This window comes from Saccostrea echinata, unplaced genomic scaffold (genome assembly GCF_033153115.1).
Source record: "Saccostrea echinata isolate AGI-Se365-2 ecotype Australia unplaced genomic scaffold, CSIRO_AGI_Sech_v1 ptg000041l, whole genome shotgun sequence".
NCBI lineage: Eukaryota > Metazoa > Mollusca > Bivalvia > Ostreida > Ostreidae > Saccostrea > Saccostrea echinata.
In genome coordinates this window covers 3398320-3515000 of record NW_026889790.1, presented here as the reverse complement: position 1 = coordinate 3515000, position 116681 = coordinate 3398320, and the positions used below count along the sequence as shown (strand labels likewise).

Below are 116681 nucleotides of genomic sequence, written 5' to 3'. Positions count from 1 at the left end.
TCCATGGTTTCATATAAAAAGTTTATGTTGAAAAAATGCATTTAAATTGCTTACTCAAGCTATTTTGAATAGCTTATTGAAGCTTTAAAGCTTCTATATGCACAGCTTAATCATGTTAATTATGCTCACATCCGTTTCACTTTTCATTTCATATTTGATCGCATGATAAAAATTCAGAGTGTAATGTGTCACATTGTGACGACATCAAAAATGAATAATAAAATATACAAAGCAAATTACGTCAACAAAATTTTCGACGTAATTAGTCGACAATGCACGGTATACCTATATTATACGGTATCGAAAGTAACAGATCAACCGCCATTGTTGATTCATGTAGACATAGTATGACATCATTATAATAAATCTTCCCCAATGTCGTCAAAAAATATTTACCAACTGAAAGAGTCCATAAAACAGTGTCCCTGTCTTGACATGGCAGCAGAAACAGCACTTGTACATGTCGGGGATCCCCGACTGCCCTTTTGTTCTCATTTTGTTTCTCTCTTCGCTCTTGTTTTGGTTCCTCGTTTCCAAAATGTCGTTTACTTCACTTCCGTTTTCTTTATGGGTAGACTAATTAACGGATTTGGGCAATGAAAAACGCATAAGGTGTATCAGGTACATCTTAAGACATAATAAATTTATTTAATAATTTATAAATTGTTAATAAATTGTTTATAAATTATAAATTTATTTAATAATTTATAAATTGATCCAAAAAATTGAATCGCAGCTCGCCCTAGCTTTTTGCTACATGAAATGTTTTCAAGTACAATATTCAATTCAATTCAGTTCAGTTTGTTAATGTACCAATTAAGGTACAATTAAAATTTTGTTGAAAAGGAAAGATTAACAATGTTTTAAAAGATCTAACTTTTTGACAACGCGTCTATATAAGATGTCAATGTTTGAAAGCTTTTAAATATTCATAAAAAATCCAAAATTTATTTTTTTTTTCCTTAAAAAATGTAGAAGTTATACTGATTTTAAAAAATCTCCCCTACTCCTACCCCCCCCCCTTCCCGGCTCTTCTCTCTTTGTTACGAAGACGAAAGGCTGTTAGTATCAATCTATGGAGAAAACATATCATAGTTTCAAAAGCGTTATACCGCAAAATGAAAAGGGGTAATAACGCGAAAAAAAGGCGTAATAACGTTTTTTGGAAAGGCGTAATAATGTTTTTAGGAATAGAGTAATAACGCCTTTTAAAAAAAAAATAATAAAAAAGCCGTTATAACGCCTTTTTACGAAAGCCTAGAAGGGTCAAATAAGAAAATTAAAAAAAAAATTAAAAAGTCGTAATAACGAGATAAAAAGTCGTAATTACGACTTAAGAAAGTCATAATAACGAGATAAAAAGTCGTAATAACGAGATAAAAAGTCGTTATTACGACTTAAGAAAGTCATAATAACGAGATAAAAAGTCGTAATAACGAGATAAAAAGTCGTAATTACGACTTAAGAAAGTCGTAATAACGAGATAAAAAGTCGTTATTAGGACTTTCTTAAGTCGTAATAACGACTTTTTATCTCGTTAATACGACTTTTTATCTCGTAATTACGACTTTTCAATTTTTTTTTTTTATTTTCTTATTTGACCATTCTAGGCTTTTTCAAAAGACGATATTACAATTTTATTTTCGTTTTCCATGAAAAGGTATATACATGTACTAATCTCGGGCAGAGAGCAAATTAAAAAAATGAGTAGGTTTAAAAATTCAATTCCATAGCTAGTTTAAATATTGCAGTGAATAAATAAAATTTGTTCATAGCCTCCAAGGCTGCCCCCCCCCCCTTTCAAAAATGTTGATACGGACGTAAAACGCTTTAAAAAGAGCATAATAACGCTTTTTAAAGGCGTAGTACGTAACGCCTTTTTCGTGCTATTATGCCTTTATTGGCGTTATAACGCCTTTTCACTTCGCGTTATTACGCCTTTTTTCGCGTTAATACGCCTTTTGAAAAGGCGATATGGCTTTGTAGAATGCTGTTCTAACGAAGTGATATATACATTTTCACTCTGTTAAAACGCAAAATATTCTTCCAACTTTTCTAATATGACTTTACTGTCGAATAAAACGGGGCATGGGGACTAGTGTCCTTTAAAAATGATTTTTTTTACTTAGCAAAGACTTCATTAATGCTTTAGATAACAATGACCATATAAATAAAATTCTAAATTTTTCTCAACGCAGGAAATACTATGAACTGTTCGTTTTTGAAAGTGATGGGAGAGAAGGGAGGACAGCAAGAGAAATAATTAACCTCATCAGGAAAATATTTGACAAGAAAAAAAGAGGAAAACTGGAAAATTATCCATGCTAAAAAAAAAATGCATCGAGAGGGGGGTGTTAAATTTTTTGGAGAATTTTTCTAATACATCAATATGGGAAGTTTTCACTTACTTCAACACAAAATGGGTGGGGAGGGGGGGGGGAACTTTCTTTCAATGAACATTGTCATACTAAATAAACAACAAATGATAAGGTTCGGAACTAAGGGGATGGACTTTCTTTCCCACTCCTCCCGATTCTAAAAAAAACCCCCAGACATATTCGTAATCTATTTACATTATTCTTTAATTTCTGAATATAATTTCTTTGTTTTGGATTACCGAAGGATAGTAAAATTGAATAAATTATTCAGTTGGTACATTTTCCCGTTTACCAAACTAAACGCATCTAAGACCACTCATAGATTGTGCAACTTGGTTATATATCTCGTAATCACGAGATAATTGACGCGTTATTACGAGAAGAGACCTCGTAATAACGAGATTCTTTCTCGTAATAATGAGATCTTTATTCGTAATTACAAGATAATTATCTTGTAATTACGAGATAGTGGGGTGTAATTTTTTATTTGCTTGATACTCAAAGGCTTTCGTACTTAGGTTATCTATAACAATCGTTTTCTATATATAAATTACTTGCACGTATTTTCGAAATAATGAACTAATCATTCTTTACATCATACGGGTATATGCTGTCTAGTCGACCCTTCCTCCTTCCGTATACATTTTTCTATGAAGAAACTTTATTCAGGTATTTAAAAAAAATATTAAAAAAAATAAATAGGGACACATTTTGTTAAAATAATACTGTCCTTCCCATTAATTTCTTTCTTAGACTCTATCCTCCTTCCCTGTTCTCAGACACAGACTCCAGTCCTAATATAAATGGTGACGCCCTCTCTCCCCCAACACACTTTCTTAGATTATTTTTAGACATGATAAAACATCAAATACAAATTTCCTCGCACATAAAACCTAGATTATGTTTCCCATTTTTGTTCAGTTTTAAGAGATTCCTTCTCTATCACTACAGAAATACTCTAATCTGAACAACAATGGAAAATGAAATCGTATCACAAATTCGTGTATTTTTGGTAATTATCTTGTTGAAAAGAAATCTTTCCAAGGTGTGTGTGTGTGTGGAGGGGGGGATTCATAACATGAACTCATCTGAATCTACACTACAGTGTTCATAGGATGTGTTCCCAGCTGTTTGACTGAAATCATCAAAATTTACAGTACAGTCAGTACACATATGCTTTCATGCCAATGTGAGTTAGTGTTTCCATGCTTTACTTCAGAGGACTTACATTATTTTTCCTAAACATCCCTTCGAAAAAGAAGCCCCCTCCCCCACATTCCTTGGCCTCCTCCACCTAGCCCAAAATTCCCCCCCCCCCAGCCCTTCACCTCCTCCATGAAGCCCCAACAGAACCTTGTGTATCATGCTTTGAACAAACTTGAATCTGCACTTAAATTATGGTTTCAAATCATGTTTGACTTCTTTAGAACAGTGGTTTTCAAGATTTTTAAAATTGTTCTTCTAGCCTTAACAAAATTTCAGTATCTACGATTACCTTGACCTTTGTATTATGACCTTAAGTCAAGGTTATAACAAACCATTTAAGGAAGAGCAGGAACGATCAAGTTGGATGTCAACTAAGTATCTTACTCCTACCTTCATTCTCACAGGAATGAAAACCTGGCAACTGTAGGTAGAATATCTCTTTATTGTGGATAACTTCACACCTCATACCAAGGTAAGACTGTCGTACATACATGTACAATTTTATACACCAATAACAAATTACAATAAATCTCTCCAACAATTACTATGATTTTATGTTTAACAAAAGCTTACAAGCTAAATAAATATTTCATTACATACAATATGCATGTTTTCAATAGTATTATTTTCAAAATGCAGTTTTTTTTTTTAACTTTCACAAAATAAAATCATTGACACAAATAACATACTGAAATTTAGCTAAGCAATAAATAAACGACTGTCAGTTACCATATATGACATCATATTTTTAAAATGCTGAAAGAGTATTGCCAAAAAAATACAAACAAACAAACAAAAAAAAAATGCAGTAAATAAATATAACTACTCCTTCATTAGACACTCAAAGAACACTCTGAAAATAATCCTAAAAACTTGAACTTAGGGAAAATGACAGTTTTGATAAATAAAAATATAGGGAATCCCTGAAATATGAAATGTTTAACAACAAATGTTTATGACTGACAAAATGGGCAAATCAGCAACTATTTTTCATTTTTGTGTTTGTTTTTTTGTTTTTGACAAAGATGGGTCACAACCTCTACAATGTGACACATCAATCAGTGTCATTTTAAGATACCATAATTTGTTGTGCACACATTTTCTTCTTGAATACCATTCAGTACGAACTACATGTATATTATATTCTCTTGATAGACTGTACTTATAAAATTACGTATAAATTAAACTTTTTTGGAAATGATTATAGATCATACAAGATGTATACATAATACAGAAATAAAAATTTGTTCTTTCTTCTCTTTGTAATTTGTTAACTTATCAACATGTAGATAATGATATTAAGCATGTACAAACCATCATTTATATGTACAATGTACTATAAAAATGTACAATGCAAAATGGCCAGAAATATATTTCTTTATAAAATTTTCTGAATAAATAAAACCTATACATTAAGAACTTCAGACAGACAAAAATACATGTAAACTGTTACATGTTCCAGCCATTTTAAGAGCCTTACACACTGAATATAACTAAAATGTTTAGTTAATGAGATAACAATGCTCTGACCTAGTTTTATCAATATCACAACAGTATGACAAACTGATAGTAAATGAATCCAGGGAACCCTTGTGTTCACTCCAGAATGTGAAATATGAGCTCTAAGACCACTGATCCTCCTCGACAGAGAGGGACCGCACTGTGAATGACAGGAATTAACTCGTTGTCAAGGTCATTCATATAAATGTCCGGTAATTTTTCTCCATTGGCTCCAATGTCATATCCCACCTAAATAATGAAAAAAAATTGAAAAATTACAAGTTTACAGTTCTAAAATAATTTATAAACTAGAAATATGTCCATAGGATATGAATGCCCCGCCGAGGGTATATTAGTAATGCAACATTTTAACACAAATTGAGAAAAGTGAGGTCAAGGTCAAAGGAAAGGTAAAGGTCAAAAAACATTGATGCAGTTGAATAGCTCTCATCGGTATGTATCAGCATATGAAGTTTGACACTAATTTAAGAAAAGTGAGGTCAAGGTCAGAGGAAAGGTCAAGGTCAAAAAATGTTGATGCAGTTGAAAAGGTTACATCAGTATGTATAAGCATATGAAGTTTGATGAAAATATTATGAATGGTTTCTTTAAAAATGAGCTAAACACTAATTTAAGAAAAGTGAGGTCAAGTTCAAAGGAAAGGTCAAGGTCAAAATATATTGATGCAGTTGAATAGCTCTTATCGGTATGTATCAGCATATGAAGTTTGACACTAAACGAACAGTTCATAGTATTTCCTGCGTTGAGAAAAATTTAGAATTTTATTTATATGGTCATTGTTATCTAAAGCATTAATGAAGTCTTTAGATAACAATGACCATATAAATAAAATTCTAAATTTTTCTCAACGCAGGAAATACTATGAACTGTTCGTTTTTGAAAGTGATGGGAGAGAAGGGAGGACAGCAAGAGAAATAATTAACCTCATCAGGAAAATATTTGACAAGAAAAAAAGAGGAAAACTGGAAAATTATCCATGCTAAAAAAAAATGCATCGAGAGGGGGGTGTTAAATTTTTTGGAGAATTTTTCTAATACATCAATATGGGAAGTTTTCACTTACTTCAACACAAAATGGGTGGGGAGGGGGGGGGAAGTTTCTTTCAATGAACATTGTCATACTAAATAAACAACAAATGATAAGGTTCGGAACTAAGGGGATGGACTTTCTTTCCCACTCCTCCCGATTCTAAAAAAACCCCCCAGACATATTCGTAATCTATTTACATTATTCTTTAATTTCTGAATATAATTTCTTTGTTTTGGATTACCGAAGGATAGTAAAATTGAATAAATTATTCAGTTGGTACATTTTCCCGTTTACCAAACTAAACGCATCTAAGACCACTCATAGATTGTGCAACTTGGTTATATATCTCGTAATCACGAGATAATTGACGCGTTATTACGAGAAGAGACCTCGTAATAACGAGATTCTTTCTCGTAATAATGAGATCTTTATTCGTAATTACAAGATAATTATCTTGTAATTACGAGATAGTGGGGTGTAATTTTTTATTTGCTTGATACTCAAAGGCTTTCGTACTTAGGTTATCTATAACAATCGTTTTCTATATATAAATTACTTGCACGTATTTTCGAAATAATGAACTAATCATTCTTTACATCATACGGGTATATGCTGTCTAGTCGACCCTTCCTCCTTCCGTATACATTTTTCTATGAAGAAACTTTATTCAGGTATTTAAAAAAAATATTAAAAAAAATAAATAGGGACACATTTTGTTAAAATAATACTGTCCTTCCCATTAATTTCTTTCTTAGACTCTATCCTCCTTCCCTGTTCTCAGACACAGACTCCAGTCCTAATATAAATGGTGACGCCCTCTCTCCCCCAACACACTTTCTTAGATTATTTTTAGACATGATAAAACATCAAATACAAATTTCCTCGCACATAAAACCTAGATTATGTTTCCCATTTTTGTTCAGTTTTAAGAGATTCCTTCTCTATCACTACAGAAATACTCTAATCTGAACAACAATGGAAAATGAAATCGTATCACAAATTCGTGTATTTTTGGTAATTATCTTGTTGAAAAGAAATCTTTCCAAGGTGTGTGTGTGTGTGGAGGGGGGGATTCATAACATGAACTCATCTGAATCTACACTACAGTGTTCATAGGATGTGTTCCCAGCTGTTTGACTGAAATCATCAAAATTTACAGTACAGTCAGTACACATATGCTTTCATGCCAATGTGAGTTAGTGTTTCCATGCTTTACTTCAGAGGACTTACATTATTTTTCCTAAACATCCCTTCGAAAAAGAAGCCCCCTCCCCCACATTCCTTGGCCTCCTCCACCTAGCCCAAAATTCCCCCCCCCCCCCCCAGCCCTTCACCTCCTCCATGAAGCCCCAACAGAACCTTGTGTATCATGCTTTGAACAAACTTGAATCTGCACTTAAATTATGGTTTCAAATCATGTTTGACTTCTTTAGAACAGTGGTTTTCAAGATTTTTAAAATTGTTCTTCTAGCCTTAACAAAATTTCAGTATCTACGATTACCTTGACCTTTGTATTATGACCTTAAGTCAAGGTTATAACAAACCATTTAAGGAAGAGCAGGAACGATCAAGTTGGATGTCAACTAAGTATCTTACTCCTACCTTCATTCTCACAGGAATGAAAACCTGGCAACTGTAGGTAGAATATCTCTTTATTGTGGATAACTTCACACCTCATACCAAGGTAAGACTGTCGTACATACATGTACAATTTTATACACCAATAACAAATTACAATAAATCTCTCCAACAATTACTATGATTTTATGTTTAACAAAAGCTTACAAGCTAAATAAATATTTCATTACATACAATATGCATGTTTTCAATAGTATTATTTTCAAAATGCAGTTTTTTTTTTTAACTTTCACAAAATAAAATCATTGACACAAATAACATACTGAAATTTAGCTAAGCAATAAATAAACGACTGTCAGTTACCATATATGACATCATATTTTTAAAATGCTGAAAGAGTATTGCCAAAAAAATACAAACAAACAAACAAAAAAAAATGCAGTAAATAAATATAACTACTCCTTCATTAGACACTCAAAGAACACTCTGAAAATAATCCTAAAAACTTGAACTTAGGGAAAATGACAGTTTTGATAAATAAAAATATAGGGAATCCCTGAAATATGAAATGTTTAACAACAAATGTTTATGACTGACAAAATGGGCAAATCAGCAACTATTTTTCATTTTTGTGTTTGTTTTTTTGTTTTTGACAAAGATGGGTCACAACCTCTACAATGTGACACATCAATCAGTGTCATTTTAAGATACCATAATTTGTTGTGCACACATTTTCTTCTTGAATACCATTCAGTACGAACTACATGTATATTATATTCTCTTGATAGACTGTACTTATAAAATTACGTATAAATTAAACTTTTTTGGAAATGATTATAGATCATACAAGATGTATACATAATACAGAAATAAAAATTTGTTCTTTCTTCTCTTTGTAATTTGTTAACTTATCAACATGTAGATAATGATATTAAGCATGTACAAACCATCATTTATATGTACAATGTACTATAAAAATGTACAATGCAAAATGGCCAGAAATATATTTCTTTATAAAATTTTCTGAATAAATAAAACCTATACATTAAGAACTTCAGACAGACAAAAATACATGTAAACTGTTACATGTTCCAGCCATTTTAAGAGCCTTACACACTGAATATAACTAAAATGTTTAGTTAATGAGATAACAATGCTCTGACCTAGTTTTATCAATATCACAACAGTATGACAAACTGATAGTAAATGAATCCAGGGAACCCTTGTGTTCACTCCAGAATGTGAAATATGAGCTCTAAGACCACTGATCCTCCTCGACAGAGAGGGACCGCACTGTGAATGACAGGAATTAACTCGTTGTCAAGGTCATTCATATAAATGTCCGGTAATTTTTCTCCATTGGCTCCAATGTCATATCCCACCTAAATAATGAAAAAAAATTGAAAAATTACAAGTTTACAGTTCTAAAATAATTTATAAACTAGAAATATGTCCATAGGATATGAATGCCCCGCCGAGGGTATATTAGTAATGCAACATTTTAACACAAATTGAGAAAAGTGAGGTCAAGGTCAAAGGAAAGGTAAAGGTCAAAAAACATTGATGCAGTTGAATAGCTCTCATCGGTATGTATCAGCATATGAAGTTTGACACTAATTTAAGAAAAGTGAGGTCAAGGTCAGAGGAAAGGTCAAGGTCAAAAAATGTTGATGCAGTTGAAAAGGTTACATCAGTATGTATAAGCATATGAAGTTTGATGAAAATATTATGAATGGTTTCTTTAAAAATGAGCTAAACACTAATTTAAGAAAAGTGAGGTCAAGGTCAAAGGAAAGGTCAAGGTCAAAATATATTGATGCAGTTGAATAGCTCTTATCGGTATGTATCAGCATATGAAGTTTGACACTAAACGAACAGTTCATAGTATTTCCTGCGTTGAGAAAAATTTAGAATTTTATTTATATGGTCATTGTTATCTAAAGCATTAATGAAGTCTTTAGATAACAATGACCATATAAATAAAATTCTAAATTTTTCTCAACGCAGGAAATACTATGAACTGTTCGTTTTTGAAAGTGATGGGAGAGAAGGGAGGACAGCAAGAGAAATAATTAACCTCATCAGGAAAATATTTGACAAGAAAAAAAGAGGAAAACTGGAAAATTATCCATGCTAAAAAAAAATGCATCGAGAGGGGGGTGTTAAATTTTTTGGAGAATTTTTCTAATACATCAATATGGGAAGTTTTCACTTACTTCAACACAAAATGGGTGGGGAGGGGGGGGGAAGTTTCTTTCAATGAACATTGTCATACTAAATAAACAACAAATGATAAGGTTCGGAACTAAGGGGATGGACTTTCTTTCCCACTCCTCCCGATTCTAAAAAAAAACCCCAGACATATTCGTAATCTATTTACATTATTCTTTAATTTCTGAATATAATTTCTTTGTTTTGGATTACCGAAGGATAGTAAAATTGAATAAATTATTCAGTTGGTACATTTTCCCGTTTACCAAACTAAACGCATCTAAGACCACTCATAGATTGTGCAACTTGGTTATATATCTCGTAATCACGAGATAATTGACGCGTTATTACGAGAAGAGACCTCGTAATAACGAGATTCTTTCTCGTAATAATGAGATCTTTATTCGTAATTACAAGATAATTATCTTGTAATTACGAGATAGTGGGGTGTAATTTTTTATTTGCTTGATACTCAAAGGCTTTCGTACTTAGGTTATCTATAACAATCGTTTTCTATATATAAATTACTTGCACGTATTTTCGAAATAATGAACTAATCATTCTTTACATCATACGGGTATATGCTGTCTAGTCGACCCTTCCTCCTTCCGTATACATTTTTCTATGAAGAAACTTTATTCAGGTATTTAAAAAAAATATTAAAAAAAATAAATAGGGACACATTTTGTTAAAATAATACTGTCCTTCCCATTAATTTCTTTCTTAGACTCTATCCTCCTTCCCTGTTCTCAGACACAGACTCCAGTCCTAATATAAATGGTGACGCCCTCTCTCCCCCAACACACTTTCTTAGATTATTTTTAGACATGATAAAACATCAAATACAAATTTCCTCGCACATAAAACCTAGATTATGTTTCCCATTTTTGTTCAGTTTTAAGAGATTCCTTCTCTATCACTACAGAAATACTCTAATCTGAACAACAATGGAAAATGAAATCGTATCACAAATTCGTGTATTTTTGGTAATTATCTTGTTGAAAAGAAATCTTTCCAAGGTGTGTGTGTGTGTGGAGGGGGGGATTCATAACATGAACTCATCTGAATCTACACTACAGTGTTCATAGGATGTGTTCCCAGCTGTTTGACTGAAATCATCAAAATTTACAGTACAGTCAGTACACATATGCTTTCATGCCAATGTGAGTTAGTGTTTCCATGCTTTACTTCAGAGGACTTACATTATTTTTCCTAAACATCCCTTCGAAAAAGAAGCCCCCTCCCCCACATTCCTTGGCCTCCTCCACCTAGCCCAAAATTCCCCCCCCCCCCCCCCCCCCCAGCCCTTCACCTCCTCCATGAAGCCCCAACAGAACCTTGTGTATCATGCTTTGAACAAACTTGAATCTGCACTTAAATTATGGTTTCAAATCATGTTTGACTTCTTTAGAACAGTGGTTTTCAAGATTTTTAAAATTGTTCTTCTAGCCTTAACAAAATTTCAGTATCTACGATTACCTTGACCTTTGTATTATGACCTTAAGTCAAGGTTATAACAAACCATTTAAGGAAGAGCAGGAACGATCAAGTTGGATGTCAACTAAGTATCTTACTCCTACCTTCATTCTCACAGGAATGAAAACCTGGCAACTGTAGGTAGAATATCTCTTTATTGTGGATAACTTCACACCTCATACCAAGGTAAGACTGTCGTACATACATGTACAATTTTATACACCAATAACAAATTACAATAAATCTCTCCAACAATTACTATGATTTTATGTTTAACAAAAGCTTACAAGCTAAATAAATATTTCATTACATACAATATGCATGTTTTCAATAGTATTATTTTCAAAATGCAGTTTTTTTTTTTAACTTTCACAAAATAAAATCATTGACACAAATAACATACTGAAATTTAGCTAAGCAATAAATAAACGACTGTCAGTTACCATATATGACATCATATTTTTAAAATGCTGAAAGAGTATTGCCAAAAAAATACAAACAAACAAACAAAAAAAAATGCAGCAAATAAATATAACTACTCCTTCATTAGACACTCAAAGAACACTCTGAAAATAATCCTAAAAACTTGAACTTAGGGAAAATGACAGTTTTGATAAATAAAAATATAGGGAATCCCTGAAATATGAAATGTTTAACAACAAATGTTTATGACTGACAAAATGGGCAAATCAGCAACTATTTTTCATTTTTGTGTTTGTTTTTTTGTTTTTGACAAAGATGGGTCACAACCTCTACAATGTGACACATCAATCAGTGTCATTTTAAGATACCATAATTTGTTGTGCACACATTTTCTTCTTGAATACCATTCAGTACGAACTACATGTATATTATATTCTCTTGATAGACTGTACTTATAAAATTACGTATAAATTAAACTTTTTTGGAAATGATTATAGATCATACAAGATGTATACATAATACAGAAATAAAAATTTGTTCTTTCTTCTCTTTGTAATTTGTTAACTTATCAACATGTAGATAATGATATTAAGCATGTACAAACCATCATTTATATGTACAATGTACTATAAAAATGTACAATGCAAAATGGCCAGAAATATATTTCTTTATAAAATTTTCTGAATAAATAAAACCTATACATTAAGAACTTCAGACAGACAAAAATACATGTAAACTGTTACATGTTCCAGCCATTTTAAGAGCCTTACACACTGAATATAACTAAAATGTTTAGTTAATGAGATAACAATGCTCTGACCTAGTTTTATCAATATCACAACAGTATGACAAACTGATAGTAAATGAATCCAGGGAACCCTTGTGTTCACTCCAGAATGTGAAATATGAGCTCTAAGACCACTGATCCTCCTCGACAGAGAGGGACCGCACTGTGAATGACAGGAATTAACTCGTTGTCAAGGTCATTCATATAAATGTCCGGTAATTTTTCTCCATTGGCTCCAATGTCATATCCCACCTAAATAATGAAAAAAAATTGAAAAATTACAAGTTTACAGTTCTAAAATAATTTATAAACTAGAAATATGTCCATAGGATATGAATGCCCCGCCGAGGGTATATTAGTAATGCAACATTTTAACACAAATTGAGAAAAGTGAGGTCAAGGTCAAAGGAAAGGTAAAGGTCAAAAAACATTGATGCAGTTGAATAGCTCTCATCGGTATGTATCAGCATATGAAGTTTGACACTAATTTAAGAAAAGTGAGGTCAAGGTCAGAGGAAAGGTCAAGGTCAAAAAATGTTGATGCAGTTGAAAAGGTTACATCAGTATGTATAAGCATATGAAGTTTGATGAAAATATTATGAATGGTTTCTTTAAAAATGAGCTAAACACTAATTTAAGAAAAGTGAGGTCAAGGTCAAAGGAAAGGTCAAGGTCAAAATATATTGATGCAGTTGAATAGCTCTTATCGGTATGTATCAGCATATGAAGTTTGACACTAATTTAAGAAAAGTGAGGTCAAGGTCAGAGGAAAGGTCAAGGTCAAAAAATGTTGATGCAGTTGAAAAGGTTACATCAGTATGTATCAGGATATGAAGTTTGTTAAAAATATCTGGAATGGTTTCATTAAAACTGAGCTTAACACTTATTTAAGGAAAGTGAGGTCAAGGTCAAAAGAAAGGTCAAGGTCAAAAAATGTTGATGCAATTGAATAGCATACATCAGTATGTATCAACATATGAAGTTTGATTACACTATCTTGAATGGTATCTTTAAAACTGAGCTAAACACCAATTTAAGAAAAGTGAGGTCAAGGTCAAAAGTAAGGTCAAGGTCAAAAAATGTTGATGCAGTTGAATAGCTTACATCAGTATGTATCAACATATGAAGTTTGATTACACTTTCTTGAATGGTATCTTTAAAACTGAGCTAAACACTAATTTAAGAAAAGTGAGGTCAAGGTCAAAAGAAAGGTCAAGGTCAAAAAATGTTGATGCAGTTGAATAGCTTATGTCAGTAGGTATCAACATATGAAGTTTCATTACACTATCTTGAATGGTATCTTTAAAACTGAGCTAAACACTAATTTAAGAAAAGTGAGGTAAAGGTCAAAGGAAAGGTCAAGGTCAAAAAATGTTGATGCAGTTGCATAGCCCTCATCAATATCTATCAGCATATGAAGTTTGATAAAAATATCTTGGATAGTTTCTTTGAAACTGAGCTTTGAACAGAGCTAAACGCAAAGTGTGACGGAAGGACAGACGGAAGGACGGAAGGACGGAAGACAGACATGACAAACACTATATGCCCCGGCCATATTCATGGCGGGGCATAAAGAACTCATGAAAGTGATTTTTTTTAAAAATATACCAGTATACAAATGAGTGATATTTCACAAAATACTGCTTTCTTCTAATACCAGTAGTTCGTAATTATGTATAAAGCATTTCTAGATATTCCTATGTATAACATTTCTAGATGGCGTTAAAAGAAAAGTTAACGCAAGCACTGGAACTGTGAAAATTTAATTAAAACATAATTCTAGTTCAGCTAATTGGACAACAGTGTACCTTATCGGATTCCAGTGACACACGGAGTCCCAGCTTAACAAGGCCTGCCTCTTTTAACTGGTCCAGACGTGGGGTGAGAGCAATACATGCAGCACTGGCCAGTGTCTCTGCCATATGACTGACATCCACTGGTTCACGAGATCCACCATCTTTGTTCTCAATGAAGAAGACATCTGTCCATCTGATGACACGATGTTCCCCAGCGTAGTCCGTGGCATGGGGAATATGGACACTGGTGATGCCGTCCATTGGCATACCATCTATGGGACTCTTTACTCTATTTACAAATTAAACCATTTACGAATTCTCCTTCTTTCATGGAATATAAAGGATATTTTCATTTAATACCATAATGGATGTGAGAAGAACAATCTATATTACAGAGGACAATATGAAAGCATTTCATTTGAGATTTTACCAGATATGAACCTTCCTTGTTCTCTACATACCCAAGATTGATGTGTTTGTCCTCTCTGACCCACTGAATGAGGACCACTTCCTCTGGAGACTGTGAGGACAGAGGACCACACCCAATAGTAAACTCCTTCATGTCCTTAATGGACTGTTTAAGTGCCGCCATTGACTCAGGGGTAATCTGAACCATTAGTCCATCCTCCACGATGCTGGACTTGGCTCTCAGTCCAGAGCTGGGTTTCAGGGCTCCATTGAAGACAACAAAACTGGCTCCTGTCACTGAAAGGCAAGGGAAATAACTTATACAAGAGCAAGAACAGTTGAACAATGAGAGGATGAAGACCTTTAAAAAACAACTCAACTCATGTAAAAGGAAGGCTAAAATCATGTGTGCAAGAAGAGCTTTTACATAATTCCAAAATGTGCCCTTCAAATACCAGACTATTTTCATTTTCTATGGAGGTAGATGTTTCTTTGACCTTGACCTGTTAATATGAAGCCTAAACCTTGAATATGATATTAGATTACATCTGTTTCTCATATATATTTCAAAATATATAGCAAAGACTATAGTTGTTGACAGACACACAGATGAATAGCATAATACACCAAAAAACAATTAATTTTTGCTTGGTAAGAGTAAAAATCATTTTGTGTATACGATATTTATTTAGTGACTTGTTTATCCAATATAGAACTCTGTTTAGAATTCTTGTTAATTTCAAGTTTACATGTGAACCTTCACGTTTACATTGCAGATGCACTATAATTTTGATTTTAATCCTGGATAAGAGCTCTCGTTTTTATTTTATGAGCTATCTATAACTATCCTCTTATCTTATTGCTACTCACCTTTCCTGGGCTTGTTCTGTATGTCGATGGCCCGGATCTGATATTCTCTGATTTTTGTACTCACCTTTCCTGGGCTTGTTCTGTATGTTGATGGCCCAGGTCTGATATTCTCTGACTTTTGTACTCACCTTTCCTGGGCTTGTTCTGTATGTTGATGGCCCAGGTCTGATATTCTCTGACTTTTGTACTCATCTTTCCTGGGTTTGTTCTGTATGTTGATGGCCCGGGTCTGATATTCTCTGACATTTGTACTCACCTTTTCTGGTTCTGTTCTGTATGTTGATGGCCCAGGTCGGATAGTCTCTGACTTTTGTACTCACCTTTCCTGGTCTTGTTCTGTATGTTGATGGCCTGGGTCTGATATTCTCTGACTTTTGTACTCACCTTTCCTGGGCTTGTTCTGTATGTTGATGGCCCAGGTCTGATAGTCTGACTTTTGTACTCACCTTTCCTGGGCTTGTTCTGTATGTTGATGGCCCGAGTCTGATATTCTCCGACTTTTGTACTCACCTTTCCTAGGCTTGTTCTGCATGTTGATTGCCTGGGTCTGATAGTCTCTGACTTTTGTACTCACCTTTCCTAGGCTTGTTCTGTATGTTGATTGCCGGAGTCTGATAGTCTCTGACTTTTGTACTCACCTTTCCTGGGCTTGTTCTGTATGTTGATGGCCCGGGTCTGATAGTCTCCGACTTTTATACTCACCTTTCCTGGGCTTGTTTTGTATGTTGATGGCCCAGGTCTGATAGTCTGACTTTTGTACTCACCTTTCCTGGGCTTGTTTTGTATGTTGATGGCCTGGGTCTGATAATTTCCGTCGTCATTCTGGATACACACCAAGTGGGAGTCGGCCTCCGTACTAAAGCATGCTCCTATAGCCATCACATGCTCGTTGCTATTTTCAACCACCTTCATAAGCTTGAAGAATAAATAACCTTAACAATTAGGCACTCCTATTTCTAAATCAATATTGATTTCTTAAATACAGTAAAACAAGTTCACATCAGCCATCAATAAATTCCCTAATTCTTTAAAGAATATTATAGATACACGAAACTATATATGTATATAGGGACTAAAATATTTTTGCTAGAATGCAAAAAAATACTGTATATCTTCTAAAATTTTTTCTTTAAGTCTTTATCCTGACAATTCTTTCAAGGACTTACATCTTCATATCGATTACGTGGGAAATTGATTGTTGTCCGTTTGTCCTGCATGTGTATTGTGATTCCTTTAATCTGGGGTAACATGTACTGGAAATTTCGGAAGTCAGCCAGGAGATTCATTATGGTATGTCCTATCTCAAAGAAGACAGGTTTTCGATTTCGAATGCTGATCAATGGACAAGGATAGTCTGTAAGAGATATAAGATAACGCTGTAGCATAACTGTAAATAACATTATCTAAACATAGCACTTTTCCATAATATGATCTCTTTTAATATAACTTATAAACACATCTGAAATATTTTAAGCTATGAATCAAGCATTATCCAAAATCTTCAACCCATTACACATTAAGCAGATATTAATATAATAATCTTACATCTGTATTCTGCCCCAAGCCGCAACAGAAGGCGTATAGGAAAGACTTTGGCCCAGGGCATTTCCCACTTTTGTAGAAGAATCCCAAATAAATATGGAGGTGTGGGGAGTACAAGTTTATGTAGACACTGGAAGGTCGGCTTTATATACAAAAATCCTCCATGGTCTCTGTCATCTAGGAATGTCTGTGTAAATATTGAATGCCCCATGTCTGAAACTGTGTTACCTAAAATAGAAAGAATAATGTTACCTACAATACAACAATAATGTGTTACCTACAATACAACAGTGATGGTTGTACATGTATATACAAGAGTCAACTAAAATCAGACAAACTGAATCATGTGAGCCCCTGTCTAGGGAAAGCAAAACAATTCTATAAACATAACAAGGCCCATGGTCAACAATGCTCACCTGAGTCACCATAGCCCTGCTGTTCTTCAGAAACCCTATCCTACCCATGGGGCCATGATTTGCACAACTGAATCACTACCTGCTTGCTTATTTTATTAATATGACTAATCATGACCATGTTGTTCTTTACAAGAAGTTTTTAATTTTTTTCTTTGATCCTCTATTGTGGCCCCACCCTACCCCCATGGTGTCATGATCTGAAGAAAAAAAGAACCTGAAGATGCTTGCATATAAATATCACTTATCATGACCTTGCTGTTTTTAAGAAAATGATTTCAAAATATTCTTCAAATATATTCCCATGTGAAACTTAGATCACTTATTGTTGAACAACCCTGCCCCTGGTTTCATGATTTAAACAAACTTAAATTTAAGTAGGTAATTGAAGATTGCACATTAGTTTCACTTTTTCTGGTCCATTGGTTCTTGTGAGGAAGATTTTCAAGACACCCATCCTATTTTTGTCCTTTACTGATTATCTCCTCTTTCAAGATAGGGTTTAGTTGATATTGGCCCTGTGGTTCTTGAGAAGTCAAAAATGTGAAAAGATTACAGATGGACAGACAGGCAGCCAGACAGACAAAATGTAATCAGAAAAACTTGCTGAAAAAAAGCTGAACTTTCAGCTCAGGTGAGCAATAAATCAGAAAACGTTAACTGACCTTTCCCAGCCTCCTCATAGACATAGTATAAATGTCTGAACACATCAACAGGAATCATGTCCTCGTCTGGGAGGCATTCCAGAATAATGACAATCTCATCCTGCCCCACAGTACACATTCCCTGTGTCGTAAAACTCCAACACACACGATTTACACAACAGTCCACTGTAAATAGAAAATTGGAAATCTCTCTTTGACATAATGCTACACTTCATACCAAACCTTGTGACTGGATATTTCATTTAAACTGCATTATTTTTTTATGAAGGACTTTGAATTTTAGTCCAAGTCATATACTTGTCATGATATAGATTTCTAACGTATTTATTCTGTTGTTAGTCATATATGTATAATGCATATCACACCAATGAGCTTGGTGTATGTTTAACTTAAACATACATACAAGAATCAATATAATTCTTTGACTCCATTTATCAAAGAAAATTAAAGGTACTACGAGTAAGCTCACAAAATTATATCCCTCCCCCCCCTACAATTTTTTTAATAAAGCCCATATTCTTTTTTCTAAAAGTGACCTTGAACTTGCCAAAATGACCTTGTTTCAAGAACATGACATGTCTTCTGGTCATAAGTAACTTCTGTGTGAATTATGAACTTCTCACACTTTTAGAAAGATATGGAATGGACATGAATTTGACACTTAGCAGTGACCTTGAACTTGCCAAAATGACCTAGGGTACCCTCAGCTCATGAGTAATCTTTGTTTAGAGTACAAATTTGAAATATTTATCCATAAGAGAGCAATGAACTGGACACAAATTTTATACTTCTTCTACCAGTGACCTTGAACTTATTTGAATGACCTTGGTCTAAAGTCATGACACAATCTCAGGACATAAGTAATATTTGTGCAAAGAATGAGCTTCAACTGTTTCTCTATATGACAGTTATGGAAAGTACATAAATTTTACAATTTATTTGCCAGTAACCTTGAACTTGCTAAAATGATCATGGTCAAGATCATAAAACACCCTCAAGTCATAAATAATCCAGTATCAAAATTTTTCTTCATTTGAGAGTTATGTACCAGATATGAATTACACATTTTCTACCAGAGACCTTGAACTTGCTTTAATGACCTTTTATCAAGGTCAAGATACACTCTCTGGTCATAAGCAAATGTTTTGCTAAGTATGAGCTTCCAATGTTTCTCCATTACACAATATGGTAAAGACAGGAATCATGAATTTTTCAAAAACTGAACTTGAACTTGACCAAATGATCTTATGTCAAGGTCATGACAGACTTTTAGATCATAAGAGTTTGAACTTCCAGTGTTTCTCAATTGCAAAGAACAAGGTACGGTTTCAATACAAATCTTGCCCTGTGTTTTTCTTAAAAATGAAAGTGATGTAAAAAATTAAAACTTAAGCTTTTTTAATCATTGAAATTCCATGCAGAAAGATCATACAAACCATTTTTCTCACATGACCTTCTAAATACTAACTGTGACGTCATAAACCTGTGCATTTTCCCGTATTTTCTTAAAAAGATGCAGAAGACACTAATTTTCAATGAAATTTTCTTTCAGAAAATATTGTCCACAGGCATCGCCCACAAAGATTTGGAAATATATGATTTTTCAAAGAATTTTACACAACATATCCGAAAATTAAAGTGGGCGACAGCTGTGGACACTATTTTCTTAAGGAAAATAACCCTAGAAATGGGCCATTTTGAGGCTTTTTCTGTTTAAAATAGAGAAATGCATCAAATTCATGACGTCATATGTCCAGAATGGTACTCCTTCATGCCATATTCCTTCCTGATTTATCACAGTCATATACTCAACTAATATTTAAGCCAGTTTCAAAACTTTTTGAAAGCATTAATTTTTTTAAGGCACGATAAAGCTAAAACCGTACCTTCTTCTTTATAAACTGGACACAAGTTTAAATTTTTTTTTGCCAGTGTCCTTGAACTTGGATCCAATTCATAACACACTCAGGTCAAAACCAACCTTTGTGTCAAGAATGAGCTTCAAATCTATCTCCATTAGAGAGTTATGGCCAGGACACGATTGCAAGGATAGACGGACAGACAGACAAGAAGGTAGTCCTATATACCTTCCCAAACTTTGTTTGGGGGGGGGGGGGTTGTTACAATAAACCATAGAATCAGTTACATGTATGTTAAATCAACTTACAGGTCAATATCTTTGTCAAAACATGAAGATTGGAACAAAGGGCAAAGGTCAATGGGTTGGCATTTTCATCTGAAATTAAAATATTAGTAAACCATTAAATGTCTTCACTATATTTAATTTCACTCATAATATTTTCAATTCATTGTGACAAGATAGTAAAAAACAAGATTAAATACAGTACTATTTATCACACTCTGTTCTCATGAGAACTCAATTTGTACCTAATTCCAATAGATTTTGCAGAATTGTCTCATTATAAGTTCTTGCTATAATTCTTGGAAGCATCTCTAGATATAGCACACTAAGTACCAGTCAAATTTTATGTGTAAAGCTCACAACCATATACAAACAACTGACCTTTTATTTGTGGTAAGTACTTCTCCATAGAGGGATTTTCTTCAAGTGTTACCTCTGCAAAAACAAAAATCAATTAAATCCAAATAAAAAAAGAAAATTTTGAGTATACATGTACTTGTATCACTTTTCCGTTTTTAGATATACAAAACTAATGAATATCAGCAGTCAAGAAAACTCTCAAAATGTACTGAGAATCTGTTTTATCTGATTTAGTGCTTAAACTATATTCATTTCCTAAATAAGAACCTCAAGGGTAGAGAAAATTGTCCTATTAGCTGGTACATACCTTCATTAGACTTCAGAGTCATAACAACTGGAGGTAGCCCTGACTCGGGAATCAAACACTGAGTTCTTTGAGTCTCACTTGAGCGCACTCGTCTCCCTCCTCCATCTACAACAAAATGAATCTTTGATTTTGTAACAGTGGGATGCAATCCAACTTCTTTACACTGCAGGACAACTTTTGAAAAAAAAAATTATACAAAAAATTGACTAAAATAATCACAGAAAAAAGAAATCTGCATTGAAAAATCTATTTTTATATGAAAACCTAATCTACATGCTAAGGCAGTTTTGTTCTTGTTCATAAGTCAGGGAACAGATCTACCTCAATCCTAATAATCAAGTTATTGTAAAAATTAATTTCTTCAATATTTTTTCTCCTTTTCTAGTCATTAGTTTTATGTTACAAATATCCTCATCTGTATTCTTGCTGTTTAACTACACTGTACATGTCCTTGATGTTTGCAATTGGGTCCACAGATGACTGTACAACTAGTCAATTTGAAAAAATGGAAACAAATATTTACAATACAACTGTGTAGTACACAGTGGAGGTATTACCTATGTTGTACACAGTGAATTTATGAACTGTGTTGTATACAGTGGAGGTATTACTTGTATTTTATACAGTTGAGGTATTACTTGTGTTATACACAGTTGAAGTATTACTCATATACAGTGGAGGTACTACATATGTTGTACACAGTGAATTTACGAACTGTGTTGTATACAGTCTAGGTATTACCTGTGTTGTATACAGTCGATGTATTACCTGCACTGGTCTTGTCTACTCGTTTCTGACTTCTCTGGGATCGGCGCAATGGCAGTCGGGAGGACGCCTGGTTTGAACCATCAAGCTCTGTCAAATCACCACCAGGTCGAATTCCATCAGAAAACATCACCTGTTTTGGCTCATGTCTTCTTTGGGAACCTACAAGCAGTTTCTATAGCTTACACTCCAAGCCTCAAATTTTTTAAAATATAGGATATGGAAAATCACAACCCCAGTCAACGTCCAACAAGCTTTAAACACACTATGAATAAGGGGCAGTGACCAGCTTAAATGTATGAAAACTTTTACACTGTTACATACACTGTACTAATTTACAATACAAAAATATTGAAGTCAATATCAGGATTTCTTGGGAAATGGTCAACATATCTGGTTTAAATCTTTTGTCTATATCTGCTAAAGTAGGGTATATGGGGGCAAATTATGGAAATAGTGGCAAGTATAGCTTAAGACAAGAGTTGTACCATATATACTTGCCTCTAAGTTATAGGCGAGTTATAAAAATATTGGTATTTTAGAGGGTCAATCCCTCTAATATAGCTTGAAAAATACAACCGACTTACAGGCGGGCAGACATATAGGCGAGTATATATGGTAACTCTGTCAGATAAATACTGGTTTACATTCTCGTGTAGAAAGGCAACAAAGAAGTATTCCAAGTATATGAATTTTATTTAACACAAAAACTAATTGTACAAAGGTATATATGTCCATTTCTATTGTCCCAACAGTGAAAGCATAAGATATGAATTTAGTTTGGAAATTCCAGGCAAGCTAAGAATTAAGATAAATATGTACAAGCATCTGCTAAAACTTTAAAATAATCTAAGAAGTCATTCAAAAAAGACAATGATTGATGTTCAACAGAACGTCTGTTCTACTGTCCTGTGACAGAACATGCCTTGAAGTTTGGAAAGCCGACCAAAAAAAAAAAGAATTACATGAATTAATTTCATTAATTCTGAATGAAATTAGGTGGCTAAATGTAATAATCATGTGCTAAAACTAGTAATGAAATTAGCGTAAATAATTAAAAGAACATAAAATGAATGCATTCATCCCTACATTAACCATAAAGCCTGTTATATGTTTATAATAAAGCTTACTCGGGATTATTATAATCTCTGTGTTTAAATTGGTGGCAATGCAGCTTACATTTTATTATTTACATGTCTAAACAAAATCCTAAAGGCTCACAAATCTGCCTTTATATGCCAGTCTACTCATGTATGCACTCACTCAGACACTGTCAAACCTGAGTTAAATCATCTGATCACCTATATTAGTATGTGAGTGTACTCAACATCAGGCTTGAGTTAACCAATCATCTGATCACCTATACTAGTATGTGAGTGTACTCAATTTCAGGCTTGAGTTAACCAATCATCTGCATATCATGAGAACATGTAACTTGCCTTAAAATTTAAGAATTTATACATCTGCTTAACAGATTGTTCTCAGCATCTGAGTTCAGTAACTCATTTCTATATGTACAATGTAAGGTTAATCAATGTAAGGTTAATACTTCATGCTCCGGTAGATCTGGTTATGTCCTATCATCATGACCCTATTTATACCAGAGACATAAATAATAGAGATCTCCAACTTTACTTTTACTTTACTTTTTTCAAACCTTGTACTGTTTAAAGCAGATAAATCTTTTCATTAATATCAACAAAGTATTTAGAACATTATCTTTTCATAAGTTACTTTATTGAATACCGTAACAAAGGAGAAATCAGAAATACCAACAGGTGACTCATGATCATCCATATCCCTGATATTTCACCAACTTCCAATCATTTACTCCTTAAATTAATTTGCCTAGTTTGCTTTTAATCAATATATAGGTTTAAGACTTTAAAAATCATACACTCATTACACGTATTATAATAATAGAATTAATATTAATTTAACTTTAGATTGAAAAACACAACCAAGAAAGAGTAATTGCTGGGACTGCCACATATTTTAGTAAATTGGCATGTTAATGGCAGAGTTTGTGAGAGTCTGTTACTTATTAATGTCTCTGTTTATACAAACTCTTACATATGTCTAACAATCAAAATGTGTGTGTACTCAACTTGTAATACATCTACCTGATATGTGAGTGTACATGATAATCCTGTGTTACATAAAATTCTTATATATGTAAGAATACTTACCATCTCGCTTGAGTACACTTGTGGGGGGAGAGGTTAAAGGTCGTTCACCTGTGCCTGATGCCATGCCTTGATCCGCTTCATTGCACAAATCTGCTGCAGAAGAAAATGCAAAGCTATACATTCAAAGCAGGTCAATGTAAGATAACACAGGGGAGGAAGAATAGCAACAAGGCATGCAGGATTTATTGAACATAATCTATCAACAGCAGAGCATGTAAAGAATATTGTCACGAGAAAGCAGTGATTTCTACAGGTAGGGCAGTTACTTCGTATTCCTGAATGTTTTGGACATGAAATTGTTGGGTATCAGTGAGCATTACAGAATCAACCAAATATATATATATATATATATATATATATATATATATATATATATATATATATATATATATATATATATATATATATATATATATATAGATATGATCAATGATAGAGAAATTATAGTGAGATCAAAACTTGTTGAGATGTTGTGTATTCCAAATTCTTGCCAAATACCATGTAAACGTTTAGTCCCTTTCAGTAAATTCAGTTGTTTAAAATATTGTCTAATCTGGAATGTTGTCTACTCTGCCCAATTTCTTTGGAACCAGTGGTGTCCAGATTAGACAAGTTTAATTAAGTGTAATATCATGGTAAGAAATCAACTTGTTTGAAAATGTCATTTAAAGTAAGAAAAAAAAAGAATAAGGCAGATATTGTCCCAGACAGAAGTGGAATAGAGACATGTGTAGCCATTATTACTCAACATTGTTTGACTTCAATACTATCAGTATATTTCCATCTGTTACCGGTTATACATGTAAGTGTTTACATCTGATTACTTGTCTATCTACACAGGGGAAATTACTCATACCTGCAGGTTCAAAAGTGCATATTTAGTGTGTGGGAATTAGTTCTTCACAAAAAAGTGGAATATGGAGATAAGTTTTGACATTTACTTATATTGTTCTGCAAAACCTGCTGTGGAAATGTCAAGTTCATAATTTACAAAGGTGTATGTATTATGATCATGATTTATACTTTTGGATTAACATATGACCTGCTAGCTATCCAAGGATTGACCTCTATATTCAGATTTACATTTCTATTTATAGATTTTACCTTCGATCATTTGATGACAAGGAACACACACGCGGGCCTCTTTGTTATCCATGTAAGGGAGACGACTTTTTAAATTACAGCACGTTGAACAATAGACCTGTCAAAACCATTATAAAGATTAATAAAATAAGGAAATATTTTATCTACTAAGCTCAGTTTAACAATATGGCATTTAAATTATACAATAAACTATATATTTTATGTTGATTTCCTTAAAGCAAAATACAGGTAGAACAAATGTTAAGTAGTAACATAGATTTTGTGAATGTGAAGTTTTCAGTTAGTTATTTGCACTTCTCAAATGAGGAACACTTTATATGGCTTAAAAAATCAATACTGAAGACACAAACATGAAAAGACAATTAAATATCAGATACCTTTCCACATGCTCTACAGTGGTGTCTCCTCTTGGTGAAGGTAAACTTCATCTCACATCCCATACAGTTAGGTGCTTCACTGTCCGGGATCCATCGGGGAGCCACCCGCCCCACCCCTGAGGGATTATATCCTGCCCCAACAGGTTCCTCATTTGGTATAATGTCTTCAGACAATGTGTTCAGATCTGAAAAAAAGTATCTTCTTAAATAGAAAATATTAAAACACACAGATATACCAGGTACAATGCAGGTTTGTTGTATCTTTATACTATATTTCATTCATGTCATGGCTACAGAAATTCAATATAACTTTCTACTTACTTGAACAAGTAATTAATTTGTAAACTGTGTTAATCAAACATCCTGTATGTAATCAAGAATATGTTCATTCTTACCCTGTGGGTTATCTTGTGAAGCCCTGATCTCTGGATCTCCATCCACTTCTGGACTGGTCTCTGAATTATTGGGGTAGGGGAATGTATAGGGAGCGGATGACCTCTCATGACCATGTTCTCCTCTCGGGGGGAGGTTTAGACTATTAGGCCTCCTCTGTTGATGAGTACCTCCATCCCCTGGACCCCAGGAGTGGGGACGGTCCACCAACTGACCATTATCCCCAGGATGCCTCATTACAGCCCCTTCTAACCCACTTTCCTGCAGTGACAGTGCAATGGCTGCTGCTAGATCTGGGTCCATCTCTTCCACTGAGTCATTGTTCTGAACACATGAGTCATATTTGTTGACCACTTGTTCACTTTGCACTAATGAGTTCTCTTTTGTATTTTGCTCACTATGAACAGTTGAATCTGTGAATTCCTTTGGTTGAGCCTCTAATGCCTTTGGTGGTTCATTTGGAGGGGTAGCCATTGGTTGTTGGGGCTCTTTAGGACGAGCACCCATATTGGGAGGTAAAGACGTTAGATCCTGGTCTCCTAAACTGGTAGTTGATTCATTTTGTATATCAGAATTTTCGGTAGTAAATTCATCACCCTGAGAGATTTGTTCGCTCACTGTTTCTTGGCCATTGTTTAGTAAATCCAGCCTTTCCCCAGCAACATTTTCATCACAACTAACAGGCTGAATCACTTTATCAGTCCTCACATTTTCACTCTCCGTCTCACTTTGTTGTAATTGTGTTTGAGTAGAATCTGTGAAATCTGAGGTGTGGATCAAAGGTTCTTCTGGATGAACACTTGCATTCTGCCCATCAGGTTCTATGTTACCACTAACATCCCCCAGATAATTGTCCATGTCTGATATGTCTACTTCAGCATCACAGAATCCCACCGCTGATTTAGAATTCGTAGTTACAGTACTGAATCCCACTGTTGATGGTGAATCCAAAGTTGCCAGCTCACTGTTTAAACTGATCTTGCTGCTATCTACAGGTACACTTTCTTTACTATTCTCTTGTTCTAAAGTCAATTGTCCCTCATTACTGGGGGGTTCCACTGTGTCAGACAGACCAATAGGGCTGTCCGAGGCTACAGGATCACAGACACTTCCCTTCACTTCTAGTGCTGTATTAGGTTGTATCATGACGTTTTTTGGCTCTGTAGAATTGATATCATGTGGCACTGATGAAGAATCCTGATTCCTTTCTGTGTTATCACATGACATTATACTTTGTTCATTCAAACTGTGCTCATTACTAGAACTCTCTCCACCCTCAATGTATGGATGCCTGTTACTGATTGCACTTGAAACCTGTCCATCTGATCCTCCAGACAAATCTGTCCTATTTGATGGCCTGCCCTCTGTATCATTCACGTCAAACCTCGGCTCAGAACCAGAGATAGATTTTTGGTTGAAAACCTTTACCTCATTATCTGTGTTATGACTAGATCCAGTCCGTTTTTCACTGTTGTCCACTATATGCGGAGCCTGTGGATTCACTGACCTGAAGTTTTCCTGTCTGGCCAGTGCTTCATGACTTTGTGTTTGTGAAGTACTACCGACTTCCCTCACATCCTGTGTCTGGATGAAGTTTCCAGCATGAACTGGCATTGGTCGCAGCATTAAGTTTGTAGGGGATAGGGTCGTGTTGCTGTCTATACTGTTAACACCAGAGTCAATGGAATTATCAACAGAGGGATAGGTTGTAGGCACCACATGTTGGTGAGATTTTATCCTAGGTGGGGTGTAGATCCCTGTATTGTAAGTGTAAGACTGAGATGAAGGTTTTAATTCCTCGGATTTCTCACCGATCTCTTGAATGTAAGTTAGGTTTGACTTGTTGACCCCATTTGAGATAGCATGAGCCAGGTCTGGAGGAAATGGCTGGTTCTCATACACCGGTGTAAACTCATCCCGAGCCTGTATGGGGTACTTATAATCCTGAGATCTATTAGTAATGACCTGACTCAGATCTAGTTTGTGATCACCATTCATTACCAAATGAGCAGGCTTGGCAGCCCCTTTCTCTTTCATAGCAGCGTTCTCTGAGACCCCAGTTTTATAATCTGTGGCGGGGGCAAAGTCTGCCTCTGATAGGTCGAACTGATCACTCGGGCTATACGGGATGTCATAGGCTGCCATTTCATTGGTGTGATTTAAGCCAACTGTCCATGATGGGTCAGTACTGCCAGCGACATTAGAGAGCTCCTCCCAGGGCCTGTCATTCTTCAATGCCACGTAGCTGGAGAAATCTGACGGTTTGGTTTCCTGTCCTGGACATCCCTTCCCTCCTGTCTCTGAATAATGAAACAAACTCATAGTCAAGATCAGTGAAAATTTTACATAAACCAGATTCCCACCTCCCCTCCCCCTCCCCCCCCCCCCCCCCCCAAAGAATTTTTTTTTTGGATAGGATAATTTTTTTCTGACCTTCCCTAGGATATTGTATAATTTTGTTTGAATATGTAATTTACTGTAGAAAAAAAGTGATATGGCCTGAAGACTATAAACTGAGAACAGACTTAAGTCAAAATTTTGATATGGAATACCTTGAGTTCTATTTAACATATGTGCATAAAAATTTGCAAGTTTGTATAACACACAAATTTGTGCTGATTTTTTTTTTTGGTTTCATAATCATGATAATCAAAATAATTTCAAAAAGTCTGTCTTAAATTTATAATCTTGAGGCCAGATCATGATATTGTAGGTAAGAGTATGTTTCCTGATGGTAATAATTTTGATTCTGAACTGCAGTATTTTTTTGTACACCATTCCTTTTGTCTCCTCACCTTCTGCCTCAAAATCATCTAAAACTTTGTCCAAATCCACAATTAAGCTATCCATATCTGCCTTTAAAGGTCACAACACTGTAAACAGGAAAAAAAAAATTATATAAATAAGTACCGGGTAATGATGCTTCAATTTCTTCAACATTTTCCAAATTGAAAATTTTTATTTACTGTTGTCCCATTTTTTGTTCTAAAAACAATAGACTTCAACTCCATTTGACTGCTCTAGATTTTAAAACATAAAATGTAAAAGTTACAAATCAATCATCATTTCAATATTTCAAAAGCTGTGTAGGACAGAAACACCTTTTGTAACCTTGTAGGTGACTCACCTGTTAGTGACCTGGACAAAGTCCTCCCCTAATTACAGGTAATTACAGGTAATGTCATCAGTCATCCTGCTAATCCAGCTTCCAATGGTACGTGTCAAATAACTCAATTACTACAATATCAATACAAGAACAGTCAGTTATATCTGTCTGTTTTTTTTGGGGGGGGGGGGGGAAGGGGTTGAGGGAGGGGGGTCAGTTCATTATTTGTGTGCAGGAAAGGGGATAATACAAATTAATTAAAAAAAAAAAAGAACTGTCAACATGGTCAATGTTATCTACCTGGGAACCTGTCAAGCTCTCTTTCTCTGTAGAAAGGTTTGTGTTGCAAGGGATATTTTTTTCTGAGAATTGAGTGCATATCAAAATTTGTACATATTGAGGTTTATTACTTACAAAAATTCTGAAAGACATCAGATATATACAAAATTTTGCTGAGGCAGCAACCTGATTTCTGCTAGGGAAACCTCTATATCATTAGACATAGGCTTCTCTAAGATATACATTGTATGACTTAGGTGTTCAACTGTTTGGGGTAAATATTTCCCATAGACTATATATCTAATGCCAAGTCCCTTGCACCATGGGACGTTCATCCTCACAATGTCAAGGTTTTGTGATTTCGGAACTCCACACAAACCCTTGACATAAGTCGCTATTTAAAAGTTGGGTTTGTGGAACACATGACGTAATGAGTAATTATAAACTAACCAATGAGAATATATTTTTCAAATCCGTTGTTTTCAAATGGCCCAACTCCAGAGCATTTCATTTAATGTAACTAGTCACAAATCCTACAATATCGACACTTTCCATTTGAAAGACGAGTCATATTTGTTTTCAAAACTTACCTACAATAAAAGCTATTTTCTGATTGGTTCCAGTCCTAGACTAGGAACAAATAAAATAGTAGCTTTCTAACCCAACTTTTAAATAGCAAATTATGTCAAGGGTTTGTGTGGAGTTCCAAAATCACAAAACCTTGACATTGTGAGGATGTGGTACGTTTGTCATAAGTTTTTTATTTAACGTCAAATTATCACCAAATTTCATAGACATATATTTCAGTAAAACTTGTTTAGTACGAACACGGATATAGCGAATTCATGGATATAGCAAAGTTTTTTGAATCCCCGGCAAAATTCCTAACAAATCCTAGGAAAATATTACAGGTATAATGAACTCTGATATAAGGAATGTACGGGTATAGAGAATTGATTTTCTGTCCTGTAGAGGTTAAAGATAACAAAAATTATATCTTTTATAATGAATTTTCAGTACTTCAAAATATCAAACTGGCAATATTTTTTATAAGTATTTAGATTTGAAATTCCATTTGTCAGAAATATTTAGTGCCTCTTGTAACATGTGTAAAATTTTGTATTTAATACCTCCCAGAACCAATCTGATTAAAATCAGATCTTTGTTACGCTCCGAAATTCTGATGGTCGCTGTACAGCGACCATCAGAATTTCGGAGCGTAACAAAGATCTGATTTTAATCAGATTGCTCCCAGAACATATTTGGTAGTCATACTTGAAGGAAAAGATTGCAAATTCATTATATATACTTTAACAAATTCTTTATACTGATATAAAGAATTACGGATATAGCGAAGTAAATTCACAGGTCCCCAGGACTTAGTTGTAAGCGATTTTTACTGTAACAATAAATTCAAATAATTTGAATTAAAAAATTCAAATATATCATAATAAATATAAAAATTAATTTATCTAAAATTTAAGACTGCAAAAATTGGGTCATAGAGCATGGTCAAAATTGAGTAATTCACTAACAATACACTTTATGATATCTGTAGTCCTATCTTTAATAAATGGCACTTACACACAATAAAATTGTTCAAATTTAGTATACATATATAGTAGTTATATAATTTCAGATGCCAAATTGTTATGTTAAACATTGCTTCGTCAAAAGGAAATCATTTTCAGAAGACAGGTAGTCCTTTTGGGAAAAAAAAAAGAAAAAAAAGAGATGACATTGAAAGACATTATGGAGCAGCGAGTAGTGACATAATTTTGTTTTGCATTCAGGAATTTTTAGCCTCTAAAACAAACTATGAAAATGCTGGAGAAACCAGGAAATATATCAAAGTTGAAACGTGGTCCTAGCATTTGCACATAAATGGCAAAGACTGTTTTTGAGTGATAGAAACTTTGAATCAAGTTTAAGTCTGGTCAAAAGATTTAGTAACGTCATAGAATGTGAAGTATGGTTCATTGTTGCAGAACTTGTGAAAGCTGACTTTGTGGTAAAGAATCTCAAAACACTGACAAATTAACTTAGGCAATTCAAACAATTAATAGCAAACTGGTGTCAAGTGTTATGGAAGAATGGGTAAGGCACACTTATAAACTGTGTGAAAAAAAAGAAGGTGGAGAGTAATTTTCAGACACTTTCATGACGTTGTTTCTGACATTTTAATGTTGTTAAGAGTGCTTCGTAGTGACAAAACCTGTTGATTTTAAAAATTAAATAACATGATCGAGTATCATTTAATCAAATAAAATCTTAAATCTTATAAAAATAATATGATGATGAGCAACATTGTCTGCATATTTTTTGAATTACCCACCAGAGAAAATTAAACAAATTTGTTGATTGGTAGAAACTACTCAACTGAAAAAAATATATATACTTCCTGTCACAAATGCCTTACTAATGCATCTGTAATCAATATTGGGTTAATTTGTAATATGATTATCACATGAAAACAACTTATTTACTATTACAGTCAAACCTCATTCTCTCGAAGGGACCGAGAAAATACTTCGAGATAACCGAGGATTTGAAATATCCAGGGTAAAATACTTAAGGAATAAGCAGTTGGGACTTCAAAATGACTTCAACATATCCATGGTATTAGTCCATTAGAGATATTTGTTTTCTAGATACCAAAGTTCAACAGTTACTTTACATATATTCTGCTTCTAAAACTACAAATTGTTTCCAAATTTCAAAAAATATTTACAAGTCTGAAGTGATTTCCCATTAATGTTAGCTTTTTATCTATACATAGACAATATACATTTATTTCCTAATGCAGGTTCAATATGGGGGAAAACCAATGTAAATTGTAAGTTACCAACTTGATGGCTTAGTGTCTGACAAATAAAATAAAATTTATTATATACAGTGTATGTGTTCATTATATTTTCTTTTTTGCCCCATATTATGACAATACACGAATGTTACAAAATTGTCCAAAATCGTTTGAAGGTTTTAAAAATTTACAGGTAAGTTATAAAGGATATAGTGAGAAAAAGTTTGTTATGCCAACAAAGGGAGATAACTTTTAAGAATGTGAAATACGTCGATTCAATGACTCTTTCATTGAGATTACCTTATTTCCCTGATTATAAAATTGGGTTAATTTTGATGTTTGTCATGGACTTTGTGGCTTCAATACTCATGTTTTACATGTACATTTGTAAATCACAGGCAAACAACAGTGTATTAAAATTAACCAATGGTGAAATAAAGTAAAACTGATCTGTGATACTAAACTGCTTGATAGTTATCCATCAACCAAATTAACAAATGTTTTTTATTAGGAATGGAGAGATGTTGAGAAACAGCTTAAGGCCAGAGTTTCTTAGCAGGATGCCAAAATTCAGTGCTGAATCACCCCCACTCCCCCACTGTGTCAGTAAGTACTGTTAGCATCGTGCAAGAATGATAATGAACACATAACAGTTTGATTTTTAAAGGTTGTGTATATTCTATGTTTTTCCCACCTTAATCGACCTTACTCAATTCTGAACGAAAGAGGATCCGAGAACAGTGTCAACATCAGATGACCACCTGTCCAGAAATATCACACATCAAAATTAAAGTAAAGCGAGAAATATAAACGAGAGTAATGTTACCTTAACGGACTCATTGTATGTCCATTTACTCGTGGTGCTGCTGAAAACAAAGATATTATCTCGTGTTTCACTCTTAATAATTTCAACTGTCAGTGATCTCACAGATTATTTTCATAGAAGGTCAAGGTTGGAATACAAAGTCACGTGACTTTATATTGACCTTTCAAAACTTGCGCTCTCTCATTACTGATATTTTAAAAATGCGCGAAGGTTCTGAGTAACTGAAGCTATGAAGATCCATGGAGTTCTGTATAAGTAACTCTTATTGACAAAGAGGAACGCTTTACAACATCAAGAAAATCTTGAAAGTGCTAAGTAGCCGATCTGATATCTTTTGCGTAATACAAGTCTCCGATAAAATGCGATATCGAAACCCTTTCTCGCACCCTTACCTCGAAAATGAAAGTAGGATTTCGTAGAATCATTCTAAAGTTGAGTAATAATGTTTGTCAGATACACACCAGAAAACTTTTGAACCTCCAGGCAAAAGATATGGCGAGCAACAAAAAGGAACAAGTTTTCAAATACCTCTTGATTCTGGATTTTGAGGCGACTTGTGATAAAAAAGCACCAATTATTCCACAGGTACCGCACAAGAGATAAATTATTCAACAAATATCGTACTTGTTCTGAAAAAAAACCCTATTGACACAGGTACTGTAATAAAAAAAAACCCACCGCTTATTCTACGGGTGCTGTACAGGTGAGAAAATAAAAGAACAGGTGCATAAGTAACAAATGTGGATAAGAGGTGATTGGTTGATTATGTGTTGTTTTACGTCCCATTCGAGAATTTTTCATTCATATAGAGACGTCACCATATACGGTAAGGGCTTCAAAATTTAGATCTATACTCTGCATAGTTAGAATAATCTAACTGTGTCTCGGGACAAGCCCTCACCACAGTTAGAATACGTCCCATATACTTGCAATGTAGCAAATCGGAGTGGATCCACTCCGAAATGATTTTGAATAATACAAAAGGAGTTGCACTGAAAATAACTACAAAATCAATCATAACAAACCTTTTTGAGATGGTATATGTCTTTCAACCTAAAAAATAATCCATATAAATATGAAAATTCAACTCATTTTCTCAACGTTTTTTCCTCGCTTCAAATTTAACGCCATGTTGACATTCGGAGCTCTCTGGATTGTTCATAGAAAATGCACAGAGTACGAGTTATTGCCCGTGTTTATTTTGCAACATTGCCAATACACGGAATGAATTCTATCGTTAAACCGGGTCCGTAGGACAATATCATTTTAACGATAGAACATTCTATCTATACTCTGCACTCAAGGCCAATGAGCAGTGAGGGTTCTTTATCGTGCCAATGCCTACCATGACACAGGGCCTTGGTTTTTAAGGTCTCATCTGAAAGACCTGCAACTTTCACTTCAAAGTGCCAAGTGCTTGGAAGGAATAGTTGCTTCCTATTATTTATCGGCTTAGGTCAGTCGCTTGGTGAAGGAATAGTTGCTTCCTATTTTTTATCAACCTAGGTCAGTTGCAGCCGTGATTCGAACACATGACCTTCCGATCACTGAGCGAGTACTCAACTGACTGGGCTACCATGACGGGGATAAAAGGTGAAGGAGAGTTGACTAACAGGTAAAGGTCGGGGGGGGGGGGGGGGTGTTTAGTGGGTAGTTGGGATATGTTGCTGGAATATATAAAGATATGGTCACCCTCTTTTACCTTAGAATGTATGATAAGATATATTATAGGATTACTATTCATTTTTGCTTTCCTGCTAGTGAGAGTAAAGGTAAAATTAAGAATGTAAGATACAAAGATAACATCACTCAGATACTGTAAGGAAGTGTCCAGAAAATCCTCAGTTTAAATCTTAGTTTAGGACACTTTTCTTCTCTGTAATTCCAGTTTTGTTGTGTTTTTTAATAATAGGAAATTATTGAATTCCCTGTGATCAAATTGAACACAGACACACTGGAGTCAGAAGCTGTTTTTCACACTTACGTGGAACCTGATGTCCATCCAAGGTTGACACCATTTTGTACAGAGGTAAAGTGAAATGTTCTATACATCAAAACCATAACAAATACATGTACACTAAATTCATAAAACAGCAAAGTTTGTGTTACATTAATTATTTTTATGCCTTGCCATGAATATGGCTGGGGCATATAGTGTTTGTCAGGTCCGCCTTCCATCCATTAGTTCTTCTGTCTTTACATACTTTGCATTTAGCTCAGTTTCAAAGAAAGTATTCAAGATATTTTTATCAAATGTCATATGCTGATACATATTGATGGGAGCAATTTCAAATGCATCAATATTTTTGACCTTGACTTTTCCTTTGACCCTGACCTTACTTTTCCAAAATTTTTGTTTATCTCAGTTTCAAAGAAATAGTTCAAGATATTTTTATCAAACATCATATGCTTATACACACTGATGAGAGCTATTCAATTGCAACAACATTTTTGACCTTGACCTTTCCTTTGAGCTTGACCTCACTTTCCCCAATTTCATGTTTAGCTCAGTTCTTGTGAAACAAATCAAGATATTTTTATCAAACTTAATACATCTTGGTGAGTGCTATTGACCTGCATCAAATTTTTTTTTTACCTTGACCTTCCCTTTGACTATTACCTTACTTTTCTTAAATTTTCATTTGCATCAAGATATTTTTATTTAAGCATATGCACTAATACATAATTTGGTAAGAATTTATCAACTGTGAACATACTTTATCTTGAACTTCCCAATGACCTTTGACTTTGCTATTTATTGAGTCTTAAATCAATTCTAAAGATTGAAACTATTCAAGATATTTTCATCAAACTTAATACACTAATAAAAATTTTTCATGTAGCATTACTAATGAACCCTGGGTGGGGAATTTATGTCCTATGGACATATTTCTAGTTTTAACTTCTAACTTCTTTTAACTTCTGATAATGAATGAGAGATCCTCTTGGTCATGCCTTGATTGAATTCATCAAAAGCATGTCCACTATAACTGTTTATTGTGTTTTACTGCTTATTATTTGGGGAATTCAAATGTAAGAAAACTTTTTGATGATATGTAAAAAAAAAATATTTTTTTCAAAATTTGTTGAAATGTTCCTATTTTGAAACATATAATTAATTTTTGCAGTTGACAGGAATTACACAATCTCAGGTGGATGGACAACCACATTTAACAGAAGTTTTAGACAAGGTCAGTTTAATTCATTAATGTAATCTGTTCAACAGCTTATATACTAGTAACATGTAAATTATTTTCTGCAATTAATACAGGGCTCAATATTAAGGCACATCCAATCGACTCAGACTATAGTGAAAGACTAGTAAAAATTTGTTCCAGTCTAGTTTATTTTGCGTCAAGTAGCCCTACTGGTTGTGTAAATATATCTCAAAGTTCAAATGTTTAAGGATTTTCAAACATGCTAATCAGTTGATTGAATCATATCGATGACAATTAAGACAATCATAAAAAGATTTATTTTTGAAAACTTTACAATGTTTTATTGTACTATAATAGCTACCGATTAGGAGACATTATGTTCGGTATCATTATTATGCAATGTACATATCAGTATTTCATCAATTTTGCTGCCATTTTATTTTCTTGTAAAGGCTAAATTCTACCAAGAGGTAACCTTCCTGCTAGGTCATTTTCTCTATGTCAACTGTTGTGCAGAATATGTTTTAATTGAAACAGACCTAGAACTAAACATAGTTGAATTATTATATATCTCCCTACTTGAATTCAATAAAAAGAAATTTATTCAATAGTATAAAAGTTTTTGAACCTCAAAAAATGACAAAGTTACAATAACCATCAAATTGTTAACATTGACGATGCTAGTATTCGACTATTATGGTTTTTTTTTCTTTCATTTAAATATTTAAATAAATAAATAATTAATTAATTGCATCATACAATGATGTACAGATATTAGATCAGGTCTAGTGAAGTTGAGGTCAGGTCTTGTAAAATTGTCAGGTACTAGTCCGACTGGTCTAGTTTGTTTTGATCTTAATGTGGAACCCTCTAATAACAAGGGCAATAGCTTAATACGATTAAAGGGGCATAGACATATCCTTTGCACTGCCATTTTGTTAACATGATTTGAAGTCCCTATTTATTTTAAAACACCCAACTTCAGCTCCTTATTTAAACCAACATGAAAATTTTCAATGTTCAATGACAAGGCATTCTTCATAAGTAGGGATCTCAGTTTCAATTGAATACATGTAGCCTAGTCAAATAAAAAATAAAACACGGAACTCTGGAAATTTCAGATGTGAGATCAGGTGCAAAGGAGGAGTAAGCATCCCCTGTCGACTGGTCACAGTCTTGATGTGAGCCCTATGTATTGATCAGATTGACAGAATATTCCATATTCAAATTTAGTATAAAAACAAAAGCTAAACCATCGGTATGAGACATGTCAGGCAAATATGACCCAGTGAAAGGTTATATTTGCTTACAAAGTCATTATAATGACCATAGAATTTACGAAATGATGACTTTAATCTAGATTGTTGAAATTCCTGTAACATCAACTTATCTGTCAGAAGTCTGCCTTGGTTTAATAATTGTTCAAAAATATTCTTCTCAAGAACAGCAAAGTCACAATTAGTTGTATTTATATGGAAGCATCCTCAAATTAGTGTAGATTCAAGTTTGTTCAAATCATGACACCAGGGGGTAAGGTGGAGCCACAACAGGGAATCAAAGTTTTAGATAGGAATAGCGTGGCCATATTAACTCGGGTGAGCATTGTGTCCCATGGGCCTCTTGTTTTAATATCAATACACATGACAGATATCCCACTTTTCTTACACATTAAGAATAAACTTCAGTAAGTATTCTAGGTGTGACAATGAAATAGACCTGAAAATTCTAAATATGTCTTTATAATATATTAGTCTGAAATGCTCTGGCAACATGTAACATTTAGGTAATAAATCATAATGAACAATTTTGAAGGGTATAAACTTCAACATTGTGTCTATACTCCTTGATCTTTCATGTTAAAGATTGCCTGAAATATTAATTTTGTTTAGTATCAGTAAAACTTTATGCTGTGTAATCTTTCTCCATATTACAGTTATTACCCACCTGGATGAAGGAACAAGGCCTCTTTGAGACAGAGAACACCAGTATATTTGTCACTTGTGGTGACTGGGATCTCAAAAAAATGTAAGTGCTGAGGCGAGAGAGATACATGTATACCGGGGTGATCAAAAAGTTTGTGAACTGGTACAATAGAATTATCATTATGTTTTCAACTATCATGAATTTTTTATTGGCAATATTTATACTTAATCATACAAAATGTCATTGTCATATACCAAAAAATAAAAAAAAATTACATTGTACAAAAATCAACGGTGTTACAAACCTGGCACAGTCCGCCAGTCACCTGTTGAGGTCGCTAATATTGAATATTGCTAACAATTAATTGCACATTGGTTGTAAAAACTTCTTTTGTTGGCATTATAAGAATCGCTAAAATTACTTCTCGCTAAAAATATGTACCAATTTTTCAGGATAAATCGCTAAATTTCCATTTCACTAAAAATTCCACTTATACGGTATTTCAACCCCTACTTAGGTAGTGTAGTTTCAAATTTGTTCAATTTATGGCCCAAAGGGGTTGGTTGGGCGACAATAGTGGATCAAAATTTGACATGGGAACATAGAAAAAATTCAATAAAAAAAAGCAGGGCCATTAGTCCTATTAATGTGCATGTATCCTCAGTTAGATTAAATTTAAATTTGTTCAAGTCATGGCCCCCAAGTTGAGTTGGGGACATGGTTCAGGCAACAATAGTGGATCAAAATTAAATTGATTGATTGATTGTATTTTGTTTTATGTCCCATTCGAGAATTTTTCACTCATAAGGAGACGTCACCATATACCAGTAAAGGGCATCAAATTAAGATCTTTACTCGGCACTCAGGGCCATTGAGCAGTGGGGGTTCTTTATTGTGCCAATGCCTACCGTGACACGGGGCCTCGGTTTTTAAGGTCTCATCTGAATGATCTGCAAATTTCACTTCAAAGCCCCGCGAGCGCTTGGCGAAGGAACAGTTGCTACCTATTTTTTAATGACTTAGGTCAGTCGCGGCCAAGATTTGAACTCATCGCCTTCAAAATTTGACATGGAAACATAGAAAAAATCCTATAAATAACAGCAGGGCCATGATTAGTCAAATTATTCTGCATGTATCCTCAGTTAGTTTAAATTCAAATTTGTTTAAGTCATGGCCCCCAAGTTAAGTTGAGGGCACAATAGGATATAAAAGTTTTACATGGGAAATATAGGAAAAATCTTATAAAGAACAGCAGGGCTATGATTAGTCTTATTAATTTGCAAGCATTTTCAGGTCATGCAGTTTCAAGTTTGTTCAAATCATGCCCTTGGGGGTAGGGTGGAGCCACAGTAGGGTATAAGTTTTACATGGGCATATATCTTTAGAAATTTCTCCTCAAAACCAATAGGGCCATGAAAAGTTATATTAATAAGCAAACACCCTCATGTCATGTTAATTCAAATTTGTTCAAATTAAGCCCCCAGGGAATAGGATTGGGCTACAATAGAGGATCAAAGTTTTATATAAGAATATATAGGGAAAAATTCTTTTAAAACCTCAAAAACAGCATGATCAAGATTATTCATATCAATATGCAAGCATCCTCAGGTGGTGTAGTTGTTCAAATCATGGCCCCAGGGGGTAGGATGAACTATGTTCTGAAAACAGCAGGGCCAAGGTGACTCAGGTGAGCATTGTAGTCCATGGGCCTCTTCCATAAAATTTGACTAATGCAGATATTGTTAGCTGTATACAGGTATTGTAGTTTAGTTTATCTTTGAGTGTTATAGGTGATGAATACTTTTATTTATCATGTGTGATGGTAACCGTAGCTATTATTTTGGCAAAGAATTTTATAATTGGGTGATTTAAGAATTTGAGTAGTTTGTTATGTGAGTACAGTGTGCTGATTGTTACAATGTCAAAATTAATTTTCTTTTGTTTATTTTGAGAAGTATATCTGGTATAATCATGTTTATGGTTGCAGATAGAAAAAAAAAATAGCGACAACCAAGAAGAAAAACGATCCTGATATAAGATACCTATGATATTAAAGGCTCCTTTTGTTATTTGTAGGTTACCCTCCCAGTGCTCACACTTGAATTTCAAACCAGAGAATTATTTAAAGAAGTGGATCAACATTAAAAAGGTAAATATAAGACATGGCTTCACACATGTAGTGTATATAGTAAAAATGCAGCACAATTGTTTCATTTAACAGTCTAAATCCCCCCTCCCCTTCCCCCAGCAAAGTTGGGGGGTATCTAGGAATCTCTTTGTCCATCTTACTGTCCATGCAATCTTGTTGGGGCAATAACTTTGTAATGGAGAAGCTTTAAAGGTTCATACTTGAAACAAAGATTGCTTAAGACTTGAGGGTGGTCATGACCACAAATTCAAGGTCACTGGCAGAAAAAAAAATAAAATTCTTGTCTAGGCTATAACTTTGTAATGGAGAATCAATGGAAGCTCATACTTGGTACGAAGATACATGTAGTAAATGACCTGTCTTGAATTTGACCCAAGGTCATAGTGACAGTTCAAGTCACTGGCAGTAAAATTATAAAATTCATGACAGTCTATGTTCCCTAAGTGAAAAACATTGGATGTCTATATTTTAGATTATTTATGACCAGATGATGTGCCTTTTTTTTATCCAAAGTAATTTGGCAACTTCAAGGTCACATTTACAAAATTGCAAATACATGTAGGCACTTTAAAAAATTGCAGTGGGGGTATTATTTTGTGAACTCGCTCTCAATACCTCCAGTTATCTATAATACCGGTAAGCATTTCTGTAAGTTATCTTATGAATCAGATCTATCTTGGATGAACAGGAATATTATATTTAGTTAAGTTTCATACAATGAAATCACAATCTTCTATATACAAACATAAAGACATGTTGCTGCTTGATTTTTTAGCTCACCTCAACGTGTTTGGGGGAAGCCTTTGTAATATCCTTGGCGTCCCAGGTTAAAGTTTTTGGAGCATATGTCTATGCCCTACATTAATCAGAAATGCATGGAAAATGCTTCTAGTATGTTTCCTTGTACCAGTCAAGGTTTCATTTGCTACAGTTTCAGCTATAGAATGACCAGGTTAATGTTTTTAGAGCAGGGTAGAGTTTTTGGAGCAGGTTAAAGTTTTTGGAACAGGTTCGTTCTAAAGTAACTATAAGCCCTATGTTGACCAAACTTGCATGGATGATATATCTAAGGATGCACACTACTGGGCTTACTTTAGAAGCTGGATTTGACCTACAATTTTTGAATGTGTGACCAGATTACAATTTTTGGAGCAGGTTCATTCTAAAGTGACTGTAAGCCCTATGCTAATCAGCTTTGCATTGATTGATTGTATGTTGCTTAACGTCCCATTCGAGAATTTTTCACTCGTATAGAGTCGTCACCTTATAGCGGTGAAGGGCTTCAATTTTAGACCTTTACTCAGCACTCAGGGCTATTGAGCAGTGAGGGTTCTTTATCATGCCAACACCTACCATGACACGGGGCCTTGGTTTTTAAGGTTTTATCCGAAAGACCTGCCAATTTCACTTCACAGTGCCAGCGTTTGGCGAAGGAACAGTTGCTACCTATTTTTTGTCAACTTAAGTCAGTCAAAGCCATGATTAGAACACACAACCTTCTGATCACATAGTGAGCGATCTACCGACTGAGCTACCTGATGGTCGCTTTGCAGTAAAGATAAATTTATTGATGCACACTACTAAGAGTTGCTTTGGATGTGGGATTTGACCAACATTGACCAGGTTAAAGTTTTCGGAGCAGGTCCATTACCAAGAAACTACATATATAATGCCTATCTGAACCAAACTCACACAGATGATGCATCAAGGGATGAACTCTACTATAGTTGTTTCAGATGCCAGATCTGACCTATATTTTCCAGATGAGTGACCAGGTTAAAGCTTTTGGAGCTGACTCATTCCAGTCCATTCCCAAGTAATTGCAAGCCCTATCAGACCAGAATTGCATAATGTTGCATCTAGGGATGCACACTACTAGATTATTAGTTTAGTTGTGGGACTTTGCCTTACTTAAAGTAACATACGTTGAGATGAGCTCTGTAATCTCTGATCACCTCTGTTAACTTTATTAAATGCTTATTCTACCTTATTTTTGAATTTGTCATATAGAAAAAAATGTAAAAATCTTATAGAAGAAAATTCAAATGAAAAATCCCTGGGGCATGGTTGTGTATGGGGTTTGGGGTCCTGTCCACCAAGATACATGTACATAATTCTGTTATTGCAGTATACTGGTATTTGATTTCTGTAAACTGTTTTGCCCTGGTTACTATTTTTAAAACAATGGTTTAAAAAAAAGTTCTTTAAAAATCTCTCAAAGTGCTATTCCTCTTATAGGTTTGTTCTGATTTTATTCAACCATACTGATTTTACTGATGTTACATATCTAATTGTAAAGAACAAGGTTCACTTAGGGCCTTTTTTTAGGCCCTGTAAATTTCTGAAAAAGTGAAACTGCTTTGTTTTAGTTGACAATGCTTTAAATATAATTTAGACTCTTGGTGATTGCGAATCTATTAAAAATGACGTAATTTTCTGGCTAGTAAATGCAATATGACGTCATGAATTGCATCATTTTCCTTATATCCTGAAAAATGCAACAAAATGGCCAATCTTTAAAGCAATTTTTCGATATTTCATATAGAGCGCAACCTCTGAGCTAAAATATGTAATTATCAAATGATAGAACTGTTTCTGAGGATTACAAAACATGTTTTATTTTTTGGATCAAGAAGTGCACTCATATTATTTTTCTTCTCTGAAAGCACTCAAATATACCTCTTTTCCTTAAATTCATTCAACATTGCAATTTCATAAAGCCTGTTTTCCAATACCTGAACTTTCAGGAGAAAATTTTTAATAGGAAATGAAAGCACTAAGTCTCTACTATATCTTGATGTTTGAAATAGAACACAGTGTTATTTTATAAATTGGTATATCTACAGGGCCATTTTATGCATAAAGTGAAACTAGCTCTTACAGGTAAGCTGTTGGTATGTACCATACTACTTTTACTAATGTTACATATACAACTGTAACTTACAGGTAATCTATTGGTACATACCATATTACTTTTACTTATGTTACATATATAACCTTAACTTACAGGCTTTCAGTGATGTAACTTCCCACTATCCCAAAGGAATGAAGGACATGTTACGAGAATTGGGGCTCCCACATAGAGGGCGCCACCACAGCGGGATAGGTAGGATACATCAATATTAGAGCAGGGATATTTCTCAGATCTGTTTATTGTAACACTTAGATCAGTTAGATGTGTAACTTTGCTTTTATAGATGTCATATAATAGAATTGTTTTAAGAAAATAGAAATATATACAGACTAGAAGAAAAAAAAAGATTAATGGCAATAAGTTTTATATCCCTCCATGGACACTAGTGTGTATGGATGATGATATAAAATGAACATAATTTAATTTCAATTGTTTCTTTCAGATGATTGTAGGAACATAGCAGCCATTGCTGAGGAACTGATCAAAAGAGGTCATGTGTTTAAGCAGACATCTTATCCTTGACATCAGATAAAGCACCATCTGCTGGATTAGAGATCAAAGTGTGAAGAAATAACTGCACATGCTCAGGCTCTAGACTGTCTAGATAAACATCAGTGGCAGGAGATTTAAAGTTCTTGCTCTGTGATAAACTATAGCTTGGATCATAATGCTCTGTAAGGAGGGCTTCCACAAACTGAGACCACTGACCACTCTCTCCGAGTGCAATCCATTCACTAAGTTTAGAATTACTGTGATAACTTTTAAGTTTCATAAGTTTTTGTTTTGTAAACTGAAAATTTTCAATATAGTCTGGATAATCTTTCAAGATGTGTTGCACTCTCTTTTCCATTGGGAGGTTTATACGAAAATGCTGAGCTTTTCCCATCTCTGAGTGTAAACTTCGAGGTACATGTACATTGCCTATTCTAACACTCTCTGACTCTACCCACACCACCTTCTCCGGATTAAAAGATTGAAAATTTTCTACTATCTGGGATTCAAACCATTTCTGTGAGGGTTGAGTTCCATTGATTTCTTCCCCCAGAACTGAACCCCTATGATTAGCAATGCCCTCTAGATCCAATACTTGTTCACCAAGAGCAGACAACTTGGATAAAAGAAAGGTTTTTCCAGACCCAGTTGGTCCTAAAAATCAAAAGAAGATCAGACAAACAAAAATACATATTAAGAATAAATAAGTTGCACTAAATGTATATGATTTTCAAACAATTTACGCAATATTCAGTCATTCTAAAACAGAATCTCTACATAATGTGAAATGCATGTACTGTAAATTACTTTTTATTTGCGAAAACTTTATTTTCACGTAATTATGCAAGACAATGTGCTTGCGAAAATTTCATTCTCGTGTTTATTAATAGTATTCCTAAAGATTATATAGAGCAATAACGACAATTTGTGAATATTCTGTCTCGCTAATAAAGAGTCAATGACTATCTTGTGAAAATAAGGTGTCGATAAAATTTAGTGATCTACAGTATTAATATGTTGTTTACCTGATAAAACCTTGTATGTAAATTTTACTGGCATCGTATTTAAGCACTCTTTAACCTTTTCTCTGTAAGTTTTATATCCCTTCTCTAAAACATACACATCGAAACCAATCTGTGCCATCACCATGGCAACACTGTATGACCTTTGACCTCCTCTCCAACAGTAAATCAGGGGAGAGTACTCTTTTGGTTTCTTTATCAGATATTCGTGGATCATTTGACTGATATTTTTAGTCACTAGTTCAGCTCCATAAATTCGTCCTTTAAAAGAGTCCTGTGAATACAACTTGCCAACTTCATGTCTCTCAGTGTCACTCAGAATGGGTAGATTTACTGCTCCAGGAATGTGGTCTTCTCTGAATTCCTTCAGTGTGCGAACATCAATCACTTCATTGACATTGGGGTTGAATGGGTCTGTGGTTATAACTGGTAGTCTGGACTTGGAGAAATGACGGAACTGAGAGAATATAAAGCAGCGAATACCACCTGCAGCTGGGAACACAGACATCTGTAAACATAATAAGACAGTTGATTTAGTACGTGATCAGCTGATCACTAGACAGTTGATTTAGTACGTGATCAGCTGATCACTTTATGCAAAACAATCCTTTACTCATCCTACTTTTGGAAATAACAAATATTGTAGACTGCTTGTTATTGTGAGATATTGACACTCACATTAAAATAACAAATATTGTAGACTGCTTGTTATTGTGAGATATTGACACTCACATTAAAATAACAAATATTGTAGACTGCTTGTTATTGTGAGATATTGACACTCGCATTAAAATAACAAATATTGTAGACTGCTTGTTATTGTGAGATATTGACACTCACATTAAAATAACAAATATTGTAGACTGCTTGTTATTGTGAGATATTGACACTCACATTAAAATAACAAATATTGTAGACTGCTTGTTATTGTGAGATATTGACACTCACATTAAAATAACAAATATTGTAGACTGCTTATTATTGTGAGATATTGACACTCACATTAAAATAACAAATATTGTAGATTGCTTGTTATTGTGAGATATTGACACTCACATTAAAATCTTGAGGAGCATCTATAGCAAAATCTTGAATTTCTTTTTTTACTTCACTCAGCAAATAGTGTAAATCCATTTGCCCCATGGGAGTAATGATCTAGTCAAGCCATGGAGTTTCATGGAGTTTTGTTAGACATAACTGCATCTGCCCAGTTAAAGATTGATTAAAGAGTAATGGCCCTCTGATTTAAATATCACAAAAAAAACCACATGTTTATATATGCTAGTTAGCAAACCAAACTTCTCATAACAACAGTATATTCTTGAAAATAGGCCAAAGGTTTAAGTCAGGTGGACCATAAGGCTAATTTCTTTCGACCTGTCTTATGACAAGCAATGCGCTTGCCAAATAGCACAAACTTACCCCAGAAAAGTCAAAGAATATGTGTATATCTGCACTATGGTGTATTTTGAAAAGTAGGTCAAAGATCAAGTTTAAAGGTCAGGAGGTGGTAACTTTGGTATTCTTCTAAGCAAAACAAATATCAATCCCTACCTTTAACAGTTCTCAAGATATAAGGTGTAACAGACGGACGGACAGACAGACACCAGACAAATTTGATCCCTGAGTGTCACTCTGCTCTGCAGGCAAGTCAATGTTTGCATCTACTAACTGACTATTTTTAGGTCTCCATTATTAAACTCGGGTAAGACAAATGTCACAGGTGGTGAAAAATCAAGTCTCAACTGGGACTCAAACTCCGGGCCTCTGGTGTACCATGCCAGCACTCTAACCATTGAGCTATTAAGACCCGATATATTGGCTGACTTTCACACACCTGTGACCCCAGTGACATATTCCTCCTTTTTGCAGAAATTCGTCCTCGAATTCTATGAGATAAGGAAATGCTGTGAGGCATTTTTCAAGGGAATAATGGGTATTTGTACATTAGGTGCCAAATGTCACAGGTGGTGAAAAATCAAGTTTCAACCGGGACTATTTGTAATAATAAATTTTTTTTGAATTTTGAAAAGGATTTTTCAAAATTAATTCAAAATTTTCTACATTGCATGTCATGTAATATTTTGATGAACTTTTGTGTCACCTGCAGAGCAGAGCAACACTTAGGGATCACTTTACCTGACATTTTCTGTCACACCTTATATCTTGGGAGCTGTAAGGGTTATGGGTTTGATATTTTGAACATGTATTGCTAGACACTAAAGCTTTTGTAAAATACCATGGTTACTAACCTGGTGATCTTTCATATTGACCTTTGACCTCCTTTACAAAATTGTTCCTATTGCCAATATACAGCATATTTTGGACATTTGAGAGGTAAGAATAAGCTATTTAGCACGTGAACTGTTTGTCATAAGACAAAGACAGAAAATACCACCATTAATGTCCACTTGACCTTGACCTTTGACCTACTTTTCAAAAATACTCTGAATGCTTAATTCATCTATGTCTAGAATTTTGAGAGACACATATATACCTACATGTAGCATATATATTACATGTTTATGAGCTCATGACACTGTACTTTTAAACCGTTTTATGTATAGTGAAACAAAGTGAATTTCAAAATACTATGAAAATACATCCAGATCTGTATACTGAAATGGATCATACTTCAAAGAAGTTGTAGACTAGCTGACAAATGCAGTAAAGACAGACTGAAATTTCTTTCCAGTTATGAGTCTGAGGTATTGTTGAATTGAATAATAGCGAGCTCTTAAAGCAATGCCTGGGTGAAGAGAAAAATTCGGACTTTGCACATTGATCCAAACGAATTTTTTTCCCCAATAACCTGTGGTCCCATAATGCTTTGCGAATTGCATCTCACCAAAACTACGTTCTTGCAGTCGCAACAAAAGTTCAACAAAAAAATAAAATCACATTGATTTAATAGATATTGCAGAAAAAACAGTAGATTAAACATTCTTCATTAAAACTGACGCTGTTCAGGCTAAGATTTGTTTATGCAACTTACATACGACGTCATGTGATGTCAGAGTCTAGATGTACCAAATGTCGCGTGCGGTTTGAAGAGACAATGTAAACCAAAAACTGTATAGGTATCTGCGGTCACACCGTAAACATATTAGAATGCATAGATAATTATTTCTAATGATTTCAATGTCATTATTCATTTTAGCTTTGAGGTTGAATAAATATTCCGAATCAAATTTCTGTTTGATTATCACACTTTATGATAAATACTATTCTATTGCAGTCTTAAAATCCATGGATATTTTTTTTGCAGGCAAATGCAGGAGCTATAATAGTTATGTGCAAATAAATAGCTGATCACACATACATTCCTTTATATCATTAATGATGCTATACCAGGTGACACGTGCGTTCCTTGGAACACTCTACTGGTAACTCACTAGATCAATATTGATACATGTAAGTCTGCCAAAAGTAAGGCATTTGTGTAATTTTATTATATTCTGAAGTGCTAAAATTATTTGTAATTGAATAAGTTCCACTTGAAAAGTTGTTGTTTCTGTATTATTGGAATAAGTCAAATTTATTATCATCAAATGTCATACCTTAGGAACTGTTTCTTCGCATGTCCTTAACCCGAATTTCCTTAAATATGAACCGGAAAAAGATTGAAAAGATTGAAGAGTGCTAAAATCAAATCCACTTCTGATTTGATGTCGAGTTCCGGAAAAGTTCTTGTAAGCTCAAGATTTAAAAAAAAGTGGTTTATCTTTTTTAAAAATTTCGATGTGATTAAATTTCTCTGAATATATTTTTAAACATGTTATTGTATTTTATTATATTAAAATCTGTTTTTAATCAAAGTCGAATAAGTTGTGGAAAGAACTGTTGTCTTCCTTTTGCCACGAAGTACATCCGGGAAATTTTATGAAAAGCAGACAGATTCAGATTGTGGATAACTTTGCAAAGGTTCCTTAGAAGACAAAGTGACCAGTTAAAGGTACATTAATTTCTACGATGTAATAGATCTTCTACCAAGTGGTTCTTCGTCCTCCTTCCACAATATCTCTATTAGGCACGTGGAATGCTGATAACAAGCAAATCAGATGCCGCATATTTCAATTATTGATTTCTCTTGCATGAATGATAATGAGAATATCCAAACATTTCACTTCTCTTGCATTAAGGATGTCTTAAATTCATGCACTGAGTGAATGTTGGTTTTGGAACTGTAGGTTCCAACAAAAACATTTAATGTTTCGTAAGTCATCACACATTGCAAATCAGTTAATCTTTTTTTAAAATAAATATTATTGAATGAAATGATGTCTGTATCCTATGAAGGATTTCTGTTGGTCCTAAGATCTGTTGTGTTTTTATAGATGCTTAGGTTACTTTTCACTCCCCAATGTGCCAGAACATGGTAGATGCAACTTTATTACAAGTGGCATGTTTACTTGACTTGAAGGCACACTTGCATGCTTATTATCCCCTCACAACAGAGATGGAGGGAATAAAGTACTGTGACTGTGTGGGTGAATGTGTGCATAACAGAAGTGACATTATTTGCACCAGGATCAATGTACAATGCTGCTTTTATTTATACATAATTTTTAATTTATTCACTGAGTTGTTTGCAATCAGATAACTTTAAACAGGGTCCTCTCTAGGATTTTGCTAACTTGAGTCCCAGGACTCAAGACTTCTGAAAAGGTTGCATCCCAGCTAAATTTGATGTGTCCCAGAAAAATTATGTGGAGTCCCAACTAAATTATTCCAGTATCCTTCCATCCAAACATCAATAAAAATCTTTATTATTTTATAAATTTGTTTATGCAATATTAACATATTCAAATATATAAACTGGTAATGCATTCAAGCCATATTCTAAAATACATGTGTAATCAATTGCCATAAAAATTAACTTGGTGTTTAAGGTGTTTATAAAGCTAAAATTAACTGTTTCATAATCAATTAGTACCCAAAAGTTGACTGTATACAATCACAGGTGTCATGTGCAATGAGGCGTAACTAATCCTGACGGTCATCTGCACTGGGTGAAATTCATGAGATAATCAAGCCGCATTGTGTAAACAAGCAGTAATTATGGTTTCTAGATAGAACTCAAGATTTAAGAGTGTTTTTAAAAAAAGCTGCAGTGTGTTTATAGCTGTTGGAGTTTGGCATGCAACACTATTATGACTATGGACAATTAAACATGAAATATCTTATAATCAATCCCTGTTTAAAAAAAAAAAGAGAAATAGGTACAAGAGAAGTTGTTTCTTGTATAAACTTTGATATTTACAGGAAGGTTTCGATTAAATATTTCTTTGACAAATTCTAACATCTAAATTCTCCGTTTTCGAAAACACCCGAATTTTCTCACTACTTGTAACAAGGACACATCCACTCATGAGTCTGCGGACGCATCATTTTTAAGAACCTTGTGTCCCAAGAAATTTTGCTGCGTTTAGGACGCAGATTCTTGCGTTAATGAGAACCCTGTTTAAAGCATACAGTTTAAAAGTACAGTGGCATGAGCTCGTAAATATGTGATACAAATGCTAATACTTTATATCGCGATTACTTAACTTAACCAAACTCTTTTTCATTGTATCTTGGAAACATCGATTAGCTTGGGGCATTGTGCTATTGAACACACTTTGAGATCAATCACTGTAGATTTTTAAAGGACATATAAGAAAGAAGTCCTGGTGAAATATTTTGCTAAATGTTCGGTGCACCAAATAAAAATTTAGGAGATGCTAGATCTCTTGTGTTACATTTTTGTTGATATTTTCCGCAAAGGTGACTCTTCAAATAATAAATTCAAATTAATAATAAATTCTTTCTGACAAAGGTTACTTTTGGAAGTCTAAACATTTGGAATGATGACTTACTTTTTGAGTAGTTAGAATAATCTAACTGTGTCTTGGGACAAGCCCTCACCACAGTTAGAAGACGTCCCATATACTTGCAATGTAGCAATGTAAAAAGACAGTTAAATCAACCATCTGTAGTATTTTTGTAAAGTAGGTCAAAGGTCAAGTAGACTATTATGCTGGTATTTTTTCATATGTTTTGTGGCAGACAGTGCGTATGCTAAATAGCATAGACTAACCTCATAAATGTCAAAAATATGCTGTTTATTGGCACAATGAACTATTTTGAAAAGTGGGTCAAAGGTCAAGTTAAGGGGTCATGAGGTCGGTAACCATAGTATTTTAGAAAAGCCAAAGTATCATGCAATATATTTACAAATATCAAATCCATACCAAGATCTTACAGTTCTCAAGATATAGGGTGTGACAGAAGGTCAGACAGATGAGTAGATGGACAGACAGACACAAGGTAAAGAGATCCTTAAGTGATATATGTGGATTTTCATGTAAACAAAGGGTTTGTGTGGGGTTATTTTAAAAAATTCACGAAATGCAATGGTTTGTTGTTTAGCATGGAACACTTTTTGAAATTGTGTGGAGATAAATTTTGCGAAATTTTACTAATTGCAAAATTCACAAACATTTCCCCCATGTTTACAGTATGCTTTGCTGTATAATTATCTTGGGAAAATGGGCACTGAAATTTTCTGAAACATCCGCTTACAGATTTAATTTTTTTTTTGGGGGGGGGGGGTGTTTCTCGTTTTGCACACTTTTTAGCTCACCTGAGCTGAAAGCTCAAGTGAGCTTTTCTGATCACCTGTTGTCCGTCGTCCGTCCGTCCGTCCGTCTGTAAACTTTTCACATTTTCAACTTCTTCTCAAGAACCACTGGGCCAATTTTAACCAAACTTGGTACAAAGCATCCTTGGGTGAAGGGGAGTTTAAATTGTTAAAATAAAGGGCCAAGCCCCCTTCCAAGGGGAGATAATCAAGAAAAGACAAAAATAGGGTGGGGTCATTAAAAAATCTTCTTCTCAAGAACCACTGGGCCAGAAAAGCTGAAACTTATGTGAAAGCATCCTGGGGTAGTGTAGATTCTAAATTCTTAAAATCATGACCCCCGGGGGTAGGGCGGGACCACAATAGGGAATCCAAGTTTTACATTGAAAAATGTAGAAAAAATCTTTAAAAATCTTCTTCTCAAGAACCACTGGGCCAGAAAAGCTGAAACTTATGTGGAAGCATCCTGGGGTAGTGTAGATTCTAAATTGTTAAATTCATGACCCCCGGGGGTAGGGCGGGGCCACAATAGGGAATCCAAGTTTTACATTGAAATATGTAGAAAAAATCTTTAAAAATCTTCTTCTCAAGAACCACTGGGCCAGAAAAGCTGAAACTTATGTGGAAGCATCCTGGGGTAGTGTAGATTCTAAATTGTAAAAACCATGACCCCCAGGGGTAGGGCGGGGCCACAATAGGGAATCCAAGTTTTACATTGAAATATGTAGAAAATATCTTTAAAAATCTTGTTCTCAAGAACCACTGGGCCAGAAAAGCTGAAACTTATGTGGAAGCATCCTTGGTTAGTGTAGATTCTAAATTGTTCAAATCATGACCCCTGGGGTAGGGCGGGGCCACAATAGGTATTACAAGGGGGAAATCGGGTGAAAAACAGCAAGGCCAAAGTTACTCAGGTGAGCGTTGTGGCCCATGGGCCTCTTGTTTTTGGAAGTAGCAAAATGCATACAAAACAGAATTAAACCATTGCAGTGTGTCAATAAGCATTAAATGGATTATGGATAAGTTATAAATATGTAATCTTCCAGATTTGCATGTTTTAGAGTTGAATTGTACCATTTAACTTTTTAAATGAAGTCACAAGCATCATCAGCTTGTTTAACGAAGTCTAAAATGCTAATGATTAACATTTTGTAATGAGCAAGGAAATTGTGGGTGGAAATATTACTAAATATTTGCTAATCATTATAGTGTTACATAGGAAATCAATATCATTATAAACATGATCTCTAGGTAATTCCATTTGATCAATAAAGTGGACATCCATTGTAAACTGAGTAAATAATCTAAAATTCTGAGATCATTGATTCAAGTTTTTGGGTAATTGCTGTTGAATGACCAATTATCAGGCAATTTTTGCATGAATAAGTCATTGCAACATTTGCATTATTTAAACATGACTGATTTAGCTATTGCTCTGACAATACCCTTTATCATAATAATAAAAAAAGGATTATCATATGCAGATACTAAGAACAATACAGGGTGTACCCACACTAAATACAAATTAATCCACTTTATTTAAACCCTGTTTTTCTATGGGGAGTTTTAGGAAAGTATATCGAGTACAGGAAAATATCACTGATTCATGAAGTGTTATGAAAACACTTTTGTAATTAAGTATATTGCAATGTGTTAATGTAATTACACATTTTTATGAAGAAGCTAGTTAAGGACAATGCCTAGACCCCCCTCTTTGTTTACTGTCCAGATTATGACAGGTAGTAGCTGATGTTGAATGAAGAGATTATAGCAGGTAACAGTTAGGTGTTAATTTATGACTGGTCATAGTGACACTGTCTTAGACCAATTGGATCAGTTACCCCGAAATACCCCCCTGTCTTATACTAGTGCAGTCTGGGAGTATAGTGGTTATAGAAAGCATCGGAAACTGTTCAGCCACTAGATGACAAGCTGCGATAGAATGGTTTATTGATCAGTCTAGTCATAGTGTTTTAACACATCGCAAGGCTTGACCCATGAGGCAGGAGGGACTTGTTCAGGTAGGGTTATCCCTGGGACACCCCTGTAATCATAGTAATTGTTTTGCAATCAATGTGCACAGAATAATGTACAATGTACATGAAGTGTAAAATTTTTGTTATATTTTAAATGCTGATCAGGCAGCTAATGCAGTCAGGCAAGACTTCCAGCAATAGGATTATCTTTCTGATGTAAACTGACTGTCACTTAGCATTGTCACACTGAATCTATAGTCCTGTCTTTTGCTGTCAGTGTGCCTTATTTTATAATATAATAGAAGAGGAATGAGAAACACATCCATGGATTAAAAGTATCATTTCTTATTCTGGATGGCATTTTATCTCCTAAATTAAATATTTATTAAAGCGTATGAATGATGGTTATCTCCTTTGGTAATACTTATCTTATTACATACATGTGTCAGTAGAAACTGAAAGTACATTTCTCTATTGTGTAGTTAGATGAATTTCTATAGAATTTCATTTTGACCCGAGGATGCTGGATGATTTAAGTACAAATATCCTGTGAATGCTCAGGTATTGATAATAAGTGCTTCCAATATAAACATTGTATAAGTACTAAGGAGTATGGCTGGCATTGTATATATTGAATTATATTCATCTTAAGACCAGAGAGCTAGTGTTTAGTATACACGAATCTTCACTTAGAATGGCCATTGTGTTGTGAATGAGTTGGTTGTTAAAGGGACATTGTGTCCATCTTTGGCATTTAATTAGATGTTTAAAAAAAAAAAGAAAAGAAAAAATTTGTTTCCTGTTACCAAACCATTTCATTTCATAACCCACAAAATTAATATTTTTCTTTGGTTGTTTTTAATTTTTAAAATAAACTAGCTGAATCTGTAGAGGAATCTCAAGTTCATTTGAAGTATGGGGAAAATATGGTAAGGTGTGGCTTACATGATCAGACCTTAAAACTCCATGTCTGGTGGATCATATATGTAAAGGATTAGTCTGTTTATTTTTTATGTAGTTGTCTTATTGAGTACAGCTTAAGTCAGTCAAGAAAAATTCTAATGACCTCATAAAACATGTTACAGGAAACAAACATTTATATTCATTTACCTTAGGATGAAATTTTACCTTTTAAAGTTCAGTGTTTAAATACTATTTTATGATTCTATCAAGGCATCTAAATGTTATTTTTATGATACGACTTTTGACTGAAGAGCCAAAACCAGTGATCTAAAATACCATTCTTAGTATAGATACAGTAAAATACGCTTATAACGAAGTGCCAGGGATGGATGATTTTGTTTTCTTTACAAATATATTTCTTTATATCCATTAATATAAATATAAATAAGAGATGTCAAAAATATACAAAGATTTTCATTTCATTGTGTGGTTTATTTTTCTGCAGGTCAAAGACCAAATTTAGGTTTTGAGCAGATTCATTTTTCTTTGACACATGTTTAACTAGTTGCATGTTTGTATATTATTCAAATACAAGCACATGATGAAAATTCTGTTTCAAAAGATAAATATATTTGCAATTTCGGCTTAAATCTGTTTAAAGTTTATGGTTTTGAGACCAAAGAGCTCATGCAATCATCAAGTGTCCGTTGTTTAATTGTCTAGCTCTCTGTTTGAAGTTTTCACGTTTATATATATATATTTTATGGTGTTTGCAACCAATGAATTATGTAGGTCAAAAGTAAAAAAAAACAAAAAAAAACAAAAAAAAGTTTTTCAGTGATTAGGTAATGTCTGCAGGTTTTCCATAAAAAATATGCTGTTAAGGTCATATGCAGCATACATGTACACATACCTTAATACAAAGTACCTTACCTATACAGATAATTTTTCAAGATATTCTTGATTTTAAGTAATAGTCCTATTAGATATTCTGAGACTAAAAATCAGCATTCATTACCAGGTGTTTTAGAAAGATATCAAATGATGAAAATCCTTGTGTTATTCAAAGAAAAATTTAAAAAAAAATACAGTTTTAGATGCCCCTCACGATTTAGGTGCACAACATCATTAGACATTATGAAAGTGACACAAAGGTCCTTCAATTATTAACTGGAAATACCAATAAGTAAATATGTTCAAAACTATATCGCATATGTCCTTATCCAAGAAATTTAATTTTCTTCCAAAAGAAGAATTAAAATGAAAGTAGGATTTTGGTTCAGACTATGAATGATATCATCAGAAATGTTTTCTGTGTGCTAGCTGTTTTTCTGAGTATTGTGTTTTTCAAATGTGAAAGTTAATTAATATATATAAGTTTGTTATGGTGTCACAATGAATATAAGAAAATATAGGCAATCCAAAATCATTATTTTATCATCTCTTAAAGGGGCCTGGACACAGATTTGCAGTTAATATTTTCTCAGAATGTCGTTGTCATTGAATTCTAAAAATATTCATGTAAGTTCAATTTATTTAACTTTTTTTTTTTGGAATAAGCATAGAAATTTAAAATGTAAACAATGCAACTGTGTCCAGACCCCTTTAAAATCAGAAACCAACCCAAATCATAGTGATATGAAAGTAAATATTATCATAAGCTTTGAAATTAAAACTTGTTAATGTACAGGTGTAAATGTTATATAATTTGAAATTAAAAATTCTTAATATTAAAATAAGTCAAAACTATTCATTTCCAATTTTCTTACCGATTTAACATATTTCTTCTGTATTACCCAGGGTTGTCTCTAAGAATTGAAATAGCAGGGGACATTAAAAAAGTAGAAGGGGGTTTGGGGTTCCTCCCCTAACGGGGTTGATTGAAAATACCAGAATAACCAAGGAATTATGTCATTATAGGTGGGGAAATTCTCCGACCCCCAGGTCTTATGGATAACCCCGATAACCACACATAAAAATTTCTGAAAACTCTATAGGATAATCAGATATACATAATATATTTTTTTTATGATTGGAATAATTGGGCAGAATTTCATGTGATAAAATTTTTTTTCTCAAATTTACCACAGTGTCTCATTCTGTACATAATCTTGTGAGGTAATGTCTCTCTACATACATATACACATTGTAGTCTAATTCACATCAGAAGGGTGCCCAGATTTCCTAAGAGAGAGACTGAATAAGGGTTGTTATGGTAACTGATCAATATATTGAGTTAATTGCCGATATTGCAGCATTTGAAGTCCTTGCTATTTAATGTTTGCTGCTTATTGATGTTGCAGCTTTTTTATCTGAAAAATTCAAGACAATGTGAGAAGACCTAGGAATCAATTGCTGTGTTTTAAAGCCATTCAGACTGCATTGATTTGTATAGGAATTTAACGGACTGCCGATCTATATGCCAGTCTCCTGTAGGCATGTGATCGTAGCATGTAGGCCTTCAGGGCTCAATAATTAAAACTGCAGTTCAACGAACACAGAGAAGAGTCGTACAGTGGAATCACTGAGGACAGATATAGATTCGGTAAAATACCCGTAGGATAATGCTACTTGTAGTGGGAAAAGTGACTTTGGTAGACTGTCCTTATCATTACTAAATCAATGCTTCTCTCCTAACAAGCATACTGCTGAGGCTAATAATAGCCCTGATAATGTCAGTCAGGCTGATTAGAGAAAAATGTCACAAAATCAAACACAGCAGCTCCATTCATGGTTTTAGCATTTAAATGGAAGCAGATTATTACACCCCAGTTGACATACCATACATCATTGTTCCTTATAGATTATACCAGCTTTCTTAGCTCACCTGAGCAAAAGGCTCAAGTAAGCATCTCTGATCGAAATTTGTCTGTTGTCCATTATCATCATTGTAAACTTTTCAGTTTCATCTTCTTCTCCAGAACCACTTGTCAAATTTCAACCAAACTTGGCATAGAGTATTCTTAGTTAAAGGGATTCAAGTTTGTTCAAATTAAGAACCACACCCTCTTGCAATGGGAGGTAATCAAGAAAAGGCAAAAATAGGGTATGGTACTTTAAAAATCTTCTCAAGAACCATTGGTCCAGAAAAGAAAGTTATGTGAAAGCCTCCTGACATAGTGTAGATTTTAAATTTGTTCAAATTGTGATCCCAGGGGTAGGGTGGGGCCACAATAAGGGAACAGAGTATGTAGTGAAAATTAAGAAATCTTTTTTTTCAAGAACAGCAGGGCCAAGATTAATCAAATTAATATGCAAGCATCCTCAGTGCAGATGTGTGTTCAGTCTGTTGCCCCCTGGAGGTAGGGTGGGACTACAATAGGGGATCAAAGTTTTACATTGGAATACATACTATAGTATAAATTAAGCTTTTAAAAATCTTCTCCTGAACATCTAGGCCATGATTAGTCATGTGATTAGGCAAGTGTTTTCAGGTAGTGCAGATTCAAATTTGTTTTCATGAGGGTAGGATGGTGTCACAATAAAGGATCAGAATGTTACAAGGGAATATATACTGTACAGAAGATTCTTTGTTTTAAGCGAGTGCTGTACATGTAATTCAAGAATACAAAAATTTAAGCGAGTAATTTTATTTCGCAAGTAGTGCTTCTCACAACATTACACTGTAATAAATTTCTCACATATATTAATGAATCTACAGTTGAAAAAGATTTTAAAATCTCAAGAACAGCAGGACCAAAATTTGTCATATTAATATGCAAGCATCCTCAGGAATTGCAGTTTCTTCAAATCATGGCCCTTAGGGTTAGGGTGGGACCACAGTACTTGACAGTAGGGGATCAAAGCTATACATTGGAATATTTAGGAATTTACCATAAAAAATTACTAATCAATAAAGAGTAGCAGGTCCCTTTAAAATCATATTAATTGAATATGCAAACATTCCCAAGTTGTTTGGATGTTTTTTTTTTCTTTTTCATATTATGGATCCTTGAGTAAGACAGGAGCTAGTTAGGAATCAAATTTTTCTTACAGCATGTATAGAGATAAAAAAAAAACATCTTTAAATATTTCTCTCCAGAACAGATAGTCATATTGAATACCCAATCTTTCTGAAATCTTTCTTTGAACAACAGCAGGGCCAGTGTGACTCAGGAGAGCATTGTGGCCCATGGGCCTCTTGTTTTATTTTTAGTTCATAAAATTGATCAGTGGAGTATTTTCTCCTAAATACTGGGGGGAGGGGGATTAAAAAAAAGAGCTTTTCAGATGTCAATTTTGCACAATGAGATCAGGAGTCCATTTAATTACCTACTAATTACATGGTTATCTGTTTATGGATACCTCTAAATGTTCGGAGTACGATTTCATTGAAATTTCTACAGTTGTAAAAGGTATGCTGTAGGATGAGAAAGAAAAACAACTAGGTGGTGGATCTCCTGAAGAATTGTTTTTTTTTAAAGTTATTTACGGTACACCAGCCATTAATACAAATTAATTAAGCTACATGAATTTCAAAAAAAGTTGTACATGGTTTCATCGCAAGGAAAATTCGGTAAATATTAAGATGGATTCAATGAAAGATGGGTGAATATTTAATTTATTGGTAAGATAAATCAGGCTTTTGGAGGTTTTAAATACTCTCTGGAATTCTGTGTTAGTCTGAATTGTTATGTACTGTTGATGTTAAGCATATAAATAAAACAAATCTATTTCCATATGTAATATAGTCTGAAGAACGTCATAAAAATCTTTAAAACAGCACATATGCCTTTTGTGATCAATTGTGTAGGCCTTAAAGAAAGGGAGAAGGAGAGGAAAGATTTCAATAGAGAAGTCATTACCCCCTCAGTTAAGTGAACCTGTATTACTGCGTCAGTATACAGTAAGCTGAGAGCTGATTGGTTATTGGAGTAAGAAGCCAATCAATAATGTTTTTACTGATGAGAGTCTGACATCACAATCAGAGACTGTTGTATTCTGTGTTGTTACGTGGTCTCCAGCTGCTGGTCTTGTCTATTTCTAGCCCTGGGGGTAGCTCTCACCCTCACTCTAACATCTACTACCAACCTCTGCCAGCTCTTGGTGTCATTTGGTGTTTGGATTATTTGACTTTGTGTGTGTTTGTGTGATACTTGAACTGTATTGAAAAGGTATTTGTGATTTGGTCATAGAGTTTGTGTTTAAGAAGTATGAATTAGATTATTGGTAGGAGATTTTAAACTGCCTGTTGAGTGATGTTACATAAAATGATATTGATTATAGACCTATGTGTAATGTATACAGGATAGCACAGTGTTGACTGGTTATTTCAGGGGTGGCTGTGTCCAGGCATCAGATGCCAGTGGTATTCACAGGGAGTCAATACAATTTGTTATTACCTCCCTTCTCAAAATATACAACTGCATAATAACTCCTATTTTGCTTTCAGTGTTCAGTATGGGACCGTAAAGTAATCTTGGAAATGACTTTTTTCTGTATTAGCTGTGTAAAATTATGGATTGTCTTTGTAGGAGTACTATTTTTCAAAGTTGGATGTAAAGTTTACAGTAATTTTTTTTTTTTTTTACAGATGGCATCAGCAAATGATTCCAAGTGGCAGAAGGATGCCGCAGACCAGAACTTTGATTATATGTTTAAACTGCTCATCATAGGAAATAGCAGTGTGGGAAAGACTTCCTTCCTGTTCCGATACGCTGACGATTCGTTTACGTCAGCTTTCGTCAGTACTGTCGGCATTGACTTCAAAGTAAAAACTGTGTTCAGACAAGACAAGCGGGTCAAACTCCAGATATGGGTAGGTATTGAGGCAGTGATTCAAGATAAGTTGAAAGGTTTACTTGTCATTGTACGACACAAGAACTTGTTTCTTAGGGTAGGGGGAGAACATTGAAAAATTTACAGATAGGAAAATTCATCATTCTATGGTAAAAAAATGTACTGCTCTGTTGTATAGGTTATAATTAACTCCTGTCTTTCTCAGATAAAACTAGAAAGCTAACTATGATTGCAGGATTTATTCATTAGAGGGAACTTAAATTTATGACCAAATCAGTCTTAAAAAATAGAGCATAAATTTAAATTAAAGAACATTCTTTAATCAGGTAGCATAAAATGGTATGTATACCTTTCTGCATCAGGGCAGCTATGCAGTGATATTGTCAGCATATTAAGTCACATTAGATTTGTAATTCAGCATTATTACATCATAACATCTGTTTAATTTCACCAATATTAGCAAGAACTCAACATAGTTTTTCTCAAATTTCTTCTGTTGCATGTCTAACATTAAAGATGAGACTTAAGATCAATTGCAATGTTTTACTTCAACTCTTAAAATCCGCTGCAGCTTTCATTTCCAATTACAATAGCATACTGTACATGTTCCATACTATAATTGAACAGCAGTGACATTTGATCAAATCATAGGCATGATAATTAGACTTTATAGTTATAGATACATGACTTATAATTTTGATACACAGTGCCAGGATGGAATCACCATTACAAAATTTTTAAAAAAGTTACGTAAATCTCATCATCGGTTGGTTTTGAAAATAATATGGATGGCTGTTTAGTTTGTTTGCATCTTTATTTTATTGTAGTTAAAGCTCAATATAAGGTACTACAATTTCATTATTCAGAAGTTTGAAGTAAGAACCATATTCTTTAATCAATAATAGTCAAAAAAATGTCTTGATAAAATCTAAGTATGTAGACAATAAATTATCTATAAGTAAGCTCTTCTGTTGTAAGAAGGGAATGAATACAGTTCTCTAGCCTTTATAGATTGATTCTGAAACAGAATTCCTGTCAGGGAGGCTTTACAATAATCAATCAGTAATTAAATATTTATAAATGTGTCCCATCCTGTCAAATCTGGTAAAATCAAACTGTTTTATCTTGTACTGCAAATTGCTTAATCTCAGGATATTACATTTTGTTTGAACTGCATCACCGTGGTTACACACAGTGAGTTGGTATATCACTGTGTTATAGAGGGGAAGTTATTCTCTGTGATGTAATTACAAAAAAAAGCTTTCTGTGAATTGTCACACAGATATTTTACTGCAGAGCTAACCTATAACATTTTGAATTTAATCAAATAGTAATCTAGTACACTTAAAAAAAAAAAAATATTGGCATTTCATGATGAACTAGGATTAGTAAACCTGACATTCAGTGAAATCTGATACATACTTTGATAGGTGAATTTCCATTTACATGATTAATTAGAATAATTTCCAGTCTTAGCTTTGCAACACTTAGATTGAAAATGCCAGCCTGGTCAAAACAGTGAGAAATGTACTTATACACTGCTAGACTAATGCTGTTTAAATAAGCTTGTATTACTGCACATCACTTTACATTGACGACAACTTTATTTTCGCTTAATATTACAAGAGACAGTTTGCTCAGAAAATTTAATTCTCGCACATTTTTTAATATCATGTTACATACATTTAAGTACAATAATAACCGGAATTCATGAAAATTTGTCTCGCTTATAAATACCATGATATATACTGTACGTGTACATAAATTGGCGTATGGTATTCAAAATTTAGCGCTATCACTGGGTATTCAGTAGCTGGCGTAATCATGAATTAGCACTACATAGGTCTGCCCCATGTATTGTGTTTATTAATGAATATTTTTAACAGTATTCATTAATTAGCACATTGTTGTCTGCGCCAAAGGCGCTAAAATATGAAGCCCGCTTTTTTAAGTACACATACAGTAACTATCTCTTCAAATAAGGTGTCACAAAAATTTGGTGATCTGCAATAAATGCATATATCATTTAGAGAACTGTTTTATACGACTGGAGATGTTGCAGCTTGTTATTGTAACCTCTGTATTACAGGATACGGCGGGCCAGGAGCGATACCGCACTATCACGACAGCCTACTACAGAGGTGCTATGGGATTTATCTTAATGTACGACGTCACAAACGAGGAGTCCTTCAACGCTGTCATGGACTGGTCAGTATCAACGATAGTCAAAATTATAAAATACGCAGAGAAGGGATGTATGATATGTAGCATTTATTTCATTTTTGCTTTAGGTGTCTAAAATAGTGTTCAACTTGTTAAGAAAATTAAGAGAAATGGTGACACAAGATCATGTATGGAATATATTGCATACACTTTTGTCATGAGGGAGCCACCTAGTATCAAAAGGATTTGTGATATACTCATTACATGATCAAGTGTCAATAATGTAACTGATTTGTCCAATGGTGTCCTGGCTTTTTTCTCCTGCTTTTACACAGTGAGGGTATTATTAACCAATGTCGCATCAGTTCAGGCATTTCTGGACATTTTTCAGCACAGATTATAAGATGTCATTAAATTCATTAATGGATATTATGCCCTGGCACTGACGAATTTATTTAATATAGGAGCTGAAGGAGAAAGCTGTGAAACTGTACAATTTTGTGAATTCTGTTTTTTTTTTAGTTTTGTTACTTTTAGAAGAAATTAATTAGAATGAATTGTCTGTTGTAGAATAATTATTCTACTAACTATTAGTCCTGAGCTGTGTAGTGTGTTTTTACAAATGCCAAACCTGACTGAATAGCCATCCCGACTGAAAAATGAATTGAACTTAAAATGGAGAATTTGTACTGTTTATCAAACTGAAGAAAATACCACTGTGAATAGATACTGCAGTGAACCATTTCACTCCTTGTGGTTGAAGCTCTTGCTTTGCAATTGTGAGGCCTGGATTCAGTTTTTAGGGGCCTAGTCAACCGTGTATTCTCTGTTCCTTTGCTAATTTTTAATCTTATATGTTGGTTTGTTGAAAAAAAAATCAGCTAATTGTGCATCTGAGTTTACCAATGATGTAAAGTAGGCAAGCCTAGTTAATATTCAGAAATATCACATATGCAATAACCAACATATCACCATTGTATGCAATATATATCAGTCTTAAAATATTAAAGAAAAAACAATGCACCATTGGACAAATTTAGACTGAGTCAGTTCATTGTTACTGATAATTAGACGATGCTAACACATACATATGTAGATTTGTCCGAGCATGTCTGTGCAGCTGTTGCACTTATAATAACAACATGCAGAAATCATATGACACATATCCTTTATTTAATATACTGGGAATGTCCAGATATATCTTTATAAATTCCTAACAGCTGTTCTCCAACTTTAATTTTCTGTTTATATCATGTAGTCATTGCAATGTAAAAATCATGTAGTTTATACTATTTTGCATATAAAAATGCATGAAAAATAATGCAGATCAAATTTATAAGAGACCTATAGTGACAAAGATGTAGCTGTAGCTTGTAGTAATTGGCATGTGGTTAATTAAATTCATTGTGGGTGTGAAATATATCTGCCAGGTATACAATACAGGATGTTGTCATTACCTTGAATTACCTTGACATCTCACCTGGTACATGTATTCACACCTGTTTCTCTGACAGGTGCCCTCAGTTTTCATAGCTTTACAAGATTACATTTATGAATAATTACATGAAATTAATCATTTATCAATTTTACATAGAAAAATCATTGAACAGTAAAATAGAATCATGGGTGGGACAGAGTTCATTGGCCATTATGATTTCCCCCTTTTTACAGAGTAAATGAATGTACACAAATCTGAAAATGACCCCACATGCACATACACTATTATGTGTAAATATTGAACATTTTTATTTATACATATTGAATATTACAAGTAAATATTATTTTGCATCATTTAAACGAAGGTTGATCCAAAGTAATGTCACAACTACTATAAAATCTTTAATTATCAAAAGTTTTTAAAAAAACTTTATATACTTATACCTCTGTCTATTTTTTTCTTTTTTCCCAAAATTTAATTCAGATATATACAATATTTTATAAAATAAATACAATGTTGGGCTCGCCCATTGCCGCACGGCAGGAATGTACCAACGTCATTATGAACTTTCTCTTAGACACTCGTTTTGAATCTGATCATACATAAGATCTATACAGAAAGGAATGAATTAAGAAATAACTTTAATACTACAACCTAAAACAAGACCATTTATAACAAAATGCAGTAAAGATTAGTAAAAAGAAGCACGTTAGAGGTTAAAAAAGATTTGTGGATGAACTGAAAATGACTACCAAAAAGTAACGCCATGCGGCGATATACAAAACCGAACATTGTTTTTTATGTTAATATTTTATATGTATTTTATATAAGTGAATGAAATTTTAAGGCAGAAATTAAAACAAACAGGAGTGTGAGTATGTCAAATTTTGTTGATAACAGCAGTTGTGACATAACTTTTAGATCAACCCTTGTAATATACTTTATTTTCACTTATTTTGGGTTTTCTCTTTCTTCCACAACATCTGACCAATGTCTTTCTTATGTTTATATATCCAGTTACACTGCTGAGTTTATTTTGTGGCCTATTCCCACTTTTTGTACACCTAGGTGCACTCAGATCAAGACTCATGCTTGGAGCAATTGTTGTGTTTGTCTGGTGGGTAACAAATGTGATTTGGAGGCGTCACGTGAGGTCTCCACTCAGCGGGGTCAAGATCTGGCCTCAGAATTAGGTAATGTTATAACCCTACCACACACACACACACACAGACCTATCCCAATTCCCTCTGTTAGCCTACCTCATATACTCAGAAGACCAAAGCTTAGGTGCAGGCTTGCTTCTTTTCCTACTGCATATTTGCATGAAGATCAGGAAAACTCAAGGATAGAAGCTCTGGAGATTTTATTACTGCATTTTATCGTGTCAGTTTTGACAAAATGTTTTGATTTAAAAAGTAAATGAAAAAAGGGTAAAAATTTTGAATAAATTATGAGGTTAAAAGATTATAATTCTTATGAATTTAGTCAAATTACAAATTAAAATGTTGATGAATCACCGCAGGTTGAATTTCTTTAAGGCTTCATTCCATGAGTTTTCTCAGGCTGAAAATCACGAACAGCTGGAAACAGTAATATAGACTAATGTAGACTAATATAGAAATGTAACAGGTGACAGCTTTATCTTACTCAGTTGATTATGGTTTCAGCTTTGGGGTTTATTATTAAGTGTAGTTCTAACTTTACAAGGACAAAGAATCAAGAAATAAATGAGGCAACACATGGAATATCAGTTCTGTCTACTTAAGCAGAGCTGTTTACTATTTCAGAAATTCCATATTTATTCCAGATTTTTGTTTCAAAGTACAGATTATGTATTGGCCTTCTGAAATTCAGCTTCTGGGTTATGCTCAAAATTTTCTAAATTTTTTTTTTTGATGTCATATTAATACTGAAGTAATGATAGGCCTGATTTATACTGATTTATATTGGGATTGTCATTCCTTCAGGATGCTGGCAAATTGAAATTGAAGTATAATAATAAAAAAAATCATTCATTTCTAAAAGTTATCAAAGGTTCATTAGGAAATTAATACAACATATTACATTATGGATGAAGAACATTAAAATTACTGAAAACTTCAGAATAGGGTAAACACCTCTGCTTGCTTCATTGATTGGACACCCACTTCCTCTAGACAGAGTGATAAGTTATTTGTTACTTGATCCTTTGTTTTTGTATTAATCAGTAGCTAGTTATAGTGATTGGTTAGATTCTGTTCCTAGAAATTGTGAAGGAGGAGACAGGGGGAGAGACAAAGGTCAATAGGTCAGGCAGAAGGGACAGGTGTGTGGCCAGAGGTAACCGGGGTGAAGTGACTGAGGTTTTTGCTTTTACAGGTGTACACAGATAAAGACTTACTCATGGGACAATGCCCAGGTTGTGCTGGTTGGCAATAAATGTGACCTTGAAGATGAGAGGGTCGTATCCACGGAGAGAGGGAAGCAGTTAGCAGATCAGATAGGTACAGGATCGGTGTTGTCATCTCTGAGACTTGATCATCAGTCACACCAATTACATATATTCTTAAATCATGGAGTCTGTTAGGATGAAAGGCATCTACTCCAGTGTGCCTTTTTGAAGTATTCTTATTAAAGATAGAACTAAAAATTAAATCTCTACATTTAGTATTTCTAAGTATACTGCCCTATGAGTCCAGAGCTAAACCCCAAGTTATAGAAAACACATAAACAAGTGGACATTGATGTAAAATTCTGACTGCTGATACAGTCCCTACTGTAATGAGTTGTATTGATTTATTCTGAGCACAGCACAGATCAATATTGTGAAAACCCATGGCTAGGAAGAAATGTCAGATAGTGAGAGAATGTAGCTGTTATGTAAAGCTATTTGTATTGCCTTTTTAAGTCAGGAAACAAACATATATTGATATTGGCCACTGGGGAGTGATATAACACTTTTCTGTTTCTCCTCAAGACCAATTGGTCTGCCACTTCATTGGACTCTGTGGGGAGAATTAAAGAAGAAATTAACAACTGCTATACATATATCAGTATCAAAAGGAACTATAGTAAAAAATAAAATCTGAATATTAATTTTATTTGTTTATATAATTGATCTTTACACATGTTTCAAAAAGAATAAAATTTAAAAATTATATATGTAAGTTTTATGTGAGTTTGTCTATAACAATAATTTATTATTATTATTATTTAATTATTTTTTTCCCAAGAAGATATATTTTAGGCAGAACCATATGCATAATATAGACTCTGTAGTCGCTATAACAGAAAGTACATATAACTAGGAGTGATGTCTTATTATGGATCATGTATTTTTAGATAATTTCATTCCATTCAAAGGGACTCTCAGGCTCACATCTAAGAAATCTGGATCAATAGAATTGCTATTTTTGCTTTTAGACAAGCACTGCATTAGTTCTACGCAGTCATGTTATTGCTTTGGAATATTTATTATCTCTTTCACCTATCCCTTTGCTATCATATGAACTGAAAACACAGAAGCATGAGAAAAATGGGTTTCAGGCAAAGATTTATCTTGATAAATCGAATGATTCACCATAATATTTTGCTGAGTCTTTAAAATTAATTGAAATGTGAAGTTTTATGTAGATTAGAGTAAATACGATTTTTACTGTTACATAAATAACTCACACATGTACAATGTACCATAAATTGTCTTAATATTAATTTTTCACAGTAAGACTTTTGAATTTTTGCAGGTTTAGAATTTTTTGAAACTTCAGCAAAGGAGAATATAAATGTGAAGGCGGTGTTTGAACGCTTGGTGGACATCATCTGTGACAAAATGTCTGAGAGTTTGGACCAGGATCCTTCCCTTGTAAACAGTCAGACCAAAGGAACACGACTTACTGAGAATCCCAATCCAGAGAGTGGCAGTTGTCAGTGCTAGGGACTTAATCCCTCCTACCCTCTCCCGGGCATTCTGAACTGTAATTAGTGACACCCATCATAAATATTACGCTGAAAAAAAAACTCATCTACTCTATAAGAACTGTTGTATGAACGGCATAGTGCAATTGATGGATTGAGAATGTTATGCAATATATTCTAGTATTAAGGAGTTGTTGTTCTTGTTAGGGTAGTCTAATGTCAGGAACTGTTTGTATATCTCCCTACTCTGTATTCCTAGGAAGCACATTATTAATCAAAGCATGATGTATAAAATGTTATTGCACATTTCTCACAATTTAGTTTTACAAAGTGTGGATGATATTTTTTGAAGTATGGAGATTTTTTAGTTATGTGTTAAAATTCATCAGATAGAGAGATTATCATTTTTACGCAATTTATGTCTGATTTTATGACCTACATGAATGTTCCAGTCATTGACAGCTGAGGGTGGTCCCTATATAGAGTTCTTGTGATCAACTTTGTGATGTATTAATCAAATTAATGTTGATGTATGTGATTGAAACCAAGTCTCTACTTAGGGAAAAAACCCCATCCAGAATCTCTTATATCATTTTGCTTAACAGTTTGCAAAGTTTATGTTACTTATTTTTTGATTTGTTATTTAAAAAAAGACATATGTTAGACTAAGTTTGTATTTTGTTTATATTTTTGGTGACATTCCAACAGCAGGGTGTTCATGTAGCATTTCTTGGTTTACAATGGCTTTGTCTCATGAGACAGGTGCTTCCAAGAGATTAGGTTCACAGATGTATATCTAAAGAAATCCAAAAGGTAGTCATACAACACTACCAAGTTCAAGCAAAAGGACATAAAGGTGCTCACACTAAGCTGTTAACATTTGGTCTTTATTTAAAGAAATCCCAAAAGTTAAATCCGTTTACATTCATAAGAAATCCACATGTACCTTATACTTATTATGGCTACAGATTCTGATGCTTTGCTCTCCAGAAATCTTATGTATTAGAATCTTTGGTTGTGGTGTATTTATATCAGTTATATATTATGTTTATATGTTTACTGTTGTTTATATTTTTGTTAATTATTTCTACATATATACATGCATGTAAATGTTATATACATTCCAAAGTTTATCTCTTTACTGTGGTTGTGAATTTTGTTTCTGTTTTATGCTCATTAATTTAATCTGAATTGAAGCCAATATCCCGAAACCAAATTGTAAAGCTATAGGAAAACCTCCATCTGTAATTTAGGTAGCTGCTGAGAGATCAGATACTAAGTAATTAATCTGCATTGTTGTTGTCAAATTCCATAAGGCTGCTAGGGTATGTGAATCATTGGGTCCTTCCATTTTGTCAGTGTTTTAAAAACATTGAAATTCTTGTTTTGAGAAACATGGATGGAATTGCTTTTGTATTACATGTTCTAATTCATAATAATGATTGAAGATATTACTGACATTGTATTTTAAATATTTTTCTGATGAGTAGAAAAAAGGAATTATTTTGTGTAGAATAGAGGTCATTTGCATATTTTCAATGGATTTGAGTAAAGTTTTTACAGTAAATCTAAATGCTGAATACATTTAAGACACAATCTGTATTGTATGTAAATCATACATCGTTAAAACTTTTGACAAATTTCTCATTATTATGGAAGGAATGAAGCCTGATGTCATGGTGACATATATGAGAGGTCTTTCCGCTCTGTAGAATCTCAGCACTGTAGTAGCCTCTTGTGTATGTTTGTTTGTCTGTGTGTTTGATCAGACTAGATCTTGTTAATCAATAGTAACAGACCAATAAACTGGTAACAGTGTTCAGTTTTTGTGTTTTTATTACCTTTGGGAATGAAGTTGGATGGAGGATTTGTTGTGATTTTGTCCCACCTTCTGTAAAAATTAAGTGATTTTTCTTTGTCCCAAAGCAAGCTTATTTATGAATCTTTTTCTTGAGACATTAAGTAGACAGCTATACAGATGAGAGATACATTGTGCGTATTTTCCAGTATTCTGGGGTTATTTTCTATTGTGGGGTTAACTACTCAATAACAGGGTTAATTTATGCTTCATGTGACCGTGCAAGGTAAAAAAAAAAATAAAGACTTAACCCCATAAGATTTTCAGACATGTTACGGACTTGTCTATAGTAGGTATACCCCATACTAAAATTCACCCCACTCTGTAATAAAATTATGAACATAAAACTGCAGTATGAAAGAATGTACAGAAAATTGTTTGGATATATGCACTCCACTAAAGACTGAACTACCGAAAGTAACCCTGTACCATTATCTTTTGCACAGCTGAGCAGACAATAAACAGACAGTTAGACAGATTATGCATCCCATTATAATAGTGTAGAACAGTCTTTCTACAATAGTTTTATTCCTTCAACCTAAAACAGTTATACACAGTCAAACCTTGTTACCTTGAACCCAATGGGACTGAAGGAAACTGAGTTGATATTGAGGTTAAGATACATAGAGAAACAAGAGCCCATGGGTAACATCAGTCACCTGGACACTTTAGATAGAGATCTGCAATAATCAGTTCATTATTAAATAGAAAATCTCACTAGGGGGGATTGGTGGTGATGATTTGAACAAACTTGCTTCCATATTGTTAAGACTAATCATGACTTTGCTATTCTTAAGATTTTTTCCAATATATTCCCATGTAAAACTTTGATTCCCTTTTGTGGCCCATCCTACTCCAGGGGTCATAATTTGAACAACTTCAATATACACTACCTGAGGATGCTTCTGTATTAATATGACTACTCATGTTTTTAAGATATTTCCTATATATTCCTATGTACCACTTTGATTCCCTGTTGTGGCCCCATCCTACCCCCAGGGGTCATGATTTGTACAAACTTGAATCTACACTACCTGAGGATGCTTCAGTATTATCAGAATTAATTTAACTATTTATGGCCTTGCTATTCTTAAAAAAAAATGATTTTTAAGATATTTCCTATATACCCCTATGTATAACTTTGATCCACTGTTGTGGCCTCACTACCTGCTTCTGTATTAAAGGGGCCTAGACACAGTTGCATTGTTTACATTTTATATTTCTATGTTGATTAAAAAAATGAACTTCAGTTTAATGAATTGAACTTACATGAATTTTCTCAGAACTCACTGACAATGACATTCTTTTTTTTTATTATTCATTCAACCATCTGTGTTCTTAAACAGGGCACGAGCTCTGTTGCTAATATTTACATTTTACCGGGTGTGTTCAATTTGGTTACTAGGCACACATCACTGAGCACGGACTGACAATACTGATGAGTTGTGTTTGTTTTTTTTTTCTTACATTTCTACTCTTAATTATCTAGATTAGAGATTTAAAATTTTTCATGAATACAAGATAAAATTCTTACTTTTCTTCGTGAAAGTGCAAGGATATGTATCAATCAAACGCATCCCGAAATTCGTAGTTTTAATAATTTCCAGATAAAATAAGTCTCTAAACACACTTTAATTATATTTTGGCGTGAAATGCTCTAGCAACATATAAGTGATGATATAATACTGATAATTTTAGAAAATATCAACTTAAAATCTATGTCTAAGCCCCTTTAATATTACTAATCATGGCTTTACTGTTCTTGAGAATGAGATTTTTAAAGATATTTCCTTTATGCTCCTGTGTATAACTTTGATCCCCTATTAATTAAAACAAACTATGAAGTGAAGCTTTCACATAGGTTTTAACTTTTCTGAATCGGTGGTGTTTGAGAAGAGAAGGTGTTTGAGAAGATTTTTGAAAGCTAACATTTAATTTTCACTAATTCTTAACCCTTGAAAAAGGATGTGGCCCTTCATTTGAACAAATCTGAATCCCTTTCATCCAAAGATACTTTGTGGCAAATTTGTTTGAAATTGGTCCAGTGGTTCTGGAGAAGATGAAAATTGAAAAGACGACGGCGGGCAAGTATTTTGATTAGAAAAGCTCACTTGACCCTTCGGCTCAGGTGAGCCAAAAAGTGGTTGGGACTTCTAACTCACATCGAAACATTCATGGTAATCGAGATATCGAAGTTCGAGAGAATGAAGTTCGAGATAGAAGTGTCCTAATTCTTTCAAGTTTTGTTGCTATCGAAGCAACAAGATGTGCTTGTGAAACACTGATGCCCCCGTATGGCAGCTTATGGCGAAGGTTAAAGTTTCTCAAATGCTAGTCAAACTCCAGGTCAAGAGATCAAAAATTTTGGTACCTAAAGAAAGGACTTGTCCCGAGGAATATACCTATGAAATTTGAAAGCCCTAGCTTTAACTGTTGAAAAGTTATGGCGAAGGTTAAAGTTTTTTAAAAGTAAGTAAAACTTCAAGGTCAAGGTCAAATGGGGCCCCAAGGGAAGGTCTTGTCAAAAGTGTTATACATGTTCGTGAAATGGGAAAGCCCTAGAACCAAACGTTCACATGTTATGACCAAGGTTAAAGTTTTTTAAAAGTAGGTCAAACTCCAAGGTCAAGGTCAATGCCAAAATTGTTAGTATTCAAAGGAAAGTCTTGTCCCAAGGAATGCACATGTGAAGTATGAAAGCGGTAGCACCAAATGTTTAAAAGGTATGGCAAAGATTAAAGTTTTTTGAAAGTAGGTCAAACTCCTAGGTCAAGGTCAAAGGGTCAGAGTGGTTGGTATCCAAAAGAAGGTCTTGTCACAAGAAATACAGATGTGAAGTTGAAAGCCCTAGCAACAACCATTCAAAATTTATGGCTAAGGTTAAAGTTTTTCAAAAGTAGGTCAAACGCCTAGGTCAAGGTCAAAGGGTCAAAGTGGTTGGTATCCAAAGGAAGGTCTTGTCACAAGGAATACATATGTGAAATATGAAAGTCATAGCTCCAACCAATCAAAAGTTATGGGCAAGGTTAAAGTTTTTGCGGACAAACAGACAAACAGACGGACGGACAGGGCAAAAACTATATACCCCAGAATCTTAAATACGGGGGAATAAAAATGCAAGAGTAAGGTTTTGAAAGTTATTCACGTATTTTTTTTTAAGCAGCTTTAAAAACATCGTTAACTATATAATCATGTGCATTAGTTTAGTATACATGTGTACCAGATTTTGTTGAAATCTGACCAAAATTGTAGGAGTGTGCCGTTTTAAAGGAACTCCACACATAATTCTAATTTATTAATGCTTTTACATCTTTTAGTGAAGTTATAATGTTCTAGTTTATCATTTCGAAGTATACCTGTGTTCCAAGTCTTTCTGAAATCAGCACAAATCTGTGAGAGGAATAGCTTTTCGAAAAAATTTAACAGATATTAATTTCTACTTTTAGTAAGCATGGAAACACCATTCAACGAAAATGATATAATACAGAATTATGTTTCTTAGTTTGGTCTACTTCAACAAAAGTGTCGTCGGAGAAGAATTTTGAAAGAATTTCACATAAATTTCTATGTTTAGTAATTATGACAACATCGTTCCTCGAAATCAAAAACCCATTTATAAAAAAAAATGGTTGTCTAATTGTGTATCAAGCATTATTGAAATCGGACCAAAGCTTTCGAAAGAATAGCGTTTGAAAGAATTTCACAGGTTGATTAATTTTTGCTACAGTAACCTTGACAACACTGTATGTCGAAATAAAAAATCGAGATATAGAATTATGTATCTTAGTGTGATCTACTACTTCTGAACAAAGTTTGATTGAAAATCGTATCAGAACTGTAGGAGGAATAGCGTTTTCAAAGAATTTCACTTAAATTTTAGTAACCAAGGCAACACCACTTGGAATTTCTTTTTTTCTGTTACTAACCATGGTAACACCGTTCGTCAAAACAAGAAAAAAAGATGCATAAAATTATATATCTTAGTGTGCTATACTTCTGTACAAACTACAATGTTTTATTTAAATCGGAGATGTATCATTTTAAAAAATTGTTAACTGACAAACAGATAGATGGACATTTACACAGAAGGCATCTGATCAGAGACCTAGAAAGAGGTACCTATAGACAAATACATGTACAAACACGGATGAAAATATGGCCTTCTCTCAATTGAATGGATTTATTTAAGAACTAGTATGTTTTATTAAAATATATATTTATAACATATACAGGACCCTTGGTATCAGGTGTCAACCTTTCAGAATCTTCTATTTGTGTGACCAAATTATAAAATTTATATGTACAGATTCAGAACACTTTGTCATTATTTTCATGTTGTATTTTCTCAAATTTTGCCTGTCAATACGTATGTATTGCATTAAGGTAGTCTGATCCTCAGGTTCTGAAAATCAGCAGTAAATAATTAAAAATGCAAACAAAGTTGTCTCAGAATTCACAAAAGTAATGTCTACTATCCAAAGTATTTCTTCAAAGTTTATCATTATAGTTAAACATATTATGTAGGAAAAATTAGTAAATCTTAAAAATATTATCAAGAAACACATAAAGAGCACAAGCTATGCTTTTTCTGATTGAAAAATTGATCAGCATATACATTTGTAATAAAAAAAACTATAGGTATACTAGTATATTCAGGCATTTGGAGAAAATTACATTTTGTATACTATATTTTAGTTCTATTTACTTCAATTGTTAGGTCTATATAATAGTGAAATAAGTCTTGTGCTATCTTGCAAGACATCACAGATCACTTCTAATTTCTTATCATGCTAATAAGTTTCAATATGAAACTTTTTAAAATTAAATAATAATTTTCAGATCATCGTTCCTGGCTGAGGAGCGGATATCCATAAGAAAAAGAATTGTGAAAACTGATTTTCTGAGGTGCCTAGGAGGAGTACGCATCCCTTGTCGACCGGTCACATCCGCCATGAGTCCTCTGTATTAATTAGTTAAACGGAGTAATCCGTGGTAATACTGGTATCATGAAATATGGAGATAACGAACAGTGTTCAAGCTCAAAGTCCATTTAAACAATACAAATCGGGAGCAGAGCAAAAACGGACCTCCAAAAACATCAGAGCTGAGATCAGGTGCCATGGAGGAGTGACCATCCCCTTTCGACCGGTCACACCCGCCGTGTGCTCCTTGTCATGATCGGGAAAAAAACCCGGAAAAATCCGTAGACAAATCTAATGATAGATTGTATTTGCTGATAAGGTCATTGTATCGACCATAGAACTTGCGAAATGATGATTTTAAACGAGACTGTTGATATCCTTGTTTCATCAACTTGTTTGTCAATAGCTTGCCTCGTTTTATAAATTGTTTATAGCTTTTGCGTATCGAATCAACTGGGAGACAAAACCCCCATATGCATGCTATAATGGTATATTGCTACATAAGTAAGGGAAGTTGACGATTGGAGAAATGTATAAAATGTATAAATGTATAAATACAATGTCCTAACAGTCATAATACGACCCAACAATAGGTTGTATTTGCAACAAGGTCATTATGAAGACCATAGAATTTGCGAAATGCTCACTTTAAACAAGATATTTGAAATCCCTGTAACATCAACTTATTTGTCAGGAGTCTGCCTCGGTTTAAAGATTGATCATACTCAGAGAACATGTTCTTGTACCAAATCAGCTGGGAGATATAAAAACCATATGCAGGTGATAGTGGAGTATTACTATATACATAAATAGGGAAAATGGCGATGGAGAAGCTGAAGTCATCCTGTTTGTCGTATAATATAGATTATACTTTCTCTCAGATAAACAGGACCCAAAGATTAGACTTCCAATTATCCAATAATAATTCTCCTTTGGCAGGTTTGGTCTAAAACTGACCAAGTTCTCACAAAAAATGATAAAGCAGTAATCAAGTAACCATCAATTCATTTCTGAAAAGAGGGAGGGGGAGGGGGGTTGACACTTGGAGATACACACCTTGGTGAAAAGTGCAGTAAACTGATTTGCATAAAGCTGTCTTTTGGCTTTAATTGATGTTTCTAAAATTGAGCACTGTGAAACATAAGGAGTTTGTCTTTATCGACTCACTGATTTTTTCGATCCGACATTGATCGTAAATCAAATATACATGTGCCTCTTTTGATTCATTTTACCCTACGTCAATAAGCATGCAATAAGGTCTTAACTTAGGTCGCGGGTTTGCTGACGTCGTTAAAACTGGGTACGCAATTTATATGATTTGGGCGACTTTCTTGTGCACATTTGATTATGACGTCACAATAAAAAAGAAATCTGCGATGATTTATGTTTTATTAAATTCTTCAGTATATCATTATTTAGCTATAACTTTTCTTGGAATTGGTAGTTTAGTGTTATATTATTTAAGAAACAACTTATCACAAATAATGAAGGCTTTTTACGATTTGTATAGTCGATACAATACTTAGATATAACTTTTGTTGGAATTGGTAATTTAGTAAAGAAGGCTTATTACTATTCGAATGATCGACACTTAAAGTATTAAAAAACGTTTAATTATTTGTTATCAATCACATCTTCTCGGGCCTTTCCTGCAAGCTTGGAAAAACAAGTGGTTGAGAAAGCCTGAGAAATTGCAATTGATTTATTTTCACTTGGTGTCGCGAAACGATATGGACACAAGGTTCAACTTACCTTTTTTCCTTTGATCGTATTTCAATTAACAGTTTGTTTTATTAATAAAGAAGCCATTATTTAAAAAAAATTGCAAATACACCTGTTACATCAAAAGATTAATCTTTATTTTTAAAAAGAATATTTTTTAAATATATAGATCTACAAGTTTATCATAAATTAAATACTGCTAAGGTACGATGAAACATAAAGACAATTTTTTAGCGACACTGACCTCCTGTTAGGGGACAACTACTTGATTCTGAGGGAGAGGGGTGGCACATTTTACGGAGTCAGATTGTTTATTTTCATGTCGGTAAAGGACAGATTATTTATTTCCAAAAAAAAAAAAAAAAAAAAACAAGGACAGATTATTTATTTCCAAAACCAAAAAAAAAAAAAAAAAAAAAAAAAAAAAAAAAAAAAAAAAAAAAACCCAAGGACAAATTATTTATTTCTTCTTCACTGAACAAAGCCTGACAAGCAAAAAAATGAATAAATAAATAAAATTAAAGGGGGTTGGGGGGGGGTGCTAGAACTAGTCATGGACAGATTATTTATTTTCTTGCCCAGTCTACATGGTCTAGGGCAGATTATTTATTTCAAAAATTTTCGAGACAGATTATTTATTTTCAAAATCTGCAAGCCCCCACCCACACCCCACCCCCGAATGAAATTATCGTCCCCTAAGCAACAGCTTGAAATGCTGTTACCTACAAATTTTATTCACTACTTTGCTTTCTATGTCCAACAAGTAGAATTAATGTTCTAAAAAAACTGGCTGTTGATTACGTCAGATAAAATTAATTTCCTAATTCTTGTCCCATTTTCCCCTCTGAAAATGTGGTATGTAAAAATAAATATTTTGTTTAAATATATACTGAAAATATTTGTATTTAGCCGGGACGATATTTGGCAGAAATTCGTAGATTTGAGCGCCTTGCTGAATGGTCTTAATAAAAACATTTTATATACTTGGATTACTTGAATTAGAGGAGACCGTTTTCCGCCAACATGCTGGAAAAGGAAAATACACACCCAAATGTAAGGATACGTCTAATCTACGGAAAAAAGCAAAATAAAACAAACAGAAAAGAAACGGTAAGAAAACAACACATAAAGAAAGTAAATTGGAAGAGAGAAACTAAAGGATTGATTGTTGTTTTACGTCCCTTGCAAGAATTTTCACTAATATAAGACGTACAAAAACATAATCTCAAGAGAAACATGTCTAATAATCATTTCATTGATATTGAATTATTATGATGCGATTCACGAGTCACTTGAAAGCAGATAGACGCGAATTTCTTTCTTTTTTTAAAAAAAATTATTTTATCTTATTTTTCTGCACTGAATACCGGATAGAATTCACGACGTCAAGCATGACGTCGCGATATTTAATGACGTCGTTTTAAAAATGTTATATTTTACGATATAAATCCACATTTAAATTACGCGAAAACTAACCCGAAGACATATTAATTTTTTCACATTGATTTATTTCAAATCAATTCTTTTTTAAAATACCAAAGGGAAAACAACGTCGTCTGCACCAATTAAAAATAATTGATATTTTTTTAAACAAAATCTTGCCTCAAAATGAGCCGAAAACGACGTTTTTCTTATATAATTCAATAGAATAACGTCGAAAATGTTACGACAACAATGGCATGTTTGAGATTTAATTATACAAAAATGATGCAGACGAATTTTGTAAAATTTTCAGAGAATATAAAACGAAGGTAGAGGATTCATATAACTAATTTTCAAGGTACGTTTTCGGACACTTTTAAATGGCCTGCAAACCCGCGACCTACGTTAAGCACACTCGCACTAAATTTTACTCGGTTCCTTTGACCTTTTCGAGTGGACTATTTGAAGAAGCTAAAGCAAGTCCATACTTGGATTCTTCAACTGCAGAATGTAAGATAGTGTTTATGATTATAAATGTTGCCCAGTACAGACTCTTTAAGCCACCACGTATATTGGAAGATAATGATTCTGATTAACCCGCCAGTTCCTCAAAGTTAAATTTGCCAACCAAGGAATAGATGCAGTGAACATTAGTAACATTCTCATTCATAAAAAAGTTCAGTCTTGCATTCCTCCATATTTCAAGCTGAAGACTACACCCTGCATTTCCTACAGATATTCCCAAACTGTTCCTTCCAAACTTTTCAATTATAAACAAACTTTACATAAGGTAATATGCGAACCATCTATCCTTCCATTTTCACTAAATCGGAGGTGATGAAAGAATTACAAAGACTATATGAACAATTTGTTATGGTTCCAGCCTACAAGGTTGTAACAATTTCCTCTTTGTTTGCAAGGCTCATTATTATAACTGTATTTTAGAAGAACTTGGTTTTAATTCTACGTCTGGAAATCCAACTTATACTTACATTTTACTCTCCACCCACCTATACTAGATCCCTAAACTTCATAAAATCCTTACAGAGATACATTGCCGGGTCCAACAAATGTACTACCAAGCCCCTATCTTTACTCCTCCAAAAATATTATCTGTTGAAAAGGAGATGACTAGGTACTGCATTACAACATATTCTAGAAGTTGTGTAAATCAGATGTGGATTCTCAAAAACTCCAAAGAACTTTTAGAAAATTTAAAATCGCCAAATTTTTCAAAGTCAGTAACATCAAAACGTACGACTTTTCTATACTTTATACAACCATTCCTCGCGATAAATTAAAAACTAGTTTTTTTGATATCATAGACAACTGCTTACTGCTTCTTCAATAAAATATGAACTCGAAAATTTTGATTGGTCATCAACAAAATTACTTTGTTAAAAATCACCCTGATTCTACACACAAGTACTCTGAAGTTGATATTAAAAGGATTCTGGAGTTCCTCATTGAGAAGATGTATGTAGTCTACAGAGACCAGACACTCCAACAAACTGTTGGAATTCCGAGGGACACTATTTTTGCCTCTTTATTAGCCAACCTTTTTATATTCCTATGAAGCAGAATTTATTTAAAACTTCTACTTGAGAAGGAAACACTTGCTGTAACCACTACTGTTACATATTTGGATGTTTTACTAACTACAGACAATAAAGGCCAACTAACAACTACATTGTATGACAAACGAGATGACTTCAGCTTCTCCATCGTCAGCTTTCCTTATTTATGTAGCAATATTCCACTATTACCTGCATATGGTGTTTACTTCTCCCAACTTATTCGATACTCAAGAGCATGTTCTGAGTACGATCGATTTTTAAACTAAGGCAAAATACTGACATATAAGTTGATGTTACAGGAATTTCAACAACCTCGTTTAAAATCAGGATTTCGTAAATTCTATGGTCATTATAATGACCTTCTTAGCAAATATTACCTAACATTGGATCGTATTTTTTGATGTCTTGTTTCATACCAATTGCTAGACGTTTGTTTTGATACTAAATTTGACCACGAGATATTCCGTCTACCTGATCAATATATAGGGCCCACGGCGGGTGTGACGGTCGACAGAGGATGCTTACTCCTCCTAGGTACCTGATCCCACATCTGGAATTTCCGGGGGTCCGTATAAATGCTCTGTTCACAGATTTGTATTGTTTGTAGATTTTAATTTGGAGTCGATAACTGTTTGTTATCTTCACCCTTTTCATTGATGTTAAAGAAATTTCAACATCCTCGTAAAAGTCAGCATTTCTTAAATTTTACGGTCGTTATAATGACTTTTTTTTTTTTAGCAAATATAACCTACCATTGGATCGTATTTTTACTGACTTATGAAAAAGGTGATGATAATGAACACCGATTTATCTCCAAAAAATTAATACGAGTTTTGAAATGAAAATTTAAAGAAAATGAGGTTTTTGAAATAATGAATAATCCAGGACATATTTTATTATGTTGATTTTTATTTTTTGATTAAAGTCTAGAAGTTTTAAATCCAACAGGACTTGTTTTAAGTTTAATTTCTCAATCTATCGCTGATAATTCAAAAATTTAAGGATATTCTAACGTCTGATGCAAGGTACATTTTCCCAGACCCATTCTTTTAATGCCGATTTGCTCTCTTTTTCTTATCATCAAGATATTTATTCCTTTATAAAACGTTTTATTACCTTTGAATTATCCTAATCTTCAATTTTACTTCACAAGAATAGCCATAGTATTAAGTTTGAAGCTCTTATTATTCTTTGAAATAAGAGGATGACCTATCCGTGGTGAAATCACCCTAAGTAATAAACAATATTGGAAAAATTATAGCCCCCTAGAGATCGCGTGAATTGAAGAAAGAAATAAATATATAATTAAAGAAGAAAGGATGTTTCAGAATGTATAATGAAAATAATTCTAAATACATGTCATGTATATTACTCAAATTTTACTTTGAATGAGTGAGTTGCAAAGCTCTTTATTAAGTTGACTAATATAGATTATGTATGCAAATTATAATTTTTTTATATAAAATAGTTATTTTCTAAAGACATCCACATTGAAAAAAAATATTCCTGGAATGGGTAAAAATGTTGTTTCATGGTTCCATTGCACATTATTTGTCATAAACAAATAGTATTACGAATTAAACAGTACGAATTAAGGCGTGAATGATAACTGGTGTTTTATCCTGTATCAAAAAGTCTAAGAATTAATTGTTAAATTCTGATATGATATGATATTTATCTCTTGATAATTTTGACGATCCTCTCCTGGTCTGTTTTTCATTTCTGTTCCAGTACAATGTGCCTTTCTTCTTCCATTTATTTTCCAACAGGCCATCATGCGATGTCTATAAGGACAACAATTTAAAACAAGCAATGATGATAATACAATGTAATAAGTTCCTAAAGACGTTTTTGAGATCATATCATTTGCAGTCCAGATGCGTAGCGAATAAAGAACAAGGTACAGTTTCAATACAAATCTGGCACTGTATTTTTCTAAAATATGGAAGTGATGTAAAAAATTAAAACAAATCGCTTATTTATCTATGAAATTTCATGCAGTAAGAACATACAAATCTTTTTTCTTGAATGGCTTCCTGAACTTGTGCATTTTTCCGTATTTTCTTAAAGAGTTGCAGAAGACACTAATTTTCAGCGGAATTTTCTTTCATATAATAAAAAGCACATGCATCGCCTACAAAGAATTTGAGAAATGTGATTTTACAAAGAATTTTACACAACATATCTGAAAACTAAAGTGGGTGACGGCTGTGGCCACTGTTTTCTTAAGGGAAAAACCCATGAAATGGGTCATTTTGAGGCTTTTTCTATTTATTAGTTAGAAATGTACCAAATTAATGACGTCATATTTCCAGAATGGTCCCACTTCATGTCACATTTTTTCATGATTTATCACATTCATATACTCAACTCATATTTAAGCCAATTTCATAACTTTTTGAAAATATTAAGTTTTAATGGCACAATAAAGCCAAAACCGTACCCTATTCTTTGAATTCTTCAATTTTTTTATGTGACAATAGTGTCAGAGACTTTTAAAAGTATCTCTCAATCTAAGTTTTAATATATGATATGATAATCACCTTAATGATGAGAAACAAATAAAGAATCCTATGATGTTTAATAAAGTAGAGATACTGATGACAGTTATTACGGCTGGGGAGGAAACATCAAGTCCACAGTCCACCTCCTTATGCGATACAAGGGCTTGATTTAAAGAAAGAAAATACATTGCCACTGAAGATAATACATAACGTAATGGAGAAGTATTAAACAAAAGGATTAAAAATGTGAATAGTTTTATCTTAAAATCGGAAAAAAATTAAATAAGCAGCCTTTTTTACCCTGGTGATCACAGATCAGCCCGCTGTAGGGCCTCTGACAACCTCCATCACACGTTCCCTCAAATCTGTTACAGGTTTTATTGTTAACACATTTATCACTACACTGGAAACCACAATCGACTCCAAAGAACCCATCTGGACACTCTTTCAGAATAAAGGTACAACATATTTAACTGAGTGAGGTAAGAACACAAGATTAAATGCAAGAAAATTTTATTTCATTTTTTAGGCATAGAACACAATCTTTTTTCCCTTAAAAGGAAGATATTTTTAAAAATGCTCACTATTTCCACGTCTCTTATCATTTCGATACCTGTATTACATGTTGGAGGTTCCATCCATCCAGAGGCACACGAACAAAAACCATCAATATGGTTACAACTTTCAAGGCATCTTTGAGAACATGTTTCCTGACATTTCATTCCATAGAACCCAGCCGAACAAACTTAAATAAGAACATGCAGATCCTAATTAAAAATCAAATTATTTATCATTATTGCATTTTCCCCCACGATTAATAATTGCTAATTACTGAACGTAAAAAAATCAGCATTGCAAAGAAAGAAAATGGTCAACTTTTACATACTATTAAAGCACTGTGTGTCTCTATACCCGGCTGCACAACCGTGGTTACAGACTCCATCGACATGATGACAGCTCTGATTGTGGAGACAGTGACCACTACAGTTGTCTCTACAACGCATCCCAAAATAACCAGGTAGACATGCTATTGTAAGGGGAGAAACACATCGTTAAATATTTACATTTCCAAATATTTTTCCTTAAGATTCTTTGCAAATTAGAAGATAGTTCATTTTCTAATGAACTACCATGGATGAGCATGAATATCTCCATTGTTACGTCATAATACCGTACTTGACGTTAAAACTATAGTGCAAACTGTTTTGATTTAAAAATGACAATTGAATGGCGTAATTTGTGGTAACTCATCAGAAAATAATTTAAATATAAGAAATGAATTCAATTTTTGAAAATCATGAGGTACATGAACTACAACGCTTCACGCCGGCATATTTATCATGAAGCGCTAACGCGCTTCATGAAATATGCCGGCGTTAAGCGTCGTAGTTCATGTCCTCATGAATCTTCAAAATTTAAATTCATTTCTTAAATGTTTCCATTTTATTCAGCTGATATCTGAGAAGGTTATTTCAAGAGTACTGTACAACAATATATTCGAGAAGTGGTGTAAATCAGATGTGGATACTTAAAAATTCCAAGGAACTTTTGGAAAATTTGAAATCACAAGATTTTACCAAAATCAACAGCTTAAAAACTTACGACTTTTCTACTTTATACACAACCATTCCCCACGATAAATTAAAGTCCAGGCTTTTTGATATCATTGACAGCTGCCTTTTCAATAAAAATGGAACTCGTAAATATACTTACCTTGTCACTGGTCATTTGCAAAATTATTTTGTTAAAAAACATTCTGATTGTACACACAAGTACTCTGAAGCTGACATTAAAAACATGCTTGAGTTTCTGATTGACAACATCTATGTGGTTTTTGGAGACCAGGTCTTCCAACAACCTATTGGAATTCCCATGGGTACCAATTGCCCCCTGTTATGAGCAGACCTTTTTCTGTATTCATATGAAGCAGAATTTGTCCAAAATCTTGTACGTGAAAAGAAGAAAACACTTGCTTTGGCCTTCAACTCGACATTTAGATATATCGACGATGTATTGTCAATTAACAATGGCTATTTCCATTCTTATGTCGATACGATATATCCTGATGAGTTTGAGATAAAAGATACCACAGAATCTGACACATCTGTTTCATATTTGGATCTTTAGAGCCCCGCCCTAACAACAGAACCCCTGACCCAGGGGCCATGAAATTCACAATTTTGGAAGAGGCATCCTTCCTCATCATAACTATGTACATAGTTCATCGGCATAATACTCAGGAGCAGAGGAGAAGACTTTTTAAGTAACAATGCATTTTTACAATATATATTCAACAGAACCCCACCCATGAATTTCACAATTTTGTAGAGGGCTCAGTGTTTATTACAATCATGCCAACAGTTTGGCTACTTAATTTCAAGGATTAAAGAGGAAGATTTTTAAAGAATCATTTATTTTTATGGTTTTAGCCTTAATTACTCTTAAAAGAAATGCATTTTCTGTTAGTTGTATATTAAATTTGTTGAGGCTTCCCAGTAGAACGATTTATTCTACTTTCACTTTGCGGTTGCAATGCACTATATTTCGTAGTGGAGTAAACAGGTTTGATAGTTTTGAATAAGCAGGTGGCCTTAGGCCCTAGTTGATCGTATATCCTTCTGCTACTTTTACACTAGGACGATATATGGAAACTCTTCAGCGATATAAATACATGTATTTAGCTTAATAATTCATTAAAAGATAATAATTGGCCGTTTCAGAGCACACATTAGGATCTCTAAGAAGGGAACGGCAACCAACATATCCTCAACCCCTCCCTTCCCACATTAAACAACTCCTTTCTTCCTGGAATGTTTGATTCCTTTAGAAAATGAGATTGAAAGGAGATACTACTCATCACGAATAAGGTATTTTAAGTTACAGTGTATGTTATTCTGCATGCCATCATCTCTTGTGTTGATTGTATACCGGTAAATCATGTTAGCACCCCTAACACCATACTTTTAATCACTATTAATGTTTTCTTATCTAATATCAATTCCGTATCCCGTACGTAGTGCAGGTTTAAATAAGTAAATAAACAAGTTCAAAGTAAGCCGTTGACTGTAAAAGTCAGCATTTCTCGTAAGAGTCCAATGTTAATCCAGACTGGGTTAAAGGGGTACAGACACATTTTTGAAAAGGGAGTTTAAATCAGCAGATTACATAAATAAGCATTACACCTGTGTCACAGAGGTCCCCTGTATAACCAGGATCACACCCATTATCACAGTTTCCGGTCACTCTGTTACACGAGGTACCATTGAAGCAGTGTCCACTACAGGTGTTCTCACAGTTAGGTCCGTAAGTACCCGGATCACAATCTGAAAGATAGGACGTAATCTTTTTTTTAAAACAAATATTGATTTCTCATAAGAGAAATGTTAATCACACACGTATGATAAGTTAATATTGATTATCATATTTAAGATTATAATACAAATCAATAAATATAACTTGAAGATATAACGAATAGTAAACATACCACGGAGTCCGTCACATCTGTTTCATATTTGGATGTTTAACTGACTATAGACCATAAGGGCCAACTAGCAACGAAACTGCATGACGAACAAGATGACTTATTTATGTAGTAATATTCCTCTATTACCTGCATATAGTGTTTTTGTCTCCCAACTTATTCGATACTCAAAAGCAGGCTCTGAGTAAATTATATTGTCGTTATAATAACCTTGTTAGCAATTAAATATAACCTATCATTGGGTCGTATTTTGACTGACATATTTCTTATTCATTCTTAGGCCTTCATTTTCATGCTGAGCTGGATTACGGAAAATTCCGTTTACCCGCAGCTGATCAATATATATGGCTCACGGTAGATGTGACAAGTCTACGGGGGGATACTTACTCCTCCTAGGCACCTGATCCTATCTGGAATTTACAGGGGTCTGTGGTCTATGCACTGTTCACAGATTGTACTGTTTGCATTCTTTTTTAGATCGATCACTGTTCATTATCTTCACCTTTTTCATTTTCACTCAAAAGACTAATTGAACAATACGCATTGTAATCAGAGCAAAAAATGGACCTCTGAAAACAGAGGTAGGATAATTAAGCTGCCATGAAGGAGTGAGCATCTCCTGTTGACCGATCACACCCGCCGTCGGGTGCGCCTTGTCATGATCGGGTAAACGGAAAAAATCGTAGACATTTCAGTTGAAAATAACGGCATTACAATATGCATGGAAGATTAGTAACATTCGACCTAACGATAGATTGTATTTGCAAAGAACATCATTGTAACGACCATAGAATTTTCGAAAAGTATACTTTAAGTGAAATGGTAGTTATCTTTCTATCATCAATTTTATTTGTTACTGGTCTGCATCTTTTTAGAATTTGTTTTTACGTAGAACATGCTCTTGCTTATCGAATCAACTGGGAGTAATAAACCCCAATTGACATAATCAGTCTTACAAGCAAAGACTTTGTTGTTACCTGCTTTGTAAGCAGGGACCAGTACATATTGATCATGTACTCTAATTCTTTACTCACTTTTGAATAACGATCGACAGAAGGATAGCTAGCTTTCATATGCCTTAACTGTTTATCATTTATCACGAGATTTCAACATCAACCACAATTTCAACATTTAATCCATTCTGACAAAGTGTCAAGGTCTTCTACCTTATTACAATTAATGATGTTTCTAAACTTTAACTAGATGCTGTCATAAGACAGTAATACCCGCACTAAGATGTTTGCCTCTAAATGTGCTATCCTTCAAATTCTGGCAACCAGGGAAGAAGCACACATTTAAACTAAGCATAAAATGCTCAGGTGAACATCAGGCTCGGATCCAGGATTTTTTTTCCAGGAATTGTCTAGAAAATTCTTGACAAAAAACAAACAAACAAACAAAAAAACAACAAACAAAACAAAAAAACAAAAAAAAAAACAACAACAAACAAACAAAACAAAACAAAACAAAACAAAAAACAACAACAAACAAACAAAACTAAAATCCATTTCCAAAAGTGAAAAAAAACTTATTTCGTGGGGTTGATGGTGGGGTCCACGTTTTTTTTTTTTTTTTGGGGGGGGGGGTCCATAGTCATTTTTTTATTTGCTTCAGTATATCCTTTTTAAATAACTCTGCAAATTTTCTAGGGGGTCCAGACCCCCCCCCCCCCAGATCCACGCATTAACATTCTGCCCATATGGGCCTCTTGTGTAAATATTTCATTACCAGTCTGATATTACATAATTTAATAATGTAAATTCTATTAAAGAGAGAATATTTTTAAGATGTGCATAAAAAGGGGGTCGGTTAATTTTTGGCCCATAATTTGAGCGTGTTGAATTAATTGTCAAAACAACTAATATTATTATTTTAGTGCATAGCTTTTTTGGTGAAAAAATTAGATGCCAAATTGACTTGTGAAATTTTTTATCTGCAGCATTTGGGTAGGAACACCCCTTTCCAAACCTACACCCGATCAACTTTGTCAAAAATCAACCCCCACCCACGATTGACCTGCTTTCCTGTCATATTTGAATAGATAACACAAACTTATGTAAAAATAAAACATTCTATGTGATGATATAAATTTTACAATGTACACCTTTTGGAAATTTTCTAGACCCGTACATGGCGTTGGTATTACGCCACACTGCGTTATCATTATTGGATTGCACAAGGTGTATGTACATCATTATTACCAGTAGGAATATTCAAAGTGTGCGTTTTAAATGGATTTAATTTATTCTATGAAGTTAGCAGTACCTATAACAGGTGGTAAGTACATTATGAATATATTATTTTAAAAGTTTAGTATAGAATGGAGTAAAATAATCAGAAAAGACAATGGTTAAGGGGCTTATAGTTTGAAAAGTTAAAGGTCATTGGAATGCCACTTGCAAATTATACATTGAAGGCAATCCTTTGGGTCATTCCGACTATTTGGAACCAGAAACAAGAAAATAACTTTCATTAAAGCAAAAGCTTTAAGTAATCTTTCTATTATTATACATTTAAATAGGATATATGGGGTCATGACCCCCAGGACGTCATTCCCAACCCCTAAAACTTCAAATGATCATATATCTTGAAAATGGTCGAAAACCTCTCCCCTTAACCATATATAATATTGTCCCTTGAGTCATTATGCATTAAATGGTATAAAGGTTATAACCCCCCTTGAACTCATCCTCACCCTGGAACTGGAATATATGGAGATAATGAACGGTATTCAAGCTCAAAAGTCCATTAAACATTACAATATAGATGCAGAGCAAACACAGACCTCCAAAACATCAGAGGTGGGATCAGGTGCCATGGAGGAGTTAGCATCCCCTGCCGACCGGTCACACCCGCCGTGTGCTCCTTGTCATGATCGGGAAATAACGGAAAAATCTGTCGACAATTCAGTGTGTAAATAATGGCCTAACAATTAGTATGAAAAACGTCAGTCAGCATTTGACTCAATGATAAATTGTATTTGCTGACAAGGTCATTATACCGACCATAGAACTTACGAAATGATGACTTTAAACGAGACTGCTGATATTCTTGTTTCATCAACTTGTCTGTCAATAATTTACCTCGTTTTAGAAATCGTACATACGTCAATGATCACAATATGACCTGCGTCAAAAGTGTGTCAGTGATAATCTGCTTGACATTTTATTCATGACCCCCTAGGGTCAATCCGCCCTCCTAGAATTAGAAAATTAAACTTTGTGTACGTGTGTATTTTTGTATTATTCACAATTTGTTTTATATCGAAACGAGTTATAAATAATTTACATATATAAAGGGGGATGCGAAGGGGGAAAAGGAGAAGGAGTAATGCCTGCATGGTCTTAAATGTTGAAAACTCCTAAAATTTGTAAATTTTAACCCGACCGTTTCCCACTTGTCATCATTATTTACTGATCTCCTCATAACATACACCTTTCTTAAATCAATAGATCATTGACTTTTTGGTCATGCATGTATGCCTAGCTCTCCCTTGAATCAGGAATGGTTATATAAATATTTTAAGAATGATTATGAATTAAAACATGTCTTGTACAATCTCTTAAAATTGATTAAGCTCTGTAGTTGAATTAACTATACTGGTATAGCTTGATTTTGCTATTAAAAACACTGATTTAGCTATTTAATCATACTTTTTTTAATGTACATTTTTATCAACATGGATAAACGTTGCACTATGTTGACATGGGTATAGATTTAAAATTTCAGCTTTGAATTTTCTGAAAACAATGCATAATAAAGAATTCCTTTTCAAGTGTTGTGTCTCCTGAGCATTTGATATCACAAGCTTATAAATGCATGGGCTATATACCTGGGGTAATTTCTCTAACATCTACTAGGGCCAAAGTAGAATGGGTGTTTATTCCTATTGCGTGATTCATTAACTGCAAGTTTTAATAACCATGTTAATGCAAATAATTGACATGTGTTTTAGATTGACTTTCGAGTATTGTGTGCATAGTATTTATTTAATCAACAGAAAAAGAATAATAATAATACTGAAAATAAAAAAAAATCAATAAAAACAAATATATAAAAACAAATAATAAATTATGAAAATAATTGACGTACCACGGGTAAAATTTGCCAGTGTCGCTAAATTAAGTACTGGTTAGAGTTGGTACTAAGTCCGTTGTATCTTTCAATATTCTAAAAAAAAAAAAAAAAACCGCCAAAATATGGCTGAAATATTGCGGACTCGGCGTAAAACAATAACAATCAATCAATCTAAAAAAAAAAACGGTGGACCATCTCGACAATGTTGCACGTCTTGTGGATGAATCGCAATTCGAATCCTACGGAGGAATGGATGTTGACTTTTTCTGAAGTTCCGTTTTTTGCATTATCTGTATTGTCTTTATGATATGTGTTTATTGATTTCAAGTATTATAGCTACCACGATTTATTATTCTCCGCTTTACCTAATCTCGAATTTTGTGTTTTATATGTATAATCAATAAGAAATGAGAATAAACATGTATACATATGTGTAACAAACAATATAAGTCGAATTTTAAATAGGAAAATAGTATATTTCTGACATGAAGGAATCACATCAAGGCACATTACATAAATTGTATTTTAGAGGAACTAGAATTTAATTCTATAAGTGGTAATCCAACTTATACCCATAGCTCCCTTTCTAAGGAGGAAATTCTTCAAAATCTTACGTCAGTTTTTAATATTTTTAATATTCCCAACAACCGAATTGAATTACCATATCTATATTGAATTCCAAAACTTCATAAAAATCGTTACAAACAAAGATACATAGCGGGTTCCATTAAATGTTCTACCAAGCCTCCTTCTTTACTCCTCACTAAGATATTAACAGTAGTGAAGGAGAAACTTCAAGAGTACTGTGCAACAATATATTCGAGAAGTGGTGTAAATCAGATGTGGATACTAAAAAATTCCAAGGAACTTTTGGAACATTTGAAATCACAAAATTTTACCAAAATCAATAACATAAAAACTCACGACTTTTCAACTTTATATACCACTATTCCCCACGATAAATTAAAGAACAGACTTTCTGGCATCGTTGACAGCTGCTATTTTAAGAAGGGAACTCGTAAATTTACTTACCTTGTCATTGGTCATTTGCAAAATCACTTTGTTAAAAAACAATCTGATTGAACACACGAGTACTCTGAAGTTGACATTAAAAAGATGCTCGAGTTTCTGATTGACAATATCTATGTGGTTTTTAGAGACCTGGTCTTCCAACAATCTATTGTGATTCCCATGGGTACCAATTGCACCCCATTATTAGCAGACCTATTTTTGTATTCATATGAAGCAGAATTTGTTCAAAATTTTATAAGTGAAAAGAAGAAAACACTTGCTGTGGCCTTCAACTCGACGACGTATTGTCAATTAACAATGCTTATTTCCATTCTTATGTTGACACGATATATCCCGGTGAGCTTGAGATAAAAGATACCACAGAATCTGACACATCTGTTTCATATTTGGATATTTTATTAGAAAAAGACGTGAATGGTAACCTAACAACAAAGCTTTATGATAAACGTGATGACTTTAACTTTTCAATCGTCAACTTCCCTTACCTATGCAGCAATATATCCTTATCACCTGCATACGGGGTTTATATCTCTCAGTTGATTCGATACGCCAGAGCATGCTCTACGTATGACCAATTTTTAAAACGAGGTAAGTTATTAACAAACAAGTTGATGAAGCAGGAATATCAGCAGTCTCGTTTAAAGTCATCATTTCGTAAGTTCTATGGTCGATACAACGACCTTGTCAGCAAATACAATCTATCATTAAGTCAGATGCTGACTAATTTTTTTCATATTAATTGTTAGGCTATATTTACACACTGAATTGTCGACAGATTTTTTCCGTTAGTTCCCGATCATGACAAGGAGCACACGGCGGGTGTGACCGGTCGGCAGGGGATGCTCACATCTCCATGGCACCTGATCCCATCTTTGATGCCTTAGAGGTCCGTGTTTTCTCTGCTCTTATTTTGTAATGTTTAATGGACTTTTGACCTCGAATACTGTTCGGTATCTCCACATCTTTCATCAAATCACATCAAACTGAGTAAATGATATAAGTAAAATTCAAACTTTATAGCTGAAATATATTTATTTGAATATCAGGGAAAATTATGTACAGGGTGTGCATAGGTAAATAGGTAATAGTGTATTTAATGAAATATTGAGAGAGAGAGAGAGAGAGAGAGAGAGAGAGATCGAGATCGAGAGATCAATAAGAAAATAGTAACTCGAGCTCCTTGAAGGAGTTTAAATGAGTAGTTGTTTTATGTTCCATGCAGGCAGTCTGATGATTTGATAAGCATTACACTTGTAAAAAGCTTGTCATCTCCATCTCAGCCATGGCCCAAATAAATAGAATTAATAATAATTTTAAATGAAATTCTTAAAATATATATTTAGATGAATTGATTTCTAATTTACAGACAATGTACATTTTATATATATATATCAAAAGTCCATAGATCCACTGTGGTCGGTATTGCAGTATAATTAAAATAATTAAAATGAAAACACGAAGAAATTAACACAGTAAAGCATTAGCGCTTTCATTTACAATCTTCAGATGCTTTACAAACAAGTCTCCGAACTGTCACATAGTAACGTCTATTATGACGTCATAATCAGCGGAACGTAATAAAGTCACTATGACGTTATTCTCCCAGGAGTTATTACGGGAAAATCAAACAATGCTATTAAGCTTTGGTTTTAAAGTAGTTATAAAGTGTTTCTCTTTTTCTTTCCTTTGGATGTGGTTTCCAAATAGCATCTTATAAAAGGGAAAAGCCGTAATATATATATATATATATATATATATATATATATATATATATATATATATATATATATATATATATATATATATATATATATATATATATATATATATATATATATATATATATTTGTAACATAGAAAGAAGATATTTTCACATGTTGCACTGCACCAAAATTTTGACCTTGACCCCTTTTTTCATTCAAATTGAGAAAAACACCTCCAAACCATAACTTAATAACACATTCACATTAAAACTTCAATTTTGGAATATGGAGATATGATATTGAGAAAGAGGGCATGCCAACATTTTTTTTTACCTTTTGCATGCCCAAAGTGCGCGCCGTTCCCTGGCATTCTAGGAGACCCTACGGCGTTCAGTGGAGATCTCGCCGCGTTGTCTCGGCGCTGTAGGAACTCGACTGCGCTCACTTCGGCGTTTTGCATTTTTATGGACGCCGTGCGATCGCCGTGAGGACGCAGTTCCGGTGTGACAGGGGTTTTATCGGATTGTGTATCATTTTGTTGACACTCCATTGATATTAAAGAGGGAAGACCATTAACATCACCTCTCTTGTAACGTATGCAAGAACCACAGTATATCAAAAATCGTTCTTTCCAGGTGGGACCAGACCTTGAAACTTCTTATCATTTTAAACTTTTTATGCTATATCATTAGACACTTTCAAGCGCCATCAGTCCATCAGCACCCGCTCATAGAGGACCTGAATTTAAAACTTTTAAACTTACCGTAAATAACTATATTTATAATTAAAGCTGTCCTGGCACCACACGATAGAAAATACACTATAAGTGGTGAAGTATTCTAGTGGAAGAAGAAGGTTTTATCTTTATCAAGATTTAGAGACGACCCCTTGAAAACACTTCAAGGTAGGATGTTTTTTTTTGTCTGAATGGCTGACAAATGCCTTTTTGTTCGTTTTTTTCCCACAGTATAATAATCGTCTTTAGAATATCAAGATGGCTCATTTTTTAACTAAAAATCACTAAATTGTTTTTCTCAAAGTACTTGTATTTTTTGATGTTATTTTACATTTTTACACCTTGTGAAATTTGCTCATTGACAAAAGGATTTTTACAATCAAAAGCTCCCAATTCTTAGCAATATTGAACTATTGAAGCTAAAGACTGTTTCAAAAGTAGTTCCGACCAGAAGTTTTGATAATAAGGTTTTACCCGTTTAATAAAGGCAATATCAACCACATCCACCACGTGTATGTATAAATATATATCTTACATTTGTCGCAGTGATAATCTTTCCATCCCGAAGTACATCCTCTGTCACATCTACCTGTCACGTGATTACAGATGTCGCTGTATCTGCAGTTTTCAGAGCAGCTTAATTTGCACTCAAGTCCATACCATCCGGAAGGACAAGCTGATTGTTTAAATATTTTAAAATAATGAAAGTGAAAAGATTTGAAGGCATGTTAATCAAATAATGTTGATACATTTATTTCCCATTTTCTAAACCATTAGTGTATTATTCTATAATTGAGCTTAATATATAATTTTTAGAATTCCACCAACCTTGATTACACTTCGATCCTGACCATCCTTCTGTACATCCAAGACAATAGCCATTAACAATGTCGCATCTCCGGCCTTGACAGTTGATCGGACAGTTAATATTACAGCTATATCCATATACCCCTGTTTGATAACAACCTACAATCACAACAAATGATTATAATGGCCGGACACTTACTACTGAAGCACCTTATCTAAAGTCCCCAATTAACGTTGAATCAAACTAATATGACAAATTCCTCCCGTATGGAGAGAAAAGGATGGCACACTTAGTATGATTCTGAGCAGAGAAAAATAGGAGCAAAATTAAGTAATAGTATGTTCTCTTGAAAGTAGAATCACGTTAGCAAAGTAATGATAAGACGAAAAATCATAGGATATAGGACAATTTGTGTGTTTTGATTTTCTTTTTACCACGTTTTACACCGTTTTACAGATGAATCATTGTTTATAGTATCCTAACTGATTATGACTCCATCATTATCACATAAAATTTAAACCATTGTGACATCAGAACTTTGGAATACCAAAAAAGAGGCCCATAACATTTCTCTGAGTAACTATGTCCCCACTGTTCTTCACCAGCAGATTTTCACCTTTATATTCCTATGTATAACTTAGGTTACATATTGTTGCCCCACGCTACCCTAAGGGTCATAATTTGAATAAACTTGAATCTACACTATTAAGGGTGCTTCCATATTATATATGACTAATCACGGCTTTGTCTTTCTTGAGAAGATTTTTTAAGAAAATTTTTAATATGAATAACAGTGTAAAACTTTGATCGCCCATAGTGGCCCCACCCCAGCCCTGTGGGTCATGATTTGAAAACTTGAATCCATACTACTTTAGGAAGCGTTCATATAAGTTTCATATTTTCTGGTCCATTTGGTTCATGAGAAGAAAATTTTAAAAATGATCCAACCCAGTTTTTCTCTATTTCTTAATTATCTTCCCTTGGAAGAGGCTGTGGCCCTTCATTTTTATAAACTTGAATCCCCTTTACCTAAGAATACTCTGTCCAAAATTTTGTTGAAATTGGTCCAGAGGTTCCAAAAGAGAATATGAAAATTTGAAAAAGTTTATGACAACAACAATGACGACAACAACGAAAGACAACGGACAAATTTCGATCAGAAAAGTTCAATTGAGTCTTCCGCTCGGATGAGCTAAAATTATTTCAAAGTTGATATCGACGGGATGTACAGAGAAATATGTAATAAAAGAGCTAATATACCTCGCACAACTACGTCACATAACTCTGTTAAAGCAGGGTTTTCATATCTTGACGAAGAATAAGATTTCTGTCCAAGTCGTTCGTTGTAAAAGATGACGAAACGTCCATATTTAATGCACCTTGTACCGAAATTCAAGTCCGGTAACCCTAGTGTTGGCAAATCTTCGTAACATAGGTATCCGTCTTCTTTTCGAGATGTATTTGAAATATACATAGAAAATCCCGCCAGGTGTCTCTGTTGCCTCGTCACTGAAAATCATTAGATGACAAAATGAACGGGATATTCATTTTATATCGATTTGATATTAATTATGTTGAGTTTATTACTGGTCTGAGCATCAAATTCTAAGGAGGAAAATATCAAATTTAATTGCTTTGATATTGTTAAAAAGAATGCATTATATTGCATTGCATCATAAACCTCTAATTATCAAATAAATTTCATACAAGATGGAACAGCATACAAAAACATGCAAAGGTAGTCGTGTTTGAAATGGAATACTTGCGATATAAATTTCCATGTTTATCTTTATAATCCTTGAATTGCATTCTGACATCATACACGCTGCGGATACCACCCATGTCAACGTACCACCAAACCTTGTCGTAGGAATTATTCCAACCAATGTACCTGGTCCTTGTGCATGAACTGTTGTTACCATCCACTGCGTTAGAAGCTATATACGTAGTAGAAATACAGTTTTGTTTGCTGAAGCATGGCCATGTTGTGCTTTGTACTGCTGATCGACCGTACGATAAGTTATCTAGGAAGTTATCAGTGCTTCATTATAACGATATGTTATTAAGATACTAGGAAAATTGGTAAACATTTTACTTGTAACTTATGTCTTGAATCTGAAACAATTTTGATGTGATGCACACATGTGTGCATCACTTTTAAGGAAATGGGACAAGATCAACAAAAATAATAGAAAAGCATAGTAAAATGTAAGTTTTTTTTTTTTTTTTTTTTTTTTTTTTTTAATAATTCTACAATTTACTTAATATACTTTAAAGTATGGTATCGTTTTATCAATATAGTTATTTCAGTTTTGCCGCCCAAGAAACTCTTATATCAATAAACACATTTTTTTTCATATATTGTTTCAGATCTCTTACCTGAGAGAGATTTTTCCAGATTTCCAGAATAAAGTTAAGTCTTGCATGATTTTGAATTCAGAGAAGAAAGAGTCTAATTGACGACCTGTACCTCTATATGATTTTAAAAATCATTTTTAAACATATGTCAATTGTATTTAATGACTGTTCTAAGATGGCTCTCGATAACGTTTTATACAAGAACTCCCATCAGATGAATATGTTTCTTTGGAGTATTTTGACGGGTATAAAAGACATTACAACTAGAGCAAAGCTCGTTGCAAAGCAATGAGTAGGTCTTCCGTTGGAGCTGCGGACAGGAAGTAGTGACATTGGGTCATTAGCAATCTTTTATGAGGTATGAACATCCAATGTTTCACTAGTAGCTAGACAGTAAACGATTTTACAGTTTCTTTATGAGTGACCTGGAATTTGCGTCAAGGCCATGACATACTTTGCATGTTATCAGTAATCCCCTTTTTGTCTTTCCGACTAGACAGGTTTACACATGTTTTTACAGATCATACATCGAGTAAAAATATCTTAGCCTTCATATTCGTAATTTATTTGGTTCAATTCAATGGTTTAAAGGTTCATTTTACATGTTTTATGTCCAATTTGGATATTGAAAAAACGGCGTCTTTGGGTTTCTGCGTTGGCCTGAATATCTGAATATCCTCTTTGTACCAAAGAGTACAAGGTGCATCACAATACTATCACATCATGTTCTATAACGTACACAACATTGTCTGCCTTACAACAAGATAAAGAAATGTTTAATTCAGTATCTGTGTCTAATTATATGTGCTGATTTTGTACGGAAATATAAAAAAAATATTTAAATTAGTTACATTTTTCGATGTACAGATGTAAAGAATAATGTTTTAAAATTTAAAGTCCTATCTCAATTCAAATCTTAAAAAGTGGGGAGAGCCTTTCTCTTACTTTTCAGTACATTTATGCTAGATTTTGCCTATGTTTTACCGAACAGTGCAAAAAGTGAGGAGGGGAGAAGCAGCATCTTAATCAAAATTTACATCTTAAAACTAAAGCAAAAGAGTATTCTCAGAAAAATTTTGGGGAGTCCCAACCCCAAGGGACCTGCAAAAGAAGCCGACCTTACATTCAAAGTCCTAGAGCACCAGGAAAGGGTGGCAAGAAAGAGGACTAATATCGGTTTATTTCAGCCTATGTCAATATATCTTATCCACAATAGTCTTTTTCCTTTGAGTTCATTCCAGTGATTGTCTGATTTATTGTATATGTTTAACATTCTGCAATGGTCTTGGAAAACGTTGACATCTTTAGGTTTCTGTGCTGGCCTTATTTCTTGAAGCCCGCCCGCGGATTGTCTGCATTACGATAAATTCAAGTAATATGTAATCCAGTATCTATGTTTAATTTTTCTATGCTGATTTCATCAGGAAATATGAAAAGTTAATATTTGAAATAATGTTTTTTTTATGATGATTTCATCAGTAGATATGAAAATTTAATTTTTGAGATAGTGTTTTTTTTTCTATAAACTGAATAATTTAAAGTCCTATCTCAATTCACATTAAAAAAAAATAAACATCGAAATGAACCACCAAAACATTTTTATATGGGTACTATCATTATAAAAGTCATGTTCTGACTCAAGCCCGTAGAAAGCAATTGCATTTTTTTTGGGTGGGGCAAAACAAAACAGAAATTTCTTGATAAGCAAAATCAAAAAAGAAAGGCATAAGACTTCACTGAGGGGGCACGACTGTAAATTATAACTAAATATTGACAAGGAAGGAATGAACCATCAATTATCAGGAACTATAACCTAAACTCTTCAATTTCAATTTTCAATTACAGATTCTTATTACAAATAAATCGTATACATTTATATGTGGTACCGGTATCTTTCAGATGCATAATTTATTTCATGAATCATTTTATCCTAAAAAAAGGTAAAATCTCAATCACAACTTGTCACACATGCTGTGCTCTCTGATTCTTTATTAATATACAAGTAAGAACAAGTCCTCAATTAATGCAAATTAAAGACTGCAGGTGTGATTAATTCACAGAATGTAACTCCAGCCTTAAGTCTAACAATGTTCCTAAATATTGTCTTTAAAAGCGTAAAATAAAAATTGATTAAAGATTTTTTTCAAATCACATGGGAAATGCTTCCATGGCACCAGACTAAGTTCACATATCGAGTGATTTTGATTGACAGGTGTAGCACCGTGCATGGATTTCGTGTAACTACACGTACAGATTGTGATTGACATTGAAAATAATTTACAAACAGATCTAAAGAAAAGAATCATTGTGACTGATATAAACAAAACAAAGAAAGTTAAACTACATTTGCTACAGGTACTGTACATGAATATGTGGATGTGTGCTCTCTCTCTCTCTCTCTCTCTCATTATGTGAATTTTACGTTAGATGCCCCCCCCCCCCCAAAAAAAAACTATTTTTCAAAGGACAAGTTTATTAAAAGAAATAATTTATTCTGTTAGGAAGATAAGTACTGTAAACGATACAAGTACGAGTAGTTGGGCTGCGCTGGCGATTCTGACTTATGAAGTAATAATTTGAGAATAATATATCATTGAAAAGAAGTTGTAAAAGTGTATTATTAATTATTTTCATTATTAGGTGTCTACTTAGTTTGCAATATTCAAGTACATGCATGTATGTTCTCACGTAAAAAACAAACTACATAAATTTATGAAATTTACCATGGTGGCATATTTATACCTTCTTCATGCAAGGTAAATTATGTCAACATGCAAGAAAAGTATGTCAACACGCAACATAATTATGTCTACATGCAAGATCATTATGTTGACATGCAAATTACAAATCTTTAATGAGAATTTGATTTTAATATGGGCAAATTTACTTACTAACGCCAGTATGAAATATGGAGATAACGAACAGTAATCAAGCTCAAAAGTTCATTGAAACAATACAAATCGGGAGCAGAGCAAACACGGACCTCTAAAACATTAAAGGTGGGATCAGGTGCCATGAAGGAGTAATCATCCCCTGTCGACCGGTCACACCCGCCTTGTGCTAATTGTCATTATCGGGAAAACAGAAAAATCCGTTGACAATTCAGTGTTTAAATAAGGTCTAACAATTAGTATGAAAAAAGTCAGTCAGCATTTGACATAATTATAGGTTGTATTTGCTGACAAGGTCATTGTATCGATCAAAAAACTCACGAAATCATGACTTTAAAACAGACTGTTGAAATCCTTGTTTCATCAAATTGTTTGTCAATAAGTTGCCACTTTTAAGAAATTGTTCGTACGTGGAGCATGCTCTGGCGTATCGAATCAACTGGGAGATATAAATCCCATAAACAGGTGATAAGGGTATATTGCTACACAAGTAAGGGAAGTTGACGATAAAAAGGTTGAAGTAATCACATTTTTCATGAAGTTTTGTTGTTAGGTTACCATTAACATCTTTTTCTGGTAAAAATATCCAAATTTGAAACAGATGTGTCAGACTCTGTGGTATCTTTTATTTCAAGTTCACTGGGATATATCAAGTCGATATATGAACGGAACTAACTACTGTTAATTGATAATGCGTCGTCAATATATCTTAATGTCGAGTTGAAGGCCACGGAAAGTGTTTTCTTCCTCTCATGTAGAAGTTTTTGAATAAATTATGCTTCATATGAATATACTTCGGAGTACTTCTCTGTACAATCAGAATGTTTTTAGTAAAACCATTTTGTAAATCACCAATGACAAGGTAAGTAAATTTACGAGTTCAATTTTTATTGAAAAAGCAGCTTCTATGATGCAGTTCACACGCCAAATACGCCCATCTTTTTTATTGTGAGGAAGGGTTGTATAAAGTGTTGAAAAGTCGTACATTTCGATGTTATTGATTTTAGTAAAATTTCGTCATGCAAGATATTTATGTCAACATGCACGATAATTTTGTTGATATGTGACTTATTTAATTATATTATGTCAACATGCAAGATAATTATGTCATCATGCCACTTATTTATGTCACCATGTCAGATAACTATGTTTACATGCAAGATATTTTTGTCAACATGCGACTTATTTATGTCAACATGCCAGATAATTATGATTACCTGCGTTTTATTTATGTCAACATGCGAGATAATTAATAATAAGATTAAGATTAAGATAATTATGTTGACATGCGACTTATTAATTTCAATATGCAACATTAAAAGTTGATATAAAATCGGTCATTTCAAAAGGGAAGCTTGTTGCAAACATAAAAAAAATCTACCCTAGGGGCCCTCTTCATATGTGCCACCGGTAGAGCGCTCGCTCCGTGATCGGAAGGTAGTGTGTTCGAATCATGGCCGCAACTGACCTAAGTCAATAAAAAAATAGGTAACAATTGTTCCTTCGCCAGGTGCTCGGCACTTTGAATTGAAAGTTGCAGGTCCTTCGGACGAGACCTTAAAAGCCGGGGCCCCTTTTCACGGTAGGCGTTAGCACGATAAAGAACCATTACTACTCAATGGTTCTGAGTACCTGGTAAAGGACTAAATTTGAAGCCCTTCACCGGTATATGGTGACGTCTCTACATGAGTGTAAAATTCTCGAACGGGACATAAAACAACATACAATCAATCAATCATATGTGCCACTGAACATGGCACGAAGAACAAGAAAATATATGGTTCAAGGATGGCACTCCAACCATTTCTGAGAAAAACTGTCTAATTTAAGAAAAGAAAATCGGGCCCTTCCTATGGCTCTTTTTTGTGCCTCAACAAGTTATGCATGAAAGAAAACTCCAGCTTCACATTATTAAGATACATATATAAGATTATTTCTCTGTTTTTCCTTTCTTGTGATTTACCCCGTTTGCTTTGTACACAAGCGTGTGCTCATACCGCTGTTCATACGCAATGCCAATGTGGTCAGAGAGAACAAGATATCCCTTAGTAATTTATTTCTTATGAAAACACTGAATGAAAACATATTAGCTGAAAATATATCCACTGACACCTTAGTATCTACCTATCTAATTGCGATGTCACCAACCTGACGACGACTGGCCTAGAGGACTTCAATATTACCGTTAAAACAACCCATGATCGGCTGAGCTGAAGGATAATTTACTTTAAAATAAACGATAATTAAAAGCAGCCAACTGAGTATCATGAGATTTTCAGGTTATGACCACTTCCGGCCCACCTGGAACTGGTTTCAACTTGTATCACATACATTTTGCAGTTTGATGAGAACTCTTTATTCCTGTCCCCTATAAATTTATGAGTAAATGAAATAAAGAACTGTATAATTAAAATCAAATAAAACCCCTCCCCCTGCAATCAATTTTTAAAGATTTTTTTCCTATTCCTTCATAAAACTTTGATCATCCATTGTGGCCCTACTCTCCCCCAGCACCAAGATTGGAACAAACTTGAATCTGCATTAATACCTGAGGATGATGCTGGAATATCATGTCCCTGCTGTCTTGAGGAAAAGAATTTTGAAGATTTTTTCACACTAAAAAAAAAGTGTGTTTCTGGTAACCCAACCCACTCCAATTTTACCCATCGTTTTACCCATCGACCCTTCAACTTTTTATTCCGAATTCGAATTTTGAACTGTATCATTGTTCACTAGTACAGTTTTTTTTCATAGTGCAGTCAATAATATGCAAGTCTCAAACACCGTAAAGTCACGTGCATTGGCTGCAATGGTGTAAAAGACGCACTCCCAAAGTGGGGATGAAAACCTTGAAAAAAACCCGCAGGTCCTATGGAAAATGCGCATCCAAAAAACGCATAAATTGGATGTGACTTTAATTTTTCTAGTACAGTAACTTAAGATGAAAGTAGGAAAATTTACGAATCTCAAACGAAAGTAGCAAGTCAGCTTTTTTACTCTACGTATTATAAGTGTGCATGTGTGAACATTTAAATTTAATCTTTTTAATAATTATCTAACCAGAGATGATAAAAGAAATATCTGATTATTTTCTTTTCAAATTAATTCCAAGCGTGTTATGAAGTGTTATGAAGTTATGCTTACTGGTATAATGTATAACAAGCGCTTGTCCGTATTTACGTAAACAAAAATCATACTCAAGCGATATTAGTGTCAAAGGTTTGGATTTGGGTAATTAAATAGTTCTTGGTATCCATCGATAATAATTTTAGTTTGCTGTGCAATGAACAATCAGTGCTGTGACCAAGATGACGTGCTAAATGAACATTTTAATATTTATGTCTTGTGAATATTTTCTTGGATGTTACAAAATGCGTTTTTATATGTGCTTTCGACTGAAATATGTTTTAATAAATTTCTTTTAAAAAACGCGTCACTTTCATTGCAGGTGTTGAGGTGATAATTGTTAAATAAACAATGGTCATGTCCTACGTACAACATAGACTGAAGTTATATATAGCAATGATGCGACAATAGAATCCCTAACGATTTGCACCTCTAATTGCATATCTGAAATTTAAAAAAAAATAAAAACAAGATACCGAATTATGAATAGTTCAGAATACATCACAAAGATTACAGTTGTTGACTCATTTATAGGTATTAATATATCTATGTCTTTACCCTTTAACCCCCAGAGACGCATTTGGACGCATTTTCAGCATCACAGATATTTAACTGTTGGCGTTTTCTAAATATTCGGGTTACAACAAAACAATTGATATTTTCTGAAACTAGAGAAGAAACTAAACATTTTTTCTGCTCAAAATTTTTCTGTGCTATGTTGAGAAATTATCATAACTTTGAATTGAATATTGCATATCATTGCAGGAAGTTGTTAAAACTACGCATAAATGACTGATTTTGTGCTATATTCTGTTGGCTTTATCTAGATTACAAACACAATAAAATAAAAATGAATGCCATAACCTGAAAGCTGGGAATATGCCTTACATTTTTTATTCAGGACATTATAAGGTACATGAATCCGTTACAGAGATATTTGTTGTTGAATATTGGAACTTTTACGAGTGAAATACACAAAATCCACTTTGACGTCATTTGACGTTTTACATGCACAATGAAATCGTTCATGAGCTCAGTGTAAAACAAACTGGCTCTTTTGATATATGGAACAGATTTATTATTTTTAAAAATAAATTATTTGTAAAGAAGAGTTAGTGTACCACACGTTTTGAGCCATAAACATGTACTAATAAAAGGAATTTTCTATAGCTTTGGGAGATATATTATATACATCTAGTAAAAGTCTTTCACCCAACGCCCCGATTGCGTGCCCCCATTGTATCAGAAATCCCTGTCGAATTCTGTGTCAGCTAGTCTTTCATGTAGTAGAAATAATTAATCAAATAATTAAATATCATCCTTACCATTTTCCCAATCTTCAGATTTATTAATGAAAAATGAAAAAAAAAAATATAAATCATTTTTTTAGTACTTGGTGTACTTTGAAAGGAAAGGTGCATTTTTATTAAAGCGACAGGATAGATAACGAAGTTATCTATTTGTAATGATTAAAAGATAAAAAAAACTGTCACAATGAAAAAAATATATCAAAAGTACTACGTCGTATATCGTAAACATAGCCAAACAAACAGCTGATTTTAATCAGATTGCTATATATATAGAAATAATTTCTGAATAACACACAGGAAACTCAGGTTTCTTTGTTCGTGTTAAAGTCATTTTTCAGTCTTCACAGAGTTAAGAACAAGTCTATATCAAACTGGATAAAAATGGAAAACTTGGGATAAACTAACAAATTCTCCCTCATTGCCTAATCCTTTACAGATTAGCAGGGATTACAAGTATGTGTATTGAAGAAACTGAAAAGTTGAATCTACTGCTACAACAAAAATAAAACGGAGCGAGTATGTAAAATATTTGCCAGAACATCATGCGAAAATAGTAAAATGCGCTTTTGAATATAAAAACCGTCATTTTACTATTTTCTAAAAGCTGAGGGGAAATGTTAATGAAAGTACAATCAGAAGTATTCGGAAACTATGCCTATGCTCTATAATTTTGGAAAAACTTGTTTTTTACTATAGAAATCAACGGAAAATATTTTCAAAACATCTCCCTTTCCTTTACTCTTATTGTTCCTGAGGGTAGGGGTGGGGGTGGGGTATGTTTACAGATAAATTACATGAGTTAAACATATGGAAAAAATGAAGGATCATTTATCCATGTCTATGAGTACTTTAAAATCTGAGTACTATTTGAAAATCTCTTGATGTTTTAAAGCCTGATTTCAATGGATATACATCTTCTAGACCCCTTATAAAAAGAGTTGTGATTAAGAGCAATGAACAAACTTTAATTTAAACTACCTCAGGATACTTCCATATCAACATCACTAATCATGGCTTTGCTGTTGTTAAACAGAAGAATTTTAAAGATTTTTTTCCTATGTTTTCCACTGTTATGGTAGCTCATTCTGTAGAGCTCTCACCCCGTGATCGGAAGGTAAGGGGTTCGAGCCCCGGCCGCGACTGACCTAATTCGATAAAAAAAAATAGGTAGCAACTGTTCCTTCGCCAAGCGCTCGGCACTTTGAAGTGAAAGTTGCGGGTCCTTCAGATGAGACCTTAATGACAGAGGCCCATGTCACGGCAGGCATAAGCACGATAAAGATCCCCCACTGCTCAATGGCCCTGAGTGCCGAGTAAAGGTCTAAATTTGAAGCCCTTTACCGATATAATGTGAAGTCCTTATATGATGAAAAATTCTTATACGGAACGTAAAACAACATACAATCAATCAATCCTATGTTTTCCTATGTAAAACTCTGATCTCTAATTGTGACCCCACACTACCCACCTAAATTTGAACAAATTTGAATCTACACTACCAAAGTATGCTTCTATAATAATTTGACAAATCATGGCTTTGCTGTTCTTGAGCAGATTTTTTCAAGATGATTCCTATATTTTTTCTTATGCAAAACTTAACTGACCCTCTGTTGTGCCCTCATGATTTGAAAAAAACTTGATACTACAATAACTAAGGTTGCTTCTATATAAATATGACTAATAATGGCTTAGTGGTTCTTGAGAAGAAGATTTTAAAGATATTTCCTATGTAAACGCATTTTATAGTAGAAAAGGATTTATTAAGAGAATATTTCAAAAATGTAATTAAGTAAGCAGTAATTAATAAAAAAAAAGATTGCATTGAATTCTAAGGGGACAAGCGATTTTTCTTTTAAAAATAATTATTCAAATAAAAACAATATTAAAAAATACTGTGGTGGAAAGATGCATAAAACATTAGAAATAGAATGACAATTGAAAACGATTTTTTTTACCAGATAGATTTTTCATAATTGAATTTTTCAAATAAAAACAGATGGAAATAACCCTTACCAAAATTCAAGGTCATAAATTAGGACACATCCCACCCTTACATGCTAATTGTAATAAATGGGAATTATGTCTAAATAAACTGAGTATTAAACACCTACATATCTGTCGTGTATTCAATTTCATTGAATCTGTTGATATTAGGGATGGAATAACTTAACTTCTTTATTGCTGATTCAGCATCCAACTTCTTCTGCTAGTTTCTGAATGTCTGACCTTCCCAAAGCTTTGGTTTATATACCCTTTGGTTTGGCTAGTCCAATCCAAGGATTGACAGGTCATTCCATTATTTCAGGTCTTCAAAGCATTTGACTTGGATGCCCCTTAACCATTACACCTATATATTTCTATATAAAACTCTGACCCACTGTTGTGGCCCTGTCCTATCCGTGGGGGTCTTGATTTGAACAAATTTCAATCTACATTACTTGAGGATACTTCTTTATCAATATAACCAATAATGACTTAGCTGTTCTTGAGAAGAAGATTTTTAAAGACATTTCCAATATATTCCTATGGTGAAATTTGACACCCTGTTGTGGCCCTGCCCTACTCACAGGGGTCATGATTGGAACAAACCTGAATCTACACTACCTGAAGATACTTCTATTATAATATGTCTAATCAATATGGCTTTGCTGTTCTACAGAAGAAGATTTTTAAAGACACTTCCTATTTATTCCTATGTAAAACTTCGACCCCCCTTGTGACCCTGCCCTTTGAGCCTTTGGCACAGGTGAGCTAAAAATTACAATATGACAAGTTGTAATATTGTAATTTTGTATTTACTTCAATCCGGTAAATTCAAAATTTACAATATGACAGTAATATAATTCAATCACTTGTGAACTCTTGTTTGCAATATAAAAAAAAATAATGGCAAAGTTGTCATTTTTATTGAATAAAGGGGTGTAAAATATAGGCTGGAATCAAGAGTTAGTGTGCGTAGTTCTTCGCCATTCTCTCTCCATGGCCTTCTTTTAAAACTTAATGATAAACTAGTGATATTGTATGTTCGAGTACATATCAGGGTGTTGTGAATTCTCAGATGCAGGTCTCTGGAACTAGGCAAGTAATTTTATTTCAGTGATAAAACTCTACTTAAAGTAAATGGGGGACCTTTTGATGTCAAAAACGACCAGGCATTAATATTGTTTCTTCTAGATCACATGGGTTTTCCAAAAAAAAAAAAAAAAAAAATCGGGTATTTAAGGCGAGATACTTTAGTGCATGATTCCGCGGACATCAAATCAACATTTAACAAACGAATTAGAGACAATGTTCAGCAATATCCCTCCTCCTCTCCCTTCGACCAACGTTTAATATATGTCAATTTCTGTAACATTGATAATTGTAATTTTAATGTGTACGATGGCATTGAATATAGCATACCCACGTTTTTTTTTTTAAAAGTTCCCTTCTCAAAATTGCTTTTTTTGTAACCATGGCAACACTGTTCATTGAAATAAAAATATTAAAATATTGAATTTTTTATCTTAGTGTTCATTACATGTGTACCTAATTTTTTTTTAAGGACATACGCAACGTAGTTTGAACTTTATTGTCTTTTTCCCTGGAGTCGAAGAGTTCCAATACTTAAAGGAACTGTGTGCTACATTTAAATGTCTATATATGCTATTGTACACTTCTTCTAAAACAAGTTTGGATAAACAAAACATCTAGAATATATCCTTAGTAATTTTTGTATATTTTTCTTTGAATTATACAAGAATTTTCATCAATTGATATCTTTTCAAAACCCCTGGTAATGCATGCTGATTTTTTGTCTACGAACATCTGATGCCACTGTAATCTTAAATTAAGAATATCTTGAAAAATTATCAGTAGGTAAGGTACGTTGCGTATGTCCTTAAGGCAGGCAAAAACTGTAGGAGGGAAAACGATTTGAAAATTCCTAAATATAGTATACCCGTGTCTTTGTTAGGAAATCCCGTTCTCAAAATTGCTATTTTGTAACCATGGCAACACTGTTCATTAAAATAAAAAAAAATAAAATAAAGAATTTTGTATCTTAGTACACTCTAAAAGTGTACCAAATTTTATTGAAGTCCAGTAAAAACTGTAGGAGGGAAAGTGATTTGTAAATTGCTTATAATTACGACAATCAGACAGCTGTATAAAGCCAAAGTCTAATACACGGACATTGTGTAATTGTATAAACTCTTTCTATCAAATAAAATTGACCAGTATAACTAAAAAATAATTGTTTGCATGCTTTGTTTTAATAGTATCACTAAATCCTCTGTTATGGAAACATTATTTGTAAATTTGTTTGTACATATATGTATTTCTGTGATGTAAAAGGAGGGAAAACACATATTTTGGCAATTATGGGTCTCATTTGTTGCCATGGCAACCACGACGTCATTTTACTCTGCATAATTAAATACTTTAAGATTTTACCGTTCAGAAAATGTATAAGTTGCTTTATGTAAAAGTGATCAGTAAATGTTAAAATTTCAATTTGAAATTTTTAGGCAGTTTTGCAGAAAAAATGCAAAATCTCTGGTAGTTAAAGGGTTAATTTGATATTTAATTGCAAATATAATCAGTGGACAATTCAGTGTGTAAATAATGGCCTAACAATTGGTATGAAAAACGTCAGTCAGTATTTTACATAATGACAGGTTACTTGCAGACATGGTCATTGTATCGACCATAAAACTTGCGAAATGCTGACTTCAAACGACACTTTTTATATCCTTGTTTTATCAACTTGTTTGTTAATAGCTTGCCTTGTTTTAAAAATCATTCATACGTAGGGCATGCTCTTGCGTATCGAATCAACTGCGAGACAAAAACCCCATATGCAGGTGATAAGGGTATATTGCTACATCAGTAAGGGAATTTGACGATTGAAAAGTTGAAGTCATCACGTTTATTATAAAGCTTTTTTGTTAGGTTACCATTAAAGTCGTTTTCTAGTTAATATTTAAATATGAAACAGATGTGTCAGACGATGTGGTATCTTTTATTTCAAGCTCACTGGGATATATCGAGTCGACATATAAATGGAACTAACTATTGTTAATTGATAATTCGTAATCGATATATCTAAACGTCGAGTAAAGTTTCTTGCGAATGTGATGAAGGCCTAACTATTTATTTACATAACACATCGATAGTAATGAATCAAGGGAGACATCGTGTATAATAGGGATTGTAAGACCGATGTCCATGACTACGCTTACTTCTCTGTGTACTGTTAAAGAGTCCTATCACATTCACATTGCTACACTGGGCTTGAAAGATTCCCAACACTATCGACAATGTCATTGCTACCATATAGAAAGGCCATGCCTAGTTTTCTAATCCAGTTTTCTTTTCGTTGTCTACGGAAAGATGTACTCATTGATGGGCTATTAGTATGATGGTAAATCTTTTCTAGAATTCTAACTTTCATTGACAAAATAAATGATCAGGTAAATTAAAATGCTTGTATAGAAGCTGCTGGTCCCCATTGTTAAAAAGAAATCTATGCCCTGATATTCTTTTATTAGGTGAACCCTTGGTTTCACCAACATAAATAAACCTACAAAGGGTATATAATAATGAATCAGAGAGCACAGTTTGTGTGACAAGTTTTGATTGAGATTTTACTTTTACTTTAGGATAAAATGATTAATAAAATAAATTATGCATCTGATAGATACCTGTATCACATATAAAAATATATACGTTTTTCTTTGAAGCAATAATTTGTAATGGAAAATTGAAAGTGAAGAGATTAGATAATAGATGTTGACAAATGACAATTCCTTCCTTCCTAGTCACTCTACAGCTTTAAATTACGGTCCTGCCCCCCATCAATGATGTCATGCATTCCCTTTTTAGTTTTTGCTTATATATCAAGAAATTTTTAAGAGTTTGAGTCAGAATATGATTTTCATAATGATAGTACCTTTATAAAAATGTTTCTGCCCCTAAGTTTCGTTGCTTGGGATATGACTTAGTTTTTGAATAAACTTGCTGGGCAAAAATGATCAAATTTTAAGTAATTTGTTTTTTTTCATTGTGGATTTCAATAGGCATTATTGAGTTCATTGAAAAAATACTATTTCAAAAATTAAATTCTCATATTTCCTGATGAAAACATAAAAAAAATCAACACAAAATTAGTACTGAATTACATATTACTTGAATTCATTATTTGAATTTATCGTAAAGCAGACAGTCTATTCCGCAGACTTCAAAGCCAGCGCAGAACCACAAAGATGTTGACATTTTCCAAGTCCAGTACAGAACGTAAAATATATATACAATAAATCACACAATTACTGGTATGAACTCAAAGAAAAAAGATTATTGAAGAAAAGATATTTTGACTCGAATCATAGACTGAAATAAACCGGTATTAGTCCTCTGTCTTGTCACTCTTTGCTGATGCCATAGAACTCTGAATGTAGGGTCTTTTTTTTTTTTGGCAGGTCCGTAATAAGGCCAGGGGAGGGATGTGACAGTAAATATTGTCGTTATGTACATACTGTCGTCGGCGACAATATGTACTTACCCTCACAGCACATATTGTCGTCCATCGATACATATCGTCGCCGGCTGAAAAGTTACACAAGTACACATTGTCGCCGGCGACATTATGTGCCTACCCTCACTGCACATATTGTCGACCCATAATTATAGTTGCTTAAGGATATTTTTGTACTTTTGTGAATGTAATTGGAGTGTAAATCACAAAAACGTGTCTTGCAGGCTTTTTCGTGCAGCACGAAAGAGATGGTACATATTGTTGTCCTATACATATTGTCGCTGGCGACACTGTGTACCTCTCATAACTGCACATATTGTCGTCCGTCGGTATTTATTGTCGCAGGCTGTACATATTGTCGCCGGCTATAAGATTTGTGTGCCCTTACTATTAATTTGAGATAATTATGATGATGATAATAATGATGTGGAATGCTAAGGAGTCTATGTTGCAGGCAAATTGTTCATAACAAGTAATCTTATCTTTTATTTGAAATATTTATTCAAATTGCACCCTTATATCAATGTAAGTTAAACAAAAATACACTGATATCCCGCTTTAAGTTTTAATCGATTTCATATAATTTCTATAGAAGCAGATTTAATGAGAAGAGTTTTAAACAAGAGGCTCATGGGCCATAACGATTACCTGAGACACTTTGGCCCTGCTATTCTGCATAAGTTTGACCAAAAAGTTTTCTCCCTACAGTATTGTCTGTAATGATGTCTGTCTGTCTCTCTCCCTCCATGCACGTGTGTGTGTGTGTTTGTCAATCTCTCTCTCTCTCTCTCTCTCTTCACGACCCGAGTAAATATTCGTCAAAACAATATATCGACGACAATATGTGCTTACGCTTGACTGTACATATTGTGGCCGACGACAATATGTTCTGATGCTCCACTGTACATTTTGTCGTCCCCTATGCAAGAGGAAAATAAGGTTCGTTTCGGCACAATATATACCGATGGAAGACAATATCTGCAGTGAGGGTAGGTACATTTTGTCGAAGACGTCAATATATATGTGTATGTGCATTGAGATAGGACTTACAATTTTAAAGCATTTTTCTGTATATCTGTACATAAAAAAATATAACAAATTTGAATATTTTTCCGCATGAAACCAGCATAGATAATTGGATACTTTATTAAATATTTCTGAATCTTGTTGTTTGTTTCTTTGCGTGTTTAACCTCTCTTCCGAGATTTTTTCACTCAAATTGAGACGCCATCACTTGCCGGTGTAGGGCTGCAAATTTTAGACCTATGCTCGGCACTTAGGGTCACTGAGCAGTAAGGGTTCTTTTTTTTTGCTGTCACCTACTGTGACACGGGACCTCAGTTCATACGATCTCACCCAAAGGACCTCTTTTTTTGGAACCATTCGAAGGAACGTTAAATTTTGTACAACTTTTATTCTGCATGTCTTTACAAAATATTCATAAAATACTCATATTCACTTTCTGACATTGGAAGCTGCCTTTTCAATAAAAATGGAACTCGTAATTTTACTAATCTTGTCATTGGTCATTTGCAGAATTACTTTGTTAAAAAACAATCTGGTTGTACACACAAGTACCCTGGAGTTGACATTAAAAAAAGATGCTCGAGCTTCTTATTGACAATATCTATGTGGTTTTTGGAGACCAGGTCTTCCTACAATCTATTGGAATTCCCATGGGTACCAATTGCGCCCCGTTATTAGCAGACCTATTTTTTCTATTCATATGAAGCAAAATTTGTTCAAAATCTTTTACGTGAAAAGAAGAAAACACTTGGCCTTCAACTCGACATCTAGATATATCGACGACGTATTGTCAATTAACAATGGTTATTTCCATTCTAATAAAAGATACCACAGAGTCTGACACATCTGTTTCATATTTAGATATTTTATTAGAAAAAGACGTTAATGGTAATCTAACAACAAAGCTTTGTGATAAACGTGATGACTTTAACTTTTCAATCGTCAAATTCCCTTACCTGTGCAGCAATATACCATTATCACCTGCTTACGGGGTTTATATCTCTCAGTTGATTTAATACGCCAGAGCATGCTCTACGTTTGAACAATTTCTTAAACGAGGTAAGTTATTGACAAACAAGTTGATGAAACAAGAATATCAGCAGTCTCGTGTAAAGTCGTCATTTCGTAAGTTCTATGGTCGATACAATGACCTTGTCAGCAAATACGATATATCATTAAGTCAGATGCTGACTGAATTTTTTCATACTAATTGTTAGGCCATTATTTACACACTGAATTTTCGATGAATTTTTCCGTTATTTCCCGATCATGACAAGGAGCACACGGTGTGACCGGTGTCGCATAATATTTGGTCCGCCTCGTGTAAAGGTTCCGGGGGGACCTAATACGATAACATATAAGGTCAGCCTTTTATAAGAAAAGGTCCGGCCCGTATAAGAAAAGGTTCGCCTAAGTTTAAAGGTCCGGGTGGTGCAAAATGTTTTAATCTTGACTTAAACACATAAAATTAAAGAGAGTTTGTTTACATAATATGAAGAAAGATTAAGGATTTACCCTAGCTTTTGTGTTTATTTTTTTGTACAATATATCTCTTAGGGCAGGAATTGCTTCTCCATGTTTAGTGTGCTTTTAGCAATACCGTTTAGGGCAATGATTTAAAAAAAATGTCGCATTTATTGGGCTTGTGTTTGTTTTTCCCCAGCATTTGCTTTGTGTAAATTAGGACGATTAAAGGTGTGAAATCTGCCGGTGTGTATAGGAAATAAAACAATGGGGGTGTGAAGTATTCGTATACCTGACACATGTGACAGGTACCCGCAGGTAGAGCCCGCGGCAGATAGCAATGACAATGTAATGGTCATGTGTTTGCTTTAAATCAATAGATATGAATTCTCTATTTTACTAAATTATGCTGAAGAACAAATTATAATACTGTTATGATATTCATGCGTACACATCAAAATTGTGATATAATTATATAATTATATATAGTCTATTTTTATTACAATATTTAAAGAAATTTCTTATTCCAAGTGCATGTAGAGTTTAATACTAAGACCGATAAAAAATAAAAATATGTATATGCTTCCCTTTAGTTTTAACAATTAACTTGTTTTCAGTTTATAATAATATTTTGCCCTTTATTTGTGGATAGGATAATATATAGCCTAATGTTGTATTCGATCTGTATTTACTGCAGAAACAAAATACATGTAATGTTAAAGCTTAAAACAGGTAATTCAATATTGAAAACATATACATCAGATTTAAAGTAAAATCATGGTTTGGATTTAATTCTTTCTTATAAAAATATCACTCTTCCTCGTCATAATGAACTACATATGAAATAATATTTCATTTTTGTATTTTTTTTTGCCAAAAGAAAAAGAAAGAAAAAGAAATTACACATTTCACTGTGACTATAATAGACAGACTGTGGGATAATCTAGCAGGCTGTATTGCATGACAGATTAAAATTTGAAATCATTATTGTAAAATATTATACAATTATGGACTCTTTCGGTGGTGAATATGGTTTGTTATTCACCAGAAAAATATCAATATTGACCTCGGCTTCGCCTCGGTCAATATTGATATTTTTCTGGTGAATAACAAACCATATTCACCACCGAAAGAGTCCATAATTGTTTTATTATATAGTCCGGATTTGAATAAATAAGACATTGAAGGCAGCATGATGATACTACTTTCATTTACGAACTTCTGTCGTGAAAAAATAAAAAAAAAATATCCAGATTACAAGTTATAGCTTCCGTGTTTTCCTTTTGCTGTTTGTAAGACATCAAAATGTTTAGAAAATACTCCTGCGATAGGCTTGGCTAATGTTTTTCCTGCTCAGATACACAGCTGGCTTCGGCCGTTGCAACCATTGTTTTCTATGTTGTTTGAGGTGTTGATTGTGACGTCACAATGTCGCTGCACGCACACCGACCCTCGGGTGAATACAGCTTCAAAACCAGTGAATATGTAGTGTTATGAACTGTTTGCATTTGTATAGATTATAAAGGGACTATAAATAGACTATATAATAATTTCTTTTATTACATGAAACATTTTGGGCAAAGTTGAATGTCCAGTTCTATATACAAGTCATTTATGTATCTCACGTCTGTATGAACGGGGGAAGGGGGGGGGGGGAACATCAGTTGATCCTCTTCCTTTTTTTGCGTATCAAGGAATTTCTATTTTCTACATTAATTTGTGCTATAACCCCCCCCCCCCCCACAAATGCACCCAGAAATATACTGACTGATTGTTTCTGGGGACGTTGTCAAGCGTGCGTCATATTTCCCATTTCAACCTACATGATATGTACATTTTCGTGATGTCGACTAGAAGCGTTTCAGTCTAATTTTAAATCAAAAATATATTTCTTTTATAAAACGCTGATTATTTATGATTATTTATTTTATTTATTTTATTTATTTTATTTTATTTATTTTATTTATTCATTTATGGAAAGCGGCAACTCACGGTTATCCGGAGAAAAAAGGTAATTCATGGGGTTTTCCATCATGAGAGTCCAAGCTGCAGACAGCTCAGTATTACTTTACGCTACAACTCCATACCAAGTAGTCCCGGAGAATTGACACTGTATGGAGTATGACTGAGAGTCATACTCCATACTCTCCGGGACTTCTTTCCCTACGAATAATGATATGGAGTAATACTGAGCTGTCTGGAGCTTGACTGAGAGTGATCTCCGGTGTAGAATTTTCTACGCGGTGAAAACCAATAAAGTGTATTGTTTAGTACCACTACACCTGCTCAAGAGTTTTTGAAAAATTCTTTACGAAAGCTAGGAACTTTGCCATTCTCCTTAAATTATCCCTTTCGAAGTCCTCAGTCATTCTCCGCGGTAACCATGGAGGAAATAATACAATCGGTCTCATGTAGTCATGACAGAATTTTTGAAGTTCGCTTTTCATAAATGCTATACATTGCACATATGTTGTTTCGGATATTACCTAACAATTTTGAATAATGATTATACAGGCGCGGATCAAGAATTTTTCCAGGGGGGGGGGGCATCCCAGTCAAAAAAAAATTCTAACCCAAAAATTTCTTGACAAGGAAGAAAAAAAACCCGTAAAATCCAATTCCATTTCCAAAACGTGAAAAACACCTATTTCGTGGTGGTGATGGTAGGGTCCACGTTTTTTATGGGGCCCAAAGTCATTTTTTTATTTACTTCAGTATATACTTTTAATAACTCTGCAAATCCAGATTGGGGGGGGGGTCCCCCGACCCCCCCCCCCCAGATCTGCGCATGTTATATGGATAATTTCGGTAGTAGCTGGAGAAATTTCCGGTAATACATTGCATCTCAGGTGAGGAAGAGGGGGAGGGTGGCAATAACACCTTCTTTATATTTCCATCTGCTCCTTGCGTATCAAGTACGTAGAAAATAAACACTATCTGGTGTATTACAGATTTCTTTTTACTTGTCACACAAATTTACCACATACATTATGTACGTAGTGTTGATGAACCCCTTTCTTATTTTCAAGGTGATTATTTTCCCAATTCATTGTATGAATACAGAAACAAATACTCCCTCTTTTTCATGCTATATGAATCAAAGTCTATAGATACGGATACAGTACAACTAATGATCATTCTAACATAACATTTTTGTGATATACATGGATAATAAATCTGAACATATCTTTTGATTGTATGTGGTGAATATATTCTAGATAAATATACATTGTACTACCATTATACATTCAGATTCGTCACTGCCTTTTATAAAAGAATCGTCCTACGATTTTCCAAGACCTTGACATAAAATAAGAGGCCCATGGGCCACAACGCTCACCTGAGTCAATAAGGCCCTGCTGTTTTTATCAGCAAATTTATTCTAACATATCTTCCAATGTAAAACATTAATCACTATTGTGACCCCACCCTACCCCAGGTGTCATGATTTTTATAGATATAGCGCAAGCCCCACCCTACCCCTCGGGGTCATGATTTAAACAAACTTGAATTTACATTACCTCAAGATACTTCTATATCAATGTGACTAAACATGGCTTTGTTGTTCCTGAAAAAAAGGTTTTAGAATTTTTTTCCTATACATTCACATGCTAAACCCTGATAGTGCATTGTGGCCCATCCTACCCCTAGGGGGTCATGGATTGATTGATAGATTGATTAGGGTTTAACGCCGAGTCAGCTATATTTCAGCGAAATTCCGGCGGAAAATTAATTTTATATGACCTGTTATCATGGTTTAAACAAATTTGAATCTACAATACCTGAGGATGTTTCCATATCAATCTGACTAAAGATGGCTTTGCTGTTCTTGTGGAGAAGATTTTTCGATATATATATATATATATATCCTATGTAAAACTTTGATCCCCCATTGTGACCCCACCCTACCCCGGGGGTCATGATTTGAACAAACGTACATCTACACTAATTGATGATGCTTCCATATTAATATGACTAATCAAGACATTATTGTTCTTAGGAAAAAGATTTTTGAAGACTTTTTCCCAGATATTCCTATGTAAAACCTTCATCCCCCGTTTTGATCTATCTATTACAAAGAGAAAATTATACACGGGGTTTTTTCTGTAGCATGAAAAATAGAGAAAGGGGCAGGGCGGACCTTAAAACGCAGTATATTTAAAGCCCCGCCTTCTGTATTTCAGATATCGTACTATTACAAGGCGAAAACTTTGAACAGGTTTATTTTCGTAGCATACAAACTAGAGAAAGAGACAGGGCGGACCTTAAAGCGCAGAATAATAAAAGGTCCGCCCTCTATATTTCAGATATCTTACTATTACAAGGCGAAAATTTTGAACGGGGTTTATTTTCGTAGCGTAAAAACTAGAGAAAGAGGCAGGGCGGACCTTAAAACGCAGTATATTTAAAGGTCCGCTGTCTATAATTCAGATGTCTTACTGTTAGAAAGAAAACATTTTGGACAAGGTTTATTTACGTAACATAAAAACTAGTCAAAATGGCAGGGCGGACCTTAAAACGCAGTATAATAAAAGGTCTGCCCTCTGTTTTTCAGATATCGTACTATTACAAGGCGAAAATTTTGAACAGGGTTTATTTTCGTAGCATACAAACTAGAGATAGGGCGGACCTTAAAACGCAGTATAATAAAAGGTCCGCCCTCTATATTTCAGATATCTTACTATTACAAGGCGAAAATTTTGAACGGGGTTTATTTTCGTAGCGTAAAAACTAGAGAAAGAGGCAGGGCGGACCTTAAAACGCAGTATATTTAAAGCCCCGCCTTCTGTATTTCAGATATC

The 116681-nt window shown here is 33.8% G+C and overlaps 5 protein-coding genes across 10 annotated transcripts in view; 2 read left to right on the top strand and 3 right to left on the bottom strand.

The window, feature by feature from the left end:
* LOC133200778 (lysosomal-associated transmembrane protein 4A-like) overlaps positions 1 to 570 on the bottom strand; it is a 10023-nt gene extending 9453 nt beyond the window's left edge. The window contains exon 1 of the mRNA XM_061336569.1: positions 397 to 570. Coding sequence (XP_061192553.1) covers positions 397 to 495 — 99 coding nt within the window. The 5' untranslated portion in view covers positions 496 to 570. The remainder of the gene's footprint in view (positions 1 to 396) is intronic.
* A 10965-nt stretch (positions 571 to 11535) lies between these two features.
* LOC133200779 (zinc finger FYVE domain-containing protein 9-like) lies at positions 11536 to 48191 on the bottom strand. Of its 3 annotated transcripts, XM_061336572.1 has the most exons (19): positions 48174 to 48191; positions 44617 to 45121; positions 43655 to 44245; positions 28737 to 28805; positions 25944 to 28241; positions 25549 to 25733; positions 25172 to 25268; positions 24068 to 24160; positions 21882 to 22040; positions 21114 to 21218; positions 20828 to 20881; positions 20471 to 20539; positions 18304 to 18468; positions 17229 to 17453; positions 16850 to 17037; positions 16448 to 16598; positions 14867 to 15110; positions 14418 to 14694; positions 11536 to 12861 (listed from the first exon to the last, which is right to left on the bottom strand). In XM_061336572.1, exons 2-19 carry the CDS (start codon positions 45119 to 45121, stop codon positions 12709 to 12711), a joined length of 5628 nt encoding a protein of 1875 aa, XP_061192556.1. In that variant the 5' UTR covers positions 48174 to 48191; the 3' UTR covers positions 11536 to 12708. The 3 variants fall into 3 exon arrangements, with proteins under 3 accessions (XP_061192556.1, XP_061192554.1, XP_061192555.1); XM_061336570.1 differs by lacking the exons at positions 43655 to 44245; positions 44617 to 45121; positions 48174 to 48191 and adding exons at positions 29069 to 29178; positions 32956 to 33036 and having other exon boundaries at positions 28737 to 28814; XM_061336571.1 differs by lacking the exons at positions 43655 to 44245; positions 44617 to 45121; positions 48174 to 48191 and adding exons at positions 29069 to 29178; positions 32956 to 33036 and having other exon boundaries at positions 24068 to 24157; positions 28737 to 28814.
* Positions 33349 to 43673, top strand: LOC133200782 (ERI1 exoribonuclease 3-like). The gene is made up of 7 exons (XM_061336578.1): positions 33349 to 33540; positions 34868 to 34984; positions 36084 to 36146; positions 38047 to 38138; positions 40113 to 40185; positions 43195 to 43291; positions 43542 to 43673. Exons 1-7 carry the CDS (start codon positions 33355 to 33357, stop codon positions 43619 to 43621), a joined length of 708 nt encoding a protein of 235 aa, XP_061192562.1. The 5' UTR covers positions 33349 to 33354; the 3' UTR covers positions 43622 to 43673.
* Positions 48192 to 48468: 277 nt separating the features above from the next.
* Positions 48469 to 69166, top strand: LOC133200777 (ras-related protein Rab-3). Of its 4 annotated transcripts, none has more exons than XM_061336568.1 (5): positions 48469 to 48568; positions 59648 to 59872; positions 61943 to 62061; positions 65813 to 65937; positions 67177 to 69166. In XM_061336568.1, exons 2-5 carry the CDS (start codon positions 59648 to 59650, stop codon positions 67365 to 67367), a joined length of 660 nt encoding a protein of 219 aa, XP_061192552.1. In that variant the 5' UTR covers positions 48469 to 48568; the 3' UTR covers positions 67368 to 69166. The 4 variants fall into 4 exon arrangements, with proteins under 4 accessions (XP_061192552.1, XP_061192550.1, XP_061192549.1 ...); XM_061336566.1 differs by lacking the exons at positions 48469 to 48568; positions 65813 to 65937 and adding exons at positions 53200 to 53256; positions 64523 to 64647; XM_061336565.1 differs by lacking the exon at positions 48469 to 48568 and adding an exon at positions 53213 to 53256.
* An 8533-nt stretch (positions 69167 to 77699) lies between these two features.
* Positions 77700 to 95032, bottom strand: LOC133200848 (multiple epidermal growth factor-like domains protein 10). The gene is made up of 8 exons (XM_061336664.1): positions 94957 to 95032; positions 94451 to 94699; positions 93211 to 93348; positions 92918 to 93058; positions 84536 to 84676; positions 82240 to 82380; positions 81654 to 81797; positions 77700 to 77773 (listed from the first exon to the last, which is right to left on the bottom strand). The coding sequence occupies exons 1-8, from the start codon at positions 95030 to 95032 to the stop codon at positions 77700 to 77702; spliced, it is 1104 nt and encodes a 367-aa protein (XP_061192648.1).
* Positions 95033 to 116681: the final 21649 nt, after the last annotated feature.

What these genes read in the sequence shown, in the direction of transcription:
- LOC133200782 (XM_061336578.1), top strand. Translation starts at nt 33,355, where the DNA reads ATGAAAGTAGGATTTCGTAGAATCATTCTAAAGTTGAGTAATAATGTT. An exon ending in AAGCACCAATTATTCCACAG is followed by an intron (nt 33,541 to 34,867) that starts GTACCGCACAAG and finishes TTTTAATAATAG; the next exon opens with GAAATTATTGAATTCCCTGT. An exon ending in AGTGGATCAACATTAAAAAG is followed by an intron (nt 40,186 to 43,194) that starts GTAAATATAAGA and finishes CTTAACTTACAG; the next exon opens with GCTTTCAGTGATGTAACTTC.
- LOC133200779 (XM_061336572.1), bottom strand. Translation starts at nt 45,121, where the DNA reads ATGTCTGTGTTCCCAGCTGCAGGTGGTATTCGCTGCTTTATATTCTCT. An exon ending in AAGTGTACTCAAGCGAGATG is followed by an intron (nt 22,041 to 24,067) that starts GTAAGTATTCTT and finishes AACTGCTTGTAG; the next exon opens with GTTCCCAAAGAAGACATGAG. An exon ending in GTACTTACCACAAATAAAAG is followed by an intron (nt 20,540 to 20,827) that starts GTCAGTTGTTTG and finishes TTTTAATTTCAG; the next exon opens with ATGAAAATGCCAACCCATTG.
- LOC133200777 (XM_061336566.1), top strand. Translation starts at nt 53,233, where the DNA reads ATGAGGCAGGAGGGACTTGTTCAG. An exon ending in GGCAGGAGGGACTTGTTCAG is followed by an intron (nt 53,257 to 59,647) that starts GTAGGGTTATCC and finishes TTTTTTTTACAG; the next exon opens with ATGGCATCAGCAAATGATTC. An exon ending in TTCAACGCTGTCATGGACTG is followed by an intron (nt 62,062 to 64,522) that starts GTCAGTATCAAC and finishes TTGTACACCTAG; the next exon opens with GTGCACTCAGATCAAGACTC.
- LOC133200848 (XM_061336664.1), bottom strand. Translation starts at nt 95,032, where the DNA reads ATGGGTGGTATCCGCAGCGTGTATGATGTCAGAATGCAATTCAAGGAT. An exon ending in ATGTGACGTAGTTGTGCGAG is followed by an intron (nt 93,349 to 94,450) that starts GTATATTAGCTC and finishes TTGTGATTGTAG; the next exon opens with GTTGTTATCAAACAGGGGTA. An exon ending in AGACACACAGTGCTTTAATA is followed by an intron (nt 81,798 to 82,239) that starts GTATGTAAAAGT and finishes TTATTCTGAAAG; the next exon opens with AGTGTCCAGATGGGTTCTTT.